We start from the raw sequence: 144,179 nt of genomic DNA, 5'->3' as shown, positions 1-144,179 counted from the left end.
ATTCGGAATTTTTTTTGGAAGGGGGCAAGCAGAATGAGAAAAAGATTCTGCTAGTTAGCTGGGAATCCATCTCCAAACCGCTGTTGGAAGGAGGCTTAAATTTCAAAAACCTTGGCTATCATAATATTGCAATGGGAGCTAAATTAATCTGGAGAATTATTGCTCCTAACCCTGGCTGGGCACAACTAGCTCTTTGGAAAAAATATTTCAAAGGCCAGCGTTCTCACTGCCTAGATCACCCTAGGACGCATCCAAATACGCCCTTTCTAAAGCTTTGCAACGGAGACTGTTCTCTCATCAACGCTCATGCCTTTTGGGTTCCCGGTAATGGAAAAAGGATCAATCTTTTGACAGACAAAATATTGAACAATGAGCCACTAGGAGACTGTCGTTTGCTTCAAGCGCTGCGCAGATGGATGAATGAGGCTGGAATGCGTACTCTGTGGGACATTTCAGTTTGGCAGAATTCACGCTGGGCTGGTTGGAATCTTCAAACACCCCCAGATTTATCTATGGAGCGCAAGATCCTGCTTTCCAAACTCCACAGATTGGCTCCATTGCTAGATCGAAAACGAGACTCAAGAGGATGGGGTACGCTGGCTAGTGGATACACTGTTGCTCAAGGTTACGCCAAGCTGTGTGAGCACCCTCACGTGGCCACGAACCCTAAGCCGTGGAAAGGGATTTGGCATTATCCCTCCTTGCCTAAAATTGACTTCTTCAACTGGCTGCTATGTCACTCCAAAATCTTGACTGATGAAAATATTCAGAAGCGTGGTTTCCACAGCCCTTCAAGGTGTAGCCTTTGTAAGGTAAATCAGGGAAGTGTCATTCATCTGATGCTTGAATGCACCTTCGCTTTGTATATTTGGACAAAATTGTTGGGAACTTTGAGTTCCAGCTTCGTGTTGCCTTCCTCCATTCCCGAGTTTTTTTCTAAATGGTTGCAAAGGTATCCTGGACCTCGCCCAAAAAGCAAATTTATTAGAGCTGCTTGGTCTGCTCTTCCTAAAATAATCTGTTGGCAAGTTTGGCTTGAGCGAAATAAAAGAATTTTCAGAAACTACAAACAGGATGCCAAGCTTGTGGTAGTTAAGATCAAATACCAGCGAAAAGAGTGTCTGAGAGACCATAAAGACGATTTAAATCTCAGCCAGCAAGACATAAATTGGGGATCCTCTCTCGATCTTCAGTTCCAAAATATTGCAAATAGTATCACCCTCCCCAAAGATTGGCAAATAAGAGTTTCAACAAAAGAATTCCAGGATTGGAATACAAAACAGCAGAGATACTCTCTCATTTTTGATGGGGCTGCAAAGGCCAATCTTGGAAGAGCTGGTGCAGGAGGCGTCATATTGAACCCAGATGGCATAAGGATACATAGTTTCGCCTGGGGTTTTGGCATTACTTCTAGCATTCAACCTGAGACTTTGGCTCTTTTCCAAGGGCTCAAGTTGTTTAAAGTGTTGTACATCATGGAGGCTAATGTATTTTGGGACTCTCAGGTCATCATCAACGCTATGGTGACACATTCTAAGCCAACGAATCTAAGGCTTGCAAGGCTGATATTCAAAATAACAGACCTTGGATACTCTTTCAAGAATTTGAATTTCTACCATGTGCTGAGAGCTAATAATAAGGAGGCGGGCATTGAAGCCAACAAAGCAGCCCTCCTTACTGCTGGAGCCTTACTCAGAGGCGGACAGGAAACATGGGAACCAATTCCATAATTTAGATAGCTGTCATGTTTTACTGCTTTTTGTTAAACCAATTCGTATGTATTCATAAACTTGGAAAAATCTCTGAAATTGACCTCATAGTAGCAGCCAAAAAGAGATGTGAGCTAAGCATAAATGCCATGGCCTTGCATGGTTACGTTGTACTTGTGAAATTAGACTCACCTTTTGTAATTCGATTTTTGGCATTAAGGCCAAGTATCTAATATATCCATTACCCGTTTCTGTAAATATATATATATATATATATATATATATATATATATATATATATATATATATATATATATATTAATATTAGGGTTTATATTCTTCGGGTTAACAATATTAAGCATAGGGTTTATAATATGAATCATAGGGTTTATAATATTTATAATCTTAGGGTATATGACATTATTCTTAGGGCTTATATTCTTAGGGTTTAATATATCAGTATTAAGATTTATAATATTAATTTTAGGGTTTATAATATTTGGTTTAATATTAGGGATTAATATTGTGACATTGGAATGGTACAAAAATCTATTTAACATAGCATTGTGACAAACAAACTATCAATGTGATAATCAATCTAACAATCACTATCTCAATGTTACATCGCATTGCAATTTTTTCAACGTCGGATTGTGACATGACAAAATTGGGGTTTAATATTGGCTTTAGAATATTAGGGTTTATAACATTAATCTGAGGGTTTATAATATTAATCTTTGGGTTTATAATATTGGGTTTTAAAATGTTAGGGTTTATAATATTTGGTTAATATTAGGTTTTAATATTGTGACAAAATGGTACAAAAATATATCCAACATCACAACATCACAACCTGACAAGCATTTTCACAATGTGACAATCATTATCAAAATGTTACGTTACCTTGCAATTTATTCAATGTCACATTGCGACATTTTAAAAATTAGGGTTTATAATATTGGGTTTAATGTTAGGGTTTAATATTAATCATGGGGTTTGTAATATTAATCCTAGGGTTTGTAATATTAGTCTTAGGGTTTAATATTAATCTTATAGTTTATAATATTAATCTGAGGGTTTATAATGTTAGGGTTTAATATAAGAACAACAAGGCACACTAGATAACAGAGGGGAAGAGGATGCAGGATCAATTGTCCAAAGCTAGATAAATTTTGAAAAGGTAGAGATTATAGTGCATTAGAAGGTGGAAGCCTCCCCTCGATTGAAGGCAAGGGGAGTGAAAGGATTCCACACCTCTGAAAGTTCAAAAAAAAAAGAAGAGAGAGAAAGCAGCCTCTTTGAAGGTGAATGAAAGGATTCCACGAAAATAGTAGCCTCTTTGAAGGTGAATGAAAGGATTCCACGCCTCTAAAAGTTCAAAAAAAAAGAAAGAAAGAAAAAAAGAAAAAGCAGCCTCTTTGAAGGTGAATGAAAGGATTCCACGAAAAAAGCAGCATCTTTGAAGGTGAATGAAAGGATTCCATGCCTCTGAAAGTTCAAAAAAGAGAAAAAGAAAAAAAGAAAGAGAAAGCAGCCTCTTTGAAGGTGAATGAATGGATTCCACGCCTCTGAAAGTTCAGGAAAAAAAGAAAAAAGAAAAAAGAAAAAAAAGCCTCTTTGAAGGTGAATGAAAATCATAAAAAAGAAAAGAAAAAAAGAGAGAAAGTAGTCTCTTTGAAGGTGAATGAAAGGAGTCCATGAAAAAAGCTGCCTCTTTGAAGGTGAATGAAAGGATTCCACGCCTTTGAAAGTTCAGACAAAAAAAAAGAAGAAGCCTCTTTGAAGGTGAATGAAAGGATTCCACGAAAAAATCAGCCTCTTTGAAGGTGAATGAAAGGATTCCACGCCTCTAAAAGTTCAAAAAAAAAAGAAAAAAAAAAGAAAAAAGAAAAAAAAGAGAAAGCAACATCTTTGAAAGTGAATGAAAGGATTCCACGCCTCTGAAATTTCAGGAAAAAAAAAAGCCTCTTTGAAGGTGAATGAAAAACATAAAAAAAGAAAAGAAAAAGACAAAGTAGCCTCTTTGAAGGTGAATGAAAGGATTCCACGAAAAAAGTAGCCTCTTTGAAGGTGAATGAAAGGATTCCACGAAAAAAGTAGCCTCTTTGAAGGTGAATGAAAGGATTCCACGCCTTTGAAAGTTCAAACCCAAAAAAAGAAGAAAAAGGGTCTCTTTGAAGGTGAATGAAAATCATAGAAAGAAAAAAAAGAAGAAGAAGAAGCCTCTTTGAAGGTGAATGAAAATCATTTAGCAATTGTAATTCCCACTCCCTCAAAAAAAAAAGGAAAAAAGAAAAAAGAAGAAGCCTCTTTGAAGGTGAATGAAAATCATTTAGCAATTGTAATTGCCACTCCCTCACAAGGAGTTTGGTGAAAAGTTGAGAAGAAGAAAGGTAGAAAGGGGCAGGCTAAGTGTTCTTTCTTACACTTAGACCTGGAAATTTTAATTTGATTTTTCTTTCTAGGTTCTAGTCTTTTGTTGGTTTTTCAAATGCTTTTAGAATCTACAAAATTTAAGTTTGTTCTTTGAATAAAATTACGATTTTTCCTTGGGGAAAAAATGCTAAGGTTTAAGATATTAAACTTAAGGTTTGATATATTCATCTAAGGGTTTATAATATTAATCCAATGGTTTATAATATTAATCATCGGGTTTATAATCCCTAAGATTTATAATATTAATGCTAGGGTTTATAATATTAATATTAAAGTTTATAATATTAATCATATGGTTTATAATCCTAAGGTTTCTAATATTAATCTTAAGATTTAATATTAATCATTCTCGCTAGGTGACAATCAATGTGATAATCATTGTTAAAATGTTACATTACATTCCAATTGATTCAATGTCACATTACAACATTTCAAAATTAGAGTATAATATTAGGGTTTATAAATATTGGGTTTAATGTTAGGTTTTAATATTAATCCTAGGGTTTATAATATTAATCCTAGGGTTTGTAATATTAGTCTTAGGGTTTATATCATTAATCCTAGCGTTTCTAATATTAATCTTAGGGTTTAATATTAATTTTAGGGTTTATAATATTAATCCTAGGGTTCATAATATTAATCTTAGTGTTTATAATATTAATCCTTAGATTTAATATTGATTCGAGGGTTTATAATATTAATCTTAGGATTTATATTATTAACCCTAGGTTTTATTATATTAAACTTTGGGTTTATATTATTAACCCTAAGGTTTATAATATGAGGGTTTATAATATTAATCTTAGTGTTTATAATCCTAAGATTTTAAATATTAATCTTCAGGTTTATAATATTAATCCTAAGGTTTATAATATTTATCATAGGTTTTAATATTAATCTTAGGGTTTATAATATTAATTGCAGGATTCATAACATTAATCCTAGAGTTTATTAATTTTATGGTTTATAATATTAATCTTAGGGTTTATAATGCTAGAGTTTAATATATTAAACTTAGGGTTTGATATATACATCTTAGGTTTATAATATTAATCCTAGAGTTTGTAATCCTTAGGATTTATAATATTAATACTAGCATTTATAATATTAATCCTAAGGTTTAAAATCCTAGGGTTTTAAATATTAATCTTAGGGTTTATAATATTAATCATATGGTTTATAATCCTAGGCTTTATAATGTTAATCATATATATGATAATTATATTATTATAATATTAATTATTATTGTAAATATAATACAATAACACTAAATCCTAAGGATTTATATGAATGTTAATCCTCGTGTTTACAATCCTAGGGTTTATAATATTAATTCTAGGGTTTAATATTAATTTTAAGGTTCATAATATTAATTTTACGGTTTTGTTGACGACACTAGATATTGTCAACATACATGGGATCTCCCCGATATAAGGTCCCAACTAGACCTCACACCGTTTGGTGTAGGATTCCCATTCGGAATACGACCAACTACCGTTTACTTAAATATATTCCTTGGCTTTAGCTGTGAGCACAAGAGAGAAGTGCAATTGTCTTTTTGAATCAGCAATCTAGTGTGCCTTGTGTATGTTTGATTGCCAATGTATTTGGGTTCTTCTGCTGTAGAGGGGAAATGAAGTGGGCCTTTCAAGAGAGAAGTAATAGTACTACCCTAATGTAACACACGTGAGAGACAAAGGTTCATCTAACATCAAGTGAAATAGTTCACAAGGATGCGACAATCATTATAACCATAACAACACATTTCCAACAAGGAGCACTGAAGTAACCGAAATAGTTCAACTAATCTAGTACTTAATGAAAACAAAAATGAACCATAATCATTCAAAGAATAGTCTTAGAAATATTCACAATCCATGCGCGAAAACGTGTTGGCTTGAAATGGCTTCAATATTAAGTAAAAGTCCCATGATACATAAATGCAATGAGCACCACTAGCTCCAATAGTGGAGTCTTAGAGTCACTACTTTCTCCCCAAAAGTACTAACTTTGTCCCTCTAATGCCTTATGGGAGAAGCGAAGGTTAAAATTCCTTTACACGAGGAGTAAGGATATATTTATAACTTGAGGAATGTCCTTTCCCATTCTCATGACTCTTGAATTTGTAACTTCTAGTGACCATTAGACTTCTACAAACTTTGGAATTCCAAATGACTTTTGGAATTACATATGCCTTTTGATATCACATGTCTTTTGGAGTTCCATGAATCTTTAGTCCATACATGACTTTTGGGCTTCCACTCATTTGTCCGTTACAATGATTACAATAATACATCATGACCTCCACATCATCGTATGATGAAACTAGACATGTCACTATCTTGGCAGTGACTGATGACATGAAATTTCTCTAGTGGTGACATAACTGCCACTATAGTTGCTCTTTGTTCATTTCTGATCATAGTGCTTTCACATTCCAAAGAGTCTTCAATCTTGGAGTCTTTGGGGTGCTTCGATCATCAAGTTTCGGGTGTGTTCATGGTTCTTTTTGTGCTTCCTTTATTTATCCTCTTTGCTCGATCTTCCTTGTGTATGCTTGCCATGAGGTCCTTGGAATACCTGTTTCTACAATCAATCATGACGAGCAACCATCAACCTGAAAATCTCATATTCTACCATGTTTTGTGCAGATTTTCATGTTTATGCCTTTTCGGTGCACTTAAAGGGGTCAAAAGTGCTTAAGGGCGCACTTTGAAAGGATGGAGGGATGAAGAGGAGGAGCTTCGAGGCTTCGACATGCGCTCTTGCACTTAAGGGAAGAAAGTAATAGAGGTAGAGCACATGTTGCAAGTCCAAAGGATGAAGGAGAAGGCTTTGGGCTTCCCAAGTGCGTTGTGTGCTCAAGGGAGAGAGGGAGGGAACAAGGTGCACTCTCAAAGGTTGAAGGCTAAGGCTTCGTGCCTTCAAGGTACGCTCATGCACTCAAGGGGCCTTAGGAAGGGCACATTCTTCAACGTTGAAGGCTAGAGCTTCGTTCCTTTGGAGTGTGCTCATGAAGTTCAAGAGGGCGAAGATTGCATAGGGGAAGTTTGAAGGATTGAGCTTAAGATATTTGGGATTTTCCAGTGTGCTTAAGGAGGGTGCACTTCTTCAAGTCGAAGGAGTGTGTTCAAGGAAGGCTTAGTCATTTTGGAGGGCGCAGTTCGGAACAAGGAAGGGGATTTGTGCTTTGGGAGTGTGCCCAACTCTCAAGGAGGGCATAGAGCATACTTTCGAACAACGAAGGGTCTCCCATCAAGGCTTCGAAGTGATCTTATGCACTCTTGGCCTTAATGGGCTTGCTTTGCAACCAAAATTTGTCTAAGTCTAGGTTTAAGGAAAGGGGTGAACATGATGATTTTAGACATAGAACCAAGCACAATGCACACTAACTCATCGATAAAACTTATACCAAATTTATCAACAATAAATGTACATTAAAACGCCACTTTTTACACGTTCCCCAAGTGCTACTAGTGAAGTGTGTGCAACTGTGACCCAAAAGTTTCGTTTGATAACACAAAAATGTTGCGACTATGCAATGCACGTAAAAACATTCTAATCAATTTGACAACACTTGAGAACATTCAATAACACTTATAACATATAAATAAACATGAACGATACTCGACGAATGAGGCGAAACTTGATATTGCGATGAAGTAGGCTCCAAAATTCGAATGCATTGAAATTTTTTGGAGGGTGTTGTAGGAACGACAACACTTGGTGACACACTGGGCGAACTTCAACTTCTCCGTCTAAGAGAATTTTTTGGTTAAGGGTTAGACCTTAAGGAAGTATTGATTGCTCCGAGTCCCCCCTTTCAACTTGTTTTTATACATAACATATTACTTTTCTTTACTTGGTCGAAACACATACAAAAGATACACTATATCACAATTGTTTTGATACAGGAAAGGGTAATGGTCATGTAGAGTTATGATTTTCAAAGTATTTATCTCTGGTGTTGCTTCGCCGCCAACATGCCTAGACAATACCCCGATGGAGTCAATTCAGGAGCACAAACGTTGCTTAGCTGCCAGCGAGCCTGGATAACACCTCGACGAAGTCACTTTATTCACCTCCCTGTGCAGGTAGCCTTTCTCTTCTTTCACCCTTTATTTATTTATTTTAGTAGAATTATTCATTCACACTTATTATCTTCAACGGGCGGAAGAGGGATCCTATATTATTGAGATCAGAGGAGGTTTCCCCTTCAGAGAACTATTTTTATACCTATGATATTGGTTTTCTTGCTTTAGATTCCCCCCTTATCCCTTCTCTACTAGATTGGACATGAATTCACGCACAAGTAGATTCACACGATGGTGTAGATTAAATACTAGAATAAACACAAATCGTATAGGTTACCTCAAGGTTATCCTATTGGACATATCATATTTTCCATCTAGACTTGGCTCAACCTATGAAATTTTCCCAAACAAAGAATGGGAACAACAAAATACAAGCATTGTGGTTGTCACACTTCTCTTTAATTGCACCACAAAGCCTTTTGAGCCATGCATTTTTAAACAAGGCTCTTATTTATGTACATTGACCGACTAACAAGATACAATAAGACATGACTACATAACAGACAAACCACTGACACAAACGAAAGAAAAGCAAGGAAAAGAAAAGACTCAACACAATATGTACAGGAAGTGCAACTTGTAGCTGCTACTGAAAATAATGTTTCAAGTCTCGGCCATTTACGGGAAGGGGGTCAATCCTCATGTCTAAATATTTTAACTTAAAGGAATTATGGCCAAGATTCTCTTCAATAATTGATGGTCCAATCCACAAAGGCTGGAACTTTGTGTGTTTACCTTTGTCTTCATGGGGTTTATCCCATTTCAGAACTAGGTCGCCCACGTCAAATCTCTTTTCCCTTGCGTATTTTCTATCAAACCAAAGCTTTACATGGTTTTGATGTACGAAAATACGTTCTTTTGCCTTGAGTCTTTCTTCGTCAAGTTTAAGTAGTGTATCTATCCCGCTCTGAAGCAGGAGATAAAGTTTACCTTGTGACTCTTAAGAGAGTTGCAAAGGCTGGAAGATACATGTTCAGAGGCAAGATAACTTCTTTATCATAAGCTAGGAAGTAGGGAGAGGTTTTCAAGGAAGGTTTAGGGGTAACATGGTTAGCCCAAAGAGCATTGATAAAATCCTTATGCCAGTTCCTTTGTTCAGAGAAAATGGTATTCTTGATTATATGGATAAGATTCTTATTTGTTGATTCAACTAGACCATTTCCCTGGGGATAATAATTAGATGCATGCTTTAAAAAAATCCCATTCTCTAATGAAAATTCATAAAGTTTTAATGATAAAAAATATGTTGCATTATCAAAGACAAGTGACATAAGAACACCAAACTTGGTTATGATGTTTTGTTGTAAAAAGTGCATGACTTCCTGATCATTTACTTGTCTGAGAGGAACTGCTTCCGATCACCGGGTGAAGTAATATGTTGTTGTTAGGATATATTGGTGTTGCTTTTATGAATGATGGAAAATTTATCCGATCACATCAAGGCCCCACTGCTGGAATGGCTCTTAAACTACTTCTAGTAGCAATGGGGCGGTTGGCCTTTGATCACGGTCAGTGCATCTCTGACATGTTTGGCACTTGCAGACATAAGCGTGAGCTTCCTTAAATAGACTAGGCCAATAATAACCAACCCTCATAACCTTATGTTTTGTAGTGTCATCTGCATAGTGGCCACCTGTCGGCCCATCATTTAAATATTTCAAGTCCTTCTTTGTATACTATGGCTCAAGGCACCTCAATAAGACATCATCATGGTGCTTCCGTAAAAGCACTCCGTGTGGACTGAGGAACATATTCAATATTGTACATTTTGATTTCTTGCTCCCACCGTGAAAGATCTTGTTCATGAGCATCTCTTGCTTCAACGACTAGATTACAAAGGCCATGACCCTTTATGGTATGAATTGGTTTGAATTCCATATCATACTATTGAAGACAGGTCATTCAGTTATCCCTCTTCTCACCCAGCTATTGTTGCATGAACAATGTTCTTACTACCGAATGGGGTACAAATAAAGTCGTGTGAGCTTTCAATATGCAGGGCCTGAAATACTTAACTTTCTTGTATACTGCATATGCTTATCTATCAATGGCAGGATAATTTAATTCGAGCCCTTGTAGACTAGCTCTCATAAAAGAAATCAAATGCACACTCCTTCATTATATTTCTGAGTTAGCACAACAATAATTAACAAATATGAAGTGAATGTATAGAGCAGGAAATCTTTGCCATAATATGGAATGAAGAGTGTGGGTGCATCGACGATAACCTGCTTGATCTGAGCGAAAGCGTCTTTCTCCCATTTGTCCCATTTGTATACTGCATCTTTCTTAATCATCTCTTATATAGGTTTGACTATCTAAGCATAATCATATTTTAATTTCCTTAGGAAATTGTTTTTCCTTAAGAAAGATTGCATGTATTTCTTATTCACTAGGAATAGGATCTATGTGATAGCCTTAATCCTCTCGGGATTAATCTTGATTCCTCTCTTTACTATGATGTGCCCCAGTAAAATCTCTTTAGACACACCAAATACACTCTTCTTGGGATTAAGGGAAATCCCATACTTTCCGCTTGAATATCTGCTTTAGATGACGTACTTGATTTGAGCATTTCTTGGAAAACATAGTAACATCATGTAAATAAACAACAACGGTTTGACCTATATGGTCATGAAAGGTGATGTCCATCACTCTTTGGAAATTTTCACTAGCATTTATTAGTCCGAATGGTATCCTCTTGAAAGAGAATGTTCCCCATTTAGTATGGAAGGTATTATTTAATCGATGGGTTCCGCTACTAGCACTTGATTATAACCTGAAAATCCATCTAATAGTGAAAACATTTTAGACCCAGATACTATTTGGAGTATTTTCTCCATGGATGGCACTGGATAGTTATCTTTATCAGAAGCCTAATTGAGATTCTGAAAATCAACACATAAACATATTTCACCAGAATTCTTTCTAACTGGGACCAAGTTGGAAACCCATGTGGAATGTATAAATTTAAAGATGATCCGGGCATCCAAAAAATTTCTCAATTCCTTCTGAATAAGGGGTTCCAGTGTTGGGTGAAATTTTCATAGTTTCTGCTAGAATGGTTTCACCCCTTCTTTTATATGAATTACATGTTAGATGATACGAGTGTTACAAGTATTTAAATCATCGTATGTCCATGCGAACACGTCTCGATACTTCTTGAATAAGAGGATAAATGCTTGTCATTCTTGTGGAGAACAATAGGTATCAAGGTTCACATACTTAAGATCTTGTGGGGTTCCCAGGTTGACTTGTTGAGCTGCTAGTTTTAAACTCTGAGTCTTCTTGTTAGTTGGTTCTATGAGCTGGTTATGTAGATAATATAATTTCTCCATTGACACCACACCTTTTGGCATGGTGTTTCCTTTCATTTCATTGGATGCTTCCTGCAGAGCCCGATCATGCTCATCCTCCTTAATGGCAACGTCTTTAAATATATCAACATTAGCCATAAAGTGTGGTGTTTGTTGGTCATCATTGAAAATGCGTAAATTAGTAACATTGTCTGACACACATGGTTTATATAAAATTTCAATAGAAAAAACATTTTTCAATGGCGACATCCTAGCAGTTTCTTTTCTAATGCATCTATTGTCACGTTTCTAACTCTAGGAACATAGACACTATTGGAAGCTTTAAAATGATTTATCAAACACCATATCTCCTGCTAGTAGTTTTTAAGATGTGATGAAACACAATGTATAGTATCTTGTACCTGACGAGTGACCACCTATGAGTCACCAATTACCTTTAGGAACTCTACCTTCAGGCCTATAGATTTCTTCAATCCGAGTACAAGTGCTTCATATTTTTTAGTGTTATTGGTGCACTTGAACTCCATATGGAATGCAAGGATGTGATTCTTATTTCTTGGGTATGTAATAACACAACCTGCTCTAGAACCATCTGGTGTCTTTGAACCATCAAAATATAAATACAAAATATTATGAGCTACCGAGCTACTTCATATACAACTATTATTGATATTACTACTACTATATACATCTATATTACATGTTTAATTTGCACCAGCTGGAGAACAAGGAAGGAGTTCCAACTGTGTATCTAGTGGAATGGGTGATGGCTACGCCTGATAACACCCAAGGTCAGTTTCGAGAAAGAAATTCCCAAAAATCAAATCAACAAAAGTGAGAGGCTCATTGTGGCCCTCGAGTGGTGTCACGATGTGCTTCATGTACGACTTGGTGTTCACTCGAATCTGATTATTCCTACCCTTATATGGAAGCCACAAATGTGACTAGTCTGTTGCGAAATATCCTTGTAATTTTCTAGACCAGTCTTTGTTAAGTAATACACCATAGGCTTCTAGTATGTCTGCAATTACAATATTTATACATTGGTGAAATTGTTCATCTTTGGATAATATGATAAGCACATTCCTTAGCTCACCAATAGATGGGATATGAGACCTATCCTGCTGAATAATCTGTGCATCAATTTTCTCCCATTTGGCATTTATTTTCTTTTCTACTGATAAAGGCATTACATTTATAGATGCACTATAGTCTACTAAACAATTGTGGACATTATAATTGAAAATTATAAACGTTTATAGAAATGGCAGGTAAAGAGTATTAGCTTCTAATGATAAAGCATTTACTTTAGATTGAAGAAGACTAGAAAGATTACCTGACACCTTTTGAGAAGAGGAAAATTTATCACCTGTCGAAGGCCAAGGAATGGTCTGGATGACAAGTTCACACTAGCATGCAATCTTGGTGAGCTTATAGATGGAAATGTTGGCTCATGTCTTCTTCATATCTTCCAGAATGTTATAATCAATTGTTTCCCCTATAGCAGGTGATGTTGAAGTGTCTGGAGGGGTGGATTTATTTGACACTTCCAGAGTGCTAGAATTACTCTTTTCACTCAAGGAATTGTTCTTGGACTTGGATGCATCTCTGGACTTACTCTATGTATGCTCAGTAAGATTTACAAGTTGTGATATTCTACTCAATAATTTCTCTTTTAATTACTGGTTAGCCAATTCATGTTCAAATATAGGCCCTTTACTCCTTAAACTACATCATTTGTTTTTCTTCCGAGGAGCATGCTCATTCTGTGGTGATTCCATAACATCCTCCTTATCAACGTTGAAGATACAATGATATGCATTTACTGCATGTCCAAAACCTTTGCTTTCTTTAGTTGCTGCAGGTTCTTTTGTTTCCTCTTCCTATTCAGTCTGCTCATCTGCTAATAGAGTGTCTATAAAGTGTGCATCCAGAGTGTTCATGTTGTGATTCCACTGAGGGAATGTTTTTTCTGAATGACATTCTTGATGTAAATAAAAATAATTATCCATGCCAATGTTTTCTATGTTCATCACGACATTCGAACTTTGTGTAGACTTGGCGGGATGATTGTTGTTGTTACTATTTTTCCTTCGAAAAGGGAAGGACTTGGGAGGCTTTCTGTTAGAAAAAGTATCACTTGACATTTTCTTTAGTTCTAAAATTTCATTGGTGAGCGTATTCACTATCTTGGTCAAGCTTTTGATATCTGGTGATTCCTTCTCTTTAGCCTTACTAGAAGAAGGTTGTGACTTCCTACTAGTCCCTTTGGAGTCCTTTGATTCCTCATCATTTTTAATGACCCCAATCGCACGCAAGTCCTTTTCAATGACGATTGCTTTAACAAAATCAAGGCGAAAGTTTCTTTTGCAGCTCTCTTTACAATTTGTGAAATACTGGTAGGTAATACAACTGTGTAATAATCGAAAGTGATCGAATCATGTGGTTGCGTGTCTTGGGGATATTTATGCAATATACGATTGAATCTCTGATTAAAATCTTTCACTTGCTACTTTTCCCCCATCTTCATTCTTCAGAGCTCTTTGAGTAGCATGGCAGGAGTTTTGTCGTCAACAAACTTCCAAAGGAACAATTTTTTGAACTCCCTCCAAGTATGAATCAAATTGATGTGAATACTATGGTACCATGATGCTGCTTTTCTTTCTAGTGTATACGGGAAAAGACTGCAGGAAACATCACCATACCTCACCTCCATCATTCATAAATGCAGGTAAAAGTCACTGAGGTGGTCTTCTGCCTTTGTCCTCTTGTTCAGATCATACTTTGCAAGCAATTTTTCCAGATATCTAGGCATCCTATGCAAGTTATCCAGAAGAGTAAGAGGCCCTTGGGCCATCCAGTCCAAATCCTAGTCTACCATGTTCTCGTGTCTGCGTTCTCCCTCCTTAACTGAATCAGAAGAATCCTCATAGAAGGAACAACTGTATGTTACCTGTATCCTTCGTTAAGAGATGGAATTTATTCTTGGTTTTCAAAATCGTATGTGGATTCTTCCAACCCTTCCAAGGTGGCAAAAACCAAATCTTACACTATGGAAACCAAGATATCAATACCAGTTGTCTCTCTTTTGTTTGGAAAATGTGGAAGATCCTATGATCCAGGAATTAATTCGATAACCTTTGTGAGTTGATGGGCTACAACTTGAATTTCCTAGATCTGCTCGTTAAGTAACCTCGCAAGTGGGTTCCAGGCCTGGTTGAGAATATCCTCCTGCCTCAGGGATCCGAGAAGTGCTCTTAATATTTCTACCTTGACCGAAATAAGAATGATTAAGGTGTGTGGAGTGATTAGCCATAAAAAAACTAGTGAGCCTCCTTCTAGTGCCAGAATGTTGATGGTGCTGGATATCGCCAATATACAGGGGATCTCCCCGATATAAGGTCCCAACTAAACCTCACATTGTTTGGTGTGGGAGTCCCATATAGAATACAACCCAAATGTCGTTTACTTAAATACATGCATTGGATTTAGCTATTAGCATGAGAGAGAAGTGAAATTGTGCTTTCGAATGAGCAAGCTAGTATGCCTTTTGTATGTTCAATTGTCGATGTATTTAGGTTCTTCTACTGCGAGGGGAAAATGAAGTGGGCCTCTTAAGAGAGAAGTAATAATACTACCCTAATGGAGACACACGTGAGAGAGAAAGGTTCGTCTAACATCAAGAGAAATAGTTCACATGGATGCGACGATCATTATAAGCATAACAAAACATTTCCAACAAGGAGCACCTAAGTAACCAAAATAGTTAAACTAATCTAGTACTTAATGAAAACAAAAGTGAACCATAAACATTCAAGAATAGTATTATAAAAATTCACAATCCATGAGCGGAAACGTGTTGTCCTGAACATGATTCAATATTAAGCAAAAGTCCCAAGATACATAAATCTAATGAGCACGACTAGCTCCAATAGTGGAGCATTAGAGTGGCCTACTACTTGCTCCCCAAAAGTAATAACTTTGTCTCTCTAAAGCCTTATGGAAGAAGCCAAGGTTAAAAGTCCTTTACGTGAGGAGTGATTATCTATTTATAACTTGAGGAATGACCTTTCACATCCTCATGACTCTTGACTTTCTAACTTCTAACGATCGTTGGACTTCTACGACCTTTGGAATTCTAAATGACTTTTGGAATTGCATATGACTTTTGATATTACACGTCTTTTGGAGTTCCATGATTCTTTAGTTCATACACGACTCAGTCTTCCAATCATTTGTCCTTTACAATGATTTCAATAATACATCACGATCTTCCTATTAATATGTGATGAAAGTAGACATGTCACTATATTGGATGACTGATGACATGGACCTTTAGTGGTGACATATTTGCCACTATATTTTCTCTTTGTTCATCTTCTAATCATAGTGATTTCACCCTCCAAAGAGTCTTCAATTTTGGAGTCTTTGGGGTGCTTCGATCATCAATTTTCATGTGTGTTCTTGGTTCTTTTCGTGCTTCCTTTATTTATCCTCTTTGCTCAATCTTCCTCATGTATGCTTGCCATGAGGTCCCTAGAATACATGTTTCTGCATTCACTCATGACGAGCAACCCTAAACCTAAATCTCTTATTCTACCATGTTTTGTTCAAATTTTCATGTTTATCCATTTTCGGTGCACTCAAAGGGGTCAGAAGTGCTTGAGGGCGCATGAGTGAACGTTAATAGGATGAACGGTTGAAGAGGAGGAGCTTCGGGGCTTTGACATGTGCTGACGCTCTCAAGGGAAGAAAACAATCAAGGTAGGGTACGTGTCACAAGTCTGAAGGACAAAAGGAAAGGCTTCGAGCTTCCCAAGTGCGTTGTGCGCTCAAGGGAGAGAGGGAGGGCGCAGGGTGCACTCCTGAAGGCTGAAAGCTGAAGCTTCGTGCCTTCGATTTGTGCTAATGCACTCAAGAGGCCTCAGGAAAGGTGCATGACACACTTTTGAAGGCTGAAGGCTAGAGCTTCGTGCCTTCGAGTTGTGCTAGTGCGCTCAAGAAGTTCAAGAGAGTGCATGTTGCATAAAGGAAGGCTAAAGGATTGAGCTTTGGGTCTTTAGGAGGTGCCAGTGTGCTCAAGGAGGGTGCACTTCTTCAAGTCGAAGGAGTGTGCTCACGAAAGGCTTAGTCATTTTGGAGGGGGGAACATTCCCAAACAAGGAAGGGGATTCGTGCTTTGGGAGTATGCCAAACTCTCAAGGAGGGCACAGGGCACACTTTTGAACAACGAAGGGTATCCCATCAAGGCTTTGGAGTGTGCTTATGTGCTCTTGGCCTTAATGGGCTTGCTTTGCAACCAAATTTTGTCTAAGTCTGGGTGTTAAGGCAAGGGGTGAACATGATGCGTTTAGACATAGAACCAAGCGTGATGCACACCAACTCATTGAGAAAACTTAAACCAGCTTGATCAACAATGAATATACATTAAAACACCACTTTCTACATGTTCCCCAAGGGCTACTATTGAATTATCTGTGACTTTGACCTAGAAGTAAAACACAAAGATGTTGCGACTATGCAATGCACCTAGAGATGTTATAATCAATGCAATGACACTTGAGAATATTCATGAACACTTATAACATATAAAGCAACATGAATGACACTCGACAAATAAGGTGACACTTGATATGACAATGAAGTAGGCTCCAGAATTCGAATTTAGTGAAACTTTTTGAAGGATGTTGTAGCAGCGACAACAGGTTTATAATATTAATCCTATATATGATGATTATATTATAATAATATTAATTATTATAACTATTATCTTAATTATAATATAATAATACTAAAGCCTAAGGGTTTATATTATTATTATATCAAGATTAAGATTATAAACAATAATATGTTTAATGATATATTAGGTTTTATAATATTGATTTAGAATTTAATATATTAAATCTTAAGATTAATATTATAATAGTATTACCATAATATTATAATATAGCAATAATAATTATAAATTATTATTATTATAATATGATAAAATTAATATATTTTAATTATAGTTATAATTAATAATATTATAATTATAATATAACAATAATAATACTATATCATATAATATAATATAATAATAATTATAATATAATGATTATAATTATAATTATATACTAATTCATATCAATATCAATATTAATATCAAATCCTCCCTAACATTTTATTTTATTCTTATTTCTTTCATGTTAATACTTCCGTTCACTCCTTTTTATATTCTAATATTATCCAATATTTGATAATAATTTTTCAATTCTAAATAAAACTAAAGGTGTAGTTTAATTTATAGACGAAATATACTTTTTCATCGAAATCTACCAAAACACTTTCAAGAAAGAATGTGATTTTTTGTTGTTTAAAATGCATTTTTGAATACATGAATAGATTCAACACCCTGAAAACCTCCCTGGGAAATTGAATTCTGGAGATTAAACAACTTAAACTCAAGTTTTTAAAAATATCCATGGGATTTTGTTTAAAATTAACCAAAAAATTGTCATGAAAAAGGCCATTTTGTATATTAGACTAGCCGAAATTAAATACTAATTATTTCACATTTTCTCTAAAATAATATTATTAATTTGAACAAATTTTAAATATTAGATCATTTTTAATTTTTATTTTCATTGTTAATTATTAAGAGATATCAATGTTCACATCCTTTTTGTAGAAATTATTGTGTAGATCTGAAACTGCTCATGAAATTTACTAAACCACAAGACTCAAATCTACTCTACTCATCTGCGAAATTCAATTTACAATCTAGAACACAAATAATAAACATGAAAGAAGAATTATAACACATACACAAATATTTATCTAGGAGAAAGAAACCGCTCAAAACCTCTTCCTATATGTATTGCATTAATCAAAGAATAGAGATGAAATGCATATGTTTCTTAAGCCTGAGCACAACTTACAAGTGTATAGTCTATCCCTCTACTTGATTGATTGACTTTGGATAACACTTAGCCAATTTTCAAGTCCTCCAAGCTCATATTTCCTTGCATCATTCCTTGAGGAATTAGGCCCCTATTAATTAGGAAATTTCTCAATTGGAATTACACAATTAGTTTATGCTCATTCTTTGACTGCATGCACCACCTGTACACTTCAGAATAGTCTACAACTGATAGTACACTACCTTGGAATCTCCATCTCAACTGGATAACTCAAATTATCTTCATGTATTAGCTATTTTTGGTTGATTGATTAGTTAACAGGTTGATCACTGAGTGAGTTGAAGTTACACTTCCACAACTTGGTCTTCCACTAGTTCCTCTAGTAGTTAGAACTAGTTTAACTAACAATAAATCAATTTAATTGTATTAGATTGCTACAAATTATCAAACGCTCATTCTCATATGAAATCAATGCCTCAAACTCGAATTAATTGAGTTAACTGAGTGAAAAAAGCCATGTCACCTTAGTTAGCTACCTCCAAGATTTTTGCTGAAATGGAAATTCAAATTTTCTCTAGTTTGACCAAGGCAAACTCAAATTGAGATTTTCTTATTGCATTTTTAATGCTCCCTCTCAACAAGAAAGGGATTATCAGTTACCCTGATCCTACCTCTATGGAACTTGGATTTTCCTCTTGACAAAGCCTTTGTCAAAATGTATGCATCTTGTTCCTCTGTTGGAATGTATTCCAACAACATAATCTACCTATGCACACAATCCTGTGGATGGTGATATCATATATATTTATGCTTGGATCGATCATGAAATACATGATTTTTCAGAGAGTTTGATACAACTCTTATTATCACACTATATCATAGTTGGATCCATCATTTGAACAAACAATCCCACAAGAATCTTTCTCATCTAGATCGCCTCACATGCTGCTTGACTGGCAGCCATGTCCTCTGGTTTTGCTGAGCTAAGTGCGACAAATTTTTGCTTCCTTCTATACCAAGAAATAACTAAAGACCCAACAATAAAAATTCCTCCTGATGTACTCTTATGGTCTGATGGACTCCCTGCCCAATCTGCATCTTCCAAGCCATGTAGCTTCACTTCCTTTATCCGTCTGTACCATAGTCCAAACTGGGTGGTGCCTATGAGGTACCTAAGAACATGCTTAACCACCTTCCAATATAATTTGGTTGGCCTAACCATATCTTGACTCAATTGTTTCACTGCATAAAACATATATATGATTGTGTGTTCACAAGATACATTAGTGAACTCACAAATTGTTGATAAAGGGTAGCTTCTACTTATTCACCTGAAGTGGTGTCCTCTTTCCTCCAATTTTTTGCTAGAGGAGTCTCTATGGTTCTGCTACTCTCCATGCAGAAATTCTTCAATATCTCATTATGATACTTTCCTTGAGAGACAAAAATTTCCCCATCTCCTTAACATCCAAACTGAGAAAGTCGTGCTTGTGTCTCATGTCCTTCATTTCAAATTCTCTTGCAAAGTCCTCCTTGCAGGATATGATCAACTTCTCATCACTGGTTAAAATCAAATCATCAACATATAAGACAATAATTAATAATTTACCTTCTTCCACAATATGATAAAGGTTTGCATATGCTTCACTTTTGGTGAAGCCAAGCTAGTGAGATAATTGTCGATCCTTGTGTACCAAGCACAGGGTGCTTGCTTGAGTCCATACAATGATCGCTTAATTTTGCACACACGCAACTCTCAATCAAAGGTCTCAAAACCTTCTAGTTTCTCAATGTACACCTCCTCCTTAATAACTCCATTGAGGAATGTTGTGTTTACAACCATTAGGTAGATCTTCCACCCCATCCACGTAGTCAGTGTTAGAATTGATTTAATGGATGAGTACCTTGTTAATGTAGCAAAGGTCTCCTCATAGTCAATTCCCTCAACTTGAGAGAACCCCTTAGCCAAAAATTTGGCTTTTTACTTATCTATGCTTCCATCTACTGCATGCTTTACCTTAAAGATCCATCTCGAACCCACCACTGATTTATCTTCTGGTCTTCGGACCACTTCCGAAATATTGTTCTTGACAATGGAATCATACTCATCTACCATTACATCAACCCATACAGGTTTCTCTACTGCTTCCCCGAAAAAGGATGGCTTAGTCTCTATAAGTTGAGTCATTAGAGCCATGTATCCAGTGTATTGATCAGGTGACCTTCTCTTCCTGCGTTGTGAAGTGGGTGCTCCTGCATTCTCTCTAGCATCATGCAATAAGCTCTCAGCTTGCCTAGTTATTTTCTTTCTTTTTCTAGATGTTTATGCTTGAGTGTCTGTCTCCACTCTCTGCTCCTCAACTTGTGGCTGCTCCACATCTTCCTGAGGTTCTGTCTTTGGAGCCAAAGTCTATTGATCTGGTTGCAACTAAAGCTCCCTCTCAAGAGGAAATCTCATTACATTCTCCTCATCAAACTTCACATCCCTTCACACAACTGTCATTCTGAGGGATGAGAAATACACACAGTAGTTGTCAGGAGTTTCTATGTACCCCACAAATACCCCAAATCTATTGTCAACTCTAGCTTCTTTCTTGATTCTTTGAAGACATAGCAGTGAACTGAGGTCCAAAAATCATGAAGTGTGACACATTCGGATTCCTCCTTGAGGAAGCTTCCTCCGGTGCACTCATGCCAAGAATTCGATGAGGACTCATGTTTTGCAAATAAACCACTTTGTTTTATGCTTCAACCCACAAGTTCAGCGGCAGGCCTTGTTCATGCAACATCGCCCTTGCTACTCCCACAATACTATGGTTCTTCCTCCCAGTCACCCCATTCTGTTGTGGGTTGCAGGGTGCTATCAACTCCCTTTGAATGCCTTCCTTTGAACAAAAATTTTTAAACTCATTCGACACATACTCACCTCCATTATCTCTCTTGATATTCTTCACCTTCTTGCCAATTTCTTTCTCAACCAGTGCCTTGAATTCAACGAACTTGAAGAATGTTTCATCTTTCTTCCACGTGAAGAAGGTCCAACACTTCTATGAGAGATCATCTACAAAGATAACATAATATTTGTGCCTAGAAGTGGAGGCTATTGAGAAAGGTCCACAGACATCAGAGTGGATCCTTTTGAGGACTGCATGTGATTTGTTGTCTCGATCATGGAAAATGGATTTTGTGTACTTCCCCAAGGTACACCTTTTGCATGTATCATGTTTCTCTAATGATCCTTTGGGGAGGCCTGTGGTAATCTACTGCATAATATTAAAAGCACCATGATGCAAATGGCCAAGTATTCTATGGCAAAGTTCGTCGACATCACAACTCTACACCTTCTCTGCCTTCATGCTTAATGTAGCACAATCTTCCACATCTAGCTTGTACAAGTTCTTCACGCAAACCCCAATCGGCTTCACTTGTCCCGTGGCTATATTTCTAAGGAACTCTTTCCCTTAGATTAAGAACACATCGTAACCACGATATTCCAATAATGCAATGGAGAATATATTCTTCTTTAGACCCGGAACAAACATCCTTGGGTTATGTTTTAAACATCACATCCTTGAGCTTGAGAAGGGAGCCTGACTCCCTCTGAAAGGTTATTGTACCAATCCGAGTCACGTTTAAAAAATTATTTGTTCCCCATCATGTAGAATGAGGCACCTGAATCTAGGTACCACACACACCCCATCATTGTGCTCGCCATGGATGCGATGAGTGAAGTCATGCTCCAAAATGTGAAGCCAAAGCTTCATCTGCCGCTCCTCCTGAGGTATTCATTCTTTCCTTATTGTGTGGACACTTTGTGGCATAGTGCCCGAGTTAATGACAATGAAAGCACTTGATTTTGGAAAAGTCTTTCTTCTTGCCCCTTTGACTAGATTTTGCTTTGGATTGGTATTTATTCCCTTTTCCCTTATTTTCCTTTCTAGCCAAGGCACAATTTTTTTTCTTCATCCTCACACTTGGATGAAGTCCCATCTCTAGTATTCCTACTTATTTCTTCTTATACCAAATCAGACCATAAGCGTTCCCAATTTGGTAGTTTCTCCCTCCCATTCACCGAATCTTAGTAGTTGTGCCAACTCTTTGGGAAGGCCTATAAGGGCTAGGATTACCAGATCAACTTCTACAACCATAACACTAACACTACCAATTTCATCATGACATTGTGTGAAGCTGCTCAGGTGATGTGGTATAAGGTCGTTCTTCTGCATCTTGATATTTCAAAGTTTGCTCTTAAGCGCCAGCTTCTTGTGGTCACTACTATTCTGGAATAAATCTGTGAGTGCTTGCCACATTTCATACAGAGTCTCTTTCTCGTGGATATTTGAGACAATATGATCTCGTACTCCCTCAAATATGATTCGCCTCACCTTGTCTACACACTTATTCCATTCCGCTATATTCTGAGTATCAACTGTTGTCAGTTTCGAGATAGCATTATCAACAAATTCCTTCAACCCATTATCTTCTAGCACAACCTCCATGCAATCCTTCCAAGCAACATAATTTAAGCTTCCCGCAAGGGCATACTCGAGGCTTAGTCCATAGAAAGCCATCCTTCTAACTCTATAGAATTGATCCTACGAATTCGATCTTCCTGTAATAATAACTTTGAAATCTCTTTTCTAGTGTGAATCCTACTCTGATACCATGTAGAAATAATTGTGTAGATCTAAAACTGCTAATGGAATTTACTAAAACACAAGACTCAAATCTAATTTTCTCATCTGTGAAATTCAATTCACGATCAAAGACACAGATCATAAACATCCAAGAAGAATTATCACTCATACACATGGACTTATATAGGGGAAAGAAACTACTCAAAACCCATTCCTATATGTGTTGCATTAATAAAATAATAGAGATGAAATACATATGTTGCTCAAGTCAGAGCGCAACCTGCAAGTGTATAGTCTATCCCTCTGTTTGACTCACTGACTCTGGCCAACAATGGGATAATTTTCAAGCCCTATAATATCCTATTTCCTTGCACTTTTCCTTGAGGAATTAGGCCCCTATTAGTTATGAAATTCCTCCATTGGAATTGTGCAATTCCTTTAGGCTCATCCTCTAACTGCATGCACCACTTGTACACTTCGGAATAATATATAACTGATATTACACTACCTTGGAATCTCCATCTCAAATGGGCAACTCGAATTCTCTACATGCATAGGTTATTTTGGGCTGATTGATTAATTAACTAGTTGATCACTGAGTGAGCTGAAGTGACACTTCCACAACTTGAACTTCCACTAGTTTCTTCAATAGTTAGAACTAGTTTAACTGACAATAACTCAATTTAAATGAATCACATTGCTACAAAGTAGCGATCACTCATGCTTATCTGAACTCAAGGCCTTCAACTCGAATTAACTGATTTAACTGAGTGAAAAATCCATGTCACCTCAGTTAACTACCTCCAAGATTTTTGCTGAAGTGGAAATTCGAATTTTCTCTAGTTTTACCAAGGGAAAGTCAAACTGAGATTTTCTTGCTGCATTTTCAACACTCCCTCTCAACAAGAAATGGATTATCAGTTACCCTGATCCTGCCTCTATGGAACTCAAATTTTCCTCTTGACAAAGCCTTTGTCAAAATGTCTGCATCTTGTTCCTCTGTTGGAATGTATTCCAACAACATAATCTGCCTTTGCACACAATCCCGTAGATGGTGATACCAAATATCTATATGCTTGGATCGATCATGAAATACAATATTCTTAGAGAGTTTGATATAACTCTGATTATCACAACGAATCTTTCTCATCTAGATCGCCTCACATGTTGCTTCACTAACAACGATGTACTCTATTTCTGTCGAGTTGAGTGCCACAAATATTTTCTTCTACTATACCAAGAAATAAATACGGACCCAACACTAAATATTCCTCTTGATGTACTCTTACGGTCTGATGGACTCCCCTCCCAATATACATCTATGAAGCCACATAACTTCACTCCCTCTATCCATGTGTACCATAGTCCAAACTGAGTGGTGCCTCTGAGGTATGGAAGAACATGCTTAACTACCTTCCAATATAATTTGGTTTGCCTAACCATGTCTTGACTCATATGGTTGACTACATAGCACATATCAGGTCATGTGTTCACAAGACACATTAGTGTAACTTCCACTTCCTTACCTGATGTGGCATCCTCTTTCCTCCAACTGGTTGCTAGAGGAGTCTCCGTGATTTTGCTACTCTCCATGCAGAACTTCTTCAATATCTCATTAGCATACTTGCCTTGAGATAAAAACATTTCCCCATCTCCTTTCCATACTTCCAAATCAATAAAGTAGTGAATAAGTCCCATGTCCTTCATTTCAAATTCTCTTGCAAGGTCCTCCTTGCAAGATTTGACCAACTTCTCATCATCGGTTAAAATCCAATCATCAACATATAAGACAATAATCAATAATTTACCTTCTACCATAATATGATAAAGATTTTCATCTGCTTCACTTTTGGTGAAGCCCAACCCGGTGAGATAATTCTTGATCTTGGTGTACCAAGCTCATGGTGCTTGCTTGAGTCCATACAATGCTTGCTTGAGTCTACACACATGCAAGTCTCGATCAAAGGTCTCAAAACCTTGTGGTTGCTCAATGTACACCTCCTTCTCAATAACTCCATTGAGGAATGTTGTCTTTACATCCATATAGTGGATATTCCACCCCATCTGCACAACCAGTGCTAGAATTGATCTAATGGATGAGTACCTTGCTACTAGAGAAAAGGTCTCCTCATAGTTAATTCCCTCAACTTGAGAGAACCCCTTGACCAATAATCTAGCCTTGTTATTCTCTATGCTTCCATATGTTGCATGCTTTACCTTGAAGATCCATATCGAACCCACCACTGATTTATCTTCTATTCTTGGGACCACTTCCCAAACATTGTTCTTGACAATGGAATCATATTCCTCTACCATTGCATCAAAACACACAGGTTGTTCTACTGCTTCCTTGAAAGACGATGGCTCAGTCTCTACAAGCTCAGTCATTAGATCCATGTAGCCAGTGTACCAATCAAGTGACCTTCTTTGCATGCGTTGTGAAGTAGATGCTCCCACATTCTCTCTAGTCTCTCACTAATCTAAGTTGTGGGACCTTGGTTAATTGGATTACATAGTTTGTCTCCCACATATTATCATATTGTGTGGTGACTTGAAGCATAAATATGTCCCAAAGTAAGTAACCTCCAAGGGATTGTTTTTCTTAATCCATTAATACTATTTGAAGGGTTTTATGTCAAAACAGAAGGCCATTAGTGCAACTATCCATCCATGGCATACTAAATGGAGCATGAAATATTGTTCAAGTTATCTTATCCAAATCTTAGGCAAATAGTTACCCTTGAGAAAGAAAAGTCTTCCATGAGCTTGTTGGAGGAATGCATGGGCTCTATTGAGCTCGTAGTCTCACTAATACATTCCATGTGCTTGAACTATGACTTAAGCTCCTTTATCTCATTACTGTCAGATGCTAGTAGCTTTAGTTAATTGATATCCAATATTCCACCAAGTTTCCTAAAACAAGGGGTGTGCTGGAAGAGGGAAACACATTTGAGGGATGTGCATAGACACCCCCAAATTTTCATTAAATCATATGAAAAACAATGACAAGTTACAAACATGACAATGAACGCATGAAACAAATATTAACATTTGCTCTAGGGTTTCTTATTTTTTTGGTCTTTAATTTTGTTTTAAAGGTAGTTGGGAAAAAATCACTGATGAGTGTCTTGGATTCCCCTTTTCGGGAGGGATACCCTAATAATGTTCCTTATTGAGATGGATACCCCAAGCATCACCCCAAAAAAGAAAACATTCCTCCCTATATCTCTCTAATATTTTCTAAAAGGGGAATGTTGGGAAATGCCCCACATCAAGTTTCCTCATTCTGGAAACATAAGAAGCATTGATGGTACACCCCTCACCTAGGGGAACATGTCACCTTATGAAATTTTTGATATTATTTTCCATTCTTCACATGTCCATAGTAATTATAGAATGGAAAATTAGCTTAAGAAGAGGTTAAGTGGGATCATCATACCAATATAATTGTATTACTCTGTTGTTGTGAGGGGATAATCGTTGAAATAGACAACAAAATAGTCATGTCTATAATTTCATACAACGGGTATTATACTTACATGATGCCTTATTCTTGGTTTTGATCTAAGAATTGAGTTTTATGGCATGTATATGTCTATACAACCAAGATCCTCACTCCATGCTAAACCTCCCCCTTTAATCTCGTGGATCTAGAGTATATCTCATTGCTTAGTAAAATCACAAACTAGTTGTTGAATATATAGCAATGAATTTTCCAATCTAAAATATTGGCTATTTTACAATACTTAAAGAACGATGACTTTGTTATAGATGTTCAAATTGAGGATCATACAATTAATGGGTTACCTTTTCTTTCTTTGATCAACTAGCTTGGTCAAATAGCTTGGTCAAAGGAACTAGCTCCTTTTCCTTATATGAATGAACCAAATCTTACCTCCTCTTTTCCCTCACAATCACATAGTTGAGTGAGGAAAGTATTAGTAGAGGGATTGATTCCTTATTCATATCTATGCCAATGTTAACACCATACCCCTCAATGGTTGAGGCAAGGTTGGGTCATTTTCAAAAGTATCAAGCTTAGGTAGTTATGGATTCTCAATAAGTACCGACCAATGGTAATTCATCTTTAAGTCCTTACACTAGGTAGGTTTGATGCTATTCTAATTTTTCCTTTCATAGACATTTTCCATCATGGAAGAAGCCATCACATGACCATGCTCAAAATGGAACTTAATAGAAAGCAATGTGTTTATAATCCAAGGGTTGTTTCCATCTATGGTTCTCTCACTATCACATAATTTTATTAACAAGGTATTTGCTCAAATAATTTTAACTATAGATTAAAGGAAAGGTGGTGGTGTCATCTACTGAACCTATGGACATGTGTAATAAACTTACCAAAGACTTTAAAAATGGTTGAAAGGAACCTATCACTCTAATATTCAACAAGGAGACTAGGCATTCTTAACCAAATCAAGACATTTGATAATGACTTCCCGACACTACGCAACCATGACTCCATAAAGAAACCAACTTTTTCCATACGTAGGGGGCCATTACTAGTGCATGCTTAATCTAACTTGTAGGGAAATTAAAAAAAAAACACCTTTTGCACACTGGTGGATCACCAAAAACCTATAGGAAAGAATGTTAAGAATAAAAAATCTGAGTGTAAATTTTTTTCAATGATGGCCATAAACCATAAAAATTTCAAATCATCCCATTATTTGGAAAATAATACTCTTCACTTAATTTGTGCAAGATCAAGCTTCAAATATTTTTGAGAAGTGTTGAGAAAGTATCAATTTGACTTTGCCTTGGTCAAATTCATAAAATCTGAATTTCCACATCAGTAGGCAACTTGGAGGTAGTTAACTAAGGTGACATGGATCTTTTCACTGAGTTAGCTCAATAAATTCGAGTTAGTGGGATTGGAATTCAGTTTGCATGTGTTGATTTCTAATTTATAGCAATCCAGTTCAATTATTTCTAGTTGTACTCAATTAAACTAGTTCTAACAGTTAATAGAACTAGTTGGAGGCCAGTTGTGTAGATGGAAAATAATCTAACTCAAAGATCATCTAGTTAACTGGTTAATCAACCAAAAATAGCTCATGCATGCAAGGAATTCAAATTTCTCAAGATGTGGTGGAGATTCCAAGCTAGTGTACAATTTTTTTTTAAGGGTGGTTCACAAACACTCGGTGGCTGCATCCACGGGAAAAATCCAGGCAGATCAACCCGAAGGTATCTACTCGTCGGCCAAACAAGCAAGGCCTAACCCCAAGGGCATAGAGGATATTTGACCCCATAACCTCCCAACTAGTGAGGTACTTAACAACAGAAACTCGACCAATTGAGCTAACCCTTGGGGCATAGTGTACAATTAATTATATAATAGATTGAGTGTACAATTTAAAGTATCAGTCAGGTGATCAATCCTTGGGAATTACACAAGAAAATAGGGGGAAATTCCTGTATTTTAGGAGCCTATTTTCTCAGGAGTTGTGCAAGGAAATAGGAGCAAGTGCATGCAGCACGAGCGCATGCAGCACAAGTGAAGGAAACACAAGTGTAGGAAGCACGAGTGCGGGCAGTGTGAGTGTAGGCAACGTGAGTGCGGGGAGCACAAGTGCAGGCAGCACAAGTGCAGGCAGAGTGAGAACAAGTTTACTCTTGTTGTTTGTCCTAACAACGAGAGATCACAATTGTAATTGTTTCTCAATTCACTTAATTAATGCAAACAACCTTAAAGGGTTTTTTAGCAGTTTCTTTCCCTTAGAAACTTCTGTGTATCTGTGTATTTGATGATGCATGTTTGCGCATGTTTTTCTAAACTTTGAATTAATTTCTGCAGAGCAGTAGAGTAGAATTGTGTCTCTTGATTAAGATTAAATTTCTTGAGTAGTTGCAATTCTATCACCATATTTCTACATGGTATCGGAGCAAGATCACATTAGACCAAGTATTCAACCTATGTACTGTGTGTCGGATGCATCTTAGTGGTGTAGAAAATTTCCTGGTAGGTTAACCCGATAATGCAATATAAATCAAAGCAGAATACTATAACCTACTTCTACTATCAATTTGCGGAAGCTTAAAGATCGAGCTGAACAATATAACAAGAAGAAGAAGAATCAATGGCACAATACACATGAAAATACTTTGGGGAAAGCCTCAGCTAAAAAACCCCACCCTATTGTATTATCACAAATGGTGGAAATACATAGGAATTATACAAAGCCTTAGCTCTCACAGCTAGCCAACTCACAGTACAATCCTCACAGATGCTCACAGGCAATCTTGGCTTCTCTCTAGCCTTCCTCTCTACCCTCCAAGCTCCTATTTGCTTGCATTGTTCCTTGTGGATGATTTCCTTTTACCAAGTGGAGAACCTCCTTCAAAACTGCGCAATCCTCAAAGATAAATCCTTGACTGCATGCATGAGTTTTCTCCATGAGAAAACACATGCAACTGATAGTACACTGTCCTTGAACTTTAATCTCAGCTGGGTCTTTCTCAGAATAGACATGCATGAGTTTCTGATGAGGGAATCTTCAGTTAACTAGAGTAGCACTAGTTGAGTGCATTAATGCATCAACTGGCTGTTAACTATTTGTTCGTCAAACAATTTGGAACTAATTTAACTAGACTTAACTCGGTAAACTGAGTTAACTAATTACAACTCAAATATAACTCAATCTTATCTCCTTAATTTAAGGGATAACTCTTGCATGACTTAAGAAAGACTTCTAACTTGAATTTCTCCAACTAATTAATTTAAAATAAATTAATTAATTATTTCCAAGTGGTTGTTAATACTAAATTCAATTTTAATTCACAATTTAATTCAAGGACAAATTAAATTGGAATATTCTTGTTGCCATATTTCAACAATCCCTCTCAACAAGAAAGGGATTATCTGCCACCCCGATCCTATCTCTATGGAACTCGAATTTACACTTTGACAATGCCTTTGTCAAAATGTCAGCATCTTGCTCCTCTGTCGAAATATACTGCAACAACATGATCCTCTCCGCTAGTGAAAAGCCATGGGCAAAAAATCTTGCCTTATGCTTCTCCACACTACCATCAACAGCTTGCTTTACCTTGTAAAGCCAACGGGAACTCACAACTGAATTGTTCTCCGGTCTCAGAACCACGTCCCAAACACTGTTAGGAACTATGGAGTCATAGTCCTCCACCATAGCATCAATCCAAATCGGTTGCTGCACTGCTTCGTCAAAGGAGGATGGCTCAGCCTCAACACATTCCCCATCAAGGGCCATGTATCTAGTGTATCTCTCAGGTGACCTCCTCTATCTGTGCTGAGAATATGGTGCTCCCACATTCTCTCTCGCATCCTCCAACAATCTGTCAGCTTCTCTTGTGCACTTCCATCCATATCTGGAAGACTCTACTTGAGTGGATGTCTCCACTCCTAGAACCTCTGCATGCGACTGCTCCGCATCAGTCTGAGGCTCCTCCTCCTTGGGAACCAACAGTTCCTCCACAGCCTGTAGTTGGAGCTCCCTCTCAAGGGAGAATCGCATGGCCTTCTTCTCATCAAACTTGAGATCTCTGCGAACCACTGCCCTCCGAATGGTAGGCAAGTACACCCGATAGTTGTGAGGTGTATTAGTGTACGCCACAAATATCCCCAACTCTACTGTTAGCTCAAGCTTCTTCCGTGCATCCTTTGTCACATGGAAATATACCAATGAGCCAAAGATCTTGAAGTGACCCACATCTAGTCTCTTACCAGAGAAAGCTTCCTCTGGTGTCTTCATCCCAAGTATGTGATGCGGGCTTCTATTTTGCAAATAGACCTCTGTGTTGCATGCCTCAGCCCACAAGTGAAGTGGTAGGCCTTGGTCATGCAAAATTGCCCGTGCTGCCCCTACAATAGTTCTATTCTTCCTCTCGGCCACCCCATTCTGCTATGGGTTATGAGGCACCGTCAACTCTCGTTTAATTCCTTCCGTTGCACAGAAGTCCTTAAACTCTTGAAAGACATATTCTCCACCGTTGTCGCTTCTCAAGGCCTTGATCTTCTTCCCTGACTCTTTCTCGACCAAAGCTTTGAACACAAAAAACTTTGTGAAAGTTTGGTCCTTTTTCTGCATGAAATAAATCCAGCATTTACGAGAATAGTCATCAATCAATCAAAATCACATAATACCTTTGCTTCGCTGTGGATTCCATCGAGAATGGTCCACACAAATTAGTATGAACTCACTCTAAGATAGCCTTTGCTCGACTGTCTCGATCATGAAAGGAAGACTTGGTGTACTTTCCCAAGGTAAAACCTTTGCATGTGTCAACTTGCTCAAGTTTACCTTTGGGAAGTCCTGTAGATATCTGCTGCATTATCTTCAAATCCCCATGAAGCAAATGGCCCAACCGCCTGTGCCACAACTCGCCAATGTCTTGGCTTTGCACCAATTCTGCTTTCGTACTCAATGCTGCACAATAATCTACCTCTAGTTTATAGAGATTATTCACCCGAATCCCTGTCCTCTTGGTCTGACCCATGGCTATGTGTCTTAGGAATGCCTTTCCTTTACTGAATACAAGATCACAGCCTTTGTCCTCCAACATCACGACCGACACCAAGTTCTTCTTCAGTCTAGGCACATACATCACATTTGTCAAGGTGAGAGGAGCTCCATGCTCCCTCTAAAAAGCAACCGTGCTCACTCCTGAAACACTATACCTTCCATCGTCACCCATCTCTATGTGCAACTTGAGGTCTTTCTCCTCCAAGGCACTGAATAAATTTTTATCACCGCTCATGTGGAATGAGGCTCCACTATCAAGATACCAGACACAACCCATCATCGATGACACCATGCATGCGATGAGGGTAAAGTCCATTTCAAACTGAGAGGCTAATGCCTCACCTTCCGATCCTTCAGAGGATCCCTTCTTGGACTTCTTCGATGGGCAATTAGTCGCATAATGTCCCATCTTGTGACAATTAAAGCATCTTACTTTAGACATGTCACTCTTTTTCCCTCCATGAGAAGAATTCGATTTGAAATGGGAAGCCTTCCCCTTCCCTTTCCTTGCTTTACTTGCTAAGGCCATATTTTCTTCATCATCATTCTTTGATGAAGAACCATCTCGTGTGCTCCTCTTGATCTCCTCCTGCATAAAATCTGACCACAGTTGTTCCCAATCCGGCAGTTTCTCCCTTCCATTCACAGAGTCCTAGTAGCTATTCCAACTCTTTGGAAGGCCAAGGAGAATGAGGCTCACCATATCATCATCGACAGTAGTTATTACCACACTGCCAAGCTCATCTCTGCAGGTGGTGAGCTTGTTTAGATATGTGGAAATAGTGTCGCCCTTCTCCATCTTGATTCTTCGAAGCTTATCCTTGAGCTCTAATTTCCTCTAGTCGTTATTGTTCTCGTAGACGTATTTCAATGTCTTCCACATTGAAAATGGAGTATCCTTCCCATGGAGACTCGAGACAATATGGTCTCGAACTCCCTCAAGGATGACCCGTCTCGCCCTCGCCACACACTTCTTCCACTTAGCTAACTCTTGTGCATTAGTTGAAGTTGGCTTTGGGATTTCTTGATCAATGAATTCCTTCAAGCCATTGTCTTCTAATATAGCCTCCATTCTATCTTTCCATGCTATGTAATTTGAGCTACCTTCCAAGGCATACTCGAGTCTCAAGCCATAGAACGCCATTGGCCAACCTTGAAGTATGATATGAATTCGATTTGCACCTACAACCCCGAACTTCAAACTTCGAATTCTCTTCTCAGTATACTGTTCACAGCTCTGATACCATGTAGAAATTTCTACAAATCTAGCTCTGATACCATGTAGAAAATATACTGCTATGTTAACTTGATAATGCAATATAAATCAAAGCAGAATACTATAACCTACTTATACTATCAATTTGCGAAAGCTTAAATATCGAGCTGAACAATATAACCAGAAGAAGAAGAATCAATGGCACAATACACATGAAAATACTTTGGGAAAAGCCTCAGCTAAAAAACCCCACACTATTGTATTATCATACATGGCGGAAATACATAGGAATTATACAAAGCCTTAGCTCTCACAGCTAGCCAGCTCTCAATACCATCCTCACAGATGCTCACAGGCAATCTTGGCTTCTCGCCAGCCTTCCTCTCTGCCCTCCAAGCTCCTATTTCCTTACTGTTCCTTGTGGGTGATTTCCTTTTGCCAAGTGAGAACCTCCTTCAAAACTACGCAATCCTCAAAGATAAATCCTTGACTGCATGCATGAGTTTTCTCCATGAGAAAACACATGCAACTGATAGTACATCGTCCTTGAACTTTAATCTCAACTGGGTCTTTCTCAGAACACATATGCATGAGTTTCTGATGAGGGAATCTTCAGTTAACTGGATTAGCACTAGTTGAGTGCATTAATGCATCAACTGACTGTTAACTCACTATTTGTTCCTCAAACAGTTTGGAACTAATTTAACTGGACTTAACTCAGTAAATTTAGTTAACTAATTACAACTCAAATATAACTCAATCTTATCTCCTTAATTTAAGGGATAACTCTTGCATGAATTCAAAAAGACTTCTAACTTGAATTTCTCCAAATAATTAATTTAAAATAAATAAATTAATTATTTCCAAGTAGCTGTTAAGATTAAATTCGATTTTAATTCACAATTTAATTCAAGGACAAATTAAATTGGAATATTCTTGTTGCCATATTTCAACAAGTGGTTGTCTAGTTTCCCTAAGTGTTGTGGACAAGTATCAGACTTGTCACAACAAGTGGGTTGTATTTTGATACCATAAGGATTGACTTTTGGAACAACCAAGTGCAGTCAAGTGGCTTGGTTTTGTTGCCCTAGTTCACTGGTTTGGTGTTTGACAAATCAGAGATAAGAGGGCTCGCTACAGAAGCTGTATATCAGTTAAGGAGTGACTGTATGTGGGTAGATATGAAAGCCCTAAGAAGAGTGATAGTAGCAGTAGATATGTCAAAGAAATAGGGAAGATCTAGAAGGATGAGCACTATTCACAAACATAGTTGTGAATTGTGACTTTCGTATGCAGTATGAAACAACTTGAAGACCTCAAGTACAATACACATGAAAGGAGCCATGAACTATTAGGAGGTAGAGCTATGGAGATCTAGAAGACTCTATGTGTAGAATTCTTAATGGAGCTAGAAGGTTGTTAGTGGGAAGATCAATGAGACAATGTTTAATGACACAAAAAGGAAGTGCGATTATTGATATTGCCAAATTGAGGACTAGAGAGATTTCCCATAGGGATATCGAGACTCAGAGGGAGAAACTCTATGGAAGCTATTACTTCAAGATCTGGAGAGATCTTACTCATTATTGTAGAAGTTGCAACAACAGTGTGGAAGCAACAACAAAGCACTAGAAATAACAATATGAGTAGATGGAGCCTCAACCAGTTGGCAAGTAGGATAATCGACAGGATGTTGATGATGAGGACCAGTCAGAGACCTCCAGGAGAAGGAGAGGTCGATCCAAGTGGGAAGAGAGAGAAATTAAAGCCATACTGCTAGGAGTGAGGTGGAGTAATGTAGATCCTTAGTCCCAGAGTTGCATAAATTTGGGCAGCGTCCATTGAGGTGTTCTCCTCATGGATCATTACCTTGACATAGGGGGCCACATTATTTAGTAGCGAGAGGATCAATGTTAGACAGATACTGAAGAGTGTAGAGGAGTGTTGACAACAGAGCAGAAGGCTCAGTAGTAGAGTCAATAGTAACACAATTGTCCCAGTAGACAGTTGCAAGCACAATTGATTTAGTGTTTTTTTTTGGGTGCTTCTCAGTTGTAGTTGTTGCAATACTAATAAAAATAGTGAGAGGTAGTGCTACAATACATTCCAAAGGAGCTAGATAGGGATGGATCAAAATTTGTTTCTTGCTAAGAGGGAGTGTTGAGAAGTTTAGCAAGAAAGTCTCAATTTGACTTTGCCTTGGTCAAATTGAGAAAATTCGATTTTCCCTATAAACAAACAACTTGGGGTTAGTTATTGAGGTGAAATGGCTCTTGTCACTCAGTTAGCTCAGTAAATTTGAGTTTGTGGGCTTGAAGTTCAGTTTGCTTGTGTTGATTGTTAATTTGTAGCAATCTAGTTCAGTTATTTCCAGTTGTAATAAGTTAAACTAGTTCTAACAATTAATAGAACTAGTTGGAGGTCAATTGTGCAGTTGGACAATAATCTAACTCAAAGATCATCTAGTTAACTGATCAATCAACCAAAAATAGCTCATGCATGAAAGGAATTTGAATTTCTCAAGCCGTGGTGGAGATTCCAAGGCAGTGTACAATTAATTATATATTAGATTAAGTGTACAGTTCAAAGTAGTGGTCAGGTGATCAATCCTTGGGAATTTCACAAGAAAATAGGTGGAAATTCCTATATTTTAGGAGCTTATTTCCTGATGAATTTCACAAGGAAATAGGAGTGAGTGCAAGAAAAGCAAGTGCGGGCAGAGTGAGAACAAGTTTACTCTTGCAGTTTCTCCTCATAGCGAGAGATCACAATTGTAATTGCTTCTCAATTCAATTGATTAATGCAAACTGTCTTAAGGGATTTTTCGTCATTTTATTTCCCCTAGAAACATATGTGTACCAGTGTATTTGATGATGCATGTTTGCGCATGTTGTTCTAAATTGTAAATTAATTTCCGCAGAGCAATAAAAGAGAATTATGTCTCTTGATTTAGATTTAATTTCTTGAGTAGTTGCAATTCTATCACCATATTTCTACAGATATAAAATTGAGGCCACCTTATCCACCCAAAAGGACATTATTAGGGCTTTCTCAAAAAGCAAGGGATGATTATTTGAAATCAACCAATAACAATCTCAATGTAGTTGAAGAGTTTTATCGAACATAAAAGAGTATCCCTGATTTTTTTACCCTTGGCAACCCATTAAAAAGGCAAACTTTCAAAACCTCACAGAGGGAGGTTGTTGAAAGATGCAACAATGAATTATTAATTTTATATTGCCTTAATTAAATTGGGAAATTTTTAAATTTCACATGAACAGACAACTTGGATGAGTTAACTAAGGTGACATGGTTGTTATCTCTCAGTTAGCTTAGTTAATTCGAGTTAGGGGCATGAAGTTCAGTTGTGTGCAGTGATTCCTAAATTTTAGGATCCTAGGTTAATTTAATTTTAGTTATAGCCTAATTCAGTTAAATTGAGTTATGGTCAGTTAAACTAGTTCTAATTGTTGGAGGAACTAGTGGAAGGTCAAGTTGTATAGTGTGACCTCAGTCACACTCAGTGATCATCCAGATAATTGATCAATCAACCTAAATTAGCTCATGCATGCAGAGAATTTGAGCTACCCAGTTGAGATGGAGATTCCAAGGCAGTGTACTATTAGTTGTAGACTATAAAAATGAGGTGTACACATGGTGCATGAAGTTAGAGGATCAACCTAAAGGAATTGCACAATCCTAATTGAGGAATTTCCTAATTAATAGGGGCCTGATCCTTCAAGGATTAGTGCAAGGAAATAGGAGCTTGTAGGGCTTGAAAATTGGCTAAGTGTTGGTCAGGGTCAGTCAGTCAGGCAGAGGGATAGACTATACACTTGCAGGTTGTGCTCATGCTTGAGCAACATATGTATTTCATCTCTATTCTTTCATTAATGCAATATAGATAGGAATGGGTTTTGAGCAATTGCTTTCCTCTAGATAAATATCTATGTATGTGTGATAAATATTTGTGCATGTTTATGACTTGCGTTCTTGATCGTGAATTAACTTCCACATATGAGTAAAGTAGATTTGAGTCTTGTGTTTTAGTAAATTCCATGAGTAGTTTCAGATCTACACAATAATTTCAACATGGTATCGGAGTCCTGAAATCACATTAGAACCATTCCTTGAATTCCTCATGTACAATTATCAATGAAGAGCTAATGATTTGTTAGGAGGGAGAGTTATGGAGCCCTAGTTCAGGGTAGATCCAAAAGACCCTATGTGCAGACTTTTTAATGGAGCTAGAAGGCTGCTAGTGGGAAGATTAGTGAGCCAATGTTTAGTGACACAAAAAAGAGTTGTGATCATTGATATTCAAATATTGAGGAGCAAATATATTTCCCATAGGGAGATCGAGACTCATAGGGAGTCTAGTTTCAGAGGGAGAAACCCTATGGAAGCTAGTACTTCAGAATTTGAGGAGATCAAACTCATTATTGTAGTAGTTACAACAGCAGTGCAGAAGCAGAAACAAAGAAATAACAACAACATTATGAGTAGATCAGAGTTCACTTTGCATAATGCTATACCTCCTTGAGTGAGGTGGGGCGATGTAGAACCTTAGTCCCAGAATTGAAAAAAATTGGGGAGGGTCCATTGAGGCATTCTTCTAATGGATCATTACCTTGCTACGAGGGCCCACAATATTTAGTAGCAGGAGGATCAGTGTCAGTCAGATATTGAGGAGTGTAGAGGAGTGTTGACAACAGAGTGGGAGGATCAGTAGAAGAATCAACAACAACACAATTTTGCCAGTAGACAGTTGCAAATTGATTCAATGTATTTTTTTTATGCTTCTCAATTGCAGATGTTGCAGTAGCAACAATAACAGTGAGAGGTTTTGCATGCAGTATATTCCAAAGGTGTTGGATTGGGGTAGTTGAGAATCCTTTTCTTGCTGAGAGGGAGTGTTGAAAAATGCAACAAGAAATTCTTAATTTGATTTTGTCTTAATTAAAATGGGAAAATTTGAAATTCCACGTCAACAAACAACTTGGATGAGTTGACTGAGGTGACATGGTTGTTTTCACTCAATTAGCTTAGTTAATTTGAGTTAGGGGCATGAAGTTCAATTGTGTGCAGTGATTCCTAAATTTTAGAATCCTAGCTTGAGCTAATTTCAGTTATAGCAATATAATTCAATTAAATAGAGTTATGGTTAGTTAAACTAGTTCTAATTGTTGGAGGAACTAGTGGAAGGTCAAGTTGCGCAGTGCGACTTCAGTCACACTCGTTGATTATCCAGATAACTTATCAATCAACCAAAATTGGCTCATGCATGCAGAGAATTTGAGTTACCCAGTTGAGATGGAGATTCCAAGGCAGTGTGCTATGAGTTGTAGACTATTCTGAGGTGTACAGGTGGTGCATGCAGTTAGAGGATCAACCTAAAGGAATTTCGCAATTCCAATTTCAAAGGAATTTATAATTAATAGGGGCCTAATTCCTCAAGGAACAACACAAGGAAATAAGATATTAGATGGCTAAGTGTTGGCTAGGGTCAGTAGTCATAGAGATGGATAAACTATTACACTTGTAGGTCGTGCTCAAGCTTGAGCAACATATGTATTTCATCTCTATTCTTTGATTAATGAAATACAAATAAGAAGGGGTTTTGAGCAATTTCTTTCCCTTAGATAAATCTCTGTGTATGTGTGATAAATCTTCGTGCATGTTTATGATTTGTGTTCTCGATCGTTAATTAACCTCCATGGATGAGTAGAGTAGATTTGAGTCTCGTGTTTTAGTAAATTTCATGAAAAGTTTTAAATATACACAATAATTTCTACATGGTATCAGAGCCCTGAAACATAATAAAATCATTGTTTGAAGTCCTCATGTACAATGATAATTTAAGAACTAATGAGTTGTTAGGAGGCAAAGTTATGGAGCCCTATTTCAAGGCATATCCATAAGACCCTATGTGCAAACTTCTTAATGGAGCTAGAAGGTTGCTAGTGGGAAGATCATTGAGCCAATGTTTAGTGACACAAAAAATAGTTGTGATCATTGATATTGGCATATTGAGGAGCAGAGAGATTTCCAACAGGGAGATCGAGACTTAGAGGGAGTCTAGTTTTAGAGGGAGAAGCCCTATGGAATCTAGTACTTCAGGATCTGAGAAGATCAGACACATTATTGTAGTAGTTGTAGCAGCAGTGCTGAAGCAACAATTGAATAGTAGCAACAATAGTATGAGTAGAACAAAGTTATCTTTGCATGCATTTATGTCTCCTGGAGTGAGGTTGGGTGATATAGAACCTTAATCCCAGAATTAGAGAAATTTAGGCAGGGTCCATTGAGGTGTTCTCCTCATGGATCATTACCTTGCTACAAGGGCCCACAATATTCAGTAGTAGGAGGAGCAATGTCACTTAGATAGTGAGGAGCACAAAGGAGTGTTTACAACAGAGCAGGGGGCTCAGTAGCAGAGTCAACAAACAACATAGTTTTCCCAGTAGGCAATTGTAGGTTGATTCAATGTTATTTTTATTTATGATTCCAAGTTGTAGATGTTGCAGTAGCAAAAACAACAATTAGAGGTGTTGCATGCAATACCTTCTAAAGGTGCTAGATCGGGGTAGTTGAGAATCCCTTTCTTGCTGAGAGGGAGTGTTGAAAAATGCAACAAGAAATTCTTAATTTGGTGTTGCCTTAATTAAATTGGGAAAATTCAATCCACATCAACAGACAAATTGAATGAATTAACTGAGGTGACATGGTTGTTGTCACTCAGTTAGCTTATTTAATTCGATTGTGTGCAATGATTCCTAAATTTTAGGAGCCTAGGTTGAGTTAATTTTAGTTGCAGCAATCAAATTCAGTTAAGTTGAGTTATGGTCAGTTAAACTAGTTCTAACTATTGGAGGAACTAGTGGAAGGTCAAGTTGTGCAGTGTGACTTTAGTCACACTCAGTGATCATCCAGATAACTGATCAATCAACCTAAATTATCTCATGCATGTAGAGAATTTGAGTTACCCAGTTGAGATGGAGATTCCAAGGTGGTGTACTATCAGTTGTATATTATTTCGAGGTGTACATGTGGTGCATGCAGTCAGAGGATCAACCTAAAGGAATTGTTCAATTCCAATTGAGTAATTTCCTAATTAACAAGGGGCCTTAATTGCTCAAGGAACAACGTGTTGAATCCTAAAAAATTGTTGCCTCAACATGGGGGAAAACCACCCGGTCCAGACCTTGATTGGCAGCTCCTTTTCCGTTTGGAGTAGTGGCTCCGATTGGGGATAATGGGACCAGTTTCCCATTTTGTTTAATGCTTGTGCTAAATGGGGTGATGTGTGATGTGTTCAGAGTAACGTTTTAAGCTAACGGTAATCTAGTCTAAACTACTCAATCACAAATGCATTTAACTTCTAATTTCTAAAAGCTATCTAATCATAATATACTCGGGATAAACTTGATGTATGCGATCTACAATAATTTCTAAACGAAATTGGTAATAAAGACCATTCAATTACGATTAGAAGTGAATCTATTTTAACAATAATTGTTTCGTATAAAAAGTTAGCCGAAACGATTGTGAGAAATATATCACATAAAGATTTATTCATATATTCAGCATAAAATAAAGATCATCATCATACAGAAGTGCAATAACGATAATCAAAATTCATACGTAAATAATTCGAAAAAGAAATGATTGCTTAATACATAAGTAAAAAGGATTACGAGATAAAAGTGCCATTTATAATACGTCCTACTCATGTGTTTCAGCAATATTGATCTATCTCAATCCATTCAACATCATCTAAGAGTAAAAAAGTGCAATTTCAGTAGAAGATGCTAAATCAGATACAAATAAATCATGTTCCATATATTTCACCAAAACTTCCTCAAAGGGACAGAAGTGCATGTTTTGAAGAGAGTTTCTAATAAAATTTTGGATCCCTCTCTAAATGCACGAGAGGGGTTTAAATACTAAAACTATAAAACTAAAAATAGATTATTACAAAAATAGTTGAGGAGGTTTAAACGACTTGCCTCAACTTATGCAAAAATAAAATCAAAATTAAAGTAAACAGGGTGACTAACTATGTTGCATTCGATCCTTCAAATTGCAAATATCCACCACAGGCTTCAGCTGTGTAGACCGGCCGACTTCAATTTTCAATTGTCCATCGAATACAACATCGGTCAGTGCTGGCGCCATTTTCTTGGCAGAAGTGGTTAGGCATCGTAGGGTCATCCATTGGATGTGAGGCTTGACCAAATGTTGCCAATATGCCTCCTAGTCTAGCCTGGTCATTTGCCTTATCACTTCTGCTTTTTCCTCCACTGCCTATTTCCATTATTGTTCAAGTTGTTTCGCATGTAGAAGGAACCCTGGAATGGATTCTGCAACTAGATTGGCACTATGAAAATTCTCATTAATATTTTCTATGATAATGTTTACTATTGCCACCGCATCCGCTGTTGCCTTTTATGCTTCTTTAAGCCGAGAATCCCAGCTTGAAAATAGAATTTCCTTATGTGATTCTTCTAGCTTGGGCAGGTCAGCGTTTCTCCCCTCCTCTATATTTTGCCAGACGATGTGATGAGAGACCTTTTCTCATCATATTCAAGTCACATTTCTACAACTTGACTTGTCAGTTTATCACTTGTTTAGTAATAATATTTCCAGTGTGAAATATTTTGGCACAGTGATTCTACCTATTGTGTCAACTGGGAATTAAGTCTGAGTGCTTTGATAATAAACTGATCAATTTTTGGATCGTCTTTATGTAGATCAGTTATTTCCTGCACCTGTGCTTCTTTCTCGGCTAAGATGATTCGTTGTTCTATTTGCATCTATTCAAATTCCTGTTGAAGCTTGGCCAACTATATCTCTAATTGCTGGTCGGATTAGACTTGCTGTAATTGTTGCTCAAGCAACGTTATTTCACTTTCCTTTTCTCTAAGCAACATTTGGACTTTTGTTGCCTGGTCTATGGTCGCTGTAGCATAAGCACTTGTAAACTGTGAGAGTCTAGTTAAGTTGGCGGATGGATCGATAGGCGAGTCCTTCCATAAAACATCCATTAATTCATTTTCAGGGGTAGTAGTAGCTATAAAGTCTAATTTTCTTTTCTTTCTTTGCCTTTTCACCACGGCCTTATGTTGTGGGATATAGAATACATCCAGAGGGGGTATTTTTTCAATCTTTAGAATTATTTTGGAGGTGGGGGTAACAAGGATATGCTCTACTTCTGGTTTTTTTGCAGTTTCTTCCACTGTAATTTCCAGGCTTTTTCCTGTTGAGGAGTTTGCGACTCTGGCACCTGTTCCTATATATTAAGACTTTCCCACTCTTCCTCTAAGTCAATTACCGTGGGTTTTATTGGTTGTGCAGAGGTAGTAGGGATTTCAAACTGCTTGCTAGCTGAAGCTTCTTCAACTATATTTTGTGTAGATTGGGTCGTATCTGCGATGCTCCTGCTTTTGCCATTTTGTGATGAATGTCGTGATTACTCGATAGATTTTTCTTGAGACTCTGATCCAGAATCGGATTTGGAGTTTTCTTTGGAGTCACCTTCTATAGTCACACTGGGAGTAGGCTCCCTTATTGGTTCAATTAACAATTGGTCCAATGGGACCATTTCAAGCCTTTCTCTGTAACTGTAAAAGTTTTCCAGATCTTCTTGCTCAAAAAGTAGTTGTGCCATATGCTTCACCTCTGCAAAGGTGTTTTTCTACAAAAAGATATCATCAAAAACATCCTCCTCATTGGTGAATACTTTTATTTTCACCAAAGTGGTGAAATTCTTGACAGTGCCAAATGGGTCATACTGCTGTCCAGGGAATTTGGGTAATTGCAGAGATAGCATGTTCTCTGCTTCTTTGAATGTATGTCCCAGGTCGTGTAGTGCAAATGCTCCACACTATACAGGGAATGCAGGCCAAATGGCCTTCTTTGACTCTTTCAGTGTATGGCTCATATCTCTCTCACTAGCTGTCTGATAGGCTATCTCCCTAGCCATCAATTTATCTGGAACATAGTATGGGAGGATGTGGGGGGAGGTGATTCTACCAAAAACTCTGATATATGTAAATGTTTCCTCCCCAAACCATCTAGCCATTGGGAAGATGTAAACTTCAGCTTCTTGGGAAAACCTGGGGGCGTCTTGATTATAAAGCCGCTAATGAATAGGGAGCATAACTCCATGGCAAATCTTGAAAAAATGTGGTTGAAAATTGGATTCCCACATGACCTTGTGGTACATGTGAATGGGGAGTAGATTTCGAACAGTCCATTTCCATCCCATGATGGGGAACTTTGAACTAAAACAAATAACGTCCATAACATAGGTGCTCATTAAAAATGGAGGGTAAACCCTCGAAGCAATACTTCTTCTCCTTCTATATTCGATAAGTATTTTTGCTAAACTGTTTGAAAGGATTTGGGCCCAATTCATAATAGTTGCTTTAATGACTGCGTCTATTAACGACAACCATTCCGGGGAGAACTTGGTACTATCAGGTCTGCCAAATAGTCTACACAACATAGCCGCAACAAAACTATAAGGGGGACAAATAGATGCAGTAGTGTACATACCATTTTTGTCTTTCTTGATTTTCTCTTCATTATTCGACCAGGCGCGGGTGCAATCCGCTGGGTCACTGTTCTCTTTAGCAAACTTTTCTATGAATTGCCTGTTGTAGATGACCTGTGGCTCTGGTAGGTGGTACATAAGCCGTAAATTGTCCAGGGTAAAAGATCCGATGACCCCTTGGCTTCTCGTCTTGAATTCCCTGTTTGAGATGTCTGCTTCATCGATAAGCCATTTTACCACGTCGGTATAAGGGATTATCTTCGGCTGAGCGACTATGCAGTGCAAAAACAAGCAATCCATCTCTAATATGGAAGCGTCTGAGGAATCTCGTCTGTCAACTATAACATTTGTTTCCATAATCCTCAGCTATTCCTCCTCCAGTACGTTGTACATAGTCTCCCATGTAGAGGTTCCTCCCTCTCTGCTGCTTGTGGTGTCTGTGAATAGGGGAGTCATCTCTATCTTCTCAGAGGCTACAACCTTGCCTTTCTTCCCCATTGTTCTCAACGCTCTGCTCTACAGGTTTTTCTTGAAATGAAGAACAACAGCTATCAGACACTCAAAGATGAACGTAAAAATGAAATAATGCAGATAGCTTGTAAAGGTGGTAAAAGAAGCATTATTTGAATGCACGTAACAAGATATCGTATCAAGCTGAATGGCTTTTCACACATAAATGCAGTTATTTCCCACTAATGCCCACTAATGATTCGTTATCCCTTAGCTTTATTGCTCATAAATGTTTGCATCGAAAAACAGGATGAAAGCTTCTAGGGTGGCGAGCCATTATACTGCGATGATAGCGATTGTGTGATTTGTGAAGCAATATCGCAAGATGTGCCTTTTAGCATTCTTACCTCCTGCTGTGTGTCTGTGAGATGCGAGCCGTCCATTAGCTGTTTCACATATGGTTAATTGCTAGGTTCATCGTATGCAATAGACTTGATGGACTCAAAATATTTGCTTTTAATACTCTAAGGTGTGGGTCCGGGATCGAATCGCATTTCGCAATATTGGCTTATGGTAAGTGCAAAGTGTTTGCTTGAATACCCGAAATGCGATGCGATAAAAGTCACAGTGCCATCGCGGTTTTGCAACTCGCAAATCTTGCGATATCGTATTTAAGAGAGAGCTCTTTATGGGTCGTGATATGTGATGCGAGACTTTAGCCTAAAAAAGCTTAAGGACTTCTGTTTTCGTCATATTTTATGATAATTTAGACCATGGAGCCCTTATTTTAAACACTTTGCTTGATTTTGGAGGTTTTTTTATAAAGGTCCTTTAGTGGGTTTTAGACATGCTATATATGAAAAGGTAAGTCTTTAGTAGTTCCCAAAAAGGTTTTTGATTGTTATCTTTGCTTTATTCAACAAATAAAATAAATGACTAAACGCTAAGTTTTGTTTTTTGAATGAAATTTTTTAAAGGGTTCCTATTTAGTTAATGTAACGTTAACTACTATCATTAACAAATGGGGGGTTGTTGAATACCACAACACAACGTAAGGGAATAAGATCTTGGAGGGCTTGAAAATTGGCTAAGTGTTGGCTAGTGTCAGTCAATCAGGCGAAGGGATAAACTATACACTTGCAGGTCGTGATCAGGCTTGAGAAACATATGTATTTCATCTCTGTTCTTTGATTAATGCAATACCGATAGGAATGGGTTTTGAGCAGTTGCTTTCCTCTAGATAAATATCTATGTATGTGTGATAAGTATTTGTGCATGTTTATGATTTGTGTTCTTGATCGTGAATTAACTTCTGTAAATGAGTAGAGTAGATTTGAGTCTTGTGCTTTAGTAAATTTCATGAGTTTTAGATCTACACGATAATTTCAACATGGTATCAGAGTCCTGAAATCACATTAGAACCATTCCTTGAAGTCATCATGTACAATTATCATTGAAAAACTAATGATTTGTTAGGAGGGAGAGATATGGAGCCCTAGTTCAAGGCAGATCCAGAAGACCCTATGTGCAGACTTTTTAATGGAGCTAGAAGGCTGCTAGTGGGAAGATCAGTGAGCCAATGTTTAGTGACACAAAAAAGAGTTGTGATCATTGATATTCGAAGATTGAGGACCAAAGATATTTCCCATAGGGAGATCGAGACTCATAGGGGGTCTAGTTTCAGAGGGAGAAACCCTATGGAAGCTAATACTTTAGAATTTGAGGAGATCAAACTCATTATTGTAGTAGTTGCAACAGCAGTGCGGAAGCAGAAACAAAGAAATAACAACAACATTGTGAGTAGATCAGAGTTCACTTTGCATATTGCTATACCTCCTTGAGTGAGGTGGGGCGATGTAGAACCTTAGTCCTAGAATTGCAAAAAAATGGGCAAAGTCCATTGAGGCGTTCTCCTCATGGATCGTTACCTTTCTACGAGGGCCCACAATATTTAATAGCAGGAGGATCAGTGTCAGGCAGATACTGAGGAGTGTTGACAACAAAGTGGGAGGATCAGTAGCAGAATTAACGACAACACAATTTTCCCAGTAGACAATTGCAAATTGATTCTATGTAATTTTTTTTTTATGCTTCTCAGTTGCAGATGTTGCAGTAACAACAATAACAGTGAGAGGTGTTGCATGCAGTATATTCCAAAGGTGTTGGATTGTGGTAGTTGAGAATCCTTTTCTTGCTGAGAGGGAGTGTTGAAAAATGCATCAATAAATTCTTAATTTGATTTTGCCTTAATTAAAATGGGAAAATTTGAAATTCCATGTCAACAAACAACTTGGATGAGTTGACTGAGGTGACATGGTTGTTTTCACTCAGTTAGCTTAGGTAATTTGAGTTAGGGGCATGAAGTTCAATTGTGTGCAGTGATTCCTAAATTTTAGGATCCTCGGTTGAGTTAATTTCAGTTGTAGCAATCTAATTCAGTTAAATTGAGTTATGGTCAGTTAAACTAGTTCTAACTGTTGGAGGAACTAGTGGAAGGTCAAGTTGCGCAGTGTCACTTCAGTCGCACTCATTGATTATCCAGATAACTTATCAATCAACCAAAATTGGCTCATGCATACAGAGAATTCGAGTTACCCTGTTGAGATGGAGATTCCAAGGCAGTGTGCTATGAGTTGTAGACTATTCTGAGGTGTACAGGTGTTGCATGTAGTCAGAGGATCAACCTAAAGGGATTTCGCAATTCCAATTGAGGAATTTCTAATTAATAGGGGCTTAATTCCTCAAGGAAAAACACAAGGAAATAAGAGATTGGACGGCTTGAAAATTGGCTAAGTGCTGGCTAGGGTCAGTAGTCACGGAGATGGATAAACTATTACACTTACAGATTGTGCTCAAGCTTGAGCAACATATGTATTTCATCTCTATTCTTTGATTAATGAAGTACAGATAAGAAGGGGTTTTGAGCAGTTTCTTTCCCTTAGATAAATCTTTGTGTATGCATGATAAATCTTCGTGCATGTTTATGATTTGTGTTCTCGATCGTTAATTAACTTCCACGGATGAGTATAGTAGATTTGAGTCTTGTGTTTTAGTAAATATCATGAAAAGTTTCAGATCTACACAACAATTTCTACATGGTATCAGAGCCCTGAAACACAATAAAACCATTTCTTGAAGTTATCATGTACAATGATCATTGAAGAACTAATGAGTTGTTAGGAGGCAAAGTTATGGAGCCCTAGTTCAAGGCATATCCATAAGACCCTATGTGCAGACTTCTTAATGGATATAGAAGGTTGCTAGTGGATAGATAGTGAGCCAATGTTTAGTGACACAAAAAATAGTTGTGATCATTGATATTGGCATATTGCGGAGCAGAGAGATTTCCAACAGGGAGATCGAGACTCAGAGGGAGTCTAGTTTTAGAGGGAGAAGCCCTATGGAATCTATTACTTCGGGATCTCGAAAGATCAGACACATTACTACAGTAGTTGTAGCAGCAAGGATGAAGCAACAACAGAATAGTAGCAACAATAGTATGAGTAGAACAAAGTTCTCTTTGCATGTAGTTATGTCTCCTGGAGTGAGGTGGGGTGATGTAGAACCTTAGTCCCAAAATTGTAGAAATTTGGGTAGGGTCCATTGAGATGTTCTCCTCATGGATCATTACCTTGCTACAAGGGCCCACAATATTTAGTAGTAGGAGAAGCAATGTCACTCAGACAGTGATGAGCGCAGAGGAATGTTGACAATAGAGCAAGAGGCTCAGTAGCATAGACAACAAACAACATAGTTTTCCCAGTAGGAAATTGCAGATTGATTCAATGTTATTTTATTTATGCTTCTCCATTGCAAATGTTGCAGTAGCAACAACACCAATGAGAGGTGTTTCATGCAATACATTCTAAAGGTGTTGGATCGAGGTAGTTGAGAATCCCTTTCTTGCTGAGAGGGAGTCTTGAAAAATGAAAAATGAAACAAGAAATTCTTAATTTGGTGTTGCCTTAATTAAATTGGGAAAATTTGAAATTCCACATCAACAGACAGCTTGAATGAGTTAACTGAGGTGACATGGTTGTTGTCACTCAGTTAGCTTAGTTAATTCGATTTAGGGGAATGAAGTTCAGTTGTGTGTAGTGATTCCTAAATTTTAGGAGCCTAGGTTGAATTAATTTTAGTTGCAACAATCTAATTCAGTTAAGTTGAGTTATGGTCAGTTAAACTAGTTCTAATTGTTGGAGGAACTAGTGGAAGGTTAAGTTGTGTAGTGTGACTTCAGTCACACTCAGTGATCATCCAGATAACTAATCAATCAGCTTAAATTATCTTATGCATGCAGAGAATTCGAGTTACCTAGTTGAGATGGAGATTCCAAGGCAGCGTATTATTAGTTGTATATTATTCCGAGGTGTACATGTGGTGCATGCAGTCAGAGGATCAACCTAAAGGAATTGTTCAATTCCAATTGAGGAATTTCCTAATTAACAAGTGGCCTTAATTTCTCAAGGAACAACGTAAGGGAATAAGATCTTGGAGGGCTTGAAAATTGGCTAAGTGTTGGCTAGTGTCAGTCAATCAGGTAGAGGGATAAACTATACACTTGCAGATTGTGCTTAGGCTTGAGCAACATCTGTATTTCATCTCTATTCTTTGATTAATGCAATACATATAGGAAGGGGTTTATGATTTGTGTTCTTGATCGCGAATTAACTTTCGCAGATGAGTAGAGTGGATTTGAGTCTCGTGTTTTAGTAAATTTCATGAGTAATTTCATATTTACACAATAATTTCTATAGAGGTCATCCCTCCTTTTGGAGATCCCCCACAATATTACAAAGGAGGCCACATCATTCTTTGAATTATCTCCAACAAATATCAAGATTCCTTTGTTTGTAAGTTTTGAATGGATGACTAACATTAATATGACTCTTACATATTTAAGTTCATGATGCCATCTTGATGACAATATTTTTAAATAACAAAAGGAATTATTTACTATTGATGTTTTTTTTGTTTACTAAGTTGTGTGAGTCCTGAGCCCTGAGATGACTGCACGCTTAACCTTTGGATTGAGAAACCAAGGCCTAGGGGCATCTAAGCTGTCAAAATCACCCGAAGATCGCACCTGGCCTAGGCCACGCCAACCCTTAACATAATTAGATTTTTCCCCATAGAGTTTCGAACTAGTGACATTTACATCACAAAATACCTTAACAATACACCCTATCATCGTCTATTTTAGTCATTGCAGAGCCATGATTCATCTTGGCCCTATCAAGGGCCTTCACTAGCTTGCTCTTTTTCTTTTTCTTTATGTCTTTGGAAAGGGGTTTGTTTATAATTAAAAACAATGCAATAATGTCTCTCTTGTCACCAAAGTGGAAAATAGTTGGATTGGAGTGAACTGAATTGGAATGATTAATGCCATAAATTTGGTTGTCGATACATTTCAAACACACATGAAATTGTTGTGGTCCACCTTTTGTACATTTGTGGGGTTACTCACCAACCTATCTCTTATGGGTAGCCTTTATTCCACCTTTTGTACATTTATGGGGTTACTCACCAAGTTGTATGCTTGACTTGACTCGACTTTTGGACACTAATTCAAGTCCAAATTTGTTAGATGTGAAAATTGATTAAATATTATTGGTTTAGTTTTTTGGGTATATATATGTGAAAATTTATATATAGGGGTAGAAGGTCAAACTGTAACATGTTTTCATTTATGAAATGAAGTTAATTGTTACTCGAATGTACATGGATTTATTTGAAGTAGTTTTAATGATGACCACAAGATATATTAGTTTTCTTGTGAATACTATTTAAGTTGAAAGTGTCTTTTGATTTAGAGTAAGATCTAAAATTATTATTAATTGGTTAAAAGATCATCTTCCTTAGATGTAAGTGGTGTGGTCACTCGTTAAAAAACAATGATGTATCTATGCTATTATAAATATTATTTAACTATAGTTATTATCATTATCCCTTCATAACTGAATTACGATATGTTTTACCATATTTTAGTAATAATAATGATGTTGTTGTTGATGTCTCCTTTCAAAAATAAAAATTAACATGCTATTTTTTTTTCCCATTTTTTTCCAATGTGGTTCACGGTCTTCGAAGATTGGTGACACTACATCCACGAAACAATTGTACCACGTAGATCTACTCAAAAGGATCACTTCTTGTTGGCTCAACCCCAAAGCCTGAACCTGAAAATGTCGAGAGAATAATCTGTGACCTCTCATTCAAAAGATTGTTTTTCCCCATATTACAAAATAAATTTTATTTTCTAAATTAAAATTTACAAATTCTTTTCTATTCTGTTAATACATTTTTAATAATATTATTATAAAGACTAATTATCACAATAACATATATAAACACTCATCCTTATTTACTTAAAATTGTTTTCTATTTTTTTTTTCAAGGAAACATGTAGCATTTTTATATATCAAAGCTGGAAACGGGCCATGTCCCTTACATTCAAAATCTGCTTTGATTTGAAGATTTGCAAAGATAAATCCTGAGAGTATTTGATGCTAACCCCTATTATTTATAACTATTCTACTTACAACATTTATACTATAGTTTCTCCAAAAGACCCCAAAAAATTTAACAACATGACAAAACATATAAACTATAAAGTGACTGACTACCCACTACTTTCCATCTTCTCCAAAGGATTGTCCTCCTGGCCCGCTCCAACAGTTTGACCAGGAACCAAGATTAGCTCAAACCCGTGACACTCTTGTTTTGCCTCTCGTTCAACGTGAATATTAGAAGTGGGCATTTCTCCTAGCCTGAAGACCTCTTTGAGCACTCCAACAATAGTTGTTTCCACTTTTACCTCCATATTATCCACCTTAAAATTCAAGTTAATCATTCCAGTGTTCAGATGCTCCACTTTTTTTTGAAGCAGCTCGAGATCCTTGCCAATCCCTACAAGATGAGTCAAAACCACTGTGATTTGATCATGCACCTCCTGAACTACTTAATTTCCTGTATTTTCTACCATTTTCGCCATATTTTCATTACTCGAATTTCCCTGCTCCTTTGCACTATCACCACTTATGTTAAGACTTGTAAAGGCCATTTTGCGAGCTACCCTTCCTTGCACACAAATTATTCTGTGGTTTATCTGCATCACCCAGTTCCTTGATATAGCTCCCTGCTTCTTGTCGATTGATGTGCACATCCTATCACATTTAATATCATTCTCAGTCTGCAGATAAAACACAACACGATCAACCACCTTCACCACCGCCATATTACATTTGAATTGATATGCATCCACTCGGGGCTACTCGAGAAATGCAGTGAAGTTTCCTTCCCCTTCCTTTGCATTTAATAACATTTAGAAGGTTTTCCACTTGGCCTTCAGCATGGTACGTAGATTCAAGATCCTACAAATCTAGTTAATACCACCCAACTACCTACTCTGCATCCCAAGAAATTCCTGGATGTCCCCGAGACATAACTCAAGCATGTTTGTTATAAGATCTTTAATACTTGCATTATTCCAACTGTCTCCCAATGATATTTTATTTATTTGATTATTTATAGGATGTGGCATATTTTATGAGTAGATTGATCAATGATCAAGACTCCTTATTCTAATACAACGCCAATATTGGCTTGAGAATCTGCCTCACGGTTATTTTCACGCTTTACATGGTATAATTTGAAATCATCTAATTTGCTTAGAAGGATCATAATACTTATAAACATAGGAGAAATTTCAGGGTCTATGATGTGCCTATTCATGTAGGAACTTGAAAACCTTTGGATGACAACCATTGAATCACCAACAATGTTATATCTTCAGACCTTGCCATAGCGATAAAGCTTCAACTTGATTGTTCGTTGCTTTCCCTAGTCCCTAGGTGAACCTTGTTTCAATTGTTCCATTGAGGTTATATAAAACCCCTTCTTCTCCTGCCTCCCCTGGGTTTCCTTTCAATGCACCATCGAAAACGAGTTGCGCTCGTCCCCAATTATGCTGCCATTCTTTGAAACATTCCCCGACTAGTCTAATGCAAAAGGATGGAGATTTATATATATTAGAACTGAAAGCATGGTTTTTATAATTGGATATCCTAAGTCATTCTTTTACATTAATATTGAGGTTTTCCAATTTCGTGTCATCATATCCCCTACAAGAGATAACCTCAAAAAGGAATTGCATTCTTTTAATAGCAACTATTTCAGGAGAAGATATTTTGTCCTAAAAAATTGCTTGGTTTTGGCATAACCAAATCAACCAACATAGATATTTAGGAACAACCATCCATCATCTCATTAGGATGGAGTTTGAATTCCTGCTAAGAGGGTATTGTTAATGCTAAATAATAAACATCTCATGCCTCTCGAAAGGAATATAATGAAGATGAAATATCGGCAGAAGGGAAAGCCTCTAGGTTTCCATAGAGAAAGGGCATTGACATAAGAGGTGCTTGATAGTTTCCTCTGCCTTACAGCAGAGAACACAACGAGAAGGACCTTGTATATTCCTTTTTTTTAGGTTTTCCATTGTTGATATTTTATCGTGGAACATTTCACAGTAGAAGGTGTTGACCTTTGGAAGCCCATCCTTGTTCTAAATCTTTTCCCATAATCTTGATGAAGGAGGGGAACGGAGGTTCTTAAATAAGGAGAGTATATCCTTCCTTCACTGTGGAGGTTCTTAAATAAGGAGAGTATATCCTTCCTTCACTGTGGAGGTTCTTAAATAAGGAGAGTATATCCTTCCTTTACTGTGTAGTGGTCGTTTTTTCCTCCCAACCATATGCGTTTGTCTAGTTTGTAGGTTGCTATTGGTGCAAAGCCTTTCAGATGATTTATTAGTGCTTGCCAATGTTGTTGAAGATGTATAGGATATTCTATAGGTTTCCATCCACACCATATTCCATTCTCATCCCATATGGAGATATCAGCTAGATGATTTATACCTTTCTCTTCCAGCCACTTAGTAAGTTTCATTAACCCTTGTTTAGATGAATTTAAATCTATCAAGGGAGTGTGATATTTCCATAAATGGATGTGTTTCCCATTACCCGGTTTCCAACCCAGATGCTCCACCAAAAACAAAGCAGTCGATTTACAAAACTTCCATATTTTTGTTCCTTTCCCCTCCCAAAACTCGTCTTCAGGCCCTAGCAACCGATTTTTATGAAAATACTTCCTTGTAAAGGCCTTTTTCCATCATTCATTAATGTCTGATAGAAGATTCCATACCAATTTAGCACCTAGTGCTAGATTCATATATTCAGGATATTTGATTGCTAGTCCACCCAGATTCTTTGGCAATCTTACTACATTCAAGTTTACTAGATAAAATTTGTTTTCATTGTTTTTACCTCCCTGCCATAAGAATTTCCTGATTAATCTGCTCATACTATGAATTATGTATTTTGGATCTAATAATCCAAAACTAAGATACATCAGCAAGGAGGAGAGAACCTATTTAATGAGTGTCACTCTCCCAGCTAAATTCAGCCACCTTACACCCCAAGCTTGGATTCTTCTTTTAAATTTTTGCATAACTTACTCCCAATCCTCCCCTGAAACCTCCTCGAAAGAGATTGGGGTGTCAAGATAAGAAAATGAATTCCTCTCTAAAATTATTGGCAAGCCCAAGATTCGGGAAATTATTAGCAAAGTGGGCCCGAGACAATTCTAACATATCAACTAAAATTTTGTTTTATTGATCACACCTCTGGATAGGTTGAGAAAGGAGTCTAAAACTTTTTTGAATCTTGAGGCAATGGCTAAGGAGGCACCACCAAGCAGAAGGGTGTCAACAAAAAATTGGGAATGATTAATTTCTTAGATATTTCTGGCGATACTTAATCCTAGGAGGGCCCCTTCCAACCTAGCGACCTCTAGATTCCTACTCAGGGATTCAACCATTATTATATAGAGGATAGGCGACAGAGGACAACCTTGCTGAAGACCACTGGAAGCTGCAAAAAAGGGTGTAGGCCTGCCATTATTCAAAGGGGAGATCCAAGGGGATCCAACGCATGCCTTGATCCAAAGAATGAAATAATTACAAAATCCCAACTTTTCTAAAATGAGATAAAGAAAGGAGTGATTTACCTGGTCAAGCACATTTCCCATGTCTAGTTTTATTATCATTCCAGCTTCTCACGCTTCCTTACTCGAATGAATTGCTTCCTGGACCAGTATAATGTTATCAATAATATGACTTTGTTTCATGTACCCTCCTTGATTCTCTTAGATGAATGAAGAGAGAAAAAGATGTAGTCGATTGGCAATGATTTTAGTCAAGATTTTATAGGAAGAGTCGTAGAGCAAAATGGGCCAAAATCTTGAGAAGTTAACTAGATTAACTTCATTGGGGATGAGAGCAAAGAAAGACGAGTTTGTGTCCCCACCCAGTTTCTTTTTAACTCTTGTGTGGTTCAACATTCGAAGAAGGTCCTTATTGATAATTATCCAATAAAGCCGATAAAATCATGTTGAAAACCCATCGGGGCTAGGATCTTTCTTAGGTTCTAAAGTCAAAATGAATTTTCTAACTTCTTCTTCCTTTATTTCGGCTAAAATATTCAAATTAGTAGCAAGAGGAACCACATGTGGCATTGCCTGGAGAAATTCTTTAGCTCGGCCTAGAGGTATTTGGTCTTCAATTAGTAAATATTTGAAGAAGATGAGGGCCTCTTACTTAATCTCATCAAAGGAGCTTACCTTCGGCCTATCTTCAAGCACAATTTAATTGATTATATTTCACGCCTCCCTTGCTTTAGATTTATTTTGGAAGAAAGTCATGTGGGAGTCCCCTGCTTGCATCCATAAGCTACGTGATTTTAATCTCAAAAAATTTCTTGTTGTCTACTTATTGAAATTTTTTGACGGGATAGGTTCTTTTCTTGTTGAATATGTCTTTCCTTTATAGACTTCCTCCATTAACTTATAGTGCTCTTCTAGCTGTTGAACTTTGTCTCGCCTTTTTTGACCAAGAGGCAGATAGTTCTCTTTTATCCATTTCCTTAAATCTTTCTTCACATTCTTGAGATTTATAGTTTCCCAAACAAAGTGTGGGGAACCTTGAATAGTAATATGCCATGCATGCTTCACCAATGTCCCAACCTCTTCCATTTGCCCCCAGTCTGCATTAAATTTGAATGGAATTGGGACGAGATTTTCAACCCTCTCCATTTTAAGCAAAATAGTACAATGATTTGAATCTCCTTGGGCTTCGATTACTGAGGAGAAATCTATACCTTTAAAAAGCCAACTATTATGAATCAAGAATCGATATAATTGGGCTACTATATATTGATCCCCTGTTCTTCTACTTGACTAAGTGTATTTCCTTGCATTTGTAATGACATCCAATAGATCCCATCCAACTATTAGGTATTCCATTCGGTCTCTAAATGAATCTTGAACTATTGTTCATCCTCTTTTTTTGCAGGGCTCGGGATAGTATTAAAATCTGCTCCTATCACACTTTTCAAATGTAGATTCCTATTCTTGAGAGCTTCCATTGAGTCCTAGAATTCCGTTTTTTCACTATACAGGACGAGAGCATATACGTTATGAAAGAAATTCGTTCTCCCATTTCTCTTACCTCTAATAGAGCCGGGACCCAGAACTTCGTCTTTGCTTCTTTAATAAGAGATAAATGCTTATTTGACGAAAATAAACCTAGTCCTCTTGAAGCCCCTCTGGATGCTTGAACTATTCTGAAAATCTCTTTCCAAAATACCTCTGATGCTTTAAATACTTCTAGTTCATCCATCTTCGTTTCTTGTATAAAAACTAACCACGGTGATTATTGTTTTATTATATCTCTCACAACTAGGTTTTTGATAGGGTTCCCAAGTCCCCTGATGTTCCATGATATTACTTTCATTTAATAGGGGGGTTTTTTATGATCCCACCTTCCTTTACTTCCCAATTTTTCATTGTCTTCCCTTTAAGAATTTAAGTAATGATTGATTGTTTTCCCAACTTCTTGTTCATGTTTGCTTCTTTTTCCCTTACTGTCTTCTGTTTTGGTCGACCTTTTTTCTTGGAGCTCTAGATTTCTTCACTGCTACCATCGTCATCCCATGAGAGGTTTTGAGTCATATGACAAGTTATAACTCTTATTATCTCTTCATAAACACTGACCAGTTGATTACTTAGAGGGTTCAAGCCCGGAACCGTTGGAGTGGGGGACGATTCCCACGCTTCATCTTATGATGGGCTATTCTCCACAATAATCTCGCCTTCCTTAGCTTCCTCTTTGTCTAGTTTTTTCACCTCCTGACTTCATTTGGCTGGCTAGGATCTTCCTCGTCCTCATTTGGGGTGTTAAGGACATTGAAAGGATTGGTGGAGATGGTAGTTATTTTATTACCTTTTTTCTCCTTGAATTTTTTGAAGCGGTCCTTTCCCTTTCGATCCACCTTTCCTTTGCTTTTTCCACTGCTCCTCCTGGCGGGTTGAGATATCCATATTTTTGTTCTACAATGCTTTAGTACAATCCATCACAAAATGGTTGTATTCATGACAATGACGACAGTTGAATGGTATTTGTTCATAGTCCATGATTTTCATGTGCTTCCATTCTCCCAAGTTGAGATTGACCTCCACAGGCAAGCCCTTTTCTAGGTCAACTTCCACACAAATTTTGGTGCAGGCAAATTGGGAACCCTTAGGTTAAGATTTATCCAAGTATTTGCCCAACCCATTTCTAATAGCCCTTGACCAGTCATCACTCTAGCAGAAAATGGGAAGCCGAGGGAGTTTAACCCAAATTGGTATTTTCATGGGTATATCTTCATTAGGGTTGAAGTCTAAAGTCCATCTATTCATATACATGTCGCCTGAACGAAAGAAATAAGGTTCATTCCGAAAAACAACATCTCTATCTTTTTTATCTCAAACAAAAAAACAAAGAATCCATTGCCAACGACAGACATGGATATATCCCCCTTAATCATGAATTTCCAAGTATTTTCTAGCCAGATTTCCATGGACCTGGGAGAGGGCCACATCCCAATAAACTTACCTATCATAGCTCATTCAGTGTAGGTGAGCGATGTTCGGCGGGCACCATTAGGCAGAGTAACATTTTTAACTTCCTCATTCCTCTTTATGAATTTTGAAGGGGCTTTAGACGACCATGGGTGCTTGGGAAGGGAGGACACCAAGGCCTGAAATGTAGCATCATCGTTAGAGAGGGAAGAAGAAGGGGGTGGAGGGGGTGGGGCATCCCCCTCCGCAGAGGCCATTGAAAGGTGCTAAGGTTTGGCAGGGTTATCACAGGTGGCAACAACAACAACAACGATGAACCTTGCATTATATTTGTTTTCTATTGTTTAAGAACTCATTTTCTCATATATAAAGAATGAGTTAGTGACCCATGAACTTGATGTAACCAACAAGAGTGAAAGTCTACCTCCTTAAAACCACCAACAAATTATTTTAGGAGGCGTAGTTTTCCTTAAATAATAATGTCAAGTTAACAACAAATAATAATTAAATAATAATGTTGAGTTAACTATTGATAATGATTGTGCTTACTTTTCATTGATCATCAAATTATAATAAAATTTACCACCTTTTTTTGTAATTTAAATGTTTCATTTATAATTCAAAAAATTACATCATGTCTAAGATATTTGTTGTCTCTAGCCTGTTGTATGGGAAACTAGATCAGAGATATAAGAGTATAGTTACCAGAAAACCAAAATTGAAAAGAAAAAACCATAACTCTAGAGACCTAGGAATTGCGTTGTTGCCCCATAGTTGAGGAAACCAATAGTTGAATATAGTAAAAAAGCAACACCAAAAGTCCATGAGTTCAAGGAGGATTGCCTAAAGAAAATTAAAATTGCTTCATATATGGGGAGGAGATTACCCCATAGAATTGACATAAATTTGTAGAAATTAAACATTAGAAAGAAGAAGAAAAAATCATGCCTCAGGAGGACAGAGAAGTGTCCAAGTTTATAGATTGTTCCTTGACCTTGCGTGGTGGAAGAATGGGAGAGTTGAAAGATGAGCCCACCTCAAGCCTGGTCAATCTTCCTTCGACATCAAGCAATAGATTCTTTAGCTCATTCATCATGTGCATTATATTGTCCTAAGTTCGACATTTTTCCACCACAACCTTACCAAGAAGAAACTTAATATCCCAGTAGATATACATAATATGTAGTTAGTGGTTTTGATGTCCATGTGAGTTACTAGTGTTTCACACCCACAGAGCAATCCCTGCTAGGACCTCTGAGTCCAAAATTTCCTATCTCTCCTCACAGATTTCCTCTTCCCTGTCTCAAATTTCTTCTTGTATCTTTGGCAGAGTGTATTCCTAGTGGCTTTGTGTTGAATATTTAGCCGAAAAGAGCGCCCTAGAGCCACCCACCATGCCTTGACCTTCTCCTCCCCCAAGACAACAGGCATGTTGTCGTATCATGGGTGCTAGAGGCAATAAAACATAGGCCAAACTGAGCTAGCACGGAGTGGAGAAATGGAGAAGGCGTTGGTAAAAGAATATAAAGAGATTATCTTGCTAGGAAGGCAACAAATCGAAGGTGGTCTGGCAAACCCATGTCCTTCAGTAAATACCAACAGAGCCAAAAGGAAAGCCAACAAAGTGAGAAAAATTAGTAGCACTCAAGATGTAGGGCCTTGGACAAAGTTTGCGGCGAGCACTAGGAGAAGAATAATGATGCAGTAGAGGAGTAGAAGTACGGACAAGAGGTTGTCGAGGAGGAAGAGCATAGTCACGAAGGCTTTGGACATCGTAGCCTAGATAGGGAGTAAATCTTTTGGAGTGCACTCTGCCACCTTCCTTGGTAGGCAAGGTACATTAAAGGTTGATGTGCATGGTGGCATGCAAAGGGGTGAGGTGGTAAGAGACCATGTCCTGTCATCTCATGCCCCCATCAATTCATCATTAACATCCCACCGGGATAATAAATTTTCCCATCTGAAAAGGCCAAAAAAACCTCTTACCATTAAACTAAACTATAGCTCCAATTACTTTTATACCTTTATCATTTAAATTCAGATCTACCAAACGCTAAGAGAGATCAAATCTGAAGTTAAGATAAATCTATCCTAATACTCTTACATTCCATAATAAATTTCCTCAAACCTCTGAATATACTTAATCATAACAAATACCATAAACTATACAATACCATAAACTTATAAACCACAATAACTTTATAATTTAATTTAACTTTATAATTAAAATAATAATTTATATATATTAGAATTTTATATTTTATATTTTATTTTTCAACTAATCAAAATATTTATATTAACATTACAGCAACAGTACAATACTTTCTCTAACACAACCAATTTTTTTAATATATTTATGAAATTGTTACCTTTCAACGAAATAAAGAATAGTTTTTTACCCTCTGCCTTTTCATCTATGACGTAGTTATTCCTAGTGAGAAATTTGAGCGTGGTATAGGTGACATATTGGATCATCTTTACATGGTTGGTATGCGTTCGTCTATTGTATTGTATTTTGTTTTGACTAGTTTATTTTGGTGTGACGATGTTAATGTAAATGTATTTGATATTCTATAAGAATCATTAATATTATTTAATTGGGTAAATAAATTTGATTTTATTAAAAAGTTATTGTTAATATTATTTAAAGGTGAGTATAGTATTTATTATACCTGTCGCCTCGGTATGGTATAACGCAAATTTAGTTTTTAATGCATTTAATTTTTCTTTTGAGTGGATATTAGTTTATCTTCAACCAAAAATTTATTATTCTTACGCATAATTTAACATTGAGAATTCAATTTTTATTATTTTTTATTATTATTGAAATTTATTTATTTGTAAGAAGCTAAATAGGTAATAACAGAGTTTAACTACCAAAACCTTGACCAAGTATGGAAGAATCTTTGGCAGGCCCCCACTGGATGAAAATAAAGTTTTTAGAAGAGGAGGAATGACCTGTTAATGAGTTTTGTGAACCCAACGTTTCGGACTACCATGTGAGTCTATCATCAAGGGATGCGACAATAGATCTTCTCAGATGTTAATGATATATCCAAGAGCTCTAATTTGGTTATATATATATATATGAAGGTTTTTTTAAAGAGATTGTTTTTTTTGTTAATTTATTGATTTATTAATTGTTAATTAATTTATCAATTTGTTTCAATTACTTATTATATTAATCAGTTTATGGGGATAAATTAATTTTATTATTTATTGAATTAATTATTATGTTTATTAAATTTATACAAAATTAATTATTTTAAATAAATTTATTTATTTTTTTAAAATATTTCATTAATTTGTTTAAATAACTAATTAATCTAGATTGTGAAAGATTTTTCAGCGAAAATCACATGGAGTATCATTTGTCGACGCGTTTCGAACCAACTAGTGTGGTTCATCGTCATGACAAGTTGAAGAAGCAGATCCAGATTAGCATGATAAATAGCCTTAGCAGAGTCTCCAACGGCTAGATTGATTAACGGCTAATTTTGACCTTAGAAACCAGGTCAAATTATAATCTATTAATTTAATAATATTATTATTTTTCTATGGAAATAAGTTAAATTAGGTAAAATGGTTGGTTTTAAAAAGGAATTTATATATATATATATATATATATATATATATAATAAAATTATAATATTAGGTTATTAAAAGTAAGGATTAATCATTTCAATGGTTGATTTGAAAAGAAAATTTATTTATTTATTTAAATTATTTAATAATTAATATTGGAATTATACATATATATAAATATTTTTATACTTAAAATCATAATAATAGGTTGACGTGTATTTTTATTCAATCATAATTTAATGGTTAGTTTATTTTTATGGAAATTAATAAAGAATATCAAAAGATGTTACGTTAGTTAGAAAATTAATTAAAAATAATTAGATTAGAATTTAAATGGAAAATTAGTTATATAAAGGACCTTAAGGTAATATATAAAATATATATAAAATTAATTGAAATGGGAGCTGATTTCTAAGTATTATCAAAGTTAAAAGCTAATTGAAAAAAAGTAATATTAAAATTAATAAATAAACAAAATTAAAATAAAAATAAAAGGGAAAATTAATTAAATAAAATAAAATAAATAATATTAAATAAATAAAAATCCGTTAAAAATAATGTCAGTTAAAAAGAAATAAAAAATAAAAAATAATAATAATAATAAAAATAAATAAATAAATAAATAATAATAAAAATAAAAATAAAAATAAAATAACATAAAATAATAAAAATAAAGAAATATAAATAATAAGTAAATAAATAAATAAGTAAAAATGAAATAAAATAATAATAAATAAAAATAAAGATAAAAGAAAAACCTAAAGAGGAGGGCGGAAAAATGACCGACGCATGGATTTGGTTAACGTGGTGACTTTTGATTCGAGGTCGCCATTGGATAGCTCCTCGTCCCCGTCGCCTGGTAAAACCGTGTTCCCGGTAAGCGTTAGCAGGTTTGATGTACCCAGCAAAGGAGAGGCTATCGATGGTTCGATCCCCGTCCCCGGCTCTTCGTTCAATTTTGGAGATCCCACTGGGGTTGCTTCGCCTGAGGACAGCGCTGGTTTGGTTGATAGAAATTTTAATTTCATAAATAAACAGAGTAGCTCTTATTGTAAGAGTTATAATAACAGTAATGAACGCCTTATGCTTAAAGATATTAATTTTATTAAGGATAACAATGATATTAATAACACTCATAATAATGATAAATTCTTTAATATTAATTTTATTAAGGATAACAATGATATTAATAACACTCATAATAATGATAAATTCTTTAATATTGATAAGAATTTTAATATACGTAATAAGAGTTATAATAGTGACATTAAAAGTAATGAACGCATCCTTAATAACTTTATTAAGGATAATAATAATAATAACACTTATAATAATGTAAATTCATTAAGAATCGTAATAATGGTATTATGAATCATAATAACAATATGAATAATAATAGTGACATTATTACTTTTAATAATAATTATAATAGTTATTGTGTTAATAATAATAATACTCATTTTAGCAATAATGATATCTATAATGATAATATTTTTAATAATAACAGGATGGACAAGATTAACAAAAGCATCTTGAAAAATAATAGGATTAAAAGGGCTGCTAGTTTTTCTCCTTCTAGTAACAAGGTTATTAATCTTTCCAGCTTTGTTTTTCCCCCTTCTGTTTTTAAAGTTTTGGGCAAGGGTTTAAATTTTGCCTTAGCCCCTAGAAAAATCCCTGTGGAGGACATTATCTGTGATATTGAGTTTGGGATCCGAAGTTTACCTGATAGGATCAAAGATACTATTAGGCAGGATTGTGCAGTTGCCTTGAGAAAGGCTAAGCCGCCTAAGAGTAACCTCAGCAAGGAAGAATCTTTAGCTCTCAAATCCTTAAACCAGAACAAGGATATCATTGTTTTGAAGGCAGACAAGGGTGGGGCTGCCGTCATTCTTAACAGGGATGATTACCGCAGCAAGATGTTGGATCATCTTCATAATAGTGGTAGCTACAAAAAGCTTCCCAAAAATCCTCTAAAGAAGGTGGCTAGAAATGTGGCTGTGGCCATCAAATTCATTGTCTCATTGAGTTCCTTGCACCATAATCTCATTGAAACCAACCCTATTACCCCCAGAATCTATGGCCTCCCCAAGATTCACAAGGAAGGTGCCCCCTTAAGGCCCATCGTCAACACCATTGGAGGCCCTACCTACCTTCTGGCGAAGTTCCTTACGTTAAAGCTTAAGCCCTTAGTTGGTCATACAGAGTCCTTCGTAAAAGACTCTGCTTCCTTTATTGAAGAACTAAAGGACATTAAGCTTGATCCTGGGGACATTCTTGTTAGTTTTGATGTTGTCTCCCTGTTCACTTGCATCCCTATTAATGAGGCCATGGATGTGATCAACCGCCTAACAGATCCTGACACGGCCAGGTTGGTTGAGATCTGTCTCACTTCCACTTTCTTCAGTTTTGAGGGAGAGTTCTTCGAGCAAACCTGTGGGGTTGCGATGGGCTCACCCCTTTCCCCTGTTGTTGCGAACCTGTTTATGGAAGATTTTGAGTCCAAGGCTCTGAACTCTTCCCGGCTCTTGCCCAAACTGTGGAGAAGGTATGTGGATGACACCAATGTCATATGGTCTCATGGCCAGGATGAGCTTGATCTCTTCTTTGATCATCTCAACAAGCAATCCTCAGCCATTAAGTTCACTAAGGAGCAGGAAGTTGATGGATGCCTTCCATTCCTTGATATTCTTATTTCTAAGAATAGTGATGGTTCCCTCGCCCATCAAGTTTTTCGAAAGAAAACTCATACGGAGCAGTATCTTCATGCCAGTTCCCACCATTTCCTGGCTCAAAAGATGGGTGTTCTCAATACCCTTGCTACTCGGGCCCTAAGGATCTCGGATAAGAAGAGCTTTGAGAAAGAAAAATCCCATTTGCTTGATGTCTTTGTTGAGAATGGTTATAGTAGATACATGGGTCAGAGGGCTTTCCTTAAAGCTTCCAAGAATTCTCTGTCTAAAAGAGAACCGAAAGAGTGAATTCCTGGTGTCCATCTTCCGTATGTTCAGGGGACCACCGATAGAATTGGAAGGATTCTCAGGAAGCATAGTATCCCTGTGACCTTTAGGCCCCTGAACACCATTCGTATGTCCCTCAAATCTGTGAAGGATCCGATCGACCCTAAGGATATGAAGGGCGTTTATCTGATCCCTTGTTCCTGTGGGACCCCCTATATTGGGGAGACTGGTCGCTCCATTAATCAAAGGATTAGCGAGCACGCAGCGGATCTTAGGTATAGGAGAGCTAAGTCTTCCGCTTTAGCTGAACATGCTGAGAAAACCAATCATCATGTTTGTATTGAGGAGGCTAGTGTTATTGCTAAGGTCTCGCATTTCCATCATCAAAAATTTAGGGAAGCGCTTGAGATTGAAAAGAGACCAAGCAATCTCAATAGAGAGGATGGCTGGAAAGTCAGTAGGTGTTGGGTCCCTGCACTCTCGTCCTAGTCATTTTTCCGCCCTCCTCTTTAGGTTTTTCTTTTATCTTTATTTTATTTATTATTATTTTATTTCATTTTTACTTATTTATTTATTTACTTATTATTTATATTTCTTTATTTTTATTATTTTATGTTATTTTATTTTTATTTTTATTATTATTTATTTATTTATTATTATTATTTTTTTTTATTTATTTATTATTTTTTTTAAGTGACATTATTTTTAACTGATTTTTATTTATTTAATATTATTTAATTAATTTTCCCTTTTATTTTTATTTTTATTTTGTTTATTTATTAATTTTAATATTACTTTTTTCCAATTAGCTTTTGACTTTGATAATACTTAGAAATCAGCTCCCATTTCAATTAATTATATATATATTTTATATATTACCTTAAGGTCCTTTATATAACTAATTTTCCATTTAAATTCTAATCTAATTATTTTTAACTAATTTTCTAACTAACGTAACATCTTTTGATATTCTTTATTAATTTCCATAAAAATAAACTAACCATTAAATTATGATTGAATAAAAATACTCGTCAACCTATTATTATGATTTTAAGTATAAAAATATTTATATATATGTATAATTCCAATATTAATTATTAAATAATTTAAATAAATAAATAAATTTTCTTTTCAAATCAACCATTGAAATGATTAATCCTTACTTTTAATAACCTAATATTATAATTATATATATACATATATATTTATTAATTTTTATAAATAAATTCCTTTTTAAAACCAACCATTTTACGTAATATAACTTATTTCCATATAATAATAATAATAATAATAATAATAATAATAAATTATAATTTGACCTGGCTTCTAAGGTCAAAAATAGCCGTTAATCAATCTAGCCGTTGGAGACTCTGCTAAGGCTATTTATCATGCTAATCTGGATCTGCTTCTTTAACTTGTCCTGACGATGAACCACACTAGTTGGTTCGAAACACGTCGACAAATGATACTCCATGTGATTTTCGCTGAAAAATCTTTCACAATCTTGATATAGGTCACAGAAGCCTGAACTCTAACTAATTAATCTATTTGATTAATTAGTTAAAAGAATAGATTGGTTAATTAGTTTCTTATTTATTATATATTAATGCGTTTATTAATTTATTGATTTATAATTGGTTAATTAATTAATTCATACGTATAAAGGGGTAAATTAATTAATTAATTGTATTATTTATTGATTTGTTTATTAATTTTATGTAAAAATTAATTTTTGATTAATTTGTTTAATAGATTCTTTAATTTGTTTGATTAATTAACTAATTTGTGTGATTAATTAATTAAAAGAATAGACTAATTAATTAATTTTATTTTACATTATTTTATTAAATTGTTTATTGATTTAATTTTATGTATTATGTTTGATTAATTAATTCATAGATTAATAGATTAATTACTTTAAAAAATAATTAATTAATTAATTAATTGATAAATTAATGAATTAATAAATTAATGGATCAATGATGAGTTAATTATTGATTTTTTAAGATTTCAGTTAAAGGTTTAATTAATTCATACGTATAAAGGGCTAAATTAATTAATTGATTGTATTATTTATTGATTTGTTTATTATGTTTATTAATTTTATGTAAAAATTAATTTTTGATTAATTTGTTTAATAGATTCTTTAATTTGTTTGATTAATTAACTAATTTGTCTGATTAATTAATTAAAAGAAAAGACTAATTAATTAATTTTCTTTTATGATTCAAATTGGAGTCAACTCTCTATTAGTGATTGTTTGTTGGTGATCAGATAGTAGCGGAGAGACGAAAGGATGGCTAGGGTTTCTACATTCCTTGGTGCCGACATCAAATTGCAGATCTGCGAAGGGGAGGAGATAGCAGAGAATCCCTTGAGGAAATCGAGCGCCGGAACACCTGAATCATATTCGCCGTCATGGATCGGGCTCTGCAGTGGAACAGGCCACAAGCCCTCTGCATCAAATCGGCCTCCGGAGACTGAACGGTATGCTTACAGGCCATGGACGAGCTCACAACATCAATTTAAGAGGTATTTTAACTGTAAACCGATGGCGGTCAGACAGTTTGTGTTGCCTGAGGATACCGAGAATCCCACAGACCGTGCGGCCTCTCCTATTCGTGGTCAGGCTTCCCCTCAGGATGGAGATCCATTGAAGACGCTGTATCTTCAAGGGTGGGAGAAGCGGATTGACTGTTTTACACTCGGGGAAGGAGACAAGCCGGCTTCTTTCAAGGACCTTCACGATCCCGTCAGGAATGCGGAGACCCTCATTGCGGATTATGGAGAGAGCGCGATTGGGAGAGTGGCGCCTGTGGATTCTGGGTTTTGGTGGATTATTCTTCTCAGAGCGTATACAAAGTCTACCGGAGATCATGCGTTGGCTGAGATGTCTGAGATTCAGCGTGGGAGACGGTTGATTCTGAATCTCTGCCTCTCCGAGGGATTCGAATTCAATGCAGAAGAAAAACAAAAAATCCCCAAATATGCTTTACATCCGCCAGATCTGGAAAACAAAACAACAAAGCGGGGCATGGATAAGGTCCCTGGAACCACTACGGCTGCCTGTGGAAAACTGTTTACAGAAGAAAGAAAGCCCTTTTACGATCCGCCAGATCTGGAGAACAATCATGAAAATCGGGACGTGATTAAGGCTGATTCGCCAGATCTGAATATATTTATCAGATCGGTAGAAGGCAGACACTGTTGTGTACAAATCAAGGAAGGGATGGATGTTTTGCAGTTAAAAATGCAGATCCAGATCATACTGGGAACTCCGGCAGCATACCAAAACCTCTTATTCTCAGGAATCTGCATGCAGGACCAACACACTCTCCAGCACTATGGAGTTGTTAAAGATTCAACCATCATCCTCAATCTGAGACTCCGAGGCGGATGCAAGGGAACCAGCTCAAAAAATATAGGCTCCTTCCGTGATGCAGTCAAAGGAAAGGAACCTCTGCAACACAGACCAACACCCACACTAGAGCTTCCAGGACCCTATATTGTGGAACAGAAGCCAGAATCACCTATGCTTACTGTATCATTGCCAGAGGTAACAGATCTATACACAGATTTAATTCATAATGCTGTTATATGCAGATTTAACGGTTATTGGCCCAAAGCTGATGCACTGCATCAATGGGTTTATACATCATGGACATCCAAATGTGAAATATATCTATGCCCTAAGGGATTCTTCATAGTCAGATTTAGCACAGAGCTGGAACGAGACAATATCATTAATCAGGGGCCTTGGTTTTGGGGCAATGCTGGTCTCTTTATCACCCCCTGGTTCCCGGATTTTGACGCCAATACCATGGTAGTTTCGACAATGTCAGTTTGGGTAAGGCTACACAACCTCCCACTGCATTTCTGGCATCGAAAAGCTTTAACAGCCATTGGGAATTCCTTAGGAAAACATCTCAAAATAGATGAGGACAGAGCTAACCGGGGAATTTTCACATATGCCAGAATATGTGTAGAGGTGGATCTAAGTCAAGGACTCCCAGATCACATCACATTGAATTTCAATAATTCACTGTGGACGCAACAACTTGACTACGAGAACACGGCTTTCAGATGCCGTGGCTGCTTGCAGACAGGGCACCTTCAATATGCATGTCCATTGTCTAGTAAGGAGCCTAAAGAGAATAAGAAACAACAGAAAAAACCAAAAGGTTGGCAGCATACCGAACCACTGGAGGAGGAGGCACTGAACACGGAACCCACAGACGTACAAAGGAGACAGGAAAAAATGCAGGAAGAGAACACCGAAGGGCCCAAATTGGAGCCAAATAGCTTGGTACGGCAGCAAGAATTACAGCTGGAAATAAGCGGTGCCAAACGAGCACATAGCTCTGAAGGATCAGACTCGGATAAAGAACAACCAGGGTACACAGAGGACAACCAACTTGCCATAATTGTCCCTACTACCAACACAGGAGTCTGGCGTAAAGTGGAGAAGAAAAAAGGAAGGAAAATATAGGCCTGTTAACAAAACTTTTAATCATTTCTGTTGTATTCCTGTCATTACAGGAACAATTTTTTGCTACTTTGTGTTTGCTGCCTGTCATTACAGGAACAACCATATGCATATGCTTTAAGCATCTACAAAATGTAATTTTATCAATATGAATAAAATTACGATTTTTTCTTACGGGAAAAAAATTAATTTTATTTTACATTATTTTCTTAAATTGTTTATTGATTTAATTTTATGTATTATGTTTAATTAATTTATTTTGTTTGATTAATTAATTGATAGATTAATTAATTTAAAAATTAATTAATTAATTAATTAATTGATAAATTAATGAATTAATAAATTAATGGATCAATGATGAGTTAATTATTGATTTTTTAAGATTTCAATTAAAGGTTTCCAGGTGTTGCTTAGTTTTAACCCATCATCCTGGTTCAAGTTGTTCTTCCTTTTTTCTATTTCAATGGCTTCTTTGATTTTCCTTTTAAGATGGTGGTCTTCTCTTTTAACCAGTTTGACTTCTTCCATGCAGATGTAATGAGAGGAAGAATGAACATGTTCAGCTAAGGCTGATTTCGAGGTCCTTTCTCTTCTCAAGTCAGCGGTGTGTTCCTTAATTCTAATATTAAGAGACCTACCTGTTTCACCTATGTATTCCTTCCCGCATGAGCAAGGAATCACATAAACACCTTTTTGAAGGTTAGGGTTTATGGGATCCTTGACTGAGTTGAATAATTGTCTGATGGTGTTAGCAGGGGTGAAGGCTACATTAATGTTATGTTTGTTAAGAATTTTAGTCATTTTGTCCGTGGTGCCTCTTATATATGGAAGGGAGACCTTATTCGTTTGGCTAGTTCATCAAAGGAAAATTTTAACTTGGGAGAATCTCCTGAAAAAAGGCTTCACTGGCCCATCCAAATGTTACCTATGCGGCTTACAAGAGGATATGATGGATCACCTTCTCAACCTCTGCCCTTTGACCTCAACCGTGTGGGAATGGGCAGCTTCAATCTCCAGGCACACTGATAGGGATAGCCTTAGTATCTCCAACACTTTGAAGAATTGGAGGAAAAACTTCTCAGGGAATGAAATCATCAATAAAGCCTGGACTCTGGTTCTAGGCTTTGTTATCTGGGATGTTTGGAAAGAATGCAATAGTAGGATCTTCAAGAACAAAGCAAGCAAGCCCCATCACATAATTGATCAAATTGTAAGGCAGCTCAAAGACACAGTCAGAAGCTTGTTGTGGAAACTTCCCAAGGACCCTCCTCTACCCAAAGATGCATGTATACTATTGCATTTGGGTCTCCAGTCTATAGGCCCACAGGGCATAATTAAGGGTGTGAGCCAAATAAATGCAGATATAAATATCTGGAAGCCTCCTCCACATGGTTTCCTAAAAGTCAATATAGATGGAGCGTCTAAGGGCAACCCAGGGTTAGCTGGTTTTGGGGGTGTCATAAGAGATGAACAGGGACGAATAAAGGAGATCTTTCATGGCCACTTGGGGAAGGCCACTAATAACATGGCAAAACTCATGGCCTTAGAGCAATGCCTGGAAATCTTGGTGGACTCAAATCTACACAATGTCATCATTGAAGCAGATTCAGAATTGATTATTAGAGTAGCCAAGAAAATTTGCAATGGTACGACACTAGATAAAGTGTCGAAACATTGGAGGCTATCACAGGTCTTTCTCCGTATTTATACCCAGCTGTAGACCTTAAAAACTATACACTTTGTCCATGTGAAAAGAAAAACTAATATGTTAGTTGATCGTTTGGCGAATGAAGGAGTGATTAGTAAGGAAAGGGATACTCGGCACGTTTGGGAGTTGATACCCCCAGGAAAATTGTTAGAGGATTGCCTCTGTCAGGCTGCCAAAGATAGGGATTGTTGGTTCGATAGGCTGGATCGATGAGGCTCAGGAGACAGGCGGGAGTACATGGATGCTCAAACTGTTTGCCTGTTGATTGACAGCAGTCCGCAGATTGTATTGGCATCAACATTCCAACGGATTTGAGCGGATGGTTGAGATCAGCGGAGGAAGACCAAGGACGCAGTGGCATGGAGATTGATTTTGGACTGATAGATCTTAGTGGAATCAGATCTATGGTGTTAGGGCAAGGGAGTTACCCGACAGTTAACGAGAAGGAGTGGGTTGTTGAAACCCACAAGTGGATTTCAGGCAGAGGAAAGGCCATAAGCGGTAATTCCCTGTTGGCTCCGATTCCATACACATAGTGACACATAATAGCGTGATGAGAGAGGGAAACCGCTTTTTGAGCCGATTTAGACTGTGCAAGTTAACCGACCGAAATAGGTGTGAGCCGTTAGATCTAATGGAGCGAGATCGACGGTTGATAGAAGAGGAGCTTGTTTCGAAGTCGGGAAGGGTTGTGACCGTTGGATCATGATTAGATCAACGGTGTAGAAGTGCCAACGATTCTTTTGAAGGGCAAATTTCAAACTTTTATAAAATTTGGTTTGAGTTACCGTTGGGTCCAGAGCAGTAGAACCGGGTTGGGAAACCCACTAGTGGATTTCGGGCGGAGAAAAAGCCCTAAGTGGTATTCCCCATTTGGCTCTGATTCCACTCACTCAGTGACACGTTTCAGAGAGGCAAGAGAAGGAAACCGCTTTTCGGGAAAATTTGAAGTGCGCAAGTTAATCGACTGAAATACGTGTGAGCCATTAGATCTGGTGGAGCAATATCGATGGTTGACCGACGAGGAGCATGTTTTGAAGTCCGGAAGTGTTGTGACCGTTGGATCTTGGATAGATCAACAGTGAAGAAGTGCCGTCGTTTCCTTTGAGGGGCAGATTTCAAATTTTTTAATCTGTGGTTTGTGTTACCATCGGATCCGGATTAGTGGAAGATTAGCAGAACTCTGCAACTTTTGGAGGGGTTTGTTTGCTTAGCGGAAGCTCTAAAAGTTGTAAGTAGATGACAGAGAGTCCTTGGGAGTTTAGCACTCCTTCCTGTTTACAAGTTTTTGGAAATCCATGAGGATTGGTTTGATCCTGACTTTGTTTTTCCTGTTGATGGCATCACCACAATAGGCTGGTTCTTGTTTGGGTCTTTGCACTTGCAAAGACGTGTAAAATATGTAATGTACTTGTACGGTTAATAGAAAGCTCCATTCTTACTTGACAAAAAAAAAGAAATTTATTTATTTGTAAGGTGATTGGTTGAGGTCATATTATGGGTTGTTTAGTAACTTCCATTTCTATTAGTTACTATTTTTTGCTTTTAGTTTGATTTCTTTTTTATTTAACTTTTTTATTTTTTCTATTATTTCTATTTTCATGAATTATAAATTTGTCACAATATTTTCAATTTAAGGTGACTTATTATTATATTAAAAAATATTTTAATAAATTTAATTATAAACAATTACATGTTAATAAAAATAAAACACACATACACAGATATAGATATATGTATTTTAATATAAACAATATTAGTTAACCATATTTCTTAACTTTTGGTGATAACATTCAACAATATAATATTTTATTAATTTTTTTTTAAATTTTGTGATGAAATTTCTATCTTTGTTATTTTTTGTTTCATTAAGTTATATTTAAACTAAGCGGAAGGTACTAGCTACTATGTAACCATTGTTATATTAAAATGTTTGTTAAAAAATTATTATTAATATTATTTAATACTGAGTAGAGTATTTATTCAATTAAAATATTTGTTTAAAGGTTATTTCAAAATTACCATTAGATTTGAATAATATGAAAAAAAATAAAATTATATATAGCTATAATTTTCCAAATTGTAAATGGAGTATTTATTATGTTAAAATTGTTTACCGAAAATATAATTCAGAATTAGTGTGAAATTTAAATAAATGTGATGAAAAAATCAAATTATATACCATTATAAAGTTTTTAAACCTTAATTATATGATAAAGAAAATTTGTATTTCTTGCAAATTTTTTTATTTTTAAAATTTTATACAAAAAGTTTAATGGTTTTTATATGAAAAGTTTCAATATTTTTGGTTATTTTTAAGTTATTTATTTTAATGGTTTTTTCATTTTTATTTATGAACTTGCATTACATATTTTATTTATATTTAATGGTATAATGCACCTTATTTTTCTCAATATAATAATAACACCAAAAAAAACGTAAGAAAATATTTTATTTATATTTAATGATATAATGCACCTTATTTTTCTCAATATAATAATAACACCAAAAAAAACTTATATTTTGTAAGAAAATAAAATGAACATGGTGTAATTGAATATCACCCATTTGATATTCACCAAACTCTCCAAATATGTGTAATTGCAAAATATTTTTCTCTAATCACGCTTCATTAGAAACAATAACACTCTAAAGTCATTCTGATTATTGGTCTCAATACCCATATTTGTCTTACGGGTGAAACACTAATCCTTAGTGGAAAATAAAATGAAGCTCAAACTACAAAAGTGTTATAGACCCTAGTGGGCTCCATCGAAGAAGCTCCATGCATAATCCTTGTTTATATTCACCTCTCCACTCACATGATGGGGTTTTAACTTTATACTAGGCGTATAAGAAGAAAGAAAGAGATTGTAAGGACACTTTGAAAGTGAACCATTCCTAACCAACTAGATTTCCCAAGTAATTACGTAAGGAAGTGTTCTTTACTCCCTTTATTCCCTTCTAATAAAATACTCTTAAAAGCAATCTTCCAACATTGCTTTATCCCACAAAAGAAAAAGTGAGATATGATGTTCAACCTTTTTCCATACGTTTCTTAAGAAAATTGCAGTCTAAAAATAAATATAAGGAAGTTTCTTCATTACTTTTGCAAAGGATGCAAATGATACCTTCTTTATTTCTCTTTTGATGTATATCCAATGTTTAAATCTTCTTGTTAAGAACAAACCAAAGGTATAAAGTGCACTTTGGAGGGGCTTTAACTTTCATAACTTCTTCCACCACCAATAAATTTCTTGAACCTCTAGTGTTTGTAAAGTTTTGTAACTAAGTTTGGTGGTATAAAAACCTCTAGCTTTTTTATAAGCCCAAGCAATTTCATCAACTTCAGCCCCGAGTCTTACATGTGCCTTTCTAATATTAATTGGATATCCATCCCAACTTTTAGCCCAATTACCTTCTAATATTAAGGCTTAAGTTTATTGCGAACCTTGGCTCCAAATTGAGGTAAGTAGAGGATTATCGATCTTGTTCAATGTGCATCTTTCTTGTTCTTGCAGTTAGAGGATTAAATTTCATAGGAGGAAAATTCCTTCACCACATTTGATAATTGCATCAATACCTACTCCGACTTAACCTTTGAACCAACTTTCCAAGTAAGGAATTTACTTATGACTAGAAAGGATAATATCAAAGTTTTCCACTAGTTGGATAAATAATATTCTTTCTTCTTTTTCTAATCTAGTCTATGACAGTGCCAGGGAAATATAATTTTAAATTAGAATCCTTTTACATAGGTTGTCTCTAGTCAAGAAATTCAAAAGTGACTTAGCATCTAGGGTTTTACCAAAAAGGAATATGTTCTCGATGCCCCAACCACCATGATCCTTAGGTGAAGTAATAACTTTATACTTTACATCGCTCAAACCTAAAAATAATGAGTATTGTGGATCATATTCTAAGTTTACATTCTTCAAACCTTCTAGTTTGTCAAATGGGATCCCTTATAATCATAACTTCCCTTCCATATATATTTAAACTACACATTTTTATCTTATCGAAAATACCTTTTAGAATTATAACCATAAGATGCTAATATACTGGAATGGATTTTTGAATTGATTAGATGAGAACTAATCTACCTTCACATGGAATACAATGATTACACCAACAATTCACTCTTTTTTTTAATCTTGGATAATAGCCACATCCAATCAACCTTTCCACAATTTAAAAGGTTTAAAGAATAAAATATGTACTTAATTCCATCATTGAAAAGCATGGTCCAAACTATTTTAAAGAATAAAATATGTACTTAATTCCATCATTGAAAAGCATGGTCCAAACTATTCCTTACTTGAGCCTCCGTTTTAGGCAAATACAAGGTATATTTTGTAATATCATGAGGGGGGAAGTGAAAAGAATGGTCCAAACTATTCCTTACTTGAGCCTCCATTTTAGGAAAACACAAGGTATATTTTATAATATCAGATTCCATCCCTATGGCTAGACGATATAGTTCCAAAATCTCTTTGTAATGTCAAGATTACTCATTAGAGAAAAAACATAATAGAAAAACATTGCCTACAAATTATAGATGAGTTATTTGTTCCCTCTTTCTTATTTTAATTTACCATATCTTCCTTCATCTTGTAGCTTCTAAATTAGCTCTACTTAGACCTTCTACAACCAATAATAAAATATATGAGGACAAAGGGAAACCCAATTGTTATAACCTTCTTTATCACCCCCTAGAATAGGGGGGAGACCTACCCTGATTATGAGGTTAAAATATTGATTCTTGACCCTTGGAAGGCCAATTTTAGAGCTTCATTACTCTTGCCACATTGGTAGAGAGTGATGTATTGCTCATTTACCTCTTTCAAAGAGTGATGATCACTCTAGATAGACTAGAAAGAAGCGATGACCTTGCAAATCTTCTAGATGTGCTCATTTCCAAGGAGATATGTTTGAGAAGGATGAGGGATGCCTCATAAAATGGCTTAGGAGTTTGAACTAGATTCTAAAATCACCAGGACCTAGGTATCTACATTGATCCTATGATCTCATTTTCAAACCTATATAAGGGGACCATTCCTAAGGGAAGAGGAGGAGAAAGATATAGGTAATGAAATGCTACATTTTTTTTCTCAAAGAGACTCCCACATTCAATAAATAGTCGTACTAGTGATTATCAAACAAGGAGGAGCTTGGACCAAGGAACTAGGAGGGATCTCTATATTCAAGGTATATATGTATTTGATCCTTTCTTATCTAATATATATTTCATGGTTTCCCCCAATTATTGTTGTTAAATATATGAATATTATTGGATCTAGATTAGCCTTAATAATATAGAATAGATCGAGCATATATCTCTAATGGATATTTGTTAAGATAGCAAATCTATCCTTGTTTATAAGATTCTTTGGTTAGAATATGTATATGGATTATGGTCCACAATTTCATTTTTAAGTCAATGTTTCAAGTCCAAAATAGGACCCATCATCAGGAAAAAAATGTTTGATCTATTTTCTCTTGTTGTATTGTGTATAAGATATAATTTGAGTAGTGAAAGAAATATTTCTAGGAGATGGAGCGAGATCCTTTGCAACAACATTAGTGAGGGACATTACTAAACTTCAAAGACAAATGTATCTAATCATCAACCTCCTTTATTTTCTTATCTATTAAAGAGTATGAAGGCTAGGTCTATGTGAGATCATTGAATGATCTATCAAGTGTTCTATACAGATCTTGGGCAGATATATCAAATTATTCTCTTGGCTACGAGGGGAAATTCCTCATAACAGAAGTAGTAACTCCATTATGGACAAATATTATATTCATTTCCAGTTATTCATTAATTATTGATTATTGGTTATCTTAATCTTCTAGGTATATTTTTTAGTTTAATATCTTATTTCACCACTTTCACAACTAGATTTATCCATGACCTATCAAATTTGGTTAGGATTTGGAGGAGAAACCCTAATTGTACTCCACAAAGCAATGGTAGCAAGTCCATTACTTATTGTAGGTTTGTAAGGAGCGATACATTGCTCAATTTCTCTTAGATAGAGCAATGAAGCATGCAAGTGAGGTTTCTTGATGACTCTTGTGATTTTTCCTCTGCTTGATATGTGATTTGGATCTTGGAACCTCTGGAGGGATAGATCACTCTGGGATTAGTCTCATAGTTTATTCTCATTCTTAGATCTCAAAGAAATTTGTGGATTTGAGTGTCTCTTAGGTGTGCCTTTAAGTGCATTTTTCTTGTTTTGCTAGCTTGAGTGCTCTGTTTGGTGAACAATGATTTGGACACAGTATTGAGAACTTGTTTTTTGTTTTGGATGAGTGATTAGTACTTCTTTCTTTGTGTCAAAAGAAAATTTGGGGAAAATTGTTTTTGCTTGGCTAAGTATTGCATTTGGTTTGGGTGTGTTTCATCATAAAGACATTCAAGCCCTTAGCTTCTTTGATGCCACCATTATCTTGCAGACCTAATTTTTTTTTTGGTTGTATATTTGTCTTATTAGATAGGTTAAATTTTGACATTCCATGTAAAAAAATTGCTATTGTTTTTGAGTGTTTGTTTTATTGCAAAAGTTCATTAGTATTTTGTTTGGATGTTTGAGTGTTTAGGATCATAATTTCCTTCAAAAACGATTTGTTGGTTTAGAGTGTGTATTGAGAGTGTGTGAGGTCTCAAACTAGTCGTTGAAACTAGAATAATCTTCCTTTCCGTAGCTAGTTTTCATCAATTTGGAAAGCTTTCATTTATCATATTTGTTTGCATATAATTGGATTGGAAAGAGTCATTCACATATCACTAAGTTTCACTTAATACCCTTAAGTGGCAATAGCTTAAAAACAAACATTATTAAAATTCATTCATTTATTTTTTAATGTTTGTAGGAAACTAACATTAGAATAAGGAGTAGGGCCTTAGCTTGGGATTGGAGAGTAAACTATTCAAGGCCATAAAATTAGAACTAGATATCACCAGAAGGCAATATGTGTAATTGCAAAATAATTTTCTCTAATCACGCTTCATTAGAAACAATAACACTCTAAAGTCATTCTGATTATTGGTCTCAATACCCATATTTGTCTTACGGGTGAAACACTAATCCTTAGTGGAAAATAAAATGAAGCTCAAACTACAAAAGTGTTATAGACCCTAGTGGGCTCCATCGAAGAAGCTCCATGCATAATCCTTGTTTATACTCACCTCTCCACTCACATGATTGGGTTTTAACTTTATACTAGGCGTATAAGAAGAAAGAAAGAGATTGTAAGGACACTTTGAAAGTGAACCATTCCTAACCAAGTAATTACGTAAGGAAGTGTTCTTTACTCCCTTTATTCCATTCTAATAAAATACTCTTAAAAGCAATCTTCCAACATTGCTTTATCCCACAAAAGAAAAAGTGAGATATGATGTTCAACCTTTTTCCATACGCTTCTTAAGAAAATTGCAGTCTAAAAATAAATATAAGGAATTTTCTTCACTATTTCTGCAAAGGATGCAAATGATCCGACCTTCTTTATTTCTCTTTTGATGTATATCCCATGTTTAAATCTTCTTGTTAAGAACAAACCAAAGGTATAAAGTGCACTTTGGAGGGGTTTTAACTTTCATAACTTCTTCCACCACCAATAAATTTCTTGAACCTCCAGTGTTTGTAAAGTTTTGTAACTAAGTTTGGTGGTATAAAAACCTCTAGATTTTTTATAAGCCCAAGCAATTTCATCAACTTCATCCCCGAGTCTTACATGTGCCTTTCTAATATCAATTGGATATCCATCCCAACATTTAGCCCAATTACCTTCTAATATTAAGGCTTAAGTTTATTGCCAACCTTGGCTCCAAATTGAGGTAAGTAGAGGATTATCGATCTTTTTCAATGTGCATCTTTCTTGTTCTTGCAGTTCGAGGATTAAATTTTATAGGAGGAAAATTCCTTCACCACATTTGATAATTGCATCAATACCTACTCCGACCTGAACCTTTGAACCAACTTTCCAAGTAAGGAATTTACTTATGACTAGAAAGGATAATATCAAAGTTTTCCACTGGTTGGATAGATAATATTCTTTCTTCTTTTTCTAATCTAGTCTATGACAGTGCCAAGGGAAATATAATTTTAAATTAGTATCCTTTTACATAGGTTGTCTCTAGTCAAGAAATTCCAAAGTGACTTAGCATCTAGGGTTTTACCAAAAAGGAATATGTTCTCGATGCCCCAACCACCATGATCCTTAGGTGAAGTAATAACTTTATACTTTACATTTGTCAAACCTAAAAATAATGAGTATTGTGGATCATATTCTAAGTTTACATTCTTCAAACCTTCTAGTTTGTCAAATGGGATCCCTTATAATCATAACTTCCCTTCCATAGATATTTAAACTACACATTTTTTATCTTATCGAAAATACCTTTTAGAATTATAACCATAAGATGCTAATATACTGGAATGGATTTTTGAATTGATTGGATGAGAACTAATCTACCTTCACATGGAATACAATGATTACACCAACAATTCACTCTTCTTTTAATCTTGGATAATATCCACATCCAATCAACCTTTCCACAATTTAAAAGGTTTAAAGAATAAAATATGTACTTAATTCCATCATTGAAAAGCATGGTCCAAACTATTCCTTACTTGAGCCTCCGTTTTAGGCAAACACAAGGTATATTTTGTAATATCATGAGGGGGGAAGTGAAAAGAATGGTCCAAACTATTCCTTACTTGAGCCTCCATTTTAGGAAAACACAAGGTATATTTTGTAATATCAGATTCCATCCCTATGGCTAGACGATATAGTTCCAAAATCTCTTTGTAGTGTCAAGATTACTCATTAGAGAAAAAAAATAATAGAAAAACATTGCCTACAAATAATAGATGAGTTATTTGTTCCCTCTTTATTATTTTAATTTACCATATCTTCCTTCATCTTGTAGCTTCTAAATTAGCTCTACTTAGACCTTCTACAACCAATAATAAAATATATGAGGACAAAGGGCAACCCAATTGTTATAACCTTCTTTATCACCCCCTAGAATAGGGGGGAGACCTACCCTGATTATGAGGTTAAAATATTGATTCTTGACCCTTGGAAGGCCAATTTTAGAGCTTCATTACTCTTGCCACATTGGTAGAGAGTGATGTATTTCTCATTTACCTCTTTCAAAGAGTGATGATCACTCTAGATAGACTAGAAAGAAGCAATGACCTTGCAAATCTTCTATATGTGCTCATTTCCAAGGAGATATGTTTGAGAAGGATGAGGGATGCCTCATCAAATGGCTTAGGAGTTTGAACTAGATTCTAAACTCACCAGGACCTAGGTATCTACATTGATCCTATGATCTCATTTTCAAACCTATATAAAGGGACCATTCCTAAGGGAAGAGGAGGAGAAAGATATAGGTAATGAAATGCTACATTTTTTTCTCAAAGAGACTCCCACATTCAATAAATAGTCTTACTAGTGATTATCAAACAAGGAGGAGCTTGGACCAAGGAACTAGGAGGGATCTCTATATTCAAGGTATATATGTATTTGATCCTTTCTTATCTAATATATATTTCATGGTTTCCCCCAATTATTGTTGTTAAATATATGAATATTATTGGATCTAGATTAGCCTTAATAATATAGAATAGATCGAGCATATATCTCTAATGGATATTTGCTAGGATAGCAAATCTATCCTTTTTTGTAAGATTCTTTGGTTAGAATATGAAGAAGACACTGTATCTGGATTATGGTCCACAATTTCATTTTTAAGTCAATGTTTCAAGTCCAAAATAGGACCCATCATAAGGAAAAAAATGTTTGATCTATTTTCTCTTGTTGTATTGTGTGCAAGATATACATTTGAGTAGTGAAATAAATATTTCTAGGAGATGGAGCGAGATCCTTTGCAACAACATTAGTGAGAGACATTACTAAACTTCAAAGAGAAATGTATCTAATCATCAACCTCCTTTCTTTTCTTATCTATTAAAGAGTATGAAGGCTAGGTCTATGTGAGATCATTGAATGATCTATCAAGTGTTCTATATAGATCTTGGGCAGATATATCAAATTCTTCTCTTGAATACATGGGGAAATTCCTCATAACAGAAGTAGATATTCATTTCCAGTTATTCATTAATAATTGATTATTGGTTATCTTAATCTTCTAGGTATATTTTTTAGTTTAATATCTTATTTCAACACTTCCACAACTAGATTTATCCATGACCTATCAAATTTGGTTAGGATTTGGAGGATAAACCCTACTTGTACTCCACAAAGCAATGGTAGCAAGTCCATTACTTATTGTAGGCTTGTAAGGAGCGATACATTGCTCAGTGTCCTCTTAGATAGAGCAATGAAGCATGCAAGTGAGGTTTCTTGATGACTCTTGTGATTTTTTCCTTTGCCTGATATGCGATCTGGATCTTGGAACCTCTAGAGGGATAGATCACTCTGGGATTAGTCTCATAGTTTATTCTCATTCTTAGATCTCAAAGAAAGTTGTGGATTTGAGTGTCTCTTAGGTGTGCCTTTAGGTGCATTTTTCTTGTTTTGCTAGCTTGAGTGCTCTGTTTGGTGAACAATGATTTGGACACAATATTGAGAACTTGTTTTTTATTTTGGATGAGTGATTAGTACTTCTTTCTTTGCGTTAAAAGAAAAGTTGGGGAAAATTGTTTTTGCTTGGCTAAGTATTGCATTTGGTTTGGGTGTGTTTCATCATAAAGACATTCAAGCCCTTAGCTTCTTTGATGCCACCATTATCTTGCAGACCTTTTTTTTTTTGGTTGTATATTTGTCTTATTAGATAGGTTAAATTTTGACATTCCATGTAAAAAAATTGGTATTGTTGTTGAGTGTTTGCTTTATTGCAAAATTTCATTAGTATTTTGTTTGGATGTTTGAGTGTTTAGGATCATAATTTCCTTCAAAAACGATTTGTTCGTTTAGAGTGTGTATTGAGAGTGTGTGAGGTCTCAAACTAGTCGTTGAAACTAGAGTAATCTTCCTTTCCGTAGCTAGTTTTCATCAATTTGGAAAGATTTCATTTATCATATTCGTTTGCATATAATTGGATTGGAAAGAGTCATTCACATTTCACTAAGTTTCACTTAATACCCTTAAGTGGCAATAGCTTAAAAACAAACATTATTAAAATTCATTCATTTATTTTTTAATGTTTGTAGGAAACTAACATTAGAATAAGGAGGTGGGCCTTAGCTTGGGATTGGAGAGTAAACTCTTCAAGGCCATAAAATTAGAACTAGATATCACTAGAGAGTGGCCAAACCTACACATCACATAGATCATTTGTCGAGAAGTTTCTCTAACATAAGATTTAAGCATGAGGTTGTATCAGTGGCATGTGGAGTGATCTCCCCTTTCCATTTGTCTTGGGTGTTAATTGGAATGCTACCCATAAGGGGATCTAATGAGGGGTACAATTCTCTATGAACAATCCCTTTGGGGGGTTTGGGCTTAGTTTCCTTGCCCATGCATGTGGTCCTAACCCACAACTGTTCCCCTTGGTCATTTATTATGAGGTGGTACCTTAGTGGCCATTCTTTAGGCAAACCTTACTTAGGTGATTATAAGAAAGAAGTACTTATAACACCTAAGACTAACATTACATCACCATATCAGTACTCCTAGGGGCTGAATCTCTATGCTACTTGTGGGGTCACTTGTGTAGTAAATCCTAGTATAGGGAGGTCAACATAACTATTCCTTTACCTTCGTTGATTGGACCTGGGATATAATCATCCCAGGATGATGTTTATAAGACCCCTATTTCCATTGATTTGCGTATTGTGTAACATTAGTGTTATTAATGATGTGCTATTTGGTCTGAGTCTAGTTTTATAGAGGGTGGGTGGTTTCATTTATAAACATCTTAATTTACTGTGTCCAACCATTTTATTTATTATTCTTGTAGACTGCAAAACCTTCCTCATGAAGAGTAAGGTCCACTCTTACAAAGGTGAAGTATAGATCCATTATTGGAATACTTAGACATAATAAAGCCTAGAAGGATCATTTTTGGTTTAGAAGGGGAAGAAAATGAAATTCTTCAAAGTGGTGGATGAAAGTCCACTAGTTAATGTCAATCCTTATTTGATCAATCCTTTTGACCCAGTACTCCCTAGGGTGGGTGATATCTTTAGTGAAAATTTTTCACTCTTTATATATTTCATTAAAATTATAGTGAGAGTGGAACCTCTACGAGAGGAGAGATGGGATCCTCCTCATTGAGTGTTTTGAGAGTCTCCTTTGTGATGTCCCATTACCTACGATCAATGTGATAGGACAAACTCCCTCTAAATCTACCACATCCACATTCTCTTTGTGAGGCATGCCATTGGTTGTGAAATAACCTTTATTTTTCTCCCTAATCTCTTAGTGTCGCTACCCTCCATAAGATTTGTATCTGGCATGGGGATGAATCAAAGCTCTCAACCTAGAATTAGGTGGTTTCCACCTAAATCTGTTGTTCCAATAATAAATGTGCCTTTATAGAAAGCTGGAAAATCATTTGGGGGGGCTCTTTGGGGGGGGGGGGGGGGGTTGTACCTATTCCTAACAATGCTCCTGGTAATAATGTCTTCAGAGGATTTAATAATCCATGGAGAAAATTGTCATTAGGAGGAACATTAATCCTTGGAAGTGTTAATGTCTTCAGGAGTTCCCATACATCTGGGGGAACCATTTACTTCAAAAGTGCACCTACATCTAGGGGTGTTTTTGCTCCTAGAAATCATACTCTCAAAGTTGGATATGATCCCATTGCTAGCCAACCTTTAAGAGCAATGCCTGAGAAAAAATCCTTTTGCTAGCACTTTTACTCTAGCGCCCTAGAGCCCTAGGAGAAATAATCCCTTTGGTAGTTATTCAATGTTTAGAGGACACTATATGAGAGGATCACAAGGTTGATCTAGGATGCCATACCTCACCATAGATTTTTTTAATAAAAATTAGTTACCATTTCTAACATCACTCGATTTTCCAGATTTGGATAAACTAAGAAAGAATCCCATATTCCATAACCCAAAATGGAAAACCATGCCCATTAAATTTCCCTCTAATATCCTAAAGTTCGACAAAAATCTGGGAGAGACTCCCACAACACATATCACCACTTATAATTTTTGGTGTTCATCCAACGCTTATATGGATGATAATATGCATCTATGACTCTTCTAGTGCACCCTAATTGGTGATGCCACAAAATGGTACATTGAACTCGACTGAGAATCATATCATGACTATTCTTCTTTGGCTAAGACATTTCTAGCACATTTTCAATTACCCCTTTGATCAAAAATTTGAATCAATCACAAGTATAAATTTATATAAGACACTTCCACTTACATTTCTAATCACATTCATGAGTGTAGGCAACATAAACAATTGATCCATACTAAGATTCTACATTGATTGTTGAAAGATTAGTTTACTTGATCATTATTACCTCATATTTCGAAATACATTGTGATGGCAGGGGAAGATACAGAGGAACAATCCATTCGTTGTGCCCAACATCTCGACTTGGTGTATTCTTAGTTTGGAACCTTGTGTGACATTATCCCTAACACTCCTTACTTGTTGATTGATCTTACTCAACCAAACTTGGGATTGCATGTTGATGGTGTTGTTGGTTATATCTCCATCAAAACTATAAGCTAGTTAGTTACAAAATTTGAGAAAATCATGGTTTCATCAAAAGCCCCGACTATTACACCCACCACTCAAACTGTTATAGCCTTTGAGCATACCTTTAAGGCGTAGCAATAAAATCCACATCATCAAAGAATCCTCAACAACTTGGAGGTAGAAGTAAGAAAACTAACATAAAAATACTTCAAAGAATGCACAAGGGGATCAACAAACCCAAGCCAACATGGGTGGGGGCATAACTGAGAAAAAGAGAAATATCATGTTTCCTTGTAATATTTTTCAAGGAGACCATCTTATTCATCAATGCCCAAGAATGGATGAAATTCATCGCTTCTTTGCAGAATAGGGTTCTGACCATGTCAGGCGGAAAGAGTTAATAGTGCGGACACAACCAACCTCCCTAAGAGCCTAAGACTCTCTAGTGACAAACAAGACAAACAAGAGCAATCCTTCTCTAAACATGCATTTACTATATAAGAAATCAAGTGTTTAGATCCTACCTATAGTCCCACGCTGTTGTAGCAGTCCAGCTCCGCTGCTCCGGATGAGCTCCTCCTTCACTTTGAAACCTGCATCCACTAACAATCAAACGATTAAATAGCACTTGATAATCTCATAGAATAAAACATATTTAACACATAGACCAAGGAGTACATGAAACAACTCATAAATAACAAGTTATTGAGAAGAATGGACTCATTTGCATTAATAGGTAACAAAAGGAACAATTACAACCTGAGCCTTGGTGTTGTGCAAGTTCCTCCCAGGGTCCATCAAGAGTTCTCCTTTACTTTGACAAAGCTCACCCACTTCCAAATAGAACAAGCAAAGATGGCAATCTCTCCTCACAAGCTTCTAAATGGGAGTCCTAATTCCTGCAGCATCTACCCTTAGAAATGTTTAGCTTCCAACCTCTCCTCCTTCTGGCCCAATACCTGTATTTATAGTGCTCAAGAGGAAGTTAATCAGGTCCACCATCAATGGGATAATCCCCTCTTTGGATGGGATAGCTCCCTTATTGATGGGATAAGTTCCTCTTTGGTAGGGGTACATGAACCATCTGGAGGCGCTCAATACACGTCGAACAACCTTCTAGAATGCTCTAGAAATGACCACAAGTAACTTTTTAAAGATGAAACTTGCGCATTTTGACCTTTACAGGGGGACGCACCTGCCCCTTTACATACAGAGCGTCCAAAGACGCAGCTTTTGTGAGCATTGGATGCGTACTCGCAGGTAAGGTTGAGAGAACCTGCGTACCCAGAGATAAATACATTTATAAAGACTTTCTCTCTTTTTGGAGTTTGACATGGAGAGCAGAGGCATAAGACTTGCCCAGGAGGATAGCATGACTGTTGATAGAGCCATACTAACTGTAAATAGCCATGGTGACATTTTTTAGTGTAACAGACCAACAACCTATTATTTTAAGAATTCCATTCACTGTCCAACAACAACAACAAATGGTTACATAATATCTCACTCCTCCACGAAGGGGCACACCAAGTTATATCATCAAGGAAGCCCATCAAGTGAAATAATTTTCTTGTACAAGGAGGTAGTGCATTTACCTACAGGAGTTAAGAGCTATGAGTCTCATGAGGGAAATTATTATTTTAAGGACCCAATGATCTCTACTCAACCTAGTGGCCCTCTCTTGTTAGATAAACCAATGGAAATGGTAATAGGCCCTCAAAATGGTATTCTTCATTGGTCGATTGACAATCCCAATGCATGGGCTATCCTTGATTACAATATTGTGAAGGACCTAGCCCAAGCACCATGTGCCATGTTTGAATTGGAGGTTTTTCAAAGTTGCCCCACACCACAAAAGGCCTTGTTAACTGTGATCAGTGGGATGGATCCTTTGGAAATGACTCTCATAAATTTTTACATAGGTGCAAGTCAACATAGGCTCTCTCATCAAATTACTTTCCAAATCTAAGTTTGGGTTATTAGTAATCTTTTCTACCACACACTTGTGGACGAAGGAGCTCCCCCTTGTATTATGTCTTCATCATGTTGGTGGGCTATGGGATGCCCAATTCTTGTATGGTATAACACTACAATCCAAGTATTTGATGGCCACACTTTCCAACCTAAAGGAGTACTCTTATCATTTCCCATCAGGCCTGGGGGGAAAACCCTCTCCATCAAAGATGAAGTAGTCAATTTTCTAATAGACTATAATTTTATCCTTTGACATAGTTGGTTCCATGCCATGATGGATATTGTTTCATTGGTCTTTCAAATTATGTGCTTTCCTCATGAAAGAATTTTTTTCACAATCAACTAGCTTGACTTTTGCAGAATGAATAAGATGACCAATGTTGGCACTCTTGTCCCATTTATTAGGGATGCTTCTCCTTATGTCACAAATGCCACTATGGGAATTCTTAAATCCTTTTCACTCATTGGAGAATTCCTAATGCCCCTGCTTGATTCTTCTACTCATGTCACTCCTATCAACATAATCTATTTTTTCACTAGTGGATCCCTTAGCTTTCTGATCCTTGGGTGGTGCCTACGAAAGATAAATCCCATAAGAGCATAATGTCGCTTTTAGTGGAAGATATCATCTCTTTGATGGTCTCGTGAGAACCTACCGGTACTGATAAGAAAATCCATCCTAGTATGGAATATGATCATGATACTTTTCCACATGAGTCATCACTCCATCTATTTCACATGACTCCCTGGATATTGAGCCACCTTCAAAAGGGGTCATCTACAATATCATGGATTTAATTGATAAGCCAATGGAGAATATGCCTCGCGATGCCTCTATTCTCATATATTTGGAAATGGTGGATCTTGGAAAACAAAATAATGAATTGGTCCAGGCAACATATTTGGAAATTGGTAGGTCATCTAGTGAAGTGCCACCCTTGGACTGATTCAGGTCTTGGATTTATTCACTTGAAATTGCAACTAAATTGACCACTCCAAATCCCCCTAGCTAATGAAAAGTGTATAATACCTTATTCATGTCTTGATGGACATCGTCAAGCAGTTATACTAGCTTATTAAACCACTCACCCTTTATATCCTTGGGTAGTTTCAGATAATCATATGATTTTAATCCCTCACTATAATCATCAACCTTTAAGAATGTGGAAATATGTTCCTCTATGGTGTGGCTTCATCATGGTGTACCATACATTTCCAACAATGGCCGATGAGTTCATACACATCAATAGGCATCCTTGATGTGTGCCTGATAATGGGCACTACATGGTGTAACCAATCAAACTGTGTTATGCCTTGTATAATTTGTATTTTAGTTTTGATTTGATGTGTGATGTGAGCCTTTTTATTTTTGCATGTGGGTTGTTTTGATTCGATGCTTGATTGGCATATGCTAGTAATATCCTCTTGGCTTGTGATAGGAACATCCACGGTGAGACCATGAGGTTACATAAGTTAGTCCTCTATCTACGTTGACATTTGTCACAATAATTAAGCATTAATACAAGAATGCATGTACTCAAAACATGGATTTCCACTCACATATGTGGAAGTCATAAGTAAGAGCCAAACTAGACAAAGATAATACATCATTTCCAAAAATCCAAAAAAATATAAAATAAATAAAATAAAATAAATACATGGTTTTATTCTTACTTTATCCATGCTTTATTGTTTTCACTATGTAATTAAATTATGGGTCTAGTCCAATGATAATTTTTAAAGGATAGGGTACTGTTTTTATTGTGACATCCACTAGATTTGAGGTACATACTTTTAATCTCAACATATAGGGATAGGCCTTCATCTATATCTCCACTTGAACTATTGACCATCTATGTTGTCTTTGATGTGCCTTTGGTGCTATTACCATCTAGATTAGTAGCCTTGTAAAGGTTTGGTAAATGTTAGGGCAACACCAAATAGGACAAGTTCCCATTTGTCACCTCAGCATGAGTCCCCACTCTTTAGGTAAACCCCTAAAAAGCCACAAGAGGATTCCCTATATAACACAAATTCTCCACCACAAAATAAATAAAAATAGTTCTTATGAAATCTACTTTGGCTAATGGAGTCTAGGAGTTAATTTGAACAATTTCCAGTTTGAAAATTATTTACTACTACAGAAAAGTGCAAACCAACAACCAAAATACTCAATAAATGAAAGAAGTAACCTTTGAAAAGCACAAAATTAAGTGTAAAAGGCAACTTAGCTTGTTGATTTAAACTCGCAAGAAATTAAAGAAAAAATGGTTGAAAATGCAAAAAATTAAGTGTGAAAAACACTTATCAATCTTAGGATGGACGACCTTGATGTATATTTGGTATGAGGATGGAAAAGACAATTTAGCTTGTTGATTTTTACTTGCAAACCTTGATTCTATAAATAAACACAAAAACAAACAAGCTACAACCCACTTTAGGGCCTCCCACAAGGCATAAAATGTGCAATAAACTTATGGCTATGCATTGGAAAGTGTTGGCACCATGAATATGAATCCAATGAGGCCAAATATCACTCTAACAGACAAAGTATGACATGGCATATTCAAATCTAGATTTTACTAATATTTAGGGGTTAAACCCTAATAGAGTCAAGATCTAGATTTATTTATCCTAGAAACATTGGAATTGATTATTCACTTAAAATAATGTTTAATAGAATTTTATAAGTGAATAAAATGAAGAGGATTAAATAGATATACTTATAGATGAAAAATACTTTGAAAGGCCTTCACTTACCATGTGAAATGGCGACGGTAATTTGTTATACATACCTACAAAACCCTTAGAATTTTTTTTCTTTTGCTTTAAGTTAGCTTTCCCTATGCACAAAAAGTCACCATAATTTTCTTGGTCTAGTTGGGTAAATATTTGAACCAAAACCCAAGTGTCAAAACTAGCTAAATGATGAAAATTTAAGCTCAAGCTAAAAACATATATTTTTATTTTGTGTTTTCTGATTTTTATTTTCAAATAATAATATAAAAGGAATTTTGAAAAGATTTTAAATTTTGAAATTTGATGAGGTGAAGATGAGGCTTACCTTGTGCCTTCCTAATTACCTCTTTTTGTGCCAGATTGTGATCACAACCCTGCATAAATATTCACTTTATTTTTTGGATAAGTAGTGTGTTTGGAGTGCTTGCACCAGTCATGACCACTCTTGTCTAAGACTTTTATCTATGCCTAAATTCAACTAGGAGTGATAAATTTGTAATACCTCTGGCCTATGGATCAAATATGAAGCTAGCAGAGATCTAATCCTTAATGGAGGAACTCCAAAAAATGTTTTCCTAGAAATTAGATTTTGGTAACCCTAGTTCAACAGGAAGAACGTGAGGCCTAAAATACTAACTCTTCTTCTCGATGCGACTATATAGTCCCTCAATGGATTGATCCAATAAATTTGTGTAATTTAGACAAAAACATGCAAAATATTTAATGAAAGCACAATAATATTTACAAGATCCAAGGAGAGAGAGAACATAAAAGGCAATCCAAAACTATACACAAAATGTTGTACCAAAGAAGTTATTGGTAAGGAATTAATGATCTCACATTTTCACAACATGTTTTTCAAAGGAGGGAGAGCTCTATATTTGTAGATAAGGATCTCAACACATATCCCCCTTTTGCTCCCAAGAAAGGGTGATTTGTCTTCCAAAAAATACGTATAGACTAAGTCAAAAATTAAATTTATGATTGTTTGAAGATTTCTATGGAGGGTATCTTAAGGCTGTTCAGTATTCAGAGAAATCACGATAGCCATTTATGAGATGTTTCAAGTCTATAACAAGACTTGTGATTAGGACATTCTCTAAACAGGTGAGACATCCCAACAAAAGGGTGTTGAAATACAATTAAGGAGGGTTGATTTGGCCTAAAACCACACTTTTCCTTTAGATCCTCACTTGATTTGACTTGAAAAAAATATTAGGCATGGTTGGAATCTTCAATGACCTCCTAAAATGAATAAGCATTCCTCTAAATTAACCTTGGTGTCCTCCCAACAACCAGTAGAGGTGGACGAATCCTTTCTTTTGGTCCAAAGGATTTCTTGGTGTGTGCTTCAAGGCTTGATCTTAATGGTTGTTGAGTTGTCTTGAGCGACTTGAGGTTTAAGTAAACCTCCAAAAACTAGTAGAGGTCCAATGTTCCATTGCCTTACCTTCAAACCTTCCACAACTTGCTCCATAATGCTCCAACATCTCCCTTTAGAAGTTCAACTTGGTCCTTTTCTTGAAAAAATATGTTTTGTTCTTTTTTTCTTGGTAACTTGCCTTTAATTTTGATGAAATTGAGTTGTCTTAACTTTCTAACCTTGACTTGGTCGTTTAATAAAAAATGCCCTTTCTAAGTTCCTTTAACTTGGCTTGGAAGGCTCTCCTAGCCTCAAAAAGTGCGGTGGACCCACTAGAAGAGTGACCCAAAGTGTGGATATCCAACGCCCTTTTTGATATGAAGAGTTTGGAACATGAGTTACTCTTGCAAAAAAATTGTAGATGACTTTGACTACTCATTTACCCCATTTGACTAAGATTTTACCTCCAAAATATTCTCATAAGCCCACGCATTACAGAAAACAAGGATGATCCCCTTTGACTGAGCGTAACTTCCTTTTGAATTATCATTTTTTTAAAATTACATGTGGCACAATAAGGATAAATTTTGTTGATCGATATGAGCCTTTGTTGAGCAAGGACAACAAGAACTTGTGCATTGGGCCTGCAAACTGCCTCAAGAACCACAAACTATTGAAAAATGTGAGACAACCATGATGAAGAAATATAACAATATGAAGACATAAAAGCCAAGGAATTCCTATTGACTCAATAGGAGAACAATGTGGGAAATAAATAGGTGCATTGGCATTAAGGGTAAATGATAGGAAACGTATAATAAGTGATCACCTTTATAGGGCTACACACTTAGTGTTCCCATGATTCCTAATAAATCCACTTCCATAATGCCTACATACCACCCCAAGACATAAGAATTCCCATCAAGGTAGAGAGTTAGCACCTTCCAGGGGAATGTCAACAATGCCATAAAACCAAGCACCATGAAGATGAAGTTAAGAGTATCGATGATGATTTTCCACCACTAGGGATCTAAGAAACACTCTCACATAATCAGCACCCCATAAGGCTTTATATGGCTTTAGAATTTAATTCCTTGGGCTTACAACAATGTTTCTAAAATTGATTTTGTGCATATGTACCCTTATTGAAAGAGGGGTAATAGGTCCAATCCCATCGAGTTGCTACACTAACCCATTCTTTATTGCATGTCATAACATGCATAATATTACCCACCTGTTGACGGCGTTGGACCCACCAAAATTAAGGGGATATCTCCGATATGAAGTCCCAAATAGACCTCACACCGTTTGGTGTAGGAGTCCCATCTTGTACGATGGCCCGATTTCCATTATCTTAAACATATGCCTTAGCTCTTGCTTGTCATCACGTGAGACTGGCCTGCTTTGTCTTCGAACAACGAGGTTTGCATGCCTGGTGAGTGCTTGGTGTTACTTGTGTCAAAGTTCTTTCATTGTGGAGGGAGAGGGTGGAAGTGAGTCTCAGGTTGAAAGGGAATAGTCCCAACTCTGCTAGAGACATGCAACACGACAGGACATGCATAGCTTTCGACGGAATAGTCCACAAGGATGTGACAATCACAAACAAAAGGTGAACAGATAGCATGTACAACACCTAGCGGAATAGTCCACACGAGTGCGTCGGGCATTATAAAAGTTTTATGAGAATGGTTATGTTGAGTGTCTGACGAGGTAGCCCACATGGGCAAGACATTGTTAACAACTTATACAACACATTTCCAATAGCATATGTACTAAAGCAACCGAAATAGTTCAATTATCTTAATACAAGTTAAAGCAACATGCATTATAAGCATCCAAATAATAGTCTTACAAACGAATACAATACATGTGTGAAAACGTGTTGGCCTGTTAATAGGCTTCTGAATTAAGAAAAAGTTCCAAGACACATCAGTATACCATTACATCACTAACCCCGATAGCGGGGCGTTGGAGCCGTTACTCGCTCCTCAAAGAAAATATTTCAGACTCTCAATGCTATGTGGGAGGAGCCAAGGTGAAAAGTCTTTTGCATGTACAAATGAGGGGTATTTATAGCCAAGGGTAAAATTGGCCCTTGTGACTGTTCGACTTCCCTCATGACTGTTTGACTTACATGACTCTTCAGATTTACATGTGGGTCTCTTGGACTTCCACGTTATATTACATTGATTACAACAATGTGGCCCAAAGTAGTGATGTGGCCGATATGACTCATGACACGACTTGACATGATAGAGCTGGTATGTTCATGTTGCTGGTGGTGTGCATGTCGAGCTACAATGTTGTTGAGTGATGGATGTTCTCTTGGTGTATCATAGCTTCACCTCCGCATGGAAAGGTGTATGGAGTCTTCGATAGTCTTCGTGTTCACTTGATGTTGCATGTGCATGTCGCTCCTTTGCTTGTACTTTGGCATGCTTCATGTGTTCATCTGTTCGTGAACAAATCTCCTCACATCCATTTTGTGTTCATCCATCTTTGTGAAACAATATCCTCGCATGCTCTCCTTTTTCATATCGTTCGTCATCGCGTCATGTCTCATCCATGTACCTGTATCTGCAATCACTCATGACTAGACGACATCAAATCCAGAAATGTCCTAGTTTACCATGACGCATTGTCATTCGATTTTAGTTGCAGGTGATCGGGAGAGAGGACAAGGCTTTCAAACTGCGCAAGGTAGATTTCAAGCTGGGATGTAGGCTTCGGCCACTGCTGGTGAACATTGCACAAAGGTCACTAGGAGACTAAGATGGACAATCTGGACCAGCAGTGACTGTCCGCAGGATCTGGCTTGGCTAGAGGGCAGATCTACGCAATTTTTTCCAGGGAGGCAGTGCAGGTAGCAGAGGGAGACTGGTAGCAAAAACTGCACAATATCTCTGGGGAGCTGGCAGTGGGTTGTGTGAGTCTGCTGGAAAAAACTACGCAATTGTTGGGAGGCTAGCATGCTGAACATCCTTGCATAGTTTTTGAGCTGAGTGGGATTCTAGGCAGCTGGGTGACTGCTCATGAAAATTGTGTAGTTTTCCAGGTGAGCAGCAGGCCGACTGACTGGTTGGAAAAACTGCACAATTTTTTGAGGGAGACAGTGATAGACACAGGGTGTCTTTCTGGCATGTCTGTGTAGTTTCTTCAGTGAGCCGAGCAGGCATGCTTTACCACTTTTGTGAAATTTTTTGGGGGAGTGAGTCCCGGGGTCATTACCCGATCAAACTCTCTGGTTAACCAGCTAGAGGCTCGGTTGATGTGCTTGCGGGCAGCACAGATTGAAATGGATTGCTGGGAAACTTCTACAATGTTCTGGGTGACATTCGGTCGAGTCAATTCCAGGGTTGCACAATGCAGACTGGCTGGGAGGAAGCCTCAAGCTCTACGCAATTCTGGGCAGAAGCACATAATCCCTGAGAGTTGAAATTGCGTAATGTAGCTCAGCGAATGTCTGGTTGTTGGAGGATGGTTCGGTCGACATAACTTCAACAAAATGACCAAGTGTGTGAATGAGTGAAATTTTGCACGTGTGACCTTACAATCACACACTCAACATGAGTCGATGACAAGACACCTCAAACCATCAAGACAACAACACTCAGTGTGACTGACTGACGGTGCGATTGACAAGCATGCTACTTGTGATAGATCGTTGAACGATCGCGATGGTGGTTGTGTGATAGTGCATACAACATCGTGTGTGAGTGTGATAGATGTGTACATAGCGAACACAACTCAAACACAACCTTCATCATTGCCAAAATGAGGTCACAAGCATGATATATAAATCAACATGCCGAAGACGACAATTCGTCAAACAAGTGAAAAGGAAGCAAGACATGTAGAGGAAACACATGAGATGACTTTTCGTGTTTGCGTACATGCATGTTACTGAGGACAGGATGATATGACAATGACAAATAGTCCTGCGAACTCAACTAAGAGGAATACTTCGAAAGGTGTTCTTTACTTACCATACTTACCCTCAAGATGATCATGCATCCAATGGAGTTTGCATGCGATCCTTCTCTTTTCCATTTATTGGTTCCTTGGTCCCTCTCCTCAACTCCTTGGAAGTGATTTCAACATGTCACCCTTTCCTATAGTCACTGAGAGGTAGGTCTGCGCAATTTCAGCTGACTGCGACTCCTGTTGGAACGAGGCCCTGGGAGGCCTGTTTGCACAGTTTCTGTATGCAAGACAGACAAGACAACTTGGACAACACTGTGCAGTTTTGAGGCTTAGGGCACTGCTACCGGATAGGGGTCTTGGGAGGACACCTTTGCGCAATTTCTGAGTGCATTGCAGCTAGATTTCTCTGCGCATTTCTGGAGAGCAGCATTGGCTGCTTGACTGTTCTGTGCATTTTTGGAGAGCAGTGTTGGCTAGGGTCTCTGCGGGCTGCGAGGTTTCAGTAGGCAAGGGAGGTTGGTATCTCTATGCATTGCGGGGTTTCAACAAGCAAGGGAGGAGGTTTGATGGTTGCAAAAGCAAAGCACACAGTTATGGGAAGCTGAATGAGGCTAGGTTGCTTGGTAAAATGGCTAAGTGTGAGATCAATGCAACATATGTAAAAATTGATAGGACTCGACTGTGATCGCATATGGACACTTAGTGACACAACGTAGACCATCCAAAATACATAAGACATACTTTTCTTGATGCAACAACCCCTATGCCCAAATATGACACATGTTGCATGAAGATGAGAACATGGACAACTCTTAAGATCAAGGAGGGGAGCTTGAAATCATCAGCTTACCAACAAGCGACCAAGGATAACTAGTAGTAGGATCAGAGGTAGGCTCTGAAATTTGCATGCAACCCAAAATTTTGGAGGGTGGTTGTTGACGCTACAACACCACCCTTGATGGATTCCCTAGAATAACATCCACATTTTGTTTTGGTGTTCATGCTGTGACATTTATAGGCCTGGGAATCCTCCTATAGACCCACCATGACACAAAATTTAGCCTTATTCTTCCCTCTCTACATCTCGCTTTTGGAATATCTCAAGGAGGATCTCTAAACTATTTATGTTTCCTGATGGTTGCATATGCTTATTGCTACTAATGTCTTAGTGTCGACTACTATGTTATTTTTTTCCCTCACTTCACTTACAATATAGTTATTGGTCAAACGAGAAAATGACCTAGTACCTATTTTTTTGAGGTAGCAAAAAAACACTCGTTTTTGAAAAATGGTGATTCAGAATACACCTTTTTTTGGAGCATATTTTTGTCACTTTAATTTTTTTTACGTATCGATTATGAACAATATTTTTAAATGTTAGTGATTTTCATGTTGATTTTGAAAAGTGTTGATGCAACATCAACACATTTTTTTACAAGGCTTTTTTTTGACACTTTAAATTTTTTTATGCATCGAGTGTGAACATTTTTTTTGTTAGTGATTTTCATCTTGATTTTGAAAAGTGTTGATGAGCATCAACCCTTTTTGTTTAAAGGCTTAGTTTTTATACTTTAAATTTTCTAATGAATTAAGCGTGGATATTTTTTTTAAATGTTGATGATTTTCATGTTAATAATAAAACATAAAAATAAAAATAAGAAAAAAACATGACAAAAAAAATCAAATCAAATAAAAAAAACAAAACAAAAAACAAAAAATCTATAAAAATGTAAAAAAAAACAGAAAAAAAAAAAAACATAAAAAGTGACAAAAATAAAAATAAAGAAAAGCATGACAAAAAAATAAAAATAAAAAACAGAAAACATATTAGTAATAAAACATAAAAATTAAAATTAAAAAACATGAAAAAAAAAATCAAATACAAAAAATATATTTAAAAAAGAAAAACAATAAAAACAATAAAAATGTAAAAAACAAAACCAAAATTAACTCTTAAAAAATAATAAACAAAAAACAAAAAAAATAATAAATATGAAAAAATAAAAAATAAATGATTTTTTTTTCCCAAAAAATTAAAGAAAAACAAATTAAACCATTAAAAAATCTAAAAACATTTTTTAAGCTAAAAAACAACTAAAAAATAATACATCATTAATTAAAAAATAAAATTACTAAAAAGTTTAAAAACAAAAATTAAAAAAAAAAAAAAATTAAATAATTTAAATAAACCAAATTAAAAATTAAAAATTAAAAATTAAAAATTAAAAATAAAATAAAATAAAAATTTATGAATTATTTTTTTAAATTAAAGTTATAAAAAAAATAACATAAAATAAAATTATAAAATAAAATAAAATTAAAAATTTTAAAACAAAATAAATAAATAAACATTAAAAACAAAATAAAATTGAAAAATTAAAACAATTAATTTTTTTATAAAAATATAAAAAAAATAAAAAACAATTATAATAATTATGAAAATAATTTTATATATCCTTAAATAAAAATAAACTTTACATACCAAACATAAATAAAATCCAAATTCACTTTTGTATTTTGACGCAAGCCTTGAGTGTACCATATTTCCAAAACAATAACAAACCTTTATAATGAAAATCACATAGCAAACACGTCTAAACAATTTAAATCTTTGTATAAAAATATAATAATCAAGTGGACAAACGGTCATGGGACCATTTGATTATTAAAAATGATTGGAAATGTAAAAATTGCGTACCATTAAAACAAGGATTGCAAGCAATTGTAGTCCTTGCCGAATGACAGGAGATAGAGACAAGTATATATTATGTGTTATAACTTAGAAGCATTCGTAGCTTGAAGTAGTTGTAATGCAGAAATACTTGTAATTGCAAGGTGGACATACTTTCTGATCACAGACTTTGATAAATTGTATTGTGCTTCATTGGGATAGTAAAGTTGGCTACAACAAAATAATGATTCACAGAACATTCAAATTTATTTAGATTTTTCAAATTCTTTTCAAAATTTTCCGCAGAAATGTCTTTTTAAAATAAGATATCAAAGCACTGTTGGGTCGATGCGTAGACTTTGAGGGGTTTTAAACACTTTACATCTGATAATGCGTATTCTTTTCTGCCGTGGTTATCTCCAGAAAATATGGAATATTTGACTGCTGTATCAAAGTTTCATTATATTCTCTTAATATAATCTATCTGGTTTTTTTCTTCTGAAAAAAAATGCGCTTTGAAATTGAATTGTAAAAAAATTATGTGGATTTCATATATTTATCTAAGAAATGTTAATGAACCGCTGGTGTTACTCCTTGGATTTATGTGCTGAGTGCTCATTATGGAAAATTACAAACATTAAATCAATCTTGGAACTGCCTTGCATATTAAAAGATTATAAAATCAAATTGTGGCAATGTGAAAACCACCACATAAAGCAAACATAACCCACCCACCTACATGAATTACACTTGCATGCAAACCATGCATAGGGGTATCGTTTTATCGTTATTTTAATGTTTATGTTCTTAAAAATGTGTTTGACTTGTTTAAAAATACATTCTATCAACATGCAAGGTACAAATATTCAAAATATATATATAAACATCAATGTTTAACAATTCATCCATCAATTTAGAAGATGAAAAATATTGAATAGAATAAAAACATAAATGTCGTTTATTAGTCCCTGCCGAGGACTATAAGCGATCGATAGATCGCTGACTTTGGGTTGACCGTGGCGATGTTTTGCAAATATTTCGCATTTTTCCTAAGTTGAACTAAGGTTTACGGGGCGGAAGGGATTGGGGGCCTTATTACGCGCTTCGCATGGATCGAGGCGAATGACACGTGGCGCGTGTGAGGGGCACGTGGTTGCATGCGCTCTGGTGGTCTGATCGGCGACCAGGTGTCCGTCCTTGAGATTGGGGAATGTTCGGCCTGTGTTTTACTGTCTTCGCGGCATTTGGGTTGGTATTGTTACTTGCTTGTTTGGCTGTGCAGTCTGTGCGATGTTTGGTCTGTGGTAGAGTTCCTGCCCGCTCGGGTATTGTTACTTGCAGTCTGTGCGATTTTTCGTCTGCGGTGGAGTTCGTGCCTGCTGGGTGTGCCTTTGGTAAGTTCGGCTACTGTGTGGCCTGCATGCAAGAGTCGATGGTTAATTGAGCATTATAAGTTAATGGCATTCTGGTTGAATACTGAGGGTTTGTGTTCTGGTTAAATACTGAGGGTTTCTCTTACCTGCATGCAAGAGTCCATGGTTATTTGAGCATTATAAGTTAATGGCATTCTGGTTGAATACTGAGGGTTTGTCTTAGCTGTGGTCGGCATGCGCTGTGGTGATCTCATCGGCGGCCAGCTGTTCCTCCTCGAGATGCTGGAAAGTTCGGCTTGGGTTTTACTGTCTTCGCGGCCTTTGGGTTTTACTGTCTTCGCGGCCTTTGGGTTGGTATTGTTACTTGCTTGTTTAGCTCTGCAGTCTGTGCAATTTTTCGTCTGCGGTGGAGTTCCTGCCTGCTCGGGTATTGTTACTTGCTTGTTTAGCTCTGCAGTCTGTGCGATTTTTCGGCTGCGGTGGGGTTCCTGTCTACTTGGTGTGACTTTGGTAAGTTCGGCTACTGTATGGCATTCTAGTTAAATACTGAGGGTTTCTGTACCTGCATGCAAGAGTCGATTGCTATTTGGGTTTTACCCTGTTCGCGGCCTTTGGGTTATTATGATTACTTGGTTGTTTAGCTGTGCGGTCTATGCGATTTTTCCTTTCTATTTGTTCTATTGTCTACGGTGAAAACACAATGCGGTTGCTGCCTGCTGTGTTACTTGCATGCAAGAGTCCATGGTTATTTGAGCATTATAAGTTAATGGCATTCTGGTTGAATACTGGGGGTTTGTCTTAGCTGCATGGGTTTTATGCAAATTTGGGTAAATTTCTGCGGGAAGCTATGATTCTTAGTTGTATTGTTTAGAGGTTAAGTTCGGCTACTGCATTATAAGTTAATGGCATTTGGATTATTATTCTGAATACTGAGGGTTTGTCTTCTGGTTGAATACTGAGGTTTTCTCTTACGTGCATGCAAGAGTCCATGGTTATTTGAGCATTATAAGTTAATGGCATTCTGGTTGAATACTGAGTGTTTGTCTTAGCTGTGGTCGGCATGCGCTGTGGTGGTCTCATCGACAGCTAGCTGTTGCTCCTCGAAATGCTGGAAAGTTCGGCTTGGGTTTTAGTGTCTTCGCGGCCTTTGGGTTTTACTGTCTTCGCGGCCTTTGGATTGGTATTGTTAGTTGCTTGTTTAGCTCTGCAGTCTGTGCGATTTTTCGTCTGCGGTGGGGTTCCTGGCTGCTCGGGTATTGTTCCTTGCTTGTTTAGCTGTGCAGTCTGTGCGATTTTTCGTCTGCGGTGGGGTTCCTGCCTGCTGGGTGTGGCTTTGGTAAGTTCGGCTACTGTATGGCATTCTGGTTAAATACTGAGGATTTCTGTTACGTGCATGCAAGAGTTCATGGTTATTTGGGTTTTACCCTGTTCGCGGCCTTTGGGTTGTTATTGTTACTTGGTTCTTTAGCTCTGCGGTCTGTGCGATTCTTCCTTTCTATTTGTTGTATTGTCTGCGGTGAAAACACAATGCGGTTCCTGCCTGTTCTGAGGGTTGCTGTTACCTGCATGCAAGAGTCCATGGTTATTTGAGCATTATAAGTTAATGGCATTCTGGTTGAATACTGAGGACTTGTCTTAGGTGCATGGGTTTTATGGAAATTTCGGTAAATGTCTGCGTGAAGCTGTGATTCTTAGTTGTATTGTTTAGAGGTTAAGTTCGGCTACTGCATTATAAGTTAATGGCATTTGGATTATTATTGTTACTTGGTTGTTTAGCTCTACGGTCTCTGCGATTTTTCCTTTGTATTTGTTGTATTGTCTGCGGTGAAAACACAATGCGGTTCCTGCCTGCTCGGTTAACTCTATCGCAAACGTTTGGTTGCGGTTATGTTGTTCCAGGTGCGGCTTGTATCCCTCGACTGTGTGTTGTCGCTTTGGTAAGTTCGGCCACTGCATTATAAGTTAATGGCATTCTGGTTAAATACTGAGGGTTTCTGTTACTTGCATGCAAGATTCCATGGTTATTTGAGCATTATAAGTTAATGGCATTCTGGTTGAATACTGAGGGTTTGTCTTAGTTGCATGGGTTTTATGGAAATTTGGGTAAATGTCTGCGTGAAAATGTGATTCTTGGTCGTATTGTTTAGAGGTTAAGTTCGGCTACTGCATTATAAGTTAATGGCATTCTGGTTAAATATTGAGGGTTTCTGTTAGCTGCATGCAACAGTCCATGGTTATTTGAGCATTATAAGTTAATGGCATTCTGGTTGAATACTGAGGATTTTGTGTGTAGACTTCGTTAACCAATTTCGTCATTTGCACATTTTCTCATGGTATTGGCATAGGCTGGCTTGTGCCTCGGCTTCGTTGCAGGTACAATGTTATTCTACTAATTGCTTTTTGTCAATAAGTTAAACCTTAGATTAAAATGTCATGTTAGCTAGTTATAACCAGATTGGTTCTGATATGATGTTCAACTACCTTGTTCTCCTCAGAGAGAAAAAAATATTTTATTATGAAAACAAAATTACATTTATTATATATGTTTCTGCATTTCACAGATATCCTTAAGCATAGGAAGTGATAAAAGTATTGCTAGGAACATATCTTGTTTCATAAACAGTTTCCAAAAATGTCAATATGACAGCCCTATCATAGTCATTCTAACATATATCGGAGCTTTGAAGCGAGTTTTATCTCATAAGAAATTAGCTGCTAGATATGTCCATAAACAGTCCCATAAAAAAATATAGATATAGAGATATGCTTAAGCATAGGAAGTGATAAAAGTATGGCTGAGAAGATATGTTGCTTCATATCCAGTTTTCAAAAATGTCAATATGACAGCGCTGTCATGGTCATTCTGACATACATCACAGGTTTGAAACCAGTTTTGTCTCATAAAGAATTAGGTCCTAGATATGTTCATAAACAGTGCCATAAAAAATTATACATATAGATATTGACATTTAAAAGACATTCCATCAGCTCTCCTTCCACTCTCTGTTGAATGAGCCAAGCTCATGGTACCAAGTGTAATCTTGCTTTTGACAGTCCATCAGTTTCCATGTTCTTGTCTTTGTAAACATGTTCAAACATGATGTGTTAAATACTCTGTTTAAGCAAGTCGAATCTCCTGAAATATAGGTTGAAGTTTATAATTATCCAATCAATTTGTTCCATTCATCCAATTCACCACACTTTGTGAATCATCAAAGATCTGTAATTTTTGGGCATCTTCTTTCACATGCCACAATTTCCAACAGTCTTGGGACAATTTGCTTAGGCAGATTGTTGCTGTCTTTGCCAAAGCTGTCCTTTGAACATATTACATGTTCATAATTTATATGGATCATACCTGCAGTGTCCCATAATGATGGATCTTCTTGAGAAGTGTTATGGAAGTATGCTTATGCACTACTCGTATCTGGTCAGTTTCCAAAAATGTCAATATGACAGCCCTATCATAGTCATTCTAGCATATATCGGAGCTTTGAAGCGAGTTTTATCTAATAAGAAATTAGCTGCTAGATATGTCCATAAACAGTCCCATAAAAAAATATAGATATAGAGATATGCTTAAGCATAGGAAGTGATAAAAGTATGGCTGAGAAGATATGTTGCTTCATAACCAGTTTTCAAAAATGTCAATATGACAGCCCTGTCATGGTCATTCTGATAGGCTGATAACGAATAGCAGGAAACTTTTTACCTTGGAATATGTTAGAGTTGCAACCTAGCATAAATCAGAGACAATACTTTTTATATTTTGACAGTTGAATTGGTGCACCACTTATGTAAAACTCATAAATAGCCTCATGGTCAATTTATTTGACAAATGCAATTGACAATGATGTTAACTTTCAGAAATATTCTTAAAGTTCTGTTGCATTTGTTCATTTTGTCTTTCCATTGCTTCCTTTTGTTAACTTCATTTTGTGTTTCGATTGTTCCCTTTTGTTAACTTGCACAAATATTCTTAGAATTATGCTCCATTTTTTTCATTATGTCTTTGCATTGTTTGCATTTCCAATTTCTTTGTTATTTACAAATATGGCTTGCTGCTAGAAATTTGATATTTGTTTACCAAGATAATGCAATAGCGTATTTTTTTAATATACATACATTTTGTTCAAAACAGTCACGTTCAGTTTTTGCTAACTTCATTAATTTTTTTTGCAAAGCTGTACAAGACAATTGCAAAAGCCAACTCTGGTAAGAAATTGCAAATGATGGAACAAATAATAGATGTTGACAATTACAAATTCAGATTGCAATGCATTTTGCCTGAGAACATTGATATTGTATTAAAAAGAAATGGTCTTTTTAAACTAAATGCATTTTCATATACTATAGGAGATTGTCTATTTGACTCGTTCGAAATGCTTCTACATTTTCGTTATACTTCAAATGAATTGCGAAATGGGTTAATAGACCACTTTCTTTTTTGCTTAAAGAACAATGACGTTGAAGCAATACAGTCATATCAATATGAACTAGCACCTGAGTTCCTATACGAGTTACATGGTGTTAATGATATTGGTACATATCTTCATAAAATGCGTTATTCTGCATCTACAAATATAAAGGAGTCTGAATGAGGTTTATGGGGTGATACCTTTTGCATACGTTGGTTAGCTAAATGGCTAGATATATCAATTGCAGTTTGGTCATTGACAAGAAAAACGAGATATTTGCTCTTCAATCAACATGAAAATGCAATTCCATATTGCATTCTCTTTCATGATGCAAATCCCGTTAGTGGTCATTATGAACCATTGGTTTACCAAAAGTTTCCAATTTGCATTTGCAATCAGTCTAATATCTACCTATCACCTATTTGCAAAGATGTTGAAAGCAATTGGATGCACATTGCAAATAATATGCTTTTAAATGGACTAACAATTGCAAAGCAAGTGACATATAATTGTGGTGACAGTCTCTTTAATGCAATTTGCTATTTAGTAGCAACAGAATTCAATGCAGAGTCTTTGCGACTTTACATTGTGCAATCTTTTTGCAATGCAGTTATGCATAAGAATCAAGAGGCATTGCATTGTTTAGAGCAATACCTGGTAGTTGATGCGATACACTATACAATGAATAGCAATTGGCAACAATATCTGATAAATATGGCAATGCCATATGAAAAAGGACAAGTGGAAGGCGGACCATTTTGCCTGCAATGGATATCTGTCATATTCAAAGTCAATATCCAAGTATGGTCCTCTGTTACTAATAGCTTTGTCAACTACAGTTGCGCTTATTCAAGATGCAATGATATTGTTAACATCTTGTCATTCATGACAAATACATCGCATATTCACTATCATGCAATGATACAAGAATATGTTCACAATTCTCAACAGTTGTCCATGGAAGCAAATGATGTTTGTAATCAATTGCATCATGAGCATGTACTAGAAAAAGAGCAATGTATATCTCAAGTACATTTTAGCAATAATATTGCATTTGAGATAGCATGTCATTTAGAGCAAATGCAACCAACTAAGGATTGTAGGCTGAATTATCACAAGCTAAAGCAATTCATACGTGCAAAACGCAAATGCAATGACAAATGCAAAAAACCATTTTCTAATAAGAAGTCAAGAAAGAAAAATGCAATACAAATTTATATGGAAAAAGTCGAAGACACGCCTAGGAATATATGTGCAGTTTGCAACAAATTGCATTTTGCAAAAAATATTAGGTTCTTCACTACAGATTTGCAACAAAAGCATATGGATTTGACGTTGAACAATAGGACCTTTAGCAATGAAAACATATGTGTTTCTTGCAAGAAAGCACTCGAGAATGGAAAGCTACCACAATTTGCAGCACCCGAACAAATAAGACGTAACATTTCATTGCCAACTGTAAATATACTTTCAGACCTAGAAGAAAGACTTGTGTCATTGAGAATTGCATTTGCACAAATCAGACAATGGGGACATAGACGATCACAAATTGGCTTAACAGGATCAATTATCAATGTACAAGTTCATATGGACATTGTGCAAAAAGCATTGCCACAATATCTAAATGATACAATGACAATTGCAGTTGCATTGAAAAGAAGATTGCAATACAAAAATGCATACCAAACAGGTAAAGTACGTCCGATTATTGTCATGAAGGCATTGAACGAACTATGTTCTAGAAGTCTTTATAAAGCTAGCAACATTTGTATAAATGAGAATTGGGCCCATGTTTTACAAGAGGATAATGAATACATTGTACAAAATTCAAACAGTGACAATGAAAGTGATACAGATAGTGATGCAAATAATGAAACACCTACTGAAACATTGGTGCATGGATTAATAGAATCACAACGCATCTACGATCTGCAAGACAAGATTATTGAAGTGGCCCCTGCTGAAGGACAACGACCATTAGGCATCTTCAAGGACAAATATGCAGAAGAAATGAACTTTCCAACATTATTTTATGGCGATGCACGTGATCATGACATCACAAATAGGTTTAGTTACCAAAAAATTGTGCAATGGGAATTGTTACAAGCAAGTGGTGACTTCCAATATCATACAACAAATTTGTTTTTCAAGACAATGCGAATAATAATTGATAAAGTGCTTTCTTGCATATGGGTGCGAATAAGAAAGGGACAACTAAAAGGCAGGAAAATATTAGCAAAAGATGTCAAGTATCGAGAAAATTTGGAAAAGTTATTGAAGTCTGACATTGGATACATAGATTTCAAAAACATTCGCATATCTTCTGACCATTTGGAACAAATTAGGAAAAACATATTTGCAATGATACGACAACTAGGCCCTCCAACTTTCTTTGTGACATTCACAAGTGCAGAACATCGATGGAAACCATTAGTAGATACACTTGTCACATTGTTTAGAAATAAAGCAAATAAAAATGCTATTGATATATTAGAAGATGATGACATTGACTACCTTATAAGAAAATATCCAGTCACATGTAGCCAATACTATAGACATAGAATTAATGCTATAAAGCGATTGATATCTCAAGATACTACATTCTTTGGAAAAATATCTGATTACTATTTTGTAACAGAATTCCAAAATAGAGGAACTGAACATGAACATGGACTGTTATGGATAGAGAATGCTCCAATATATGGAAAAGAAAGCAACTCAGAAATTGAGAAGTTTGTTGACAATTACATCACTTGTAATACAGATCATTTGGAGCCAGATGTTGCTAAATTGCATAAACATCACCATACAAAAAGTTGTAAGAAGCGAAAAAATTCAAATTGCAGATACAACTTCCCCATGCCACCAATGAAATCAACAATGATCATTGAACCAACCAATGCAGAAAATACAAAAATTGTAGAGAAATCAATATCGTTTTTTGCATTCTTGGAGCAAACAAACTACAATGATTCAACAACACATGACGATTTCCTCCTAGAAATAGGGCTGCTACAAAATGAGTACATAGAACTATTGCAACATACAGTAAAGCAACCAACAATTTTCTTGAAACGAAAACCTTCTCACATTTGGAATAACAGTTTTGCAAACAGTATCCCTGCTTTATGGAATGCAAATACAGATGCACAATTTGTGCTAAATGCATATGCTGCAGCATCATATTGTAGTTCATATATGACCAAAATTGACAAGTCTATGACAAATGCATTTAGAAGAATACGGAAAGAGCATCAAAAAGATGAAATTGATGCTATGCAAATGATTCGTAAACTTGGAAATACATTACTCAATCTACAACAAATGTCAGCTCAACAAGCAGTGCATATAGCACTTTCATTGCCATTGAATTCTAGTTCAAGGGAATGTATATTTGTGAACACGTCTCCAGTTGATGAACGCACGTTTATGCTTAAACCGCCTATTCTTTTGAAACAAGAACCTGATGATTCAGAAGATGTTATGTGCCATTCCATTGTTGACTACTACATTGGACGACCAAGTTCCATTAGCAAAATCTGCCTTGCAGAATTTGTATCAAATTACATGAAAAATGGCAAACCCATATCTAAAAGGAAAAAACCAAATGTTATACGATTTGTCAAATATAACAAACACAATGATATTGAAAACTTTTGTCGAGAGAAATTATTGTTATATATGCCATTTGAAAATTGTGAAGATACATTGAAACAAGAATTGCCTACATGGCTCTCTGCATATACATTACATGAAAAAACAATTCAAGTTAATGAAGCCAAATTTACATATAACATCAATCCAACATGGGGTGATTTAGAGACTGCAACAAATGAGCAAATTAGTTCTTTGAATACTAACGAAATGAATATGCAAAATCAAGAGAACAATTCCCATTATGAGGAATATGATTTGCAATCGGACTTGCAATTTCCAAAACAATTTGAAATGAAGAAAAAAATCAATCTTGGATTTCAAATTACTGCCCATCCATTTTTAATGGAGAACAATGAATATTACAAACTTAGAAGAATCTTGAACAAAGAACAACAAGCAATTGTAAAAGACATTGCAATTAAAAAAAAAAAAACCCCAAGGAACCAATTTACCTTTTTATTACAGGTGGAGCAGGTGTAGGTAAAACGCTCACAGCAAAAGCAATTTTCCAAATGCTTATACGAATTTATGATTCACAAAACACAACTGATCCTATGAAACCAAAAGGTCTAATATTAGCATACACAGGAAAAGCTGCATATAATGCAGGTGGAACAACAATCCATTCTGCATTGCTAATGCCTTTTAACAAGTCTCAACTGTTCTCGCTGAGCAAAGAAGTATTGGACAACTTATCAAAGCTATATCAAGAATTGCAAGTAGCTTTCATAGATGAGATCTCGATGATTGGAAGTCGGTTCTTATATTCTATTGACAATAGACTCAGAAACATAAAACATGTCCAAACAAAATACTTTGGGAACATTGACATCATATTTTGTGGTGATTTCTATCAAGCGCAACCTATTCAAGACTCTCTTATTTTTGAACAACCAACAATCAACAATCAAACAATAACACATGATTTCTGGAAGGATAATGTCAAGTGCTTCCAATTGCATATGACAATGCGACAAACAAATAAGAGATTCATATCAGTGTTAAATAGAATGCGAACAAATTGTCAAACATCTGACGATATAACATACATGAATACAAGTTGCATGCGCCCTGTACCAAATGATCCAACATTTCCCTACTTATTTTACAAAAACAAAGATGTTGCAATGCATAACAAGAAAATGTTGATGCTAATGCCTGGCAAAGAAATTTTGATTGATGCAATTGACGAAAATCAGGAGAATAACGACAATTTCGCAGCTCATCAACATACGGCTATTTTGCCTCCACAGCTTTTGATAAAGTTGAACATGTTAGTTGAAATGTATGCTTGCAATTATGATGCAGCAGATGGGCTAGTGAATGGTGCAGATGGAATAGTTAAAGCATATACCCATACAAATAAGGTCGATGTTCTGTGGATTAAGTTCCATGACCCTAATATTGGTCATCGACAATCTAGAAAACTAGGTCATTTGTACACTTCAGAGATAGCACATGATTGGACACCAATATTGCGAATATCAAAACCAATGCCTATGACATCAAAGATGGCACCATTGAAAATACGAAAACAATTTCCAATTCAACTTGCATGTGCAAGCACAATACATAGATCACAAGGCTTAACCTTGGATAGGCTTGCATTCGACCCTACTGGAGTACAAGTGCATGGCCTAGTATACACAACACTATCACGTGTCAGAAACATAGAATCATTGTATTTGCTTAATCCTCTTAAACATAGCAACTTCAAGGTCAAGCAAAAAGTAAATTCTGAAATGCAACGTTTGCAAACCACTGCAAAATGGCAACTAGAATATGACTGTTCATCAATACAATCATTGCGATCCATCTTTATTCTTTCATTGAACACTCGCAATCTTCATGCGCATCTTACTGACATATGCAATGACTATGACACAATGCAATCTGATATCTTGTGCTTACAAGAAACACATATGTTGCTGTCTATGCAAAATGAATACTTCAAAAATTTCAATTGCATCTCAAGTTGCATTAAGCATGGAGTAATGATATTGATAAAGAAAAATATCATTATCCTTGAACATACCCATTTTGAAGACTGCTTTGTAGAAGCATTGTTTGCAAAAATAAAAGTTCACACATTGCAAATTGCAATACTCAATATATATGCATCGCCACATGCAAACCTAAACAATATCCTCAACGTCATTGCAAAAGCCTTATACCAGTTAGATCTGAACAATATCACAGTTATACTAGGGGACTTCAATATTGATATGGTGCATTGCAATCAAAAAACAAAGCAACTAGAAACCTACATGCAAAACTACAATCTTCATTTCCTAGTTGACAAAACTAATAGCATGCACAAATCATTGATTGACCATGTTTGGGCAAATCTAGGCAATATAAAGTATAGAATTTTCGTATTGGATGCATATTGGTCTGACCATGATATAATATCTCTTGTCCTTGACCTATGATATACACATGAAACAGTTTACAAAATTCCAAATTTTGACATTTTTGCAATACCTCATTGGTTTTACCATATCTATTTTACTAAAGCAAACTACAATATCTTTTTGTGGTAAACGAAGTGATAACAACATACATACTATGCATTCTATTCTACATTTACATATATGGCATTCTGTATTGATCAATGCAACTTGTTCCAAAGACAGCCTTTTCAATTAACCAACACAACTATCCTACCATAAATTTGCAGATATGACCTCATCTATTTATGCATGCAGATTCTGCTAGTAAAACCCTTTTCAATTGAACAGAACGACCAAGAAAAAAGAACAACAACATGCAACATAAACAAACAGAGTATATTCTTTTTGCCTTTCCTCTTCTATGGATCTTGTCTTTTTGTTCAAGTTTACTTTTATATGTTCTTTTGACTTGTACTAAATATGTCTTGCTATTCTATAACATAGCATAAATCTTGAAAAAGGAAATGAAACAATTGAAGAAATAGAATGCATAAGCCAATTAGAAAGCGCAAACCAACCACTTGTTTTCCAAAGGTATGTCTATGAGAACCACACAAAAATGGTAATCTGTATTTAGAATATTAATGTCTACTATATATGCATTCTATTTTTATTTTTACATATGTATGGTTCTATGGTTTTAATGTTCTTGTTCAGTTTTTACTTCTAGTTTGCACTAAATATATGTTACTATTCTATAACATAGCCTAAATCTTCAGAGACGAAACGAAACAATTGAAGAAATAGAATGCATAACGCAATTAGAAAGGGCAAGCCAACCACTTGTTTTGCAAAGGTATGTCTATGACAACTATACAAATATGCCAATTTGTATTTACAATGTTAATGTTTAGTATATATCCATTCTATCTTTACATATGTATGGTTCTATGCTTTTAATGTTCCTTGTTAACTGTTTACTTCTATATGCTCTTTGAAATTGAACTAAATATATGTTCCTATTCTATAACATAGCATAAATGCTGAAAAAGGAAAACAAACAACTGAAGAAATAGACCACATAAGTCAATTAGGAAAGACAAACCAACCACTTGCTTTGAAAAGGTATGTATGACAACTATACAAATATGCTATTTTCTATTTAAAATATTAATGTTTACTATATATATCTCCTCTTTTTACATATCTATATTTAAATGTATATATGTCAGATTAGTGTTTACTATATATATCTTCTCTTTTTACATATCTATATTTAAATGTATATAAATTAGAAAATCTTGGACAAGTGAAGAAAGCACTAGTAGTAAGTCCCCCCAAACAATGCAGCAAGAAGACATGTACAGGTTACATATCACAATTTCTTTATTGATTGCTTATCACAAAATACATGTGATAATATCCACACCATATTGAACCATGTGTTTGCTTCTGTTAGTCCAACTCAAACAATCGGAGCCAAACTTCATTCAACAAACGTGCAAAATGATACATCAAAAAGGTATGCATATGAAACACAACACTCTAATCTATTTCTAGTTATTCAGTCTTTAGGAGAAACATAGTATTCTACAAATGTTTATAGCAATTTCTAACTAGGCAATTTTAATAGGCAAAAATAGATACTGCCAATTAAAGTATCAATTGAAGATCTCAATAGTCGTAAAACTGGGCAGCTATTTGTTGGAGACATAATGGTTGTCTATAGTGCATTCCTTGATAAAGCAAACAAATCACGTCAAGTATTGCGAGCTGATTTGACAGATGATCAAGGAATGATGACTATAACGTTGAGTGTACCTGCACATTTGGTGGAGCGACATGAACAGAAAATTTTGCAAGGCAACAACATCTCAATTACAAACTTCAGGATATTGCCTAAAAGTGTTTATGATCGCGGTGACTGTGACAAAATAATATTGCTTAATGAATCAAGTATCATAGAAACTGTACCTGAAGTTTGCAAAGAATATCACTTCATTCCCAATACGACCATTAGGCAATTTGCAAACAAAAAAGAAATGTACCCAATTGGCACAATCGCTGCTGTCGTTACACTTGCCAAACGAGTTGGATTGCATTACATACTCCATATCAAAGACGGAGATTCTGAAAACGACAATGCAACTGTATGTATTCAGATGTTACTTATTCCTAATTGTCAGTAAATAACATGCATCACTTCAATAGATAGTTGTTCTAATTTGTCCATAGTTTTTGTAATTTGTCTTCTGCAATTGCAATCTTTCAATGCATATGAACAATGTAGTTGCATATTACTTTTTGTATTTTTCAATACATAGCAATTTCTGTTCTGCAGTTGCAACTCTTTGACACATATGAACAATTTTTCGTTTCAATGGAAAAACAATTGCAAAAAGGACACTTTCCGCTCATTCTTTTCAAAAATTTAACAAAAAAGGTAAACACAACAGAAACAATATTCAGAGCATCGAAGTCAACGTTCATGACTGAACTGAACACAGATGCACTCAACAATCTCACAAAACTAACTACATCTACCTATGCTGTAAGTATAGCAATAATAATGTTTTTGCTGCATTTGCATTTGGCATGTAATAATGTAAATTAACGTTTGAATGTTTTATAAACAGGTCGAAGGTATTCTGACCACAACAAATCCATATTCAACTCCTTTCGAACCTGTTTGTGGAATTTGTAACTGCCCAGTGAATTCATCCATAGCAATAGCCAATGCAACAATTTTCTGTTCACAATGCAATGATAATTGCCCTTTCCTCTACAAGCATTGTATAAATGCTGTAATAGAATCCATTACAAATAACTTTGTCCAGTGCATTATCAGGGAGCCCTTATTACATGACTTACTTCCTGATTTAAAATCAATGTCATATGAGACATATTTGCAACAGAAAGCTACCACTGTTTACATCTTACGTGACTTCAAAATTCAGAGCAAGTTCACACTCAATGAAGATAGTGAACTATTACATGTCAACTAACAAATGGAAGGTATATCAACATATGCCTTAACATGTTTTCTCTCAAATATGTCCTCTCTTCAATTTACAGTGTTATCATTTTGTTCTAACTAACCGTTTGATATACAGATTACAAAATCCAGGAGCATGGCAGCCTTCAGATCCATAACAAATGCAAAAGTAATATGGACATGTTTCTTCATATTATGCTCTCACGATAATACAAGTATTTGACTTGCAATTTTGAGTCATTTACAAAGATTATGTAACGCAACAGTTGATGAAAAAAGGCTACAAAGTCTTTATCCATATGTGTTTGTAATGTTTCTGTTTCTGTTCTCTATCTCAAAAAAGGCTACAAAGTCTTTATCCATATGTGTTTGTAATGTTTCTGTTTCTGTTCTCTATCTCAAATGGAACGCATTCTGCATCATGCTTCAAGCTTGACAACGAGAGATTGTCTTGTCAGCTTTTGTATGTATATTTTTGTCGCATCTTAAAAACTACCATGTTTGGTTTAAACTATATCATTGAATACAGCAAATGCAACATCAGATCAGCAATAATTTTGTATCTACAGCTGCTGACTGCAAACACCAAAGATTCCATAGATTGATTAAATGACAAATTGTATATTGAATCGGCTAGTCATTTCTGTCTGCTCCTATGTTATGGCTGAATGCTATGTTAGTTTTTGTTTGTTGCATAGTGTAGCTAACGATTCAGGAAACAGGCCTAGAAAGTCTTTATACATGTCTATTTGTATTGTTTCTATTTCTGTCTTGTATTTGAGATCGAACACATTCTACAACATGCTTGAAGCTAGACTTTATAAATAGCATCAAACTATATGCACTTTAAAATGAATATATGTTGTTTGAAAATGCAATTATGACATAATGCATTTGGTATTATTACTCCTTCCCTGGGACTATATGCAATCGATCAATTGCTAACCGTTGCTTGATCTGCATGATTTTTCATTATAATAGCATTATAACCTTAAGCCAAATGAAAGTTTTGGGCTCGAAAGGTTTTGTTTTATATTACCTATGTTTCTGTTTACTGTTAGCTCTACAATTTGCTTAAATTTTTTCCATGTTCCTAAACACATCTGATTCAAAGTCAAACGTAGAGTTATATTTTCGAAACAAATGCTACAGGGTAACTGCTTTGCATAAAATCTGGTAACATTACGAGGAAAGAATTTATCCCACAGACCATCTGAATATGCCATATATCTGGAGACTGCTGACATGATTTGCAGTTTACAATCTGAACAATGCTCACATGGTTTCCAATCTACAACGCACAAAGGACACAATGGCTAATATACATTTCTGGTAGCTTCCACTCATTCCATTGGTATTCTTGCTCGGACTCAATGCTGAATTTCAAATGAGTAAGTTTATCTGAACCCATTTCATTTTTTACATCATTTGAAGTCCAAACCTTATTTCAGAAGTTTATGGCTTTGTAGGTTCATGGTTTTGATCTCTCCTTGTGCAATGCCATGTTTAACTAGTTAGCATGAATATGAAATTTGTGTTTGTTGTTGGTGGGGTTCCTGTTCTGCTTGTTTAGCTTGACATTATTTTGAAATTTTGTTGTCTGATTAGCAGCACTGTTGCAATGACTTCTGAAATGAAGCACAGAACAACTGCCAATATTAGAATATTACCAAGAAAACGCCTTGCTCACTGTGCTTTCGAAACTAATCAGTTGGTTCAGGTATATACAATACTAACTTTGTAATAAATTGTTTTTGCAAATTAAAACAGATCTCGTCAAGATTGGAAAACTGGAACAAGCCATGTTAGAGATCTGTTTTACTCTTATACAGCCATAAGTATTGCAGAAGAAGCCTTAGTTCAGATAACTCCTTAACATGTTTTCTCTCAAATATGTCCTCTGTTCAATTTACAATGTTACCATTTTATTCTAACCAACTGTTTCTTCTACAGATTACAAAATGCAGGAACATGCTGGCCTTGAAATTGTGTTGTTCCCTCCTCACATAAGGCAAGTACAATCTGCAACTATTTGATGGTTCTTTCTGTTTGCAACTATTTCAGGTTTTTTTGCAAATACCATATCCAGACATCTTTGTTTTATTTATGGATCAAGATATTATTAGATGCAAAATTAAGTTGAGATGTTTTAGGTTACACTTCCATGTTATTTCAGTCTTGCATAATTTGACTACTGTTTTGACTCAACTAGTTTATATGCATCAGCAAGTGCAGTTGATGATATCAAGTGCAACTCGTGACAGAGCATGATGATGATGTCACTCGTGAAAGGTACACAACATTTGCAAAATTTTGTCAATTGTTGCTATCATAATGGTTTTGCCGATCACTATTTCTGTACTAATGTCCTTGGCATTGTATATCACCTTTGGCAGTGTGACAGCAGCTGGTCAGCTTATCACAAAAACTACAGTTGAAGTTGTAACATCTGAATGCACAGTTGCAGCCATTCTAGGAAAGTCTAGAAATGATCTTGTTAAAATTCAGCAGTTAAGCTAGTATAAAGAAGCATAAATTTCTGCAAATTCCTTGGCATCCCCTTCAACTGAAATTTTTGAAACATGCAAACTTGGAATGAAGTGCTGTCATTGCTGACAAAATGAGATTGTATTGACAGAATGACAAAATGTTACAGCACAAATCCTATGTTCTTAAATGATCATCTTGTATCTGAACATTCATCTAGTCAAATGTTGTATTAATTATTAGTTGATAAAAATTGGCATTGGCAATTTTTATTTTGCCTCTATGGCTCTTGACTCATTATGCTAATGTTTAATGCATTAATTATTAGTTGATAAAAATTGGCATTGGCAGTTTTTATTTTGTCTCTATGGCTCTTGATTCAGTATGCTAATGTTTAATAAATTGGCATCTTTATCTGTTATATATTTGATTTTATGTAGAAAACCAATGTTATAATTCAATTTGAACAAGTTCCATAAATATAAATTACTATCTGCTATATTTAGTTACTTGAAATCATTTATCTAATATTTGGGTTTGTTTGTTTCTAATATTTGATAGCCATGTTGCTCATGCTTTACCATCATTCACCATTTTCTATCTACTATATTTAGTTACTTGAACTCATTTCTTTAATAGTTGGGTTTGTTTATTTTTAATATTTGTTAACTACATTGGGCATGCTTCAGCATCATTCACCATTTTAATGATGATTCACCATTTTGACCATGGATTAGCGACATGGCCATGCATTAGCATCACAACCATGTTAATTATGATAAACACTTTTTACTATTATTAATCATGATAAACATGCCAATTATAATTAAATTTCAATATCTCTGATCCAATATAAAAATATTGTTATTATTTATTTTTATTTAATTATAATATCACACTCTATCTTTAATGTTTAAATAAATAATGCATTTTATAATTTAAATTAGCCATATAATATTAAATACTGCTTATCCATTCATATTTAATTATAACTATTAAACTATTTATAGTTTTAACTAACTATAAATTTCCTATAATATTTTTATTATTCAGTATTCATAATGCAAAGATTACACTTCCAATCACAAAGAAATAAAATTCCTTGAATAAAAAGATTCCCACATTGAAATGAACTTTTATCTATTTTTTAAAACACTATTAATTGAATATGACTTTCATAATTTATAACATGTAATATCATTTCTCCCAGTTGTGTTAACCTGCAATAATTAGCTTATGCCAAGGTAAGCCTTTCTTGTCACCACGTATAAAGTTTAATAACATAATAACTTTTAAAAAATCAAGCTGCCAAAACATTATTTCTAACTAAAAAATAGAGTAATTTGAAGTGGTATAGTCAATCTCCATTCTTTTATTATTTTCAATTATCCCAATTTTCGTCATTCTATATGTCATCATACCTCCTATGCTTATGCTATGCCAAATAAATGAATTATATTAAACTATACCCCCTTATTAAGATAATCACAAAATAGAAAAACAACTATGTTTAATGGCATCTGTTTATCTGTGATGTAAGTCCTTTCATTATACTTCGAAAAAATTTCAATAAAAAACTAACTTACTTAAATGAAACACAGATATTGCAGAAAGCAAGAGTACACAACACCAAAAGATAATGAATTTTTTCTTGCAGATCATGATCAATTTACATTTCAACTCGTAGAGTTTGAATGTTTTTTTAATTTTAATCTGTTTATTTTAGTTTTTAATTTATAAAATAAACTTATCAAAATTACTTTGCTATTGTACTTAGATCCTATATTTACTAACCCAAAACTATAAAAAAAACCAAATGTCATGTCCTTTTGCATCACAACAAATTATTAATTAAATGCAACAAATTACTAATTAGAAATTAGATACAGGGTTTATTTTCTTTGCTAATTAGTAATTGGAGAAATTTAAAATTCACACTAAAGTTATGATAAACAATATTTTTAAATAAATATATCTTTTGTTCTTTTGACCATGGAATAATTCCCCAATCATTGACATTAACCTGAATGGTATCACTTATGTCCAAACATGTTACTAGATATCTAATCTTTCAATCATGGGTCCAAGACCCCATAATTTTTAAATGCTTAAGTTCTTCTTTGACTTCCGACAATCATTTATCTAAATATTGAACACTCTCCACCACGGATTTAATTAACAAATTTATATTCATAATAATGTTTATTTGCTCATTATCATTTTATGAATATTTCCATAATATTCAAATGTAAAAAAATAACAAAATTCTATCTTTTGTGCACCATGAATTCATTATTATGCATTTAAATATATTTTATACCCCATGCTTATTAAAATACATAACTTACTTTAACACTCTTTAATTCTTCATACATTATAATGCATTATTATTACCTTTTATAGTTTTTTCCCGTCAAAGTTTCCATGATTCACTCTTAAATTTTATTACATTTTAATTATTAATCTAAACATTTTCTAAATCATGACACATTGGAATATTACATCTAAAACTAATCTTACATTTATCACAATTCTTACTTAACAAACGCAAAGTTCATTATATTTCACTCTTTGCATAAAGTCAAAAAGTCCATACAACAATTCGCTATTCAATTCACTAAATCTTAATACAAGTAAACATGCCTAAACCACACTAGTAATGCAAACCAGCTCTGACGATAATGCAAATTAAACACAAATTAAGTCTCAACCGGCAGGGACTAGCGCCACAACAGTGGCTCCTTGTTATTTTCTAAATATGGTCTGCACGTAGCTATATGCCATGGCTTTGTAAATACCATGCATTAAAATATTATGGATTCGTCATTCATAATTTAATAACATATAAATTAATAATATATAAATTTTATTAATTAAAAGTCATAACGCAAACTTCATTTCTCACTGCACTTTATAATACTACCGACAACATAACAAGCTTGACTTACTTTCCCTTTAATTAAGTTAGTCACGTATCATGCCGTTCCAAGGTATATTAATCGAATATGATAGCTTGCTTTGTTTTGAAACTACTATTAACTTAGATTGTTTGTTTGATTTTGTCAACTCTGAGCATTTCATGCATTTTCCAAAGAATGGGAACTTTAATTTAAGACGATGAAGACCCGAAATCTTGGAATGTTCAGATCTTCTAGTCCAAAGATGATGCTTCCATCTTCCGGTCCATAGATGATGCTTCCGCCGTGGGCCTAAAAGTCTGGTATAGGACTCTTATCCAAATTATGTATATTGATAGAGATTTTAGCTTATTCACTAAAACAAATAGAGTTGTATCAAATAATTTTCATATTTGTACAAGTTTATTGAGAAACCACTTTATTTTGGAAAGGAAACAGATACCTAGTAGAATAAATCTATTGTTTCAGTTTATGTTTGGAATCTATTATTTAGTTAAGATTATTTCTACCTTAGGAGATTATTGTATCACCTCACTCTAAGAAACCTAAGCAGAAATCCCAGAAAATGCACAAAAATGTCCAGAAACAAAAAATGCACAAAAACATTCAGAAATTTATGGAGAAACACTAAAAATTTTACTAAAAAAAATGTATAGTTGCATTGAATAATAAAGCTCAGAAATTTAGGGATGGTCATGAATATTAAAGCATAAGCTTACCCACATGTTTTTCTCCTTTTTGATGCAGTTGGAAGAATAGAAATAACATGCTTTAGACCTAAACTTTGCCTATGCTTGGAATACTAGGGTTTAGACCCGAACTTTGTCTGCTGCTTTCAATAGTAGGCTTTAGACGTGAACTTTGCCTGGTGCTTAGACTTTGGCTTGCCATAGAGAGTCATGAAATCAGGAGATCAAAAAACAAACAAAATCAAAATCAAATCAACGTTTTATCAGCTTTTTGTGCTACTACTCTGCTAGTGAAACTTACTACTTTGATTGCAGGGGCAACGGTGAAACACGAAGCATCAATAGATTGTGTAGCTTATCTTGATGAACTCACTTTGATGTAGCAGCCGAAAAAAAATAGAGGTAAGAGTTGATGAACTTACTTTGATGTAAGAGTCGATAATAGAAAAGTCACCAGTAAGTAGACTTGCTCAGATCTAGTTAAAGAACTAGCACCAGTAGACCACCCGTTTGAAGATCAATGTGTTTTCAAGGGGATGAAGAGGGGCATGAGGACTAAACACATTGTTGTGAATGAAGACGAGGCATGAAGACGAATGAAGATGAGGCAGGGTGACTGAACACGTTGTTGTGAAGTGATAAATGGCGAGAAGAAGCCGACTGAGAGCACAGACACCTAGACACTTGGACTACATGCAATCTATGTGTGTCTCTTACCATATACAGCCATACCTTGAACTAGTTATCCAAAGTTTTACGAAAAGCATAGAGTCGAGCCTGCCAAACTGTTTATCCTAAGTTTTAAGAAAAGTACATAGTCGAGCCCCAAACTCTTTATCCTAAGTTTTGAGAAAAGTATACAGTCAAGCCGGCAATAAGAGGTCGAAACAAAAACATTGGATAAAAGTTTGTTGAGCAGAATATTTTATTTAAAACATTGGTTTAAACCTGAAATGTACGGGAATATATTATTTGGTCAAAGTGATTTAATAGCTCGTCAACGATCGAGCGAATGCAATAGTCCCTGCTATGTCGGAGGCAGGGACTAATAATAACAATAAGAAGTGGCATTCCATATTTCTTAATGGATGGACAAACGATAAAAGTGAAAGTTGTGGTCCATCGCACAACCTCCCCGCGTCCGCCTAGCCCCCAAAAGGTTGTAGAGTGATTTTGGGAATCGGCCTGCGGCTTATTGGTCGCTCGCTGGGGCCCGAGTGGGGAGGGAGGGGAGAAGAGGGGGGTGAGAGAGAAGAGGGTTTTTTTTTTTAATTGTTTTTTATTATTGTTTTTATTGATTTATTTTAATTATTATTATTATTATTATTATTTAATTTAAGTTTATTTTTTATTTTTCAATTTAATTTTAAATTTAAATATTTTTTTTTGGTTTTTTTTTTTTATAATTTAAATTTTATAATATAATTGATTTTTCATTTTATTCTTTAATTTAATTTAAGAAAATTGAAATTGAAATTGAAATTTATTTTTTTAATTGTTTTGAATTTGTTTCATTTTTATTTTGAATTTTAATTTTACATTTTGGTAATTATTTAACAATTTTTTTTAAATGATGATTTTATTTTTTATTTTTAACTTAAAAATGATATTTTTTTTAATGAAATTTAATTTATTTTTTGTCATGAATCGCCCCTTTGTCACCCTTGGCCAGTTGGGCCTCAGAGTGGTCGGAGATTTTTTTTTTTTTTTTTTGTTAACATAGTATGGTTAATTTTTTTTACATTTTATAGTTTTTTTTTTTTTTTTTTTAATGTCATTACTATATATTTTTTTATATTTGATTTTCATATCATGTTTTTTTTGTATGTTTTATTACTTGTTATTATTTTTTAATGTTTTTTTCAATATTTGCTTTTTTTTTTTTTGTATTTTTCATATTCATATATATATATATATATATATATTTTGTGTAGGGTTCGTGTCGATGCTTGTCTAGCAACCAGATCCCATTATGTGCAATTTGATAATTGATTTTAAATTTTTCATTACAATGAATCAAGTTTGCCCCATAATGTGTTAATTTCATGGTTGGTCTTTAAGTTTTCATTACAATGGGTTGAGCTCACCTACACTGCGTGTCAATTTGATAGTTGATTTTTAATTTTTTTTGCAATGTATCAAGTTGTCTTAGGCTAAGATTTCAAAATCGTTATATATTTAGCATTTAAAAAAAATTACTCTTGGTATAATAACTCTTTCATTCACGTGTTCATTTTTAAAGTTTTTTAGTCATAAAATTTTTCCATAATGTCATGCTTGAAATATTTTGAAAATTTAAGATTGTTTTGTAGTCATAATCTTTGGTTTTAATTCCATGGTTGAAAAATTGTCAATATTTTAATGTTTTTCTAAGTCGTGATATTTTATCTTTAATGTTATGGTTGAAAATAGTTATAAATATTTTTTCTTAGCACCATGCTTGAAAATTGTTAGAATTTTAAGGGTTTTCAAAGAAGTGATATTTTAAATTTAATGTCATGCTTAAAAATCGTTGGAATTTTAAGGCTTTTCAAAGACGTGATATTTTATCGTTAATGTCATGCTTGAAAATCATTGGAAATTTAAAAAATTTCAGAGTCACGATATTTTATTTTTAACATCATTATTAAAAAATGTTGAAAATGTACCCTGAAAAAAAAAAGACGTTATTCCGACATCAACACTTTTCGATTTCAAGGTGTTTTTTGCACCAAACAAAATGGCTTTTATTTTTTTACTGTTATTTTTAAAAAATATTGAAAATTTACTCTGAAAAAAATGCTGATGCAGAATCAACACTTTTAATTTTTGGGTTGTTTTTTCACGTTTTTTTTGTATTTTTGGGCTCGAGTACTCATTTTGAGATAATAGTTCCTGTTTGATCAGTAACTATGTTTTATCACCATTGTAGTCACACTTGACCTCTCATCATTTGCATCACTTTTTCCTTCATTTGGCAACCTTACCTTTCCTAGAGATATTGTTGTGATGACTAGATTTAACTTCCTAGCCTCTTTGCTTCACTTTGCTTAAGGTGGTTCCACCAGATTGTATCTAGATGCCTACCTATTTATATCACATGTTTCTCTTGAACAAGCTTCCTTGGTTTCATGTTCATGCACATTAAAAAATGAAAGATGACGAGTTCACTATTTTCCATTTCTCATACTCATAAAACTATAAGAAGGATACCAATGATACTTTTCACTTTTTTTTTCAATCTAATTAAAACCTCATGAAAAGACACCCTATCGAGTATACATATACCTCTTTTTCAAGCTCATTAAAGCTTAATGAAAAAGACACTATCAAGCTTGCTTGTAGTCTCTTTCATGCTTGTTAATCTATAAAGGATATGCTTAAAAAGGGGGGGTAATCTTTGGAGTTTCTATCAATAATTGGCAGTTGTCAATTACATTTCTCTTGGGCATGAAATCTATTTATGTCATTGACCTATGTTTATGTTATATATTTCTTAGGAGCCGTATAATTCAGATGAATCCTATAATATTTCAACCAATTACTCTTCCAGACATTATGAAGCATGCTCCAATGCCTCATGTGTTGTTGCATGATATCACACAATGCTCATAAATCAATGTTGCCAAGTCACTCTTGTGCATTGCCATCTATGTTCAAGGAAAGTCTAAGCCTTATTTTACCATTTATAGTTTTTTCAACCTTCTATGTCGGCTAATGAGCCCCAATATTGCAACAAAAATTATGCAACTCCCAAGGCTACCAACTTAAATTATCAACCCAGGGTTTGTACAAACTTAAGAGGGGCCTGAATTTTATGTGCAACAAATATATTCCTTTTCCTAGTCTGACTCCCTTTGATTCAAGTGAAACAAGGAAATGAAACAACTTCATATGAGAAAAGATCTAGGTAAGCCGCCAATCCTATGTTACAAAAAGGTAAATAATGATAAGCAAATCTATTCTAATTTTGTTGGAAAGTAAATCTAGACTAATTGCAGAAATCAACATTCAAGAAGCAAGAAATGTAAGAGTTAAATGACAATATAACCAAGCCTCATCTCAACCAAAGTGGTCTTAGGGCATTCATAGGCTATAAATATACTTCTACCATGAATTTGGAGTGAATTCGAGCAAGGAAGATATCAAAAAAAACTACTACTGGATGCTACAAGATTGTTACATGATGTTGTTTCTCGATTTAACTTGCCAAATGCCAAAGAAAATCAAATTCAAATGAGATGGGGTAGATTGTTTTATTAATTAGGATGTACTAGGACTCTAATCCCAGTGGAATCACTAAAAAATACCCTTGTAAATATGTGTTAAAAATTAGTAGAAAATTACTACTCTAAAAACTAGAAATTCGAGAATGAGTGAGCTAGTTAACCTACCAAATTCCTAACAAGATCAAGTGAAAATTATATGGCGTCAATTTTTTTATTTACAATAATTTTATTAGGAATCAATCCAAGTGGAATTGACTTGAAATAGATTCGTTAACTCATCCAAATGGATCCTAAAACACTCTCTAAGTCTTCAAAATCTCTTAAAAACGCCTGAAAGATCAAAACCATCACATAAGGGGAACCTTCCAAAATGGGGAAAAACACTGTCGGGAGGCAAAAACACAAGAAAATAGTGAAAAAAACAGAGTATCGGAGGTCAGAACAGTGAATGCACAGTAGCCGTCAGATCTGGTTGATCAACGGTCCAGATCTGATCAGCAAATCGCAATCGGCACAGACAGACGGAGGATATCGGCGCATACCATATATGTGTTGCGATAGAAATCGGCAGAGTCAACGAGGACCGTCGACCAAGCGTGTAGATTGACGGCCTACGTTGCATCGCAACATCGTAATCGACAACCACAATGAAGCGCTTACAATGACCCAGGGTTATCGTGATATGCGAATTCGATCAATCGCATCGGAGCAACACCATGGAGCGGGACTTATACATATACATATCTGCGATGCGACTAGCCAGACCCGATAACAAATATAAACGCTATCTCACAATATTTGAGATCTGTCAAACACCATTTTTAATGTATTTTCACAGTTTCGTTTATTAAACGAAATGCGAAGGATAAAGCGCCGATGCGATAAACTGGACCCGAAAGGGTTCGTGAATGGAAAAATATATTGTTTCAAGTCCGGGGGGAGCCATTTTTATGTTGTTTTCACAGTTTTAACGTATTTTTAAAAATACAAAGGAACAAGGCCGAAGTGACTTGCGATAGCAATTGGGGATGGACCCGATAGGAAAATAGACCGGATTTAAGGACTTTTGAAGTCCGAAATGAACAGTGTTTTGGCAGAATTTCATAGTTTTGCAGCGTTTCTTTGTGTAAACAGAAAATGATCATTTTTGGCATTTCGAAGGATTTCAAAGGCTCGATGACCTATCCTGTTACAGGGATCTGAGCAGACAGAGGTCGGGGAGATAGAAAGCCGAGAAGTTGAAATGAACAGGCAACACAGTTTGGCTTTAAAGCCATAGAAAACAGAAGACAGAGGCAGGCAGTGCCGAGACAGAGCTAAGACAGAGACAGAGAGTGATTGAGAGAGTCTGTGTACTCAGAGAGGCTTGAGAGGTTCAAGCAAACTCTTGTTGTTGTATCTGTTGTGTATTGAGTCTCAAATTGAGCTCATATTGTTGTAAAACTCTGCTTGAAGACATAATAGAGAGGCCACCACTGAAGGCTGGACCAGGAGATGTAGCCCAGGAGTATTGGGTGAACTCCTCATTAAATTTGTTGTGTTATGTGTTGTCTATTATGTTTTTTTTACTGCTTCATTGTCTGTGTATTTCGCAATCTTATCGATCCATTGCATAAAATAACATAGGCACATCCAAGCACATGAGTCTGTAATACCTTATTAATTGTCTTAGATCTCATTATCAGATCAAGTGGTATCAGAGCTCTAGGTTTGCTAAGGTTAAACAAGTTTGTGCTGGATTGGTGAATGATAACTAGGTCAAAGCTCAAATTAGGAGAAGGAGCACTGGTTGAGGCTAACCCAGAAAGTGGTAGGGTCTATCCTAGGAGAAAAATGGCCGAAGAAAATCCCTTGGAATCAGACTCTCAGTTCATGGATAGTTTCATGACCATGAGAGCCATGGTAGAAGAGATGTACCAAGAATTTAAGAAAGGTAGAGGTGAAGATTCTTCAACCTCCAAACAAGACAAAGGAACAGAAGAATCTCTTCTAGATGGCCATTCTGAAGGCAAAGGGAAAGGAAAAGAGGCTCCTCTATCCACACCTCCTGATAGCCCTGAAAATAAAAAGAAGAAAACATCTTTGATTAAGTTAGATGTAAAATTTGATTTGCCAATATATGATGGAGAATTAAATGCAGAGAAGCTAGATAACTGGATTAGATAGATTGATGTGTATTGTAGGGTGCAGAATATTGATTCAGATAGGAGTAAAATTCAGCTGGCCAGCCTATGCCTTGGAGGAACTGCCTTAGTCTGGTGGGAAGGCAGGACACAAGTTGACTTGAAGAAGCATGGTAAAATTCTTTCTGTTTGGAGTGAATTTGTTTCTACGATTAAAAAATAGTTTTATCTACTAGCTTATATGCAGCAAGCTATGATGAGTTGGCAAATTCTTCGCCAATTAAAGGGGCAAAGTGTACAAAGCTATACCCAGGAATTTAGAAAAAGAGCTTTGATTCTAGGCATTTCTTTAGACTCACCTGAAACTTTGCTGAAGTGTATAGGTGGTCTACATAGTTATTTGAGGCACACCATTCTCATGTTTAACCCTACTAGCATAAATGAGGTATCCGTTCAGGCTACACATCTAGAGACTAGATGCAAGAATGTGAACCCAAAGATTGGTGGACCATCAAAACCCACTGCAAGCAAGAACAAGGAAAAGAGGAAGCAGAAATGGGAAGAGAGGAAAGCAAATTCTGTACAAAAGGCAAAACCTTCATGCACTCACTGCAAGAAGGATGGACATGATGATGAACATTGCTGGTCTTTTCATCCGGAGCTCAAACCCAAGAAGTTTGATGGCAAGAAGAAGAAGACTGCTATTGCTATACAGAAATATTTGGGGTTAGACTCAGGTGATGAAACAACAATCACGGCTACAAGTATAAAAGGTAAAAATTCTGAAGCATCTACTAGTAATTCTGCACAAACTATTGATAGTGAAGAAAATGAGAGGAAAAGACATGAGCTTTTTCATATTAGAGTTATTTCCAAGCATCAAAAGATTGATACTTTATTTGATAGTGGCTCATAAGTAAACTTGATTTCTGAAGCAATTGTAAAGAATTTGGGATTACTAACTACACCTCACAAGAAGCCATATCCATTAGGTTTGGTATGTGATAAAGCAAAGCTACAAGTGACTAGACAATGTAAACTTAAGTTTTCTTTTGGGTCAACATTTGTAGATGAGGTTGATTTAGATATCGTTCCCTTGGATATATGTGGAATTGTTTTAGGAAGTCCTTACTTGTATGATAGAAAAGCCATTTTCTATAGAGCTGAAAATAAGTATCAACTCGTTAAAGATGGAATAGAATATATTGTAAGAGCTCATAAACTCAAGAATAATTATATTCTCATAAACTCAGGGTAGATGAAAAGAATTGTAAATTCATGCAAGAAATTTTTACTGATGGTTGTAAAGGAAAAGAAACTTGAAAAAACCAATGTATTTGAGGGCTGTGATGCTAAACAGAAATCTGATTTAGAAAGAGTTGTTTCAGAATATGATATCCTATTTCAAGAACCTAAAGGTCTACCACCCAAAAGGGAAATTGTGCATGATATTCATTTGCAGCAAGATGCTCCATTGCTTAACATTGGAATGTATAGGTTATCCACTTTAGAGAATGTAGAGATCAAGAAGTAGGTACAGGAGCTGCTCGAGAAAGGGTTCATAAGACCAAGCACATCACCATGCGGATCTCCAATCGTGTTGGTGAGGAAGAAAGATGGTTCGTGGAGGATGTGCATTGATTACAGAGCACTAAATAAAATAACGATCAAGAATCGTTATCCCCTTCCTCGCATTGATGATCTATTGGACCAGCTGAAAGAAGCTGTTTACTTTTCCAAGTTGGACCTACGTAGTGGTTACTATCAAGTCAGAGTAGCAGAGCAAGATGCATGGAAGACTGCTTTCAAAACAAATCAAGGGCTGTATGAATGGCTAGTTATGCCTTTTGGCTTAACTAATGCTCCTGCCACTTTCATGAGAGTTATGAATGATGTACTCAGGCCTTTTATTGATGATTTTGTAATTGTATATCTGGATGACATTCTTGTTTTCAGTAAAACATGGGAAGAACATTTAAAGCATGTAAAGAAAACTCTAGATGTTTTGAAAAAATAAAATCTCTGTGTTAAGTTATCAAAATTTGAATTTGGAAAAACATCCTTGAATTATTTGGGTCATGTTGTAGGGGGTGGTGAATTGAAGATAGATCCCTTTAAGGTTAAAGTCATTGTAAACTGGCCTAAACCCAAATCTTCTACAGAAGTTAGAAGCTTCCTAGGGGCAACACAATATTGGAGAAAGTTTATTGCTAACTTTTCCTTAATTGCAGCTCCCTTACATGCTTTGACAGGATTGAACAAGGTGTTTCAGTGGGGAGGCAAACAGCAGAAAGCCTTCGACACCTTGAAAGAAAAAATTAGTACAGCACCAGTACTAGCATTGCCAGATCTTCAAAGACCATTTGAGATTGAAACAGATGCCAGTGACTATGCCATGGGAGCAGTGTTGATGCAACATGGGAAACCCATATGATACCATTTTGAGACATTTAATTCTGCAGTAGTTAATTATCCCACATATGATAAAGAATTGTATGCATTAGTACATAGTGTAAAGAAGTGGAAACAATACTTAATGGGCAAGGAAACAATTATACATACTGATCATTAGCCACTTCAATATTTGCACTCACAAACTAAATTGCAGCAATCAAGACACTATAGGTGGATGGGTTTTCTACAACAATTTCATCTAGTCATCAGATATAAGAAAGGCATACACAATAAAGTTGCAGATATGTTGTCTAGACCAATTATAAATGCATCTACTATACTTAAGCATAACTCGGTAATGCATGAAAGCTACATTGAACAGTATGCTCAAGATATAGATTTTAAAGATGTATATGCAACTTTATGTCATGGAAAAAAAGTAGAAGAATTGGACTATTATGTTAAGGACCAACTCTTGTATCATTTGGGAAAGCTATGCATTCCACAAACTAAAAGAGTTAACATAATTAGGGAAGCACATACTTCTATGATATCAGGTCATTTTGGTGTAAGCAAAACAGTTGCACAGCTGCAAAGATTCTGCTATTGGCCAAGAATGCATGAAACAGTTTCTAGATATATTAAAGGGTGTACCATGTGTGCTAAAAGCAAGCCCAACAATAGAAAACTAGGCTTGTACACTCCACTTCCAGTTCCTTCTTGTCCTTGGGAAAGTGTTTCCATGGATTTTGTTGGGGGATTGCCAAAATCTAGAAAAGGTCATGACTATTTGTATGTTATTGTGGACAGGTTCAACAAAATTTGTATTTTAATACCTTGTAACAAACAGATGACAATTGAACAAACAACGAAATTGTTCTTTTAGCATGTCTGGGTGAATTTTGGGTTACCCACTTCCATAGTATCTGATCGAGATTCCCGATTTGTTGGGAAGTTTTGGTCAAGTATGTGGGAATTGATGGACACCAGACTGAAGAAGAGCACAACCTTTCATCCACAAACAGATGGCCAAACAGAGGTGGTCAACAGGACAGTGATCCAGTTGCTCAGGGGTTATTATAGCAAGCATCCCAAGCTTTGGGATGAACATTTATGTTATGTGCAACATGCTTACAACCGTGCTAAGCATTCTTCTACACAGAGATCTCCTTTTGAGACCTGTTTTGGTTTTATACCAAGGTCTCCCTTGGATTTTGTCTTTGAAAAAGACATAGTGGTTGATGGACACAATGATGTGGACAAAGCAACCAGGTTCATTGAACAGATCCAAGAAATTCACCAGGTAGTGCAGGAACAACTGGAAAAGAGCCAAGCCAAGTACAAGGCAAGGCATGATAAGCATCGGATGGAGCATAGCTTCCAAGTTGGTGATCAAGTCTGGCTGTATATCAGCAAAGACAAGATGCAAGGTGAAGGAAAGAAACTAAAGCCAATAAGGTATGGGCCTTTCAAGATACTTGAGAAAATTGGTGAGAATGCTTTCCGCCTTGATTTTCCAGCTTACATGCACATCTATTCAGTGGTAAATGCAGAAAATTTAAGACTATTTGAACCTTCATTGATTGAAGATCCCGAAGAGCAAAGTCAATTGCCTACTATTGATGATCTGTTCCCTGAATATCTCAATGAGTTGCAGGAAGATACAATTTTGGACAGGAAGGTGAGAACTACGTGCAGAGGATATGTTGAGTACCTAAGAATTGGACTCAAAGGTTCAAAATATAGTAGTGCAAAATGGATAGAGATTGGGCAAGTGAGGTAGTTGTATCCTCACTTGAGTGATGCTTGAAAACCAACTTTTGGTGGTCCAAAAGCCTTTTCAGTGGGAAGGCGTGATCCAAATGGATCCTAAAACACTCTCTAAGTCTTCAAAATCTCTTAAAAACGCCTAAAAGATCAAAACCATCGCATAAGGGGAACCTTCCAAAAGGTGGAAAAACACTATTGGGAGGCAAAAACACGAGAAAATAGTGAAAAAAACAAAGTATCGGAGGTCAGAACGGTGAATGCATAGTAGCCGTCAGATCTGGCTGATCAATGGTCCAGATCTGATTAGCAAATCGCAATCGGCACAGACAGACGGAGGATATCGGCGCATACCATATATGTGTTGCGATGGTGATCGGCGGAGTCAACAAGGATCGTCAATCAAGCGCACAGATCGACGGCCCACGTTGCATCACAACATCGCAATCAGCAACCACAATGAAGCGCTTACAATGGCCCGGGGTTATCACGATATGCGATTGCGATCAATCGCATCACGATATTGCATCGAAGCAACACCATGGAGCGGGACTTATACATATACATATCTACGATGCGACCAACCGGACCCGATAACAAATATAAACGCTATCTCACAATATTTGAGATCCGTCAAACACCATTTTTAATGTATTTTCGCAGTTTCGTTTATTAAACGAAATGCGAAGGATAAAGCACCAATGCGATAAACTGGACCCGAAAGGGTTCGTGAATGGAAAAATATATTGTTTCAAGTCTGGGGGGAGCCATTTTATGTTGTTTTCACAGTTTTAACGTATTTTTAAAAATACAAAGGAACAAGGCTGAAGCGACTTGCGATAGCGATTGGGGACAAACTCGATAGGAAAATAGACTGGATTTAAGGACTTTTGAAGTCCAAAATGAACAGTGTTTGGCGAAATTTCACAGTTTTGCAACATTTCTCTGTGTAAATAGAAAACGATCGTTTTTGGCATATCGAAGGATTTCAAAGGCCCAATGACCTATCCCGTTACAGTATAGGTGGCCACCATCCTTGGAAACGTTTAGTAATGATTGCTAACGCTTAAAAAGGGATCTGAGCGGACAGAGGTCGGGGAGATAGAAAGCCGAGAAGCTGAAACAAACAGGCAGTGCAGTTTGGCTTTAAAGCCATAGAAAACAGAAGACAATAGGCAGTGCCGAGACAGAGTTAAGACAAAGACAAAGAGTGATTGAGAGAGTCTGTGTACTCAAAAAGGCTTGCGAGGTTCAAGAAAACTCTTGTTGTTGTATCTATTGTGTATTGAGTCTCAAATTGATCTCATACTATTGTAAAACTTTTCTTGAAGACATAATATAGAGGCAACCACTGAAGGCTAGACCAGGAGATGTAGCCCAGGAGTATTGGGTGAACTCCTCATTAAATTTATTGTGTTATGTGTTGTCTATTATGTTTTTGTTTACTGCTCTATTGTCTGTTTATTTCACAATCTTATCGATCCATTGCATATAACATAGGCACATCCAAGCACATGAGTTTGTAATACCTTATTAATTGTCTTAGATCTCACTAACAGATCATTAACACATGATAAAATGCAATAGAAAATTACTATTAAAAACTAGAAATTTCAGAGCAATGAACTAGTGAGCTTATCTAAGTACCCAAATGCTTAAGTTAATCAAGTGTAAATGTAGTTGGGTGAATTTTGTTATTAATTTGGATTTTTTAAAGCTTAAATACAAGTGGAATCAACTCGAAATGAGCTCATTAACAGGTGCTAAAATTTAGCAGAAAATTACTACTATTTTGCTCTAGGATACTTCCAGAAATTCCATAATTGTGAACTAGTAAACCAATCCAAGTAGCTCAACGATGAATATGAATTTGAAAATATGTTGTAAGGATGGATCATACTTGAAAATGTATAAATGGCCTGAAAACCCACTTATTTCAATCATTTAACCAATCTAACCTACAACAAATGAAGCATTAGTATTAAGTGCAGAAATAGGAAATGCAAAAACTAAAGATGCAAGTGAACAAAACATTAAAAGAAGATAAATAAATTGTACAACATGGCTTTGAAGCTCGTGGGATGGCCAAGCCCAAGTATACTCAGATTTCTATGAAGGAAACCAAGTCTTAGAAGCTAAAAATGACACCAAACTTCATTATTTGAATCAATCTAAGTACATCTCTGCTAGAAATGAAAGAAGAGTGGCTAAATGACAAGTTTTATCCACAATAAGACTAATAAATACATGCCCCAAGAGGAAAATTCAAATTGGTACTTATAAAAATTGATATGGAAGCATCCTCCTTGAAAGGAGGCTGCTTTCCCCTCCAAAATCCCTCAAAAAGTGGATCTGGTCCCCAACAGTAGGAATCTTCATTAAATTATAGGGAGCACATACCTATATTCTCCAGATTTTTTTCAATAATTTCATAATATCCTATTCATTTATTATCCAATCTTGGTCCATACTGTAGCATGGATCAAGTCCCTATATTATCTCATTCAGAATTTACTCAATATTCTCTCAATATTCTGCAAAATAAATAATATTAGGCACATAATATGCAATTATCATTAAACATTCCTAATGAACACATTATAGCTCAAAAACATGTCATCAAATGCAAAGAGAGAGGTTAAATGTGTTGAAGGATGGTCAAATGGGCCTTAAATTCTATATAATTTAGAGGCCCATCATTGGCCATCTATGTATCACTTGTACTCGGTGACTCTATCTCTTCATATCATTACTTGGTATATGCTTCATGTTGATTGATGGGGGATACATCAAGGCCCTCCTTCCATGTATGTCTTCCTACCGACATCAAATCATTATATAGGAAGTGTGTTTAGAAATTAGCTATACCTTGGAGCTTGTAGTCATAAGTGGTAGGTTTCCTCATGATCAATAATGGGTTTTCCTTATTGGATCTTGATCGACCAAGTCTATGAGTGTTTGATATCAAATACTCTATTCACACATTCTCATCAATGGTGGGTCCCTTTGCATCTATAACAATATCCCTCAATCATTGGTAATCATATGATTTCTATCATCCTCAACATCAAATAATTTATTCACATGATGTAGAGTCGTACCATTTGGGATTGGTTGAAAACCTTGGGACAGGGAGAATCTCCTTCATACATGACATCCCTCCATATGCACTCTCATTTGTGTCTGATTTCTTCTTAACCTATATTGTGACATAGATCCACATTGTATTTTCTCGTGGCTATGATCTCTTTATTAATGGCATGGATTCACAATGTATTCATTCATGGCCATGTGCTAGAATTTTATGTCATGGATTCATAGTATATTGTGTTGGCAATGAGGCATTGTTATCTCTTTTACCGAACATGGGTATGCCTACCTCAAGGATGATTCGTATGATTGGTTGATGAATTAATAAGGCCCTAATTGGGTTTATCGTCCTTTGGCTCCTTCCTCGTGCCACCATGAGAGTTGTAGTATTATAATGTGTTTCAACCATTAATTTATCTTCTAACCTCACACATTAAGGGGTATCTGTTACAACCTTATTTATCATCCCTTAGATAAGGTGAGATACCTATCGTACTTAGGAGGATGATATATTGGTTCCTAACCCTTGGAAATCCATACTTATAGCTCCATCACTCATTGTCTTCTTTCAAAGATTGATGATCGATCCAAATAGACTAGCAAGAAGTGATAACCTTAAAAATCTTCCATATGTACTCATTTCAAAGGATATCTATTTGAGAAGGATGACTGATGCCTTGTTAAATGGATTAGGATTTTGTACTAGACTCTGAAGTCAATAAGACCTAGATTTCTATATTAATCCTCTCATGTCCTTGTAAAACCTATATAAGGAGCCCATTTTTAAGTGAAAATGAGGAGAAAGAGATAGGTAACAAAATGTTGCAAACATTTCTTAGAGAGACTCCTTGCATTCAATAGGTATCCTTATTAGTGGTTATAAACCAAAGAGGATTTTGGACCAAGGAAATAGGAGGGATCTCTACATTTAAGATATATAAGTATTTGACCCTTTCTTATCTAATATATATTTCATAGTTTCCCCAATTCTTGTTGTTCAATATATGAATTTGATTAGATCTATATTAGCTTGAATAATTTGGAGTAGATCTAGTATAGATCTTTAATGAATCTTTATTGGGAGAGTAGACTTGGTTTCTCTTGTTGTCTTATGTGCAATATACAAGTGTGAGCTATGGAGGAAATATATTTAGGAGTTGAAGTGATATCCTATGCAACAACATCAATCATGGACATTATTGGACTTAAGAGGCAAAGGTTTCCACTCATAATCCCCCTCTCTTTTCTTATCTATCAAAGAGACATCTTAGAGGCAAGGTCTAGGTGAGATCATTGAACTATCTATCAAGTGTTGTATACAAATCTTGGGCATACCCATGGAATTATTATCTTGTATAGAGGGGGGAATTCCTCATAACACCTATTTAAGCCCTCTATAAGGTTTAAAAACTCAAAGCCAAAACCATGAATTAGAACATAAAATGATGAGGAAGCCACATATCCCATTATCCATTTTATCAAAAGAAGATCAACGCTATGAAATTTTCTCCTTAAAAATGATAGGAAACCAATAATTACAATCCACTTTAAGGGGAAACCTCCTTTTACAATGAATATAATGTACAAGACAAGAATTTATGACCCTAAGACTAGGTCTACTTAGTATATATATAGGAGACAAAGTGTATAATAAAATGGGACCATTAAAGGTTCTACCTGACCTCCTAATATAACAATTAAAATAGTAATAAAATATTATTAGGGCCTTAATATAGGGCCAAAGGGCCATAACATATCCCCCCTATTTAAAAAAAAAAATCCCTCAAAGCTTGTAGTTGAGGGTGTTTCTTCAAGAACTGTTCATTTTCCCAAGTAACTTCTTCTAGAAACAAATTCTTCCGCTTAATTAGGTAATGATTCTATTTCAAAGTGATTGATAACATTGATCCATAACTTTTTCTAGTTCAAGAATCAACTTTTCTTCTTCATCTAATTTTGGAAGTTTTGTTTGCACTAGTATAGCTTATCCCACAACATTTTTTAGGCAAGACACATGAAAAACCTTATGAATGTGAGAAAAAGGAAAATCTAACTCATATGCCGCTAATCTAATCCTACGAATAATCTTGTAACTCCCATAAAATTTTGGAGTTAATTTATGATTCTTCTTTTGTTTGAGTGTAGATTACTTATAAGGTTGTAGTCTCAGAAATACCCAATCATCCTCCTCAAATTGTCTTTTACTTTGATGTTTATTTTCTTATTGCTTCGTCATGTTTTGTGCCACTTGAAGGTTTTTCTTAAGAATTGTCAAAGTTTCTTTATTATTCTCCATATGTGACTCTATTACTTGTACTTTGGACTTATCTTGTAAAAAATATGAGATACTAGGAGCTAAATATCCATAAAGAGCCTCAAATGGGGTCATTTTAGTATATGTATGATAGGTAGTATTATATCACCATTCTACCATAGGAAGGCACCTCATCCATTGAGATGCCTTATCTAAAGGATATCATTGCAGATAACCTCTAAACATTTGTTTATCAATTCTATTTGACCATCTATTTGTGGATGACATGTTGAACTCATCATTAGTGTTGTTCCACTCATCTTCCATAATTATTTCAAAAAATTACTTGTAAATTTTGAATAATTGTCACTTATTATTACCTTAGGAAGACCATAAAGTCTATAAATTTCCTCCAAGAACACTTCTACCACTTGGATTGTTGTGTATGTACTTTGAATTCCATAAAAGTATACATATTCTATGAGTTTATTTACTACCACAAAAATGGATCGTTTACCTTCAGATTTTGGTAACCCTATAATAAGGTTCACTGATATTTTTTGCCATCTTTGATTAAGCATATGTATTGGTTGGAGTAACCCTAGAGATTTTACTCTCTCTATTTTATTTCTTTGGTATACTTGACATTCACTTACAAATTTTTCAATATCTTTCTTCATTCCTTCGAAAAAAAAATTATGATCCTTTGATATGTTTTAAGGAACCCTACATATCTTGCCATCAGAGAGTCATGGGACTCCCTTAATGTTTGTTTCTTCAACTTTTATTGAGGGCATGAACTACCCTTGTACTAAATTGTATCTTCTTATTTCCAGTCCCATTGTTCTATTGAGTTCATTCCTTCCTTTATAAATTGTGTTTTTTGTATAGTACCATTGTCATTTTACCATTAATGGTGAGCTTTTTCTAGCCATACTGGGATAAAAGATGTTATCAAATATAAGTTTTAGGCTTCTTCTATTCTAGGAGAGCATCCACTACCACATTTTCCTTCCCGTAGTTGTAGATTATTTCAAAATCAAACCCTTGCATTTTTGCTACACAATTTTGTTGCTCTTCTAATGAAAAATTTGCTCCAAAAGGTACTTTAGGCTATCATGGTCTGTCTTGATTTAAAGTTTCTCCCAATGAGATATTGTCACCTTTTTTTTATTTCATTTAGAATTTCTTCCATTTCCTTTTCATATGTTGATTTCACCAAAGTCTTTTCCCTTGAATTGCTTGTTTTCCAAAGATAATGGTCTCCATTCTTGGGTCAACACAGCTCCAATTCCTTGTGTTTATGCATCACACTCTACTATGAATGTTTTCCTAAAATCAGGTGTTGCCAATACTAGTGTAGAAGACATTACTTTTTTCAAAATGGATAATGCCAAAATAGCTTCATCATTCTATACAAATGAATTTTTCTTCAAGACAGATGTGAGTGGTCTTGTAATGTGTGCACAATACTCAACACATTTTTAATAATATCCTGTAAGTGCCAAAAATACTCTAAGACTCTTGAGGTTGTTAGGAATAGGCCATTTTATAATATCTTGGATATTTTGAGTCCACCTTAACTCCTTTCAAAACAATATGACCCAAATAATCTACTTCTTGTTTTTCAAAATCACATTCGGATCCTTTTACAAATAGTTAATTGTTCTCAATAATTTGTAGAAATTTATCCACATGTTTAATGTGCACTTCCCATGATTAATTTTAGATAAGAATATCATCAAATAAAACCAACACAAATTTTCTAAGATGAGGATGAAAAATATTGTTCATAAGGCTTTGAAAAGTATGAGAAATAGTCAACCCAAAAGGCATGAACAAGAACTCATATTCCCCTTCATGTGCTCTAAAATATGTTTTTGGGATGTCTTTTTTCCTTAATCTAATTTGGTGGTATCCTAATTTAAGATCAAGCTTTGTAAAATAAGCCACTCCATGAAGCTCATATAAAAGGTCATCGATATTTTGGATAGGGAATTTATCCTTAATGGTGATTTTGTTTAGATATATGTAATCAACACACATCCACCATGAAATATATATTTTTTTCTCATCATCACTGGAGCTAAAAATGAACTCCTACTATGTTGGCTAATAGTTGAATCTAGCATGTGTTGTACCATTTTCCCAATCTGCCCTTTCTGATGATGAGGATATATATAAGGCTTTTTAATAGGAGTGTTTTCATTTATTAATTCAATTTGATGTTCATGATCTCTAGATGGAGGTATACCTTTGGGAATTTGTTGGAAGACTATATAGTGATTTTCCAAAGTTATTGTATGTTATTCAGATCACACCCATGTGTCAAAATAATTGTATGTTATTCATATTGCACCCATGTTGCATATGTGAAGCTCAAACTCCAAAAGAATGTTACAAGTCAAAGTTTCCTAACAGTCAACTTTGGGCACAATTCCCGAGGCGATGAAGGCGAACTCTAAAAATTTCATAATATAGGTTTTATTCCCAGTATGCAAAATTGGTTAAGTATTGGATTCGTTTTCCAAAATTCAATACGATTTGAAGATATGCTTGACTCTTTAATGCTAATCTGCCAAAAATGCACAAATTCACCCAGATTTGCAAACAGTGCCCATATTTGAGGAAGACATCAAATCAGTCATCTAATATAAATGGGAATGAATATCATCTATCTTAAACGTATAGAAATTATTTTTTGAGTTGTATTTGTATTTTGGGTAGTAAATGGCCCAATCTTACCTTGGTAATTATCATTTTTGTGTCTTCAATTTATTCTACAGTTAGGCAAATCTGAGATTGGAGGATTGACTTTGATCCACCCCAATGCTCCTCTTGTACAAATATTCAAATCTAGAACAAATTTGGGGGGTGCTAGTCATTCATTTTGTAATAGGCTTGGGATAGGTAGCTAATAGGAGGTTCAGTATGACAACAAGATTGAGTGCTTCCTTCTTGTGAACCAAACTAATTTTCCTTTCAATGAATGCTTCTTGTTCTTAATCCTTGGTGCATCATCTTAGTTTTATTTGAGTGGTCTTGGTAGTGTTAGCCAGGCTGGGAAGGGCCCCTCAATCTTGTGTAACAATATGCCTTTTTTTTCTAGTTTAACTTATGTTATTTAGATTATCTTTATAATTGTTAGATTGCTTTGTGTTCTAATGATTTGTCTTTAATTTCAACATTTGATCTTGGGAAACTAACCACCAGATCAAGAATCCTTTGTTCTTTTAGATCTAATATGCTATTGAATGCATGAAAATTGTCTTGTGGAGCGAAAGATTTCATTTTGGGGCTATGTCAAGGTATCTGAGACAAGGATTGGATAGACAATCTTTAGTTTCCACTTGTGTTAATTCACATTTCTCCTTTTCTTTCATGAAAATGTTATTTGATTGTTAATCTTTAGTAGTAGTTGCTAGCATTATATTTGATTAGATTAGAGAATTAATCTTGCATATACTTTACTTGCATCTCCAAGTATATAATACATATATTTTGACCAACATTTTTGGCATCGTTATAGGGGAGGTGCTAGAAAGGGATGAGAACATTGGTAGTTTAGATTTTTTACTATTTTTGCCAACACTTGTAACTTTTGGGAGGATAAATATTAAGATGCAAGATGCCCTTGTTTCACAATATCTGAAAAGGGTTATATTTTGTTGCATCCACTTTAATGGATTTCTCTAAAGCCTTGTCATGATGGTTTAGTGTGTTTTTTTTCATGCAAGTGTGGTTTGCTTTAATTTTGTGGTTAGTTTTAATTCATCGTCTTATAAGTTAAGATTTTAATTAAAAATGATTGTTGTAAGAACCACCCATACACTAATCCATGTGATGGACAAGAATTGGAAACTAGGAAGGAAACATATAAGAATGTTTAAGAATCTATTGGAGAACGTTAATCAATAACTCTCAAATCATAGCAATAGTTGGTGTTTCTACCTCTCAAGAAGAGAAAATCTTGGCAATAGTCAAGAATATATCTACCTCTCTAGAAGTGATACAAGAGGAGAAGATCCACAATTCATCTTTATAAGAATATCCAAAATCCTTCCCTGATCACCTTTCTAGACCTTCTGACAAGACTAAAGAATCATGGACCATGTTTGATAGAGAGCAATCATCATAACTTGAGATCGGTGAGTTCTCAACATATCTACCATTAGATCTCCCATTCACCTAAGATACCAACCATCTGTTGGTACGAGATCTACATGGCATGGCAAAGGAAGGCATACATTAATGGATTAAATGAGAAAGGGAGCTAATGATATTATGACTATATTGAACGGTGTTTCCAAACGACCATCAGATCAAAGCATCACTCTCTTCTCCAAAAATTATTGACACCACATCACTTGAAGCAGTTGTTCTTTCATACTCTGGTATACATTGAAGCCTATTTCTTAAACCTGAGTATGAGTATATTTACTATTTTGTTATGCACATGGCTACATTGGAAGTACTCCTACGCTTGTTGGAGAATGTTCTTTTCCAAATTAGGATAGTGTGGTATAATGAATAAATGAATAAAATTAGTAAAGATAAAAATAAATATAGTTGTGAAAATCAAGAAACTGGCGCAACTACACATGGATCTCGTTTGAAAACTAGTTTTCTTGGAAAGTAAGATCCAAAATAAACTATGTATGTTTATATTGGTTCCATTAGTTCTTCAAAATATTTTTTGGTTTTATGCTCGAGTTGGCTGATAAGGGATTCCTTAAGGCCTGCCTTCCAACAAATTTTGCCCTATCAACTTCAACACCCTATTTGGGACCAAGATCAAATATATTTATGATTGCCTTGGAGTTTACATACATCAATGGAAGAATTCCTCACTAACAACAAGAGAATACCTCAATGTCTCTTGATTTCTAGATCTCGCAGGTCACTCAACTTCAAAAAAGGTAGGGATCCACTTTCTAATATAAACTTACAGCCTTCAGCTCGATTTCAACACTACTAGAATTTCCAAGCATGTGTATAGTTTAAGCTTCAGTTTAGGACAACAACAATTAATTTCCATCAGCATCAACTCCAACCTTTAAAAATTATAGGATGGGTTCTCAAGAATTTTTCCTTATATTGTTCATATTCTATCCTTAACAAGCTCAAATTCAATAATTATCTCAGAAAGTGTTGGAAAATAAAAAATTTAGACATAAACGCACTTATACTTCTTTCAATTTATTAGGTATAAAGGAAATTTGTATGCAACTTCTCGTATGCTTGTCATTTTTTCTTTTCCATACTTAATTTAATTTGTTACTATCGTATTGTGCTTACTATATTATCCATCATTCTATCTATTCTTTTCCCAAATTAATCATCTTTGAAATCATATAAACAAGTTTATATTTCAAGAATTATGTTCCCTTAATGGCTCGGATGGCGCAATGCCCATGCCAATGTCGATATCCTCAACAATGTGAAAAATACAGTGAGCCCTATTGTTTTACCCATGTTAATAGTTTTTGCATTGAATCCTTTGCATTAGTTTCAAAAGTTATTGTTGAATGTCTTAGATAATGATTTTGATAAAGGTGAAGACATAACTGCTCTTGTTGGTCTGCTTCATAAGATGCAAATAGAAAAAAAAATTACTACAGAAAATAGAGTCTAGGTATTGGGTTAAATGAAAGGATGGCAATTCGAGGTCATGTTCTGTCACACACCAATGGTTGGATCCCTAGACATGAGGCGACATTGAAATTAGGACCCACCTTAATAAGCTATACAACACCAGGGATAAGCATACGCTTAGGTGAGGAATATAGTACTAGTGAATAATTTTCTTCTTCCCAAGCCTTTGTGGGAACTTGCACAAAAATTGAAGAATGCACAGATGAAAGATCACACAAGAGCATCACTTTTGATGAGAGATTTGCCTATACTATTCTTCTCTCATTTGACAACACTTAACAACTTGATATAGGTTTGCGTGAGGAGTTTTTAACACGGTTTAAATTCCACAAAGTGTTTGGACTCCGATACTTTCATTTTCTTGGTCAATGTGCCAAAGACTGAAGCCAAGATAGTTTGGAAATTTGTGTCGACCTGCATAAACCCATTGTGGAACTGTGTTTGGGCCTAAGTGTGGAGTTGAGGGTATCGTGAGACTGCAAGACAATGGAATCTTTGTTTCTCTTGAGCACTTGATCATTGCCATGACAATCCCAATCCCACTGAATTGGAGTTTGATTTAAGAATCTCAAATCCTATGGAAGCAAATTTGTTAGAAGTTCCACCTATTTGAGTAGCTTTCTGAAGTAAAGTAGTGGCAAAAATTTATGTGTTGTGGGTGTGTTCTGGCTATTAGTTTCCATGTTGAAAGGCACAGTTAATGAATCGATGCAAGGAATATATTTTCTTGGATTGTCTCTTGTACAAAAATAAATTTTCTAGTTCGAAAGACTGGGAAAGGAGTATCTTCCAAGGAAAACATTTTGAGCAGGAAATAATCATTCCAATCATGTATGAAATCCAATGGTTCATAGCTCTTTTCTCAATTTTACTCCCTTTCTCTTTAGATCTTCACATCTTGGGATGTTTTTCTTTATGAGGTTATTGAGATCATTTTCAATCTAGGATCGACACTATTCTAGAAAGAGCATCCACTACTACATTGTCCTTCAGTGATTTTTAGATTATTTCAAAATCAAGCCCTTGCATATTTGCAACCAAATTTTTTTGCTCTTCTAATGACATTATTTTCTCTAAAAATTACTTTAGGCTATCATGGTTTGTCTTAATTTTTAAGTGTCTCCCAATGAGATATTGTCACCTTTTTTTATTGCATTTAGAATTGCTTACATTTCTTTTTCATAGGTGGATTTCACCAAAATATTTTCCCTTGAATTGTTTGTTTTCAAAAGATAATTCTCTCCCTTATTGGGTTAACACTACTCCAGTTCCTTGTGTTGCAGCATCACACTCTACTATGAATGTTTTCCCAAAATTAGGTGTTGCCAATACTAGTGTAAAATACTTTGCATCCTTTAATAGCAATAGTGCCAAAGTAGCTTCATCATTCTACACAAATGAAATTGAGGAAATAAACTTTCAATAAACTATTACCTCCCTTACATAACCTTCCCTAGGATGCTATCAATATTGACACATCATTGCCAATGGCTTGCTTGATTAATGTTACAAAAAGGTTGGGGGATTTTACTAAGAATTGGGTAGTTTTGCTTCATTATTGCAGCCTTTAGTATCATATTATTCATTGAATATTTCTCCATTCTCACTGTGTTCCATCACCTTTGTGGCAACAACAGTTTTGCAATGCTTTTGGGGCTTATCAATGGAAATAATTGATGGATATTGTAGTCTACAAAATTATTTTGTCGTCAGTCTCTTTGTTGGGGGGAATGTAGAAATTCCCACTATAGATCACCTGATAATGCAATAGACTAAAGCAAAATACTTGATCTACTTCTACAACCAATTTAGCGGAAGCTTAATCGAACATGAGCAACATCAATAAGAACACATATAACTGATAAGAAGGAATCAATCACACATAACACAGAATAAATATCCAGGGGAAAGCACCAGCCTAAAACCCCATCTCTGTATTATCATACAAGTGGAAATATAACCAGTATTACAAAAAGAATCAGCTCAAAAGCTATCCTGCTCTCTCTGCAATACCTCTGCTGCTCATAGACAGTCAAAGGCCTCTATCTAACCTCTGGTCTGCCCTCCAAGCCTCCTATTTCTTTGTGTAATTCTGATTGGGGTCCAGTGTAGCCACTTATGTGAATTGGCCTCTTCACACACTCACTAACCTCTGATCCAACTACGCAGTCATGAAGGAGATAAATCCTTCTCCATGGATGAGTTTCCTTTATAGGAAAAATCCATCCAACTAATAGTACATTGTACCTCCTCTGATCTCAACTAGGTCTCTATCTGAATTGACATGCATGAGTTATTCATGAGAGAATATTCAGTTATCTGAAGTGCAGTAGTTATATGCAAGCATGCATTAACTAACTGAACTCACATTAATTCAAACAAACTGTTTAAATCAATCTAACTGGACTTGACTCAGTTAACTGAGCCAACTAATTACAACTCAAATTAGAACTCATCCTTATCTCTTTAACTGATGGATAAATTCCTCAATTAAGAGAGAAATTGTTGCATGTCCTCACATAGACTTCATGTTTGATTTTTCACAACTAATTAACTCATGGTGAATTAATTTATTTATTTTCAAACAGCTGTTAAGTTCAAATTCGAATTTTACTTCCTATTTTTAGTCCGGGGATTGACTAAAATTGGAATCCATCCTGAACTGCTAAAAATAGAATGTTATTTTTAGCACTTCCATTTTTCATTCCCTATTGCTCAATCCAGCACTGGTACCCAAACTGCTATTTATAGCAATGCTATCTATAGCACTTATACTTTTAGCATTTCTTGTTGCCATTTCCAACACTCCCTCTCAACAAGAAAGGCTTCAACTCGATCCCGATCCTGTACCTTTGGAATGTTCTGCATGCAACACTTCTACCAAGTGTGGTTGTTCCAGCAACTCTAGAAACACAAAAAAACTCCCCACTGACCTCTCTGTTGGGCTAGAAACATACTCTGATGTTGAAGCTCTACCTGTTGCTGACAAGTGCTCCCTCTCTGACCTCTGAGTTGCTACAACACTCCATGCATATCACACCATTGCACACCTCTCTATTCCATCCTGCACTGGTGCAACACTCCTATGCCTCTCGCATTGTTGCAGCCTGCTAGCTCTACATTGTCTTGGGACTCCTGCACTGTAGCTCTCTTTGCCACTCCATCCGCATCTGTCTCTACCCAATTAGCCAGTCTTGCTACTCCTCGTCGGGGCTCTTGTAGCAAAGTCGAATCAAAGAGGTTGGGTACCTCAAGGATCCTGCCCCTCCTCCTTAGGACGATCACTCCACATCGCCCCACCTCCTACCTGGAGGTATGGCTGCATGTGATCCCTCAGCCCACCTGGCTCGAAGTTTCCCCCTACTGGAGGTCTCTGCATGAGTAGATTTCTCTACTCAATCTCCTCTCAGCTTTCCCTGTTGTGGCTGCTCCATAACCTCCTGAAGCTGCTGCACAAATCGTGGCTCCTCCACAATCGTTTGAGACTTCTTCTGGCACTGCATGTTGAGAGGTAATTTACTCTACCTCTCAACCACCAAGTATCTAACCTTTACCTTGCTCCTCAAGGCTTTGCATGCATCTTGTACCTCAAGTGCATACAGGTTCTTGGCTAGCACACCAATCTGTTTCATATTTCCTGCTGTCACGAAATTTTCTGGAAAAAGAGCTGATTTTAAATTAGCGATATCTTTGTCTTCCGAACTCCGATTCAGCCGATTTTTTTTTGAATTTGGGTTTTTTTCCGTGAGGAATCCAAATCTACTATTTTTTTCTAAAAATTTTGTACAGAAAATTTCAGATATGCTCTGTAAACTCTCGGCCCAAAACTCAAAACTTTGAAATCTCTTCTCAGTATAATGTTCTCTCCTTTGATCACCTTTGCTCCGATACCATGTAGAACTTTTTCTACAAAACCTCGCTCTTATACAATGTAGGAATTCCCACTGTAGATCACTTGATAATGCAATAGACTAAAGCCAAATACTTGATCTACTTCTACAACCAATTTAGCGGAAGCTTAATCGAACATGAGCAACATCAATAATAACACATATAACTGATAAGAAGAAATCAATCAAACATAACACAGAAGAAATATCCAAGGGAAAGCACCAACCTAAAACCCTATCTCTGTATTATCATACAAGTGGAAATATAATCAATATTACAAAAAGAATCAGCTCAAAAGCTATCCTGCTCTCTCCGCAATACCTCTGCCGCTCATAGACAGTCAAAGGCCTCTATATAACCTATGGTCTGCCCTCCAAGCCTCCTATTTCTGTGCGCAATTCTGATTGGGGTCCAGTGCAACCACTTGTGTGAATTGGCCTCTTCACACACTCACTAACCTCTGATCCAACTACGCAGTCTTGAAGGAGATAAATCCTTCTCCATGGATGAGTTTCCTTTATAGGAAAAATACATCCAACTGATAGTACACTGTCCCTCCTCTGATCTAATTGGGTCTCTATCTGAACTGACATGCATGAGTTATTCATGAGAGAATATTCAATTATCTAAAGTGCAGTAGTTATATGCAAGCATGCATTAACTAACTGAACTCACATTAATTTAAACAAACTGTTTAAATCAATCTAACTGGACTTGACTCAGTTAACTGATCCAACTAATTACAACTCAAATTAGAACTCATCCTTATCTATTTAACTGATGGATAAATTCCTCAATTAAGAGAGAAACTGTTGCATGTCCTCACATAGACTTCATGTTTGATTTTTCACAACTAATTAACTCATGGTGAATTAATTAATTTATTTTCAAACAATTGTTAAGTTCAAATTCGAATTTTACTTCCTATTTTTAGTCCAGGGACTGACTAAAATTGGAATCCATCCCGAACTGCTAAAAATAGAATGCTATTTTTATCACTTCCATTTTTCATTCCCTGTTGCTCAATCCAGCATTGGTACCCAAACTGCTATTTATAGCAGTGCTATTTTTAGCACTTCTATTTTTATCATTTCTTGTTGCCATTTTCAACAGGGAAGGTGCCCATAATCACTATGGAGAACATGAAATTGTTACGACTATGGAATTCTTGAGTTGGTTCATGATGTCACCATCATTTTATGGTAATAGTTGGGTTGAAAAATGGGTAGTAATAATGAATAATACAATAACAATTCTACTTTTATGTAAGGAAGGAGAAGGGAGACAATAAGATGGATAAAGGTAAAGTGGTTGCATTGTTTGGAATAGGTCAAGGTAGTTGTCGGTGTGGGAGTTTAGAAGCTTACAAGTGGAACAAACCATATTGCGCAATTGGGTTATGAGGTTCCCAACAAATTGAAAACTCCCTCAAGACAAAAGAACAGAGGTGGAGGTAGCGACTAAAGTAGGAAAAAGATGCATTTTGGACGTTGATGTTCAGGAGGCTAGGACCATGAGGAACAACACATTAGATGCTCATTTCACCTTTATTTGTCCACCATCACTTGAAAATATTAAAAAAGATCTTGCATGGAAATGGAACAGAAAAAGAAGAGTATACCTTAAAAATATCTAAGAAATGCAAAGGAAGAACTCGAGCTTGGGAGAAACTCATTTTTATTTCACCATATTCTTGTTATATTGGTTTTACAATAATGTATGTTGGGGTAATGGTTGCCTTTGAGATGGTACTTGGAAATCATATGGAGTAGGGCTAATTGATTGAAGCTTGCCTGGAATCTATGAAAAATTAGGACCCTTCATTTTCACATCATCCGTAGGCAATAATGGTGATGTGATTGCAAGCTTAATAACCTGTGGAATGATGATGTCAATTTTCCATATAGCCTTTGACTTGATGTGGGATTTATGTTGATAAGCCAAGATCTTCTTAGAAATGTATTGGTGGCAACATAGGTAGAAACTCAATTGCAATTTCAATA

This window comes from Pinus tabuliformis, chromosome X (genome assembly GCF_031772625.1).
Source record: "Pinus tabuliformis cultivar Carrire ecotype Pingquan chromosome X, CPIR1, whole genome shotgun sequence".
Taxonomy (NCBI): Eukaryota; Viridiplantae; Streptophyta; class Pinopsida; order Pinales; family Pinaceae; genus Pinus; species Pinus tabuliformis.
This window is presented reverse-complemented; position numbering follows the sequence as displayed.